Source organism: Chaetodon trifascialis, chromosome 15 (genome assembly GCF_039877785.1).
Source record: "Chaetodon trifascialis isolate fChaTrf1 chromosome 15, fChaTrf1.hap1, whole genome shotgun sequence".
Lineage (NCBI taxonomy): Eukaryota > Metazoa > Chordata > Actinopteri > Chaetodontiformes > Chaetodontidae > Chaetodon > Chaetodon trifascialis.
Window position 1 is genome coordinate 19,954,082 of NC_092070.1, and position 108,548 is coordinate 20,062,629.

Below are 108,548 nucleotides of genomic sequence, written 5' to 3' on the forward strand. Positions count from 1 at the left end.
TGGCCCCTGTGAGTGTCATACTGTGATACTATTGATTTATTATTTCTTCAACACTGGAAATATTAGCATTGTAGTGTTGTTGGTGGTCAAGGTGAGGAGGAATTTAGCTATTTTACACACAGTTGGGGGTGTTAATTTAAAGTAATACATCATATTTCATCGGCTCATCATACATTCTGTATGTAAAATCTTAATTTGTAAAGTAACCTCAAATTTGTACTTTCCACCACTGGTATCATGACCTTTGCTTATGCAACATGTGTAGACACTCAGAAAACTAAATCAACAATAAATATGGCCAGAAATGATAAGATCAAACACTTTATCCTCAAACTTGGTGATTTTCTTATAAACTTAAGGACTGTTCCTGCTTGCGTTGACTTTCTTAAAAATGCATGGTCACAGAGCTGACAGCACGGTGGATGCTGTAACTGTAAATGGTCAACCAGGACGGGCAGGAGTGTCAGGTTACATGCTGGCATGCCCAGACATGTCGAACACAATTTCTTCTGTTTGATATTAAGACCTGTAATAAACCATCTTTTATTTGCAATCATCACTCACACAGATGCATTTTTGTCACATTGCAATCGTCTTTGTTTCACAACAGCATGGGCTTCTCTGCACCGTGCAAAACCACTTATTGTTACTGGAAACCAGATATTCACCGGAGACCCTTCAGGTCTATACTTCCACAAAGAGCTCGATAAACTCAAGGGATCCCTAAAAGCCGTTGACAACTTTGAGTTATTTCCATATCAGAAAGTAAATTTTAAGAGGTAGGAGGTTCCCAAAAAAGCCTGTGAAAAGCCCCCCTTGTGTTAGGTTAAATGGTCATTTTCACAACCATCACAGTGTCTTTTTGTCTGAGGTCTGTAGCTACCTTGCTGAGACGTACAATAGGAGGTCCAGCAAACAAAGAAAAAACACTGCAGTCATTCAGGTGCTTGGTGTCCCCTCATTGGGCCCTTTCTCATTTAAATACATCAGACGCCCGAGCCATGTGATTTGTTTTTTATCTATAATCACATGTAAAGAGTTTGCTATCAGAGTAAAATCACCATGTCAGAGTTAGTTGACTTTTGATTTGTTGGAGGATGTATCAGCAGTGATGCAGTTTACTCTGAATTTCTTGGCTAAATAGACAAGCTGAGCACTCTGAGGCGAGGGAGAAGGACTCTGCAGATCCAATGAAAACAGGAAACTCACGGCTGGCGGTTCATGTCCCAATTCGAAGGCCCCCCTGTTATAATTGTTCTCTTTTCACTCACTTCTCCATAACCAGGCGAACACGAGCTATTTGCATAACTGTTGAGACCTGCTCGTCACCCCCTGCCCCTGCCCTACTTCCACTCTGTCAGCCTAATGCTTCCCAGCACTCTCTTTATCTGCCAGTTCTTGTTGTTCTGGGAACATCAAATGATCGACACATTAAATTAGCAGGACTCTAGTCTCAGTCTAGTCCTTACAGCCTTGCGACTGTGGCTCGGCGCATACATGCATTCAGTGGGATGGCCCACATTGTGGACGATGGAGGAGATTGGCACGGTTTGCTATTTGTTGTGTCTTTTCTCACCAGTGTCACAGGGACGGCTTTATGTTGTGGAACATGAAGAGGTGCAGAGATATGATCTGTGTGTGTGTTTGTGTTACGGTGGAAGAATAGGGCTGTGGGATCTGATACTGTGAAAATGACAGAGTAGTCTGATGTGTCAGACTCTCACGGGACGGCAGGCGGAGCGGAGCTGCAGCCAGAGCAGCTCCGGTGGGAAACTGCTGAGGTTTCACTCAGGGAGTGTTATGTGGCTGTTACACGCATTGTGTCATTTCTCTTTTTTTCAGACAGAGATCTGACTGGCTACAGTGTTGTAAAAGTAAAAATGACCAGAGTTAAATTTTAGAATACGCACCAAAGTCTAAAATAAAGACGCAAAGTGCAGAGGACTGACCGGTTATCACTGAGTTTCCTGCAAAAGTAAAGGGGGTATAGCTCAGTGGTAGAGCATTTGACTGCAGATCAAGAGGTCTCCGGTTCAAATCCGGATGCCCCCTTGTCTTTAGCAAGAGTTGAATATTTACAGAAACTGGAAAGGAAAGACACAAGGGAGAAAATGAATCAAATAAGATAAGATGCTATAAAACACTTGGAAAGCCAGGCGTAAACCTCAGTGGCACATTTATCTGTGGATAGGACGTTTCCGGTTCAATTGTGGGTCATTCTGCAGAAGTTAAACATTTCTAGAAATGACATCCTGCAGAGACGATAAACCACAATCATGAAGCAGTAAAGTTATGAAAAGAAACGCACGGAAAGACTGAATGAATTAAGATAACACTTTATTCAGCCTCGAGGGGAAGACAGATAATCCTATATATGCAAATACAACTTGATAATGTCTAAAGCATTTCATTCTACTTTGGTTTTTAAAAAAGACAGGAAAGTGAATCATTAATTGCTGCAAAAAGCTCCCACAGTAAGACTTTAGTGATTCCTTCATTTATACACCTAGTGGCCATGTGAGCAGGTAAAAAAGTGACAGGACTCTCACTTCAGAGCATCCTGTTACTCTATCTGTTCAAACCTCTGCGGCCTCCTCACTTCCTGGGCCTCAGGCCTTTGTGGTATCTGCCGGCGGCCTGAAAAGAAACCGCTGCAAACATTCCCCATCAGGAGAGGCCCGAAAATTTCTGAGACGTTCGTTGCCCCCGGGGCTTTAATACAATATTCTCTCCTGATCCTGTGAAGCCCCACAGAGACAAATGACAGATGGGCCAGACATTAGAGGTCGATCATCTCTAAAATATACCCCATCTGTATATATTTAATGTTTGCTCTGCAGCCAGAGGTCTATTAGCAACCAGCAAGATGAATCATTGTCAGAGGATCGAGGTTGATTACCCTCCTTCAATTCCACAGTCTGCAAGATTTCAACTTTCAACTTATTGTTTTTATGACTCATGCGGATTGTAGTTCATGTTTTTGTAATGCGGAGTGGCAAAGTTCAATCATGGCTTATTGTTTACCAAGAGTGAACTCCGCAGGGAGCAGGGTGATATACAGCAACAGGGGAGGCCAGACAAATTAGGAGCCATGACAATGAAAAGCAGATGTGACTGCAGGGCACTTAAATGACTTTACTGCTGTTTGAAAGCAGAGACAGTATAGTAAATGCTGGCTAATTGCTAAAGACACTGATAATTGTTTGAACATGCGATGCTTAATTTAAAGTACACACCAGTTACATATGTTTTCCTTTTTCTCAGTGCTGTCTTCTCTCTGTTTTTCCTGTTTATGAATCCAGGAGTTGCCACTTTTCTGTGATCTCTCATCAGTTTTCCAGCTTTGAAAGCCGTGATTTATTTCCATGATCCGTTAATTGCTATTAAAATCAGGGAACTGCTGTTAAAATGACCACAGGGGGGCTCAGCATTAGAGGATAAAGGGTATCAGGGCCAAGCAGAGGTTGCCACATGGCATATATTGGACATGCCACCTGTCAGAAAATCCTGCATCATTACAAGCTTGACAAACACACCCATGAGCGCGCACCTTCTTCCCAGACGCTCCAACCTGATCAGTCGAGGGAATCCACTCTTTTTGTTACTGGGATTAATTCCTGGCACCGGCCTTGGCCCAGCTCCAGCCGGGGAACAAGAGCAGTTTCCATCCCACAGAGCAGCAGTTTATCCCGTGTGGTGGTCCAACTGGGCTGATCCTCTCATATTAAATGGATTAGCAGAGGCCTTGTTCTACTGTCAGGAGCTCGTGAAAAGAACAGGGATTTAGCATGTTGGCATTTTTTTTTTCTGACAAAATTTCAAATGGCAAATGCAAATCATGAAATCACTGAAAAGAAATCCTGCAGCCCGCACATACTGGGGCTTCTAAAACGAGTGGATTGTGAATTTCTGCACACTAGCGTCAGAAACATGATTCGTAGCTGACCTCTCCGAGAGTATCAGCCGTGTTTAGCTCTGGTAGTATCCGTGGGAAACTGTAGCATTAGCACTACTTACAAGCTTTTTGATTTCCCATGGGAGACATCCATGACAGGAGCAGGTTAGGCTAAACGCTGCATGGCATGACCAGGGTAGAGGAGATCACGTTACAGATATCTGGAAAAATCACATGAAGGGTGTAATGTTTGCCCATGAATCTCAACTGCTCACACACCAAACTGCATTTATTTTCAGGCACATTTAAGCAGAACTGCAGTGCTCTCGTTTGCTGTTCCTCATAAGCTCCAACCAAGACTTTGTTGTTTCATGCGCTCTGGGGTCGCCCTGCATGAAGACTGCACTTCAAACACAGATAGCACTCAATCTCATGCTCTTCCAGTCTTTGAGGAGACGGATGGCAGGTGCTCCTCCCTGCCTGCGCTCTTATATTAATCTCCTTCAGAAGGCAGCCGACCCATCAGCCTCACAGGCTTCCATACGGGCGCCACACTAATCACACTGTTTAATGGGAGGCCGTCTGTGTCCGAGCCCTCACACCAACACAGATGTGCTGAGATCAGGCTGGGCACAAACAGCCCTGACCCTGGATCAGCCCCCTGTGCCTGCTCCAGGACCAGATCCTGCAGTGTTAAACCTCAGTTAGTCTGTTTCTGGCCAGCAGCCTCAGGATGGATCGATACACGATGCAGGCAAGAAGGCTACTTAAGCTAAGATTGATGTGATTTGCTTGCTTTTGGCCTCATTAATTGCTCCAAGGTTAATTAATGCAGTTGGATGTTGGATGTTCACTGCAGAATGATGAATGTGCAGAGTTTCTACAGCAGAAGCTGCTTTCACACAGTTTCTCTGCGCTCAACTTAAATCTCACTTTCAGACTTGTGGTCATCGTTTGTGACACCATAACTTTGGCAGACAATCATGGTTCAGAATGGGAGTTATACAAGTGTGATGTGGAAACCTCCACACACACTGAGAGTCAGGGGATGTCTTGTGTCAAGTAGTAAAAAAAAAGAGTGAAGAGTTCCTCCTCAATCATAGCTCACCTACACCTGATCCTCATGCCAATCAGCCACCACAGCTGCAGCCAATCCATGAATCACCAGCCGCAGGATAAAAACCTGCCTCTCCTCACCAGTCTTTGCCAGATTGCTGCCCTCTCTAGCCTGCCAACACATCTTGGCAATTAAGCGCTCCTAGCGCCTTATTCTTTGCCTTCCCTTTTTCAAGTAATTAACTCTGTGTTCTCCTTGCTTTTGTCTGAATGAGGTATTAAATTAAACTCAAAATAATATTAGTATGTCTTGGGATGCCTTAAAATTCTGATAAGTGAGAGCTGAATGAAGAGCCTAATGTTATGTACCTAAATGCACACACACACAAACATGTTGACTTTGGTCACATTTGCAGACATTACATAGGCTTAGATTCATTTCCTGGAGACTTAACCAACCCTAAGCCTAACCACTGATCCAAAAATCAACTGTTTTCCAGTTGGGGATGTGGCTTTGTCCCTTGTACAACAAGCCATTACCAATTAACTATGTCAAAAACACACACAGCTACGTGTGTCCCGTCAGTCTCCAACAGTCACGTGATCTACAGTGAGCCCCCTCCTGCTCAGCTGGACTTAGCCCAGTGTCATTGAAGTCTGTGTAGTCCATTCAGCGAGGCGGGCCCAGCCCCGGATTGAGGCCACACTTGCTCACTGGCCCTTTCCCACAACCTCCAGGCACCTTGGAGGAAGTCATCCATGCATAACTGTGCTCCTTAATCAAAGGCTGAATGTAGAAGTTGTCCCGGAGGTTGGCTGCTGCGAGTGCGGCATTAGCAAAGCACATGCTCTCTTTTCACAGAGAAACAATGCTGCCCATTGTGTCTGGCCACAAGTGTCTATCTTGATTTAAAGGGGGATCTCACAAGCAGACAATGACAAGGGGATATCTCTGACCACCGGAGTAACACACACAGGATAGGTTCAGGACTGCACACACCACCATAAAATTAACATGCTCGCGTGTGTCAGCATCATCTTCAAGATAACAGCCACTGCATGCTTCACTGCAACAGGAAAAAGAACCAGCCTCCACCACAAATCCTGTCAAAGAAGCTGCAGAGCAATGCCCTCTGTGACTGTTTTGACAGGTTGAACTTATCTCTGTTTTTAACTGATGTAACAAGCTCTACTGGGCCTCTTAGAGATGTCAAAATAAGAGCTTAGTATGATAAATGCACGAGACCACCGGATCCCTGCTTTTGCTCTGATAGCAGTCGACCAGTCATTAGCGAGAGACAGCTGGACGCACACGGAAGTCATGCAGGCCTGATAAATGTCATGGAATCACCTCAAAATTTAATTGAAGCAAATATATCTGGGGACAGGATGCAGCAGTGAATGCACAAGAATAAATCAGGCATGCCTTTAACAGAGAGCATCTTCATGTTCCATCCCACCTCCTCTGGCCTCTTCACTGCTTTATAAATAGCGGTGACCCATCTTTAAATAGGACATTGTTTTGTCTATTGTCTTTCCAACCCTGTGCTGTCCTGATCACTGATGCTGAAATGCTGCGGTAAACATCCTGTGACACCCCCAACCCACCACTCTGACCTCAGTTACACTGCGCAGACCGCTACATTTGAGGGATCTGCAAGACAAATGTGGCTGAAAATATCTATTTTATTGGTAATGCTGGTGATAGAAATTCATAAAATTAGCTTTGTCTATAAATATGTCTCCACCTGTTTCTGTTTTCAGTTTGCACATGAAAATCCAGAGTGGAAAAAACAGCAAATACAAAAACAAATGCAAGTCTAATGGAAAAAGACTTTAATTAATCAGGATGTACACGACATAAACACTAAGAAACATCAGATGTCTGTGGACCGATGCGTTTCTTTTTTTTTCTTTGAATTCGCTGAGATGTTAAAGCATCAGCTTTCGAAGCGGGAAATAAAACGTGCGAAACATGGTTTCTCCTTTCAACATGATTAGACTCAGCATCAGACTGTTTAAGAGGAGCCTTTTAAAAGGATGTTTAGGGGCTCGGAGCAGGGGGTGTGCTGAAGTGGTGGTTCCCTATTCTTCCCATTATCCGGCTTGCCATTTTCTTTGGAATGAAGGCCATCTATCAGGAGCCCCTATAGGTCCTTTCAGAGCTGAATAAAAGGATCACTGAGAACAGACCTGTCTGTGGGTTGCTCAGACATGGGAGACAACAGATGTGTTAAACATAGCCTGCTCCCTCACAAAAAGCCCAGAGAGTCGGGGTTGCATGCTCCCTAATGGAGAGGCAGCTTTATGTTAATTGCTGAATGGAGTCAGTGAATGCTTCTGCAAGCTTTCAGTGAGCACGTTCAAGCAGGAATCCCTCGCCATAAAGAAGGCTTCACCTCAGCTGAGAAGAAAAGGCCATAAATTTGTTACAAGACCTATAACCAACCTGCATCTTAAGCTCCCATAAAAAAACTAGAGTGCAACTTTAGCTGTGTGTAAAACTACAACAGTAAAGGTTTGACTGAAGTTCAGATTAGGCTGATCAACCCTCAGAGATCAATACTGAAAAGTTTTCAGTATCGATATTATTGCATCACTATGATTGATACTAAAAAAATGGATCCATCTCCACCTGCATTTAGGTACAAGTGCACAGATAGTACATAAATATTAACAGTGAAATGTAATTAAAGTAACCCAAGTAAATAGTATCTATTATGGATATTTTGTATCATTTTTAATATTGGAACAAATTTTATTATTAGAATAACTATGCATGTAAGTATATTCTTATATGCAGCAGTAGTTGATAAATGTTATTGTTGTAATTTGTAATTGATAAGCATGGATTTCAGTTATTTTACATGAGTTAGGACTCAATAAAAGAAAAAATCTGTGGTAAAATTAAGATGTTTGCAGTGTTGTCGCTTCACAAGGTGATAATCTACAAAGTAACTCAAGCAAATACTGTAGATAAATGTAGTGGGGTACAAAGTACAACACTTCTCTCTGAAATACATGTGTAAAGTAGTATTAAAGGGAAATCCAAGTAAAATAGTAAATTTACTTTCCACCACTGAATAAGTTACAACTGTTTTTGTTTTTAACAGATATTAGTATCAGTATTAGTACTGATGGTTCTGTTTTCTCAGAATTGCTGTGCTTTGGCTCAATGTTTTATCTTGTTGCAGACAGCAGTAAAGAACAAGGCCTCTGGTATGATAGCAAAGTGTGAGAGCTTGTTGCTGTTTGCCATCTGGGGCCACGCTTCCCTCCTGTATTCCTGTGGGAATCAGGATAATCCTGGGAGCTTTTCGTCAGAGCGCACATGCCTCCTTCATCTACCCAACGGATTTCACATCAAGTTAAAATTTCTTAGAAATTCAGCAACACGCAGAGCGGCTCATATACACGAAACATCAGATATTTTAGTGATTTCGCCCAAACGCAGAGAGTTTTAATTCAACTTCTGCACCCCAGTATCATTCTGTGACACTGGAGGAGGAGGAGCAAAGGTCCTTGCATCAAACCCTGGAGCCTAAACAATGGGAGCTTGGCGTGGACAGCCCGAGGCGAAGCCATCTGCCAGGGAGAGAGTGAAGTCCCTTTGTCAGCTATTGTGGAATGTGGAGGCAGATTGATGAGGGCTGGGTGATTCCTTTAGGGCCTGGTGAGGCAGCAGGCAGAGCAGGGCCGAAGGGACGCCACAGGGAACTCCCTCTCCTTCTGTCTCCACATTCGGCCGTCACATGACGGTGCAGCCAGACGCCACAACCTGGGAAAACGAAAAGGGAGAGTGTTTTTGAGAAGCTGATGTAATGTTCCAGGATATTCCAATAAAAGACTATTCCAGATAAACCCTTGTTTTGATATCTTCCAGTAATAGCTTGAAGCTTGAATTTTTTTTTCTGCTCAGTAAATGTAAGAATTTACTTTGCTGTATAAGAATGCCATTGCAGGCTGGAGTCCCGCCAGGTCACGATAGTGTGTCCCCTCTCGATGACCTCTCACCTCTCAGCAGGTGTGTGTGGACGGCCTTTATTGAGAAAAGCCAGTCCAGAAGCTCTCTGGCTTTTGGAGTGGGAGGGTCGGGGGTTGGAGGACAGGGCAGATGTTGTATGTGAAATCCCCCGGGGAAAGTGTGCCGCCATGGAGGGAAGGGGTCAGGGCAAGAGGGCGGGTCTCTGACACAAACAGCACAACAGACAACTCTGGTTTCCATGGCAGCTTGCTGCATCACTAAGCCGTCTGTCTCTGGGACATAAAACATGACTTTAGGCTGTGGGATCAAGGACAAAATGAGTCTTTATTCTGCTTCTGATGGCGGACAAAGTCCAGAATCTGGTTTAGAATAGGATCAGATTCAGAAACACGTGTGATAGCATGCTACCATGCCGCTGCAAAAAATGAGACTGCTTGTCTTGTCTCAGATGTCTGCGGTTTGTTAGCATTTCTACCAAACAGACCAAAGAGGTTAAATTATCAAACATGTCTCCAAAAAATCAAAGATAAGAGAAAAGTCCAAATGTGTTGGAGCTGTTTTTTCTTCTTCTCTCTCCCATTAACCATCTCAACCCCATCTTCAACTAGCTCATCTTGCTACAATGGTAAAATGTTGTTTACATATTTATAAATTAACATTAACAGTCTTTATCAGTCAAGGACAGAACAAGAAGCTTTACTTTTCATTGTTTAACTTCATTCTGCTGATGATATTTTCAAAGTAAAAGTATTTAAGTAAGTTTTTAAGAACAATATTTGTGCATCATTCCCATCATTCCTTGCTGCCATTGTTTTTCTTATTTTTCTGCAGACCACACAAACACAATACTAAATCTTGACCAATAAACAGTGACTATAATAAGAAACTTTAATGTCTGGGGACGGTTTCAGCTGCGGCGCTTCAAAGCCGCAGGGTGCTGCAGAAATAAGATGGAGATAAAAAGCACAGCTTGTTGTCCTGACTGTTTACTGTAGCCAGACTGTGAGTCATTTCCTTTGAGGTGACGGCTGCAGAGGAATGTGACTTTCTGCTGATGTCTTTAATCAAACTCTTCCTGTGTCAGGTTATCTCAATATGCAACAAACAGGTGACATTTCACTTCAATCTTACAGCTGATTCTGCTGACCTGGTCACATCCTTATTGCAGCAAACAGTTTGAAAGGCGTTGGGCTAGTTAGGATAGCATGTTAGCGCCAAGCTTGCAAAAGACAATTTACCGCCCAGAGGTTTACAGAAAAATGTTGACCTTGAACATCAAGGCTCACAGACTGAATGTCCATAAAGAACGTGATAAATCTGGGAACTGTTAAATTAATAAACTGCACTACACTATACAACACAAAGAACTTTGTCCCCCTCAGGGATGGCTCCCAGGAAGCTAACTCAAGTAATGAATAGCTTGAGAGATTACAAAATATTCTGCAGAACGACCTTTAAGATGAGTTTGCCAGCAGAAAACATTTCCCAACAGTCATGGCGTTTTTTTCTTCCTGACCTTGTCCGTAAAACACCATTGTTCATTTTGCCAGCCGTCTACAAAGGGCCCTTACTGCGACAGAGCTCGCAGGCCAACTGCTCAGCCCTTATATGGGAGCCGTCAGTCCCGTGGTGCATGACATTTGTATAACATTACAGGGGTCACAGCCCACGGTCCAGTATGATTGGGCTGAATGAAAGAAAGTGGGTCAGGGCTGTGGACAAATCTTGAACTTCAGTCGGCATGAAGAAAGCACAGGTCAAATCATACTTAGATATGCATCTTCAGCCAATGGTTGGCCATAATGTCTGAAAAGGTCTCCTCAAAGTCCTCTCTCTATAGAGCCATTGTCGAGGAAGCTGCTCAAGAGGACACAAAGGGTTTCAGATCATCACTGAATCCATCAAGGGATTCAGAGGAATATGAACATACTCTGAAAAATACAGAATACATGCTCGTCTTTATGATGTTCACCATGTTCACCATTTTTGTTAGTATGTTAGCATGCTAACTTTTGCTAATTGGCAATAAACACAAAGTACAGCTAAGGCTGGAATGAATGTCAGTAAAGTCTGAAGGAGATGTGCATGTCTGGCAAAAACCACAGCAATCCACCCAACAGTCATCAAAACATGTCACACTAGAAGATGTCAGATGATCACCAAAGTGTCACCCTCTCAGGGACGTGAATGTCTGTACCACATTTCTTGGCAATCCATCCTGTGGTTGTTGAGATGTTTCACTGTGGACAGAAGTGGTGGAAAAGACAAAAACCCAAGGGGAGAGGCTACATGACACGGAAACAGGTAGATCTGGGATTGGATTTGTATAAGTGTAGGCCGATTGTGGTTTACCAGGACGTTGTTTATGGATTATATTATACAAGGATGTGGGCAGAACAATGTGAAGGGAAGCTACGTTATTATGGCGCTAACTGGCAGCTATTTGAGCAGCATGCCTAAACAAATCAGACATCACAGACAGAAAGGAAATTCACTAAAAATTTAGGGGATGATAAACAAATTTGACTGATGAGGCTTTGGAGTTCCTCTTTTCTATACAAAGCCAAAAGGTGCGTCTCTGTGTCCCGGTCTTCTGCCAAAAAGGATACAGGTACCGTCATACGTTCATGAGCCAACACAAACATGGAAACCTCATCGCTGCCTGAGCAGAGGTTGAGGGAGGAGTCCTTTCCTCCCCTCAAATCTCCCTCTGATTAGCAGGAAAGGGTCATCGTCCTCTGACATCTCTTTGTCTCTGTAGTATTGACGGAAAAGATCCTGATTTCCCAGGTCATCGTCAGCTGCTTCATTGGTGTCAGGTTTGCCTGATGTGGCTCACCGTGACCTCGGCTGAGACAACGTGAACAAAGTCACATCTCCAGGAAGAGTCCTCATTGTGAGTTTGCCTTTGTAGTCTGCATGTCGCAGAATACCATCCTGGTTATTTTTTCCTGTAGTATCACTAAAATACTTTTGGGTTACAGTGACATATCACGGAGGCGTTGGTATTTTGTAAATAACAAATATTAATCATTTAATGGACCTGTCCAGATACACAGTTTGTATTCTCTTGCTCTGAGTCCGAAGTAGGCACAGTAACAGATATCTGCTCGGATATTTTTAACATCTGAGGACGGTCTTTGCCTGTTTAAGCCATGAAAAACATGACATCAGCCAACTTTTGCCTCTGCGAGCCAAATTCAGCAGCAGCCTGGAAATAACATAATACGAGTCCTGCAAAGAAATCACAGAGGGATATCATGTATGGAAAATATGAACATCACTTGGAGGGTCTTCAAAGCCTTTGAGGACATTATACTTGCCAAGTCATGCTGTAATGTTGTATCTGGGGTCCTTTGTAGATGACAAATAGCAGTTTAGAATACAAATTCTGTCTAATTATATTGTTTTATGTGGCTTTTACAAGGCTTCATGGCAAGTTTACCCCCACGACCACATTTTACAAGTCTTCTTAAAATCCTGCGGCTTATTAAATGTCATTTCATGCTTTCATGTTCCTGAGTTGGTCGCATTCACTCTGAAAATCGCCTGCAGAGCACAGCTTTAACAAGAAAGGGCTTTTTTAGATGATTCCCTGGACATTATCCTTGATCCTGTCTGTGTGTTGGCGGAGATTGGAATAACAGGACAAATGGAGAGTAGGATGTGAGCAGCCCAACTCTGACCTCCATCTGCACAGTTTCCTCTCCAGTCTCCCTGGGTGGGACTCCCCCAAGGCCGCTAATACTCACACATATCTACTGTTCCCCAATCATGTCTCAAATTATTCGGTGCTTTGCCTTCTCAGACTGGCTATAGTGTTTCTCAGGGTGCTGAGGTTAGGGACCCTCGTTGTCGAGAGGGTTTGTTGCAGTTGGTCTGCTGCCACTGGAGATATTAATCTGCAGTCATGGAGCAGGAAATCAAAAATAAGCTGTAGAACACACTGAATTAGTGGAAACAGCTAGATAATCCACTTTCTCCATAACAATAAAGTCACAGACAGGTTTCTCAGAAAACATCTTGGTGCTGAGATCATCTATTAGAGAGGAAAGTCATCTTAACACCAGACATTGTGGGAAGCTGAGCCATGGCTCTGTTTCATTGGCTGCTTTAATGTAAGCAAACAGCACTGCGGAACAGATGACTATCGACGATAAAGTTTGTGTTGCCATCATTTGCTTGATTTCAGGTTGGAAATGAAAATTTAATAAGACTGAGACAGTGAAGTGTAGCTGAATGCCATCAACAGCATGCTAACGTGCTCATAATGATTATGCTTAGCAGGTGTCATGTTTATGGTTAGCTCAGCATGCTAGCATGCTAACAATCGCTAATTAGCAATAAACAAACAGTACAATTGAAGGTAATGGGAATGTCTTTAGCTTTGCAGGTATTTGATCATAAGTACAAATCATTCTCTTATGAACGCTTGTGCCAAATTTCATGGCAGTCCCTCCAAAAGTTGTCGAGATATTCCAATGAAATGGAGAAATGTCAACATTGTGACACCTGAGCAAAGATCGTACACAAAATTTTGTTCCAGTCGTTCGAGTAGATGTTATTTCACGGGATAAGAGAAGGTTTTGACCTGTGGGTGGCGCTACAGGAAAAGCCAGAGGATCATCAAAGCCAAAGCCTTGAATATCTATAGCAAATTTCATGGCAATCCATCAAATAATTGTTGATATACATCAGCCCAGACCAGAGTCGTGGACCGACAGATGAAAAACCACGTCGCTAGCATGGCTAAAAGTCAGACATCTGGCTATCTGCAACAAAATCTTGGCGATCTTTTGTGATATACACTTTGGTTTTTACATACAGCAACAAGAGACACGCAAGTTTAGCATGTGGCTTGAATTTGCTTGGTTGGCTCATTTGCCAGCAGAGTGAAACACTGCCAGCCTTCATGAAGATCGGGCTTCAATCTGATGCATCGCTCAATCCCCTCAGGAAGTGTGCGCACCAGTGCAAGCAAAGGAAGTTTACCCCTGCTCCACAGATCTCTGTTTATGTTGGGGCCACCTCGTTAGGATGTAGATCAGCGCTGACTTTTTTTTTCTTTCCGTGTGTGTCATGAACTGAGTCACTTTTTTCCGCATGGTAAACAAATTGATCTTGTTGTTATTGATGGAGCACAGGATGTAGCTCTTGGATAAACCACAGAAGATGGGTTTAATGAAAGGGAAGCCTCTCAGTGTTGTCACATACCGGTGTTGAGGCAATTTATTGTCATTACTGCAACACTGACACTGATTATCTGAGTTTGGACTGGTGGGCAACTTATGTAACATGAGGACCATTTGATCTGTGTCTCTAGCAGATACAGTGTAAATGCTAAGACTTTAGCATGGAACAGAACAGTGAACCAGTCTTAAGCCAGAACATCTAAAACAGCTGGGACTGTTTTGGAAATCAGTCATAATAACTCCAAATTTGGCCAAACAAATGCATTTCCATGCTTTATAGCTAAAATGCTGTTTCACTCATGATGAAGACTGATTTCTGTGTTCCAAAAAAAAACCTTAATTATTTCACAAAGACATAAAAGTCTAATTAAAGAAAAAATGTTAAATAAATGACTAAAAACATCTTCCCCGTGACTCCCTGCCTCATACACAGTCACGATGATTTCGCTTCATTGAGAGACGGCGAATTTGTTCAATGCTTGCTTTGTGTAAGGAAAATAAAAGGCAAAGTATGTCACATTGGAAAGATTCAGATCGAGGCCATTAGGATTTTTTCGATGACCGGCATCCATTCAGGCTGCAAGAAGTCCATAAACACACAAGTATGTTTTCATATAAGTGTTAAAATGCCATATTGTCCCCAGAGACATATCATTACCAAACATCAGAATTTCCTCTCTTTGGATTGTGGTGGTCTTACAGATGCAATCAATCTGAAGATAAGGAGATTTGCTGTTTGCTTTAGTGGTAGAAAAATGCAGGATTTGTTTTTTCTTCCGGAGAATGTTTGGGATTTGCTGTTATCTCCATCACTTTTTACACGCAGCAGTGAAACAGAGATGTTCTGGCAGCCAGGCACACAATGGCACAAGGTTATCAGCTGTGTCACTTCAGCTCCTCTCGCAGTGAACCCCCCCCCCCCCACACACACACACACACACACTCCTCCTGTTTCTCAGAGAGGGGGTCCTGCTTCAAAATTTGTTTTGCCTGCAGAAAAGGAACGTCAACCAGGGCCATAACTTCCACTGAGGACATGGAGGTCATGATCTCTGTATGAATGTCTTGTCGTATCCTCATCCATTTTTCATACAAAGACACCATTTAGATGTCTTCTCAAGTTCTTATATTCTGGCTTCTAACGGAGACTTCAAATCACCCACAACTGCTTAATGGCTCCCTCAATAAGAAAATACCTCCAAGACAGAAATCACACATAATTTCTATAATCAACAACTTTCTCCCATATCAACAATTTACAGAAGTGAAAAACTGAGTTGCCATCAAGAGGGAATTTCCTTTTGACTGTGAGTTGTGAGTTTTCTTACAATGACTTCTGTTATAAAGATGAAAATCCAGCTTGGCATCTGTGATGATAATTCCGTTTTTCTGTGAGTAGAAAAGTTGCAGGATTCACCGACATCAACGGTCTTTGTTTTCTAAATTTGGTTGAGCCGACATTTGAGCCTTGTCCAAACTGAAAAATATCTATAATCCCATGATTACAGACAGATTGTTCACATTACACATAACATGCGTACATTTGATTTACAGTGTGTTGTTCTGCCAAGCTGGAAAGGCATAAAATATCTTCCAGATTTCCTGCAAAAGTTCATACATGGAAACCAAACGTCTGCCATGAAGCTGTGTGAGATTTGAGCATGTTTCACTCACAATGTTCCTCTTGAAGCTGAAGTGGAAAGGCAAAGTGACCTTTAAAGAGAGATCTGTAAGAGATCTTGCACGAGAGATGTATCTGAGATGTAAAGAACTCCGTTTCCTTTCTCTTGGTTACATATTGATCGTATGAGCACAAAGGCAGCACAGTTGAAGCCGCGCAGACAGTGATTGGGTGTGCTCTCTCCATTTGATCTCTTTTGTTCTCGCTTCAGCAGCAATTTACTGAGGCAAAAAGATCCCCTTTGTTTCTCTTCATATAGAGACTGGCAATGCAGCAGATCATTGTGAAAGTCCCTGCACTTCCTTCCCTTTATGTTTGCAACACACAAGCACAAAAGAGTTCGAAATACATCCTCATTTAACCAGACCGCCAGGGTTGTGAAGCAGCAAGTATGATACGTGGCCTATGCATGTTTTAGTACAGAGAGCAAAGCCTGAGCTTGTCACCGATGCCTGAAAGTTTTACTTCCTTCTTTAAAGGGGCTCTCCACCTCCTTTATACATGCATCTCAGTTCAAAGGTCACAAAAAGTATTCATCAGCTTGTAAGAGTTGTTGTATGGTATCTTCTGTGGCTTTGTGACTTGAAGTAAACATTTTGGAGGCAAAGTGGATCTGATGAAATACCTTGTTGAACTGCATTATGGGAAATGCAGGACCCAGTGTTTTTAAAGCCTGGTGTGCGCTGGACAACTAAAGACCTCTGCAGCTTTGATTCTGATCATCATTTGTCAATCTGACTCTTGTGAGTTCCCCACTTTCATACCAAATCACTGGAGAGCCCCTTTAAGTTGAGGAATAATGTATATTTATACTGCAAGATACTATAGAAGTAGTGTACAGGTCCTAAATAACTGATTACACTGACCCTCACTACAAGAAAGCATTCAGCTTTACAAGTGATTTGTCTCATATGCTGCTAAGATTAGCATCTTAGAAACAAAATAACAGACAGTAAGGATGGCACTTAAAGAAAATAACTTTTTTTATTGCAGTGATGGTGTATGCAGGTATCACACATTTTCCTATATGTAGCAGGAAGCCTTTATCTTTCATGTACTCCAAGCACTATGACTCCATATTTCTAGGTAAGACCTTTGATGCTTCACAAACTTTGACAAAACTGGCCCTTTTCATTAATCCTGAACTCTATTATATTGCCTGACAAAGAGCTGCATATGCAGGAAAAAGCAATGAAAGTCTAATTAATGATCCAACAGGCTCAGTGAGAACTGGGCCACAGAGACAATATCTGACTGAGCCGGTGGGAACCGATGTCACGCAGGAACTGGATGGTGTTTTCTCAGGGAAAATGACTAAGTGGAAATTAAAACAGTAGAGAGCAAGAAGAAAGACGGCAACAACAACAACGAGATTCTCCACAACACTGTGGTTTGGTTAAGAAGGTTGCGAGAACTGGCTTTACAAAATGCAACCAACTGTGGTTACCCAAGGCAGCAAATCTACAGTCTGACAGTCTGCGAGTTCATACGGAGAGACGGAGGAGTGGAAATATTCTCCCATTGTGTGAAATTACACTTTAGAGAAATATCACAAGAGAACATCAAAAAACTAATTAAATGTTATTGTTGATGATGGATATATGTGTTTGATTTTACATTACTGTCTGAGAAAAATGCTCCCTCTTAAAGTAGCTAATACCCAAAAAGCCTCTGCTTTCAAAGGTACTTCCTCTTTACAGTCACTACAATGTATAAGGTCAAAGAGATAAAGTGACCAACCACACCTAAGATCTATAAGAATGACTGCACTGAAAATCAAAGCAATCTGTGCCTTACACACGAGCTGTCTGCGGGTCGCGATCAGAAACGAGATCCACCAGAGGAGGCGAGATGGAGAGATCGATTACTCTGAGGTTTCCCAGGATCCTGCCTCTCTCCAGGGAGAGCGAGCCTCTGCTGCGGCGCTGCGTGGGTCTCTCGACTGTCATTATCACCGATGGGAGCCACAATAGGTCAGAGAGATGAGATAACATTGTGAGCAGCAGAGCAGCAGGTGAGAGGCTCAACAGGGCACGATTAGGTATCCGGGTCCCAGGGTGTAGCATTGCCTGAGGCCTCGGGGGCCTCGGCCCCGCCATCTGCCGGGGTGAATTCCTCCTGCTGGAGAGGAGCCGCTCAATAGCAGCACAAACTGTTGCTGTGGGGCGTTGCTTTGAGTTTCTCCTGTTACCTTTTATAGAGAGAAGTGTTACACTTTACATTTCCTTTGTTACAGTCTCCAAAACAAGCTGAAAGAATGCAAGAAACTCCTGCAAACAAAGAACTGAAACTTCTGGTATTCGTGTGGTGATTTATTTATTTTTTTTGCCCTCATTAACAATTACCTGCTTTAGCTGTTGTGCTTTAAATGTTAAAATCCTGCTTTTGAAGCCAAAACAGAGCGTATTTGTGTCTAGAAATGTGTTCTGTCTGCAGGCCCACGTCACCTGGCATCATCCATGAATCTCTGGAAACAGTACTTGTTAGATATGCAGTCCAGATCTGCCTTTTTTTTTTGGAATTCTAGGGTTCGGGGCGGCAGTGTGAGGCCATCAGTCAGCGAGAGCACACCCCAGGGATGCTCTGATGACAGCCAGACTGGATGGTTCACACATGACCCGAGAGCGCTGCTGCACGCAACACCCGGCCCTGTGACCCGCCAGCGCCAGCCCCACACTTTGATCTGACAGCGTGGTGTAAAATTGGAGATGCCCGCCGCGCTCACACATGCCAGACATGCAGTCTGTGTGACAGGCAGGCATGAACACAGCTGAACATGAGAATATTGAATTAGGAGCTGTCGTGCAAATCCAGGATGTCTTGCAAGGCTCTCGGCTTACCAGGCAGGCCAGGTGAGCGGCGATCAATCAAGGTTTTGTCATCAATATGCTCGGATGTGAAGCTCTGCAGGACTCAGCCAGCAGGTTCTGAACCTTCAGATAGTTTTCACTCATGTAAATAAAATATAAGGGACACAGCTCTGCAGTCTTGATGAGATGAAAGGTGTGTGTGCGGTGTGTGTGTGTGAGTGACGAGCAGGAGCCACATCTGTTAAATCACTTAAAATCAGTTAAGAAGCTCCCGGTGCTGTCACAGCTATCAGACACTGATAACTGTGACCAGAGCCTCCAACCTGAGAGTCATAGATCTTGACATGCTCATTATCCACCATATCTACTTTCACTGACTTTAACGAAATCCTGACACCAAACCCCAACAGTAGGCCATGTAAAATCACATTTATTATGTGTATACAGTTTGCAGCCCCTGCACACCATCATTTGTTTGTGACTACACATAATAGCACTTTTTTTTTATAGGATGTCGTGAGACAGCAGTCTGTCTTTGGTGGAAGGACATTGGCTGTCTTTGTGCAGATCTGGACGGATGATGACATGTCCAGATGTGTAGCGTGACCCTGCACTGACCCAAAGTGGAGCCCACAGTGTTCCTGTTGTGCACCCCAGCCATAAGATGCTGGATAGTGATGGGTTTAATGGTTACGTATTATATTACATGAAAAAACTAGCAAGAAAAAAAGTGTGTGGCATAAGAATACGACAGTATTAAAGATCAGTTGTACTGTCAAATTTCACTTTTATCAGTCTCTAAACACCTTCAGGAACTACACACAGGTCTTAGGGCTGCTAATGGTGGCTTATTGTTTAAAAGAAATCATTGTATACTTTCATAGAAACTACGGCAGAGAGTCAAATCTCTGTTGATGTATTCTCAACAGTTTGTGCTGCAGAGGAGTAAAAACATATTATTGCATGTTGTTACTCTGCCTGTACAAACACCGTGTCTGTTAAATAAGTGAATCAGACAGAAGTACTGATATTGATATTTTAAGTATACGTATTTGCTTTTACTGAAGTGAGAGGTGTGAGAACTTCCTCCTCGAGTCACTCAGTCTGTTCCCTTTGTTTCAGACCATTTTCAATATGCAGCCAGAGAAAGATCAAGCGAGACAATTTAAAAATCAATAAATACACATGTGCACATTTTTCCTGTTGTTCAGTGCTGACAGAACAGGCGGAGGATGAAGGGCCTTATCAGCTACACCTTAAGCTTCTCGATGTATAACATGTCCTCCATCTGTTCAGTCCATCAGGTCCGCTGTTGCTGTTTCTCCTGGAAAACAGTTCGGAGGCTGCCGACAGCCTCCAAACAACCCAGAACGAGGGTCCAGCATGGGACTATACGACCGACCCCCTGTCCCCCCCAGAAAAACCTCCTGCTGGGTCACCAGAAGGCCTGTGTTTTGATAGTGGCCATTACCCCCATTGGGTCGACCCTCTGAGCTAACATCCCTGCCACTAGATACACAAGTAAGCACGACTGCAAGCATGCTCCGTGACACTGGGTAAACATGTTGGCAGAGTGGAGGAATGTGAAGTGAGACAGCTCAAAAGACTGTCTGCTGCAGACAGAGGAGAGACAGAGCTGAGCATTCATTACTGTCTCTTTACAGACAGAAGACCATCTCTGATCTTGCTGACCTGGGTGGATGATCGGCCTGTGACGGTCGGTGCACTAAATCTACACTGTCTGCACTGTTCACCTCCACCTTTTGGTGATGCCTCCAAATGGGAAATTGAGAGTTATTAAGCAGAACGGGAAGAGGCTGGCTTCTCCATCACTGAAACTCGCATCACCACCTGGAGAATTACATGGCTTCATCTTTCAAGATGTGAGGGAGGAAGTGTGCTGTTTGAGCAAATCCAGAAACAAACCCGGGACAAAAGCAGAAAATGTACGCCCTCATCCTTTGTATCACAAGAACAATCTATATAATCCATGTTAACGTGCAATTAAACCAAGAATCTTTCCGGCAGGTGATTTTTATTCGAGATGGAGGAAAATCAAAGAGTCATGAACTGTACTGTGTCACAACAGTTAAGATGAGAGACAAACATTTATTTTATTGCCCGGTAACACCACTGTTTCTGCTGACTCTGAAAACGCTGAGAATCAAACTCTGTCTTACCACAGTCCCTTGCCTATAAATGTGCTGATCGGGTTTTTGTTTTAAGATTCGACCCCAGTTTCCCAAGAGCGCAAACTGGCTCCTACAGCTTAACTGGCACAAATGGTCTTATCTTGATGAAGAAAAGTTAAAAAACACTCTGAGATCAGCAGATAACCAGCAGCTATACTAACATGCCTCTCTGACAGCACATATTCATCACAGTTTAACATTGTCAGCTTGGGTTTATTATGGTTGCTCGGACTTTTTGAGGGATCAGACCTCTGCCCTCAAACAAACACTCTGTGGGAGCATGAATGTACTCATGTGGGCTGGGTGGCCTGCTGGGCTGCCTTGCTCCCTGGGGTGTCTGCTCATGAGAGGGCCTTTTATTCAGAGAACATCCTGGGGCCCTCCCACCCTCCTGTAGTGTTTGTGCCTATGGAGAGAAGGAGCTGGGAAAGCCCCAGTACAACAGAGGACAATTTGTGGTTAAAAGCTGAGACTCTGCTGTTTAGGTAAATATTGTAGCATGGGTGGAGAGCTGGGATTGTTGTTAGTACAACAAAAACAAAAGTGAAAACTGTAATTGAGGAAAATGTTTGATTATTTCAAAACAAACCTTGAGTCTTACCCTGCTAATCATTAAATGATGGAACGACTTACACGGCTGAGCTCGCTTTAAGCACTTTCTCCTCTTCACGTCATCACCATATGGTCCACATTCACTGGAGCACTGGGGCAAAAAAAACACGTACAGCATCATTATGTTAATGGAGTGGCCTCTTCCATGGCACTCAGCAGACAGCAGGCCAGGCTGAGTGAGCTGGGGGGGCCTCATTGATTCCCATACAGAAAAGCTGTCATCTTCTCCAGCAGAAATAAGGACACATGCAAATGACTCAGCTGATGCAGACAGGCCGAGTAAACACTTAAATCCACGCTTGGGTCTCAGACACTATTCAGCATCATCACGGCTGTAACTGCACAAAAGAATGAGGTCATATCTTCTTCTACAGCATCATCAGACTGATGCCGAAGCCATCGGATAGCAGTGAGTGATCACTTTGTTCCTCTGGTAGTGATCCCCCCTCCTGTTCACCTGAACAGTTCACCACCACGTCTATTCAGAGTTGTGTGAATTTGCATGCACTGTGCAGGATTTTTCTCACATTACCAAAAAGAAAATCAGAGCAGGAAAAAGGATTTTGGAACAACAAATTCCTCCATATTCTTACTTTTCGCTTTTTGTTTCATTGGGCTACTACTGGAAATGAGCAACTATCTTGCAAAGCCAGTCTGGTCAGTACTTTAGTTTAGTCATTGAATTGGATCATTTACACGTGCATCTGTCGCCATCTGCTGGACGCATTGATTTTATGGGGAAAAGAACTTGTGAACCAGCGGGGGGCGCTGCTGGCAGACAAATCTATGTATGTGTGTCACAATCTATACACATATGTTGACTTTAAATCCAAAGTGAAACGTTGAAACCAGAACCCTCTACCTGTGGGTCCATCGTGCAGCAATATTCATGAATATATGTTCAGTTTCCTACAAAGAAAACTAAAGCTCTTGTACTGTATGCACACCTGGTTCTTCCATTTTACTGCACACACGTCAGCTCTGCACCTATTATCATGGACAGATCTTTTTTTTATGTGTTGACCTTGCTCATGACCATGCTGGATTTTATCAGATGAAGGAACTGTTGGTTTAATATTACTGCCCCGGCCTTGTTACTTGTTTTGCTTAATTTCCCCAGCGTGGGATTAATTTTTATCTTTTCTGCAGTGGTCTAATCTTATGTGACAAACGTTTCAGTGTATCAGGATGGTCTTTCCTCGCAACTTTTTTGTAAAATTATGAAAAAATTTTATTGTAGCAACAGCAAATTTTATTTTTAGCAACTGCTCAGACACATAAACACTCCTAATTCAACTACGTTGCCACATTGTTGCTTCTTGATGGACTTGAAGCTGCTAATAAACACTGTATCACCGCCTACAAGAGAATATGTAGCTGCAGTATCAGAGGTCTGCTCACTGTCAGGCTTAGCATGCAGTATTTATATTAAAGCAACAGAAATTTTAATAACCAAATGTGGCATCACCTTGATAAAAATTGCCCAAAATAATTTATTTTCATACTAAGCTTCCCAAGTCAAGCTTTTATTCCTCTAAACGTTCAGAGCAGATATGAAATTGATGTTCAAAATGATCTCGAGATTCAATAAGATTAATTTTCCATCTATAACACTCACACAAACTGGCAATAATGCAGAGTATTGCCACATCTGATTATCACACACACGCAAAAGACACATGACAAGAAAAAGTAACAGAGCGAGCAGAACTCGTGCTGTATGTGTATGTATTTAGTGCAAAATCAATGGGGATGATAACACAAACGGCAGAAAAGGCAATTTAAACAAGGTTTTCTTTATTTGACAGTGAGACAAGTTAGCCAACAGCAGCCTTCCTGTTCACAATCACATCTAAAACTTCTGGAACTGCTTCTTGGCTCCAGCAGCTTTAGTCACTTTGAGGACGTTGAACCTCACGGTCTTGCTGAGTGGTCGGCACTCTCCAACGGTCACAATATCTCCAACTGTGACGTCCCTGCAGAAAAACACCACAATCAAAGCTGACTTTAACAGATGGTTGGGCTACCTGTGTTTAAGACCAAGCTGATAAATATTTAGCTTAGAGTGAGAAGGAGATGTAAAGCCAAGCTGCATCAGTGTTTGCCAAAGGCAGTGTCGTCAGAGCTTCCTGAGCTTGGAAGACCATCGTGAGAAAAAACATCATTTGCAGCAAATTATGACAAACTGACATTTATACAACACAGAATAACATTTTCGAAGAGAAAAATGCAAGTTTTGATTTAACACTTTCGAAACAAACACCTGGTATCATTTTTGGCTGTTGGCAAACACATTACTGCACCATTTTCCAGCTCAAACTATCCAAATTTAGAAACCAAGACAACAGTTTCTGATTGTTCCATGTTTGCTTCAACTGTAGAAAGCCTGAATTAACTTTTGAGAGGTAAAGTACCTGAAACAAGGTGACAAGTGGACAGAGATGTTCTTGTGCCTCTTCTCAAAGCGGTTGTATTTGCGGATGTAATGCAGGTAATCACGTCTGATGACGACGGTCCTCTGCATCTTCATTTTGGTCACCACACCTGTAGACGACCCACAAATTTGAATTTCAATAGTTTTCTATGGACGAACACTCAAAACACAGGTCAAAACTTAAAAAAAAAAAAAAAAAAAAAAGAATTGTCACTCCACTACATCAGCGTTGCCATTAGGCATTGTCGTCAGAACCCAGGGGGTTTGGAAGACCATCGTGAGAAAAAACATCATTTGCAGGACAGTGACAAGAAAAGCGAAAGTCAGTATTGGTTTTGTAGGGATTTAGCCTGTAAAGACAGTGGGTTCTGGCCTGGCTTGCTTCACATTCATCTGCACAAGGATATACTGATTTGCAGTCAGCAATACTGCTCAACTTGAGCAAAAATTGAGGTATCAATACTCACAGTACCATCTCACCCAAGTAACACTGGCATTTTTAACTCTCAAAACTTGAATTCCCCTAACTGTACACTAAATTAAAAAATGGACAAAGCACCCACTGTCTGGTCTTGCCAAAGTAATCCAAAATGATGCACATCTGCTTGGAAATGATACTTCTGGATTACGTACAAGATCACTGACAAGCATCACTGTATAGTTGTGTATATTTTGAGTATTGTTTGGCATATTGTTGGGTATAAAGTGTTAAACTGACCAGAGAGGATTCGGCCACGGATGGAGACATTTCCAGTGAAGGGGCATTTCTTGTCAATGTAAGTGCCTTCAATAGCCTGGTGAAAACAAAAGACATTGTTAGTGTCACTGTAAAAAATAACAGAACAGGTTATTTCTGAAACTCTTGACTGCATCAGTGATGCCAAAAGGCAGTATCGTCAGAACCCTGCAGGCTTGGAAGACCATCGTGAGAAAAACATCATTTGCAGCTAACAAAGAAGAACTTTATATGTACAGTTTTCCACTTTAGTTTGGATAACTTCTTCGACAATTCAAGTTACCTCTCTTGGGGTTTTGAAGCCCAGCCCGACACTCTTGTGGTAGCGGGGGAGCTTTTCCTTGACCTCCTTGCCACCATCAGCGACCAGAACACGCTTCTTGTTCTGGAAGATGGTGGGCTGTTTCTGGTATGCCCGCTCCGTCTGTGGAACAAGGAGATCAGCAAGTTAAGGCCGTACCACACCGAAACCACGTTGACTTCGGCATCCACACTTCTCTCAACTGTGAAGAACCACTAACAGCGCCCGGCCTCGCTAATTTGAGACGAACTTCCATATGAAAAAAACTAAAATCATTCTTAGCTTAAACAACATATCGTTATATAAATGATACGGGAAATGTTTTAACAGCAACCAATGTCGCTTGTAGTATCAACAAAAGAAAGACACTGTTGGTATGGAGAATTAGCTGACAGCAAGCTAAGCTAACCAAGTTAGCTTCCTGGCTAGCTGTTACACGAGGGTAACGTTATGCAGAACCGTAACAACAAATGGCAGTTATTCATGCCTGAATGTGGTTTGAAATGGCTAATTGTTATGTACGACTAGTATGTAAAGGCATATACATAATACAGCCACCTAAAGCAGCTCATTAAATCGTAAATATATCGAATTAAATTCACCACGCCGTTTTCCTGAACATACTTGTGCATCCGCCATCTTTGCCAGACGAGTCGTAAAGAGGCCTGTGAATGCGCGCGACGGACGGAAGACTCCGAGACACGGGAAATGACGTAGGGCAAAGGTGAGGCTCAAAAAATAAATACATGTTTTTGTGTCAGTTACTTTATTTTGATAGACAGTTAATAGTATAATAAGAACATTTCAATTGTTTATTTGCAGTTCAAGTTCTCTGAGAGAGTCGTCCATTGCGGCGGTGTGATGCTGCGTGAGTCACGCTGCCATGAATAGATCTATCAAACATACTCAAAAGTGGATGATGTCACCTCTACTTATTTAATGTTATGATATCTCATCAGCACATCAGTCCCATCAGCCTAAATGAAGATTAGCGCATGTAAATTCCTTTAGCCGCACGTAACATATTTTGTCACATGATTGCACGGAAGTACCTGTTCAATACAGTCTATAGGAAGTACTAACGTTCTAAACAGACAACAAGATGGCATCACACCCGGGAGGAGGCGACCAAGGTACTAGCTAGCATCAGCAATATTATACAATTAAATAGGTGGTGACAGTGTCGACAACACTGTGGTAAACACAGACAGTCTGAAACTTTAATAATTAACGCTTGTTTTGTCGTTGTAGCTTGTTTGTTTGCCAGCACTAACATTAGCTGAACTGAGGTTAGCAAGATAGCTAACCCAAACGTTAGCTAGCGGTTAGCATGTACTCTGCGTGTTTATAGATAGCGTTAGCTCGGTTAGCTGCCTGGATAGTTGTTCAAGGGTGAGTTAGCAAATATTTGTGAACAAAACCGAAACATAGATATCAGGAGACAACTTTGTATCACCTCGAGAAATTTTAAGTACAAGCCGTCTAATATTACGTAGCCACAGCACTGACTAACGTTAACCGGCAAATTTCTTTACCCTAATGAACTTAGCTAACAAGTAAAGGACTGTGGCTAGTACGAGCTGTCTTTTGTGTGCCGTGAATTTCTCATAAGTTGTTTTTACACATATACACAACGGATGTAAAGGGTAAAGCACAGGATTAAACGTAGATTTACAGACAAACCTTCAACAAAAATGTATTATTTGTTAGTTTAAATATGGCAAATCACCGAAAAGTATGGTCTTAGATTCAGATTAAAGTCACGATAAACATACTAGTAAACATTCTTCAGTTAGATCATTCATTCCCTCAGTTATTTATAATATGAGGTAACGTGATTGTAAAACAGTATCAGTGTTTGGATGATTTGACACTTTTGTTTTTCAGGAAATACTAAAGATCAGATACTGGAAGTAGGAGCTGTATTGTTAAAAGAGTGAGTACATGCTATACAGGCGGGCTTCTCATTATTGAACTGGGAAAAGAGTCAAATCAAGCCTATTACTGCCTGTGTGTCTATCCTGTGTCTGTCTGTGTAGTTTCATCTATGAGCGGGTTCGGCGGCATGGAGACAGCAATACTGCAGTGACCAGGGCACAGCTGGGTGGAGGAGAGCTGTGCGATCCAAACCACAAGAAGCTTGCCCAGTGCCTGCAGCAGATTGGAGATGAGCTGGATGGCAATGTAGAGCTCCAAAGGTGGGGTACCTGTCTGTATGGCAGTTCCACAAATTCCAGACCTGAGGAATTATGACGTTTTAATAGTAATAACTGCATATTTAGCTTGTCTCTAATCGCTAAATGTTATTTTCCCCAGGATGATAAACAACTCTGCACTCACTCCCACAAAAGACATGTTTATGAAGGTCGCCCTTGAGATCTTTTCAGATGGAAAGTTCAACTGGGGCAGAGTGGTTGCGTTGTTCTACTTTGCCTGTCGACTCGTAATCAAAGTGAGTTCAGGGAATCTGTTTCACCTCACCACTTTATAAGCGAGACATACCTTTTATTATGGAGTTTGCATGACAAAGACCGTAAGTCTAAAACCTATCCCTTCGCACCTTCTCAGGCTGTTGTGACCCAAGTTCCTGATATCATCAGAACAATAATCAGCTGGACCATGGACTACCTCCAGGAATATGTGATCAACTGGATCAGGGAACAGGGTGGCTGGGTAAGGAGCTAACTAACAAATGTAGTTCAGATTTCTTAGTAATCGAGCTTCTGCTCTTGAGTGCTTGTATGACACATGATGATATTTGTGTCTGTTGCTCATGATTTTTAGGAGGGTATTCGTTCCCACTTCGGCACACCCACATGGCAGACAGTGGGGGTTTTCTTGGCTGGTGTTCTCACCACTGTTCTCGTCATTCGCAAGATGTGAGGGCTTTGCAAGAGCAGACACATGGAATATGGGAGGAACTTTGACTGAGGGAAATGTGGAACGGAACAGAAATAGGAAAGAACAACTGAAAGAGAAGTTATGGCAGAGTGAACAAGCTCAAGAGTTTGTACTTGGACACAAAGAGCCACTCTTCATTTTTGCCTCCCTTTCATTTTCGAGGATTGGGAGTTGGAGTGGTCCCACTGACGTACCCATGATCCCGATGCCACTGAGGAAGTGAGCGGTGCCTGATTAAATGCACAAATGGGTGGTGGGGGGGTGGAGAGTTTGTCAGTTCTTGAGCAAGGAATGGATTTTAAGTAATTTATTTTTTACTGGTACATATAAAAAGAGTCACTGCATTCTGTTGTCTGTCCTAAAAAATAAATGGACTGAACATTTTTTGAGGAAATTTCGAGTTTACTTTCTGCATTATTGTCATCGTAGTTTTATTTTTGTTCCAGTCAGACTTTCAGTAATGTTTTCTGATCTTCCCGCTCTCTCCATCCATTTCATAATGGTGTCTATGTGCTAGAGGATCATTTTCATTTGTATTTGTGAGTGTTTACTAGTGTAAGTCTGTACTGATCTGCAGGCATTGAACGCGTTGGAGGGTAGTCACATCCCATCGAACTGAAAAGAGATATTTTTGCAAACAGTTATTAGATTTATCAAGAAGATGATACAGATGAGAAATTACACTTATGATAATATTTGGCTCAAACAACCCCAAATGATTTTGTCTTATAATGCACAGCTCACCTTTGCTTCAGTGGATAATTGAAGTGCCACAGCAGGGGCTTGTGTGTAAAGTTGTGTTTACATTCAACATGAATCATGACATGATCTCAAACTGAATCCAAATTCCCATGTTGTGTAACATTTAATCATATGCTGCCTTTGGGCATTTTGACTGCCATTTTGACCATAATCTGGCTCCCACCTAAAAAGAAAAAAAAAAGCCATTATTTTTGTCATTGCGAACGGAGCCACTTGTCGTGCTCTGACGTTTCCTGTGGTCGATGGAAGATGTTGCACTGCAGACGCAGAAAGCACTGGACTGCTCACAGATGCTTACCTCACTTCACACATTTTCAAAGTACTGTATTTTTCCGTGAGTAATTCAATTCAAACTGCAATCTTATCTACACAGCAAATGGCTTTTTATACATTTTCCTTGTTTTGTCAGTGCCTTGGTGTTTTTTTTACTACGAAATCACTTTGATATTTTCAAATTATCACCTTTTTCTATCACATTTGTAAAGCTGAAATGAGTTTCCTGTCTCCCTGAAAATCTTTTTGCGGTGACCTTGTATGTTGTAATATGGAAAATAAATGCTTTAACTCTTACTGTGGCTATAAATGTGTATGATTCGTTTAAGTATGAGGATTGCTTATATTCAGACTGATGAGTTTGCAAGATTGACATTTTTAGCCATCCTAGCAACACAGTTCTGGGGATGACAATGTTAGCATGCCAGTGTTAGCATTTAGGAGTTATTGAAGTAGAGGATATATAAATTAGGTACATTTGTGGTCAGCACATTATAAGACAATCTGGTACTTAGATTATAAAATACTGCATTTTTTTATGCAAAGTTTGTACTTTCACCTGCAGCAAGTTTTTTGAGACACCAAACTGGGCAGGGTTCATAAGGTGAACAGCATAAATATGTTAAATGCTAATCTGTTGGATGTCGATACCGCCTGCGCACAAGTTAAAAATGTGGCCAGAGGAAAGGTCAGGGTGTCCCCAAAACCACTCAGATTCAACCCTTAGGGCTCACACTGCAAATGTCATGGAAATCCAGGCAGTGCAGTGACAATGTGACACTTAGATTCTAAAATACTCAATTTTTTGTGCAAAGTTCATTTTTTAGCCAGTAGCAAGTTTTAATGACACCGAATTGGATGTGGTTCATACCAAGTGGAACATAAATACACTTAATAAATGGGAATCTGTTAAGATTTTGACATGGTTTGTGCACAGAATATGGCCTGAGGATACTGCCAAATGTCAGAGCATCACCAAAAACCACTAAGAGTCATTTAGGGTTCATAAATATCACTGCTAATGTCACGGAAATCCAGGCAGTGAAAGCAACTGCACGAACAACGACAATTTTTAGCTTTTATGTTGTATTTATTGACTTTTATTCAAATGTATTACAGTTGGGTTTTTGATCTCATCATGGTAATGGAACTGTCAGAGGGTCATCAAATCATTCTCTGGGGACTATTTTCTGGACCATATGTAACATCTTCATCCTTTTCTATAATTCATTTTGTGAGATTGTGCGAATAAGTCAGATCAATAACATATAACACACTCTGCAGTTTCACATACTGTTTATTGACTCGATGTAAACATGCAATAAGAAAAAGGTGCAACATGTAAGCATCACAGTGGTCAAAAAAGTTCAGTACATTGACAGAATAACGAGGACTTTTAAGACAAAAAGCAACACAACATGAGCTGCAACCATCAGTCTCCATCTGTCAGATTCATTTTTGCCCCAAATGAAAGCGTGGTCCTCGCACATTGAGACGATTCAACAGAAGGCCACGTGTACAACGGTTAAAATGGCACTGTGGCTGACGGGGGGAGAGAGATGAGGCCACTATCTGGTCTCCAGCACTCCGTCTCTGATCCTCCATCTCCAGGCAGAGCTGAAGTCTGGAGCAGGAACACAGCAGAGCTCCAGACCGGACTCCTGCACCTCCTCGTCGTGAGCAACCTGCTGGCCCTGCTGGGTTTCCAAGGTGAAAACCCTCTCTGAGATCTAAAAAGGATACAAGCCAAAGCGTTAAACAGGTGTCATCTTTACAAGCACTGACACAGACGAACATGAATGTCTCTCTTGACACATGAGCGTGTGTCCTAGGCCTCACCTGATCACTGATTCCAGTGGCGATGTGGCCCACCTTCACCCGACGCGTCTCTCTGATGCGGATGCTTCTCCTGTTGAAGTCTCTGATGCAGACATCCACCCCTGAGCCAATCACAGCAGAGATACACATGGCGTAAGAGCAAATCATATCACATTTTACTAACTGGTACTACATTAAACAGTTTAAAAGGAGAGAGATTTTACTGTTTTATCTCACCTTCAAAACAGCAGGGTGGCGGCAGCTGTGTGTGACTCAGCAGATCCACACTGAAAACCTGCACATCCGGCTGACTGTTGTAGGAGAAGACACCAGAGCTGAAGTCGTCCCCTGGGCTCAGGGACCAACGGCCAGAGTCCTGGAATAATGGGGTAAAAAAGAGGGGCACTGTTGATACTGTCAGCCAAAACACCAGCGAAACTGTTTAAATGGACCCAGTTTTGGGAATATCTTCTATGTTTTCATACAGAATTGGAACATTTTGTATTGCATTCCTTGAGACAATTAGCTCCTGGATGCTGTCATTCATCATCCCCTGTCTTCATATGGGCCTACGCTTAATGGAGATGCTTGACATCAATTGAGTCTTGAGTTCCATGTTGTTAACCTAATTATAAATTTCTCCGTATTGAATTACTCTGATGCAGATTAAGTGTGTGAAAACCATTTTTTGTCTTAACAAATGCTGCTATTTTGGATCTTTGTGTAGCGGGACAATGATAGCAATCAGACAAAGTGATGACTGGGACTGTGACTGACAACTCATCTACCAGTCATCATCTCACCTCAACTGGTTTAGATTGGATGAAATCAGATATGTGCTCTTGTGGGTTACCTTCTTGTCCCATGGTTCCCAGTTGGTATACGGGTCGCTGCTGAGACAGGACAAAAGCTGCTCCTGCATCTCAGCGGAGTGAAGTTGGGACAGGCTGCTCAGGTAGAAATCTGCAAGCGAGCGGGAAAAACAATGAGCAGAGTTCACCTGCCGAACACAAAAAACAAAGCAGAACGCTGAGAGAAAGCTCACCTCGCTCCAGTTTACGCAGCTCAAGTTCAGGCACCGTGGTGATCTTGTTGCCCCTCTTGTGGTTCGGCTCAGAGATCAGCATTTGGGGACAGAAAGGCGAGCCTCGCTTTGAGTCCTCCTTCTCTTCCTCGTCATCACCCGGGTACTTTGTCTTCCTCCCTGCCGTAATCACTTTCTCAACAGACTCCTGATGTTCCTCCTCATAGCCGACGCTGCTGTTAACAAGCTGCAGGGAGTCCGGAGGTTTGTCGGCACAATACAGGGGCTCTGTGTAGGGTCCCCTCACTGGGCTGGTGAGTCCGCCCACTGCAAACACACAAACACAATACATGAATCCTTGTTGATTGGCGAAGATAGGAGGGATATGTAACCCTCGCTGTTCAAAACCCTGTTGCTGTCCCCTTCACCTTTAAAGTCTCAAGTTTATTAGTTTCTCTGAGCACTTTTTATTTCAGTTTTGCCTCTCAGGGTATGTATATATAGGCACACACTACTCAGATTAAAAAATTGTCTGTGCATATACAGTTACCTTCTTTCAGAGCTCTGTCACTTTTTTCTTTGAGGTTAGAGGCAGACGCTCTCTTGGCTGGATCCTTCTGAAGTCCAGCTTTGATAACTTCAGCTGTCAGAGGGCTGCAGTCAGGTGGGATCTCTCTCAGTGGGGGAGGCTCGTTAGCGATCTGCAGCCATCAGAAAAAAGGGAGTCAAATCTGACATGCGTGGAGTGAAGAGTGGACTGAACATCTGCGGTGAAACAGCAGTGTACAGAGTCCGCGTGTCGATGCGAGGTGTACCTTCAGGTAAAGGCGACACGTGTAGTATCTCGTCCAAGGCTGACACCCATTGAGCATGTGCAGTAGCATACAGCAGCTGCTCCACACATCTGCTTTGGCTCCGCGGGGTTCCCCTTTTACAATCTCAGGGGCCATGTGGGTCTCTGAGCCCTTCAGATCTGCATTGGATTACATCGGGAAAACAGTTAATTAAGAAATGGAAGTGGATAAATTACCCATCTTCTTAACTGAATGGCTTAAGTTACACAGCGCTTACCTTTGGAACCACTCAGGCTGTGTCCCTGGTTGTCAAGTCTCTCTGCGTGTCCGAAGTCACACAGGAAGGTGTCTCTACCGTCCTCCGACAGCAACACATTGTCAGCTGTGGGAGACAAGCAGGCTCAATAATCCACCGCATTAATCTTGACACTGCTCAGTGAACTCGATGGCACTGTGCTGATTTCAGTGACTTGTGCGGTTGAGTTTATGGATGACATAATTAGAAACAGGGCAGCTGCACAGACAGAAAACAGTCTAGAGACAAAGGAGCAAAATAAGAGGAATATATGAGGTCACTGAGGGACAGCTGCTGCTGCTGCTGCTGTACAAAACACTTTAATATGGAATGAATGTGGAGCCTGGTAACAAAAGGCAGCAGATAAAGACATTTGGTGTTACTGCCACGCTCCTCCTGAGGCATTGCAGACACCAGGTGGCGCCTGAGCCGCCACAGCACAATGCTGTTTGTCCGTCCTTCAGATGAAGCCTGTTTTTTTTTCACTCTTCCTCTAACTTGGTTCCCTTTTCGTTTTTCTCTTTTCTTCTTTCTATACTTCTTTCCACTTGATTTCCATCTTCTGCTTTCTGTCTCCACGGTCTCTGTCCATACTTCTCCCCCTTCTCTCGCTAACTACTTCCTGCTCCTTATCCCATCCCCCCTCTCTGTTTCGTTCTCCCTTTCTTTCTGTCTTGCTCTCCTGATTCTGTTGCACATGCGCCGTTTCTAAAGTGCAGCGGTGAGTCACACTGTGGGAAATTCCCAGCCCGTCGTCTTCTCTGTGGTAGTCTGGTTTCACAACACAGGTGCTGAGGATCAAATCTAGACTCTATCTGTGACACTTGTGTTCCACACAACAGCTGCGCAAAGACATAAAATCCTCCGATGAGAACTGAACAGAAATCTGGCCTGCTATCTGTATGTTTTTGTTTTCCACTGGGTACCACAACAAGTAAAAGTCAAGCTGACACATTTAGCTTTACTGTTATTACTGTCGTGCCACTTTGATCTACACAATTGCCGCTGATCAGATTCATCTTGAAAGTGTCGTTATGGGCTGATGCCAATATCTGATGTCTGTGTTTTGGTGTCATCACTGCTTTTACTTTTTTAGTCTTGGCGTTACATGAATATTTTAAATAATTCGTCACTCTTGAGGTAGTGGACTGCCTGACACAGGAATGTTACTACTACTACTAATCTACTATCAAGACGATGAAGACACAAACATCTTAAGGGGGAAATGTGACAAAATCTTCTTCCTGCTTTGCTTTTGCATTTCTCTTAAGTTCTTACAATAACTCTCTTGAATAAACCAATGATGACGGCTCATTTGAGGTTAAACCCAGCGTGTTGAGGACAAATAAAAGTACCACAGTATGTGTGAATATGTCTGTTGGTTTTTAGTTATGACTTCAGACATTAGTTTAGTTTGGTTCTTACTCATTTTGTGGCTGAAAGACACACATTCACACACATGTATGTATGATGTGTAGCGTACCTTTAATGTCTAGATGCACCACTTTTTTCTTCACTAGGTACTCCAGCGCTGTTAAGACTTGCGAGTTGTAGTGGAGGCTGAGGTCCTCTGGCAGCCTGCCACACTCCGCTATCAGCTGGCCCAGGGAGCCTGAAAGAACAGCTAAGGTCAGACGGGGATAACGACTGTATCTGTTAATATTTACCAATGCACAGTATTTCACTCAACTATTCCTTCTATTATGACCTGGAATGTGATGAAAGGAAAAGTGTGATGTATGTCATTGTGTTTATCAGCCAGGCATCTCCATCTGTAATTTGGACTTTGAAACTTAAAGGAAGCTCAACAGTCATTTCAGGCATCCCAGAACCACCCACTTCCACATCTCAACACTAATAACATCCGTATTTCTCTAGTCTTCATTGTCCTCATGCTGCGCCTACTGTGCATGTGTTCATTCATCACATCTCACCCAATAATTTCCAACCTCACCCTCCGTCACAACCGCAGCAGCGAGCGCTGGCAGAACGTGCTGCGTGTCAAAGGCTTATTTACCAGATTTCAGGTCCATGAGAAGAACAACGTTGGGCCCCTCTCTGACCACTCCAAAGAGCTCCACCACACGAGGAGATCTGAGGGCACTCCACGCACCCACCTCCTCACTGCTGAACCTCTTCAGGGCGATCTGTGAGGACGGAAAAAAGTAGTGAGCAATCAGAGCACGGTTTGAAACCAGGCAGTGGAAAGAACACAGAGGGCGATTCTCTCTGCCTTACCTTTTTCACAGCAAATTTGAAGCCCGTGTTGACATCTTGAGCACTGTGTACTTCACCGTAGGAGCCTTCCTTGACAAACTCCGAGAGGATATACTCCCTCCCTTCCTTGTATTCGGAGTCCACAGGCTGGATTTTCTAACAGACGAGGAAAGAAATACGTTAGTTTGACAGAACGATCCTTTAAAGCAGGACAGAAGACAGGAAGTGGACTAAAGCAGAACGTACTTCATTGTAAAAGATTATCCCCTCATTGCTGACAGAATCGGCTGCTGAGACATCATCTTCCTCCTCTCTTACATCCCTCTCCACATCTTTGAAAAAGGGCCCAGCATAGCACGGGTCCCCCTGACTGACGCTGCCCCTGAGGCCAGCAAGGGCCAGCGAATAGTCTCCCAGACTGCTGAGGCAGTCTGAGTTGCTGTCCTGCCCATAGGAATGGAGACTGGAGAGGGGGCCGCAGACCTGGTCCCTCCAGTTCAGCGGAGAGCAGCTGGAGCCTGTGATGTAGATCTGTCGGCTGTAGAGAGAAGGCCCTCTGTCCCGCTCTCCTGAGCTTTCGATGCTGCTGCAACAAGAGCTGCTGAGGTCGCTTCTTCCTCCAAGAGACGAGTCCTCCTGCAGGAGATGAGCAAAAAGCATGTCCGATCAGACTCCAAGATGTCTGCATTCTCATCTGAGCGTGTTCAGGGGCTGAGCGTTTAAAGCCATGAGAGGCAGCTGTGTCTGAACTGTGTGATTCACTTCCACATCACAGGAAAGCCCATGTTTGCACGGGAATGTCGAGAGATCGAGCCTTTGAGTGTTGCAACATACGTTTCGGTAGCTTTTTCATACGTAGGAGTCAATGAAATATGAAGACTAACCAGGGCTCTTACCAGGATCTGGACCAGAGAACCTCCACTCTCCTGCTCAGGGACTCCAGAGGGCATTCGATGTCTGTGTCGCTGCTTCTCCTTCTTCTTCTCCAGTTTTTTCTTGCCCTTGCGCTTCTGTCTCTTCCTGGTTTTCCTTCTCGGGGTGAGCGGCGCTGACGAGCTGCTCGGCTCCTGGATGGAGGCTGTGGTTGGGCACGCCACATTGTTGTGCTCTGAGGAAAGACTGGACCAGACGTACGGCATCGATGTAAATTCCAGGCATGACATCAAACAATTCAGCCCAGCCTTTATAAACAAACATGAGGTGTGAGATGCAGGTGCAACGCTGTCAGGGTAATGTCATACCTGCTGGTGAAGCAGTTAGGGGTGGCAACAAAGGAACGTTCAAAACTGGATGGACTGAACTCTTGGGATTCCTGGGTTTCACCTGAGGAGAGCACAGTGTTAATGTTAAACTCTCTGTCCGTGCACAGTTGTTTGATTTAGTACCAAGAAAGATTAAAAAAAGGCATAATTACATTCAGCTTGGGCAATGAAGGTTGAGGTCTTCAGTGGCATTTCTCCCACTTGCTCTGCAGTCCCATGTGTCAGGAGCTTGTTTATTAGCGGGTTTAAACAGGCTATGTAGCCCATTTTGCTGTCTTTTCCCTCCTCTTCCTCCTCCTCCGTCTCCTGGTCTGCAGCTGAGCAGGATGGATACGACCCCTTCAGCTCAGCCTGGGATGACCCGGAGAACGGTGATGTTGAGTTAAAAATCCTTTGCCTCACCGCCATTTCATCTGCAGGATCTGGAGAGAGAGAACACCATCAGCAACCAATAAGTCAAGAGCTTTTTCTACAGCAGCACACCAGCAGTGCCAAATAAGTAGTAATGACGGATCATCTACGCCTCCAGAAAGCAGACACATACATCAGCAGGTTAATGGAGGTGACTGATGACATGCTGGCTCTGTTTCATTCATGAGGCTTTTTGGCCTGAAAACAGGTTTATACTTAAGCTGCAAATCAGGGGACCGCAACTCATCTGCTGACTCTTCTCGATTAATAATTTTGTCTATAAAAATGTCCTTTGTAACTTCCCAAGGCACAAGATGACGTCTTCAGATGTCATGTTTTGTCCAGCCCACAGTCCAAAACCCAAACATACTGAATTGACCATGACCAAGAAAACTATCAAACCATTGTATGTGAGAAGCTGGAACCAGCAAATGAAAGAAAACGGCTAAATTGATTCTCAAAATTGTTGCCGCTTCATTTTGATTTCATTAGTCAACCATGAATCGATTTATGGCTGCATCTCTAGCTTGCGATATTTTTGATTTTACAGTGCAAATGCGACGTCAATTCATGTGTTTCCTTCACCAACTGCACTTTCTATTAATCATTACATTCAGACTGATTTAGTCCAGCTCCATACAGTGTTCCTGCATCGTGTCTGTACAGTAAATCACATGGTTCACCATCATGCTGGTGACTGACCTTTAAAAATGTTTGTGCTTGTGTGGACTGTTTCCCCATATTGCAACAAAGGGCTTTTCAGTGATGGTCCTTAAAAAGAGGGAAACTGGATGGTGCCAACCAATCACGCTTCTTATTTTCAAGTCTAAACGTTTGCTTGAGTTTGATTTTTTATTTCTTACTGTTTCATTTGTGTATTTTTTAAGGGGCATCTGGAGAATACCACCAGGCTGAAAAAGTTTGTTTTATGATTTCCAGGATCACCAGATGTAACCAAGTGAAGCAGGCGAGCTCACATACTTGACTCTACTTGAGATGTTTACTCTCGTCAAGTCCTTACATCCTCACGACAGAAATATCCACATACTTCAGTGCAACAACGCCAGGCTTTGTGCTGTGGTCAAGAACATATTGACTCAGTAAATTCATGATCGTGAGCATCGCTTGATCAGAAACAAACTGAAACTTTGAAAGTTTGCGGTGGGCAGATGAGACAGGAAACTCAACCCTGGCCTTGTTTTGGCAGTTGCAACTGTGTCGTTAGAGGCAAGTGCTCTGTTTCAGTCAGAGGAAGTGAGCGACGATACATCAGGCGCAGCCGGGCCGAATTTCCAATAAAGACTAGCTTGATTGACTGCCGATGGCTTGGAGGTTACAAACTTCAAAACATGTATGACTGTAAAATCAGCACATTCAGACAAACTCCTTTCATCTCCACACTGCTCGTATGCATCAAAAGCACTTTAAAAAGCACAAAGTGAGAACTGGGACTATAGTTGGAGCATGTGGTATCAGTGTGTCCATTACACTTAAAAACAGCTTCTCCCTGACACTCAGCTTCTGACTCCTTGTGCACATTGATAGAGCTCACAGCGAGATTTATCCTGAGATCTTGACTAAACAGTCGCATGGCTGCTGAACCCTTTGCTCAGTAATTTTGCATATTCTTTCTCTTGGTAATACTAACACAGCACGAACACAAGAAATACTAAAGAAACACTACAATCAAACTGTATTCAAACATCTATGAAAGCTGCTAAAGTTCAGTAATGCCGTTACCTTCCGTGCCGACTTCATGCACTGCAAGATCATCTAGAACAAAGCAATTCAACTGTCACTTCCTTCTTAAGACGCTGCACCGGTGCTCTGAAAGCACAGCGCAACACCACACCCCAGTGAACTTACGTGGAAAGGAAATAGAGAAAAACCCACTGCAATAAACACAACCACAAAAACAACTGTGAGTGTGTGTGAGGCCGAGGGGCGTGGAGACGTACCGACAGATGCCAGTCTGAACTGCTGTCTCTCTCCCGTGTATCCGCTCTCGATAACCTGTCGTCTACATTAGCTCAACTAGGTGTCCCGTCTGTCCGCCTCGTCCCTCATGTTCTGGTTCTCAGTAACAGCTCAGGCTCCGCTCTCCGCTCTGCTTGATGCTGGCTCTCGGCCAACCGGGGGGGAGGAGCTGGCTGACAATGACTTATGGGAAATGCATCTCCACTTCCCCATATCCCCCCCCTCCCTCCAACAGGGCTGGCTTACTTGCTCTTCCCTCTGACTACAGATTAAAGGATAACATGTTTGGTTACGCTTTTGATGATCAACTGTGAACTATGGGCTGAGCAAAGTAGAACACACGCTCTCTGCGGCCTACGCCTATCAAGACACACTCAGGTTTTACTCTAAGAGAAATGAATAATGGCAGTGATCACTGCCGCTTTCCAGAATATGGACAAATAAGATCTAATCAAGTCAAAAACATGACACAAAAGTCAAATTTATATGTGCATGTTGTTAAAAGAGAGGTTTGGGATGAGCTCCTCACCTTCCGCACACACCAACAACACTGAAATATAAAGCTTTGTGACCTTTTCTGCGATATCTTAACGAACATGTGCCCCGTAGCGAGCTAATGTACATGAGTCACATTTCACGTCGCACGTCCACACGCTCTCCACAGTACGTCATATCATAAAAGCTAGCATCAACAACAACGCAGTTTTCTTTAGACAGCAAACCTCTGTCAAAAAATCTGAAATGATGAGGGTCTTATGGAAAAGATCTGCCACTGGAGAGTTTGGCTGACACTTGAAATGTGAAGTGTCTGTCTGAAAGCTTTTCTTTTCAGCAGCAAAACAACTTACTCATACAAAAAAGTGCCACAGAACACAGGAAATTCAGAATACCACTTGAGAGGCTCCGCCATGAACTGTGAACAAAAAGCTGAATGCAAGCTGCTGAATGCCTCATTAGTGTGAGGGAAAGCGTTTACTATCATGGTAACAATATCTTCAACAAACCGTTAGAATTAAGGTTGTGGACACTGTCGTAAACAGGCAGGGTTTAGTTTTGCAGCATATTAAACTGAGATAATGCAGTAAGGGAGTCGACTAATGATTATTTTCATTACTGACTGTTTTCCCAATTGTGTCATGCAGAGCTGAGGAAAAAAACTGAACATTAATCTGAAATTACTTTGATAGTCAATTAATCATTGAAGTAGTTTTTATGTATGATCAACAGGTTTAAGCTTCAAAAATGTGAATATTTTCTGGTTTTCTTAGTCTTCTATAACAATAAATTGAATATTTTTGGGTTTGTACTATCTTTCTTCTTATTTGCTGGAATTCTGAGATAAAGACCAATCAATTGAGAAAATAATTGGCAAATTAACCAGTAATGGAAATAATCACTGACTGCAGCTCTACTAAAAAATTCCCATCAACATTTCCTAAAGCCACAACATCCACTAACTGGCTTTATTTGCCTGCCTGAGACTCACAAACTCAAAGACATTCAATTTAAAATGATATAAAACACAGACAAGCAGTAAATCTTAACAACTGAGAAACTGAAACCAATGAACTTTTGCAAGGACAAAACTACTAAGATGCTTTATTGAATATCAGAATAACAGCCAATTACTTTTCTGCCCACCACGTAATCAATTAATTGATTGTTTCAGTTCTAAATGCAATACAATACAAATTGTATTGTACTGGACAGTGTCAACAGGGACTATAAGCTTCACAGAGAGTGGAGTCATTATGGGCTGTTGCTTTGGTTAACATGAGATGGTACAGATGTCTCTAATAAACTTGTAGCTTAAATCATAATTAGGAAGTGGTATGATGCAGTGTAATCTACTTTTGCAGAGAAATCCTGAGCTAAACACATACAGCCCAGCGGCTATACTGAGCCAACTTCTACTATACACCCACACAGATTAATGAAATTCCAAAGCCTTTAGTAAGGACAGTGAAAAGGGACTCAACCTGAAGTCAGCCACGAAATACACACAGCCAAGCATTCCTGCAGGAAAACGCCGGCTGCTTCTCAGGAAAATGTCCCAGACCTGGACTCACACAAGCCCAGAGCATTTCAGAAACCATATGCATGCTCTGACTTCAAGCTGCACTCACACTGTTCAGCCACACTGTCTCTTCTCACTTCCCTTTTTTCCTGTTACTTCATCACTGTGAACTGCAATGAATAATCAGGTGTCATTACTGCAAAAGGCAGCAGTTTTATGGCGTCCTCTGTTCCCAAGAGTCTCTGCAAGTTTTCATTGGACTGATGATGTTTCTGTACATTAATTGTGGGTCTCTGAAAATAAGCATATCTCTTGTAGAGTTTGGATTCGGTGAGAAAATGTGGGAGGCAATATGATGTGCATTGTTGCTGCTTTTCTCAGTTTTGTATCATTTAAAGTGAATTTCTTTGGGTTTTGTTGGTCAGACAAGACAAGAAATCTGAAGACGTCACCTTGAACTGGGAAATCATAATGACCATTTTCCACTATTTTCTGGCATTTTATAGATAAAAAGATGAATTTATTAATCTAGAAAACAATCTGCCTATGAGTTGCTAGTAAAAAACCGCATAGAAATTCAAAAAGTCCAATATCCAATATCGCTATTGTCAACTTCAGATTTTCGGCCAAATGGCATTTTTTTTTTATTCAGTGAACTCTGAACTGATTTCCTACAATGTATTTTCTGCACCTTCTTGCTATTTTGTAGAGGAAAGGAGAAAGAGGACAACTGACAGGACACTCAATCAAGCATGGCTTCACTGTATATGCAAGTCAGGGCTTTGACTCATGTGCAGTGTTTGGACAGTGTGTGAGAAGCAGCATTCAGTGCATGTCAAGGGTGACGAATGCATACAATTGATTCTGCTGGATATAAAGTAAAATACATAAAAAATTAAACATATTAACATTGCACAACATGAAATGAACATAATAGCTACTGGTATGAGGAGTCATAGGAACAGCTGGCAAAATGAAAAATTATTAAAAATGACTTTTTTCTTGTTTCCTTATGCATATTTTCTATCATATACACGTTATTACATGTATATAACCACTATGAATGTCATAATTCTATCCATTGGCAAGCTTCTTGTATGTTTCATATTTTGTTTTCATATTTTGATTTCTTTTTCTTAAAGAGGTCGTGTCCTAAGACATCCATGACAAACAAAGGTATTCAACAGCTAGTAGCAGTGGAAAAAGTACACGTTGGAGTACTACAGTCACTTTAATGACAGACATCTGGATTCAACAGGCGGACGAGTGGTGAAGACATAGTTTGCTAACCTGTACAGCCAAAGTTACACTTACAGCAGCCTCCCTTTTATTGAGCCCACCTTTGCTATTGTAACAAACTAGTAAAATACAGTCACAGAAATGTTTTTTACAGTATAATGACTCGTTAATAGAGTTCATCTTCGAGGGTTTCTACGCGCTTTGAGTATTACAATAACTTCCGTCTACCCACATTCACCGACATTTCACAGCAGCTAAAACCGACATGTTTTTGGTCTTTTGTTGAGAGGTCGAGCTTTGGAAAAATTAAATCGTTATCTCGAAAGATGGCAGATAAGACTGAGGTCTGAAGACGGTGTCACTAGTTAAGCAATTTCAATTAATGATGACTGTATAGAAGAATCTTCACTTACCGAGCGTCCAATTAGTTAGAAGGCGTCGGCCGATGCTGATCGGATCCGTGTCTAGCTAACGTTAGCTAACTTCCGGTTATTAATTTCTGATATTATGTTCTCTAATTTTATAATAACGCGATTCAAAATGCAAGCATACAAAAAAGACCTACAATTATTGTTGTTCGTTGACTGTTCTGATATTTTTCATTACTGCTTACACCTGGCAATATTTTTGCACCTTTTTAGTAAGTGACCGTTTTGGTTTTAATTTGAAGCCCTAATGCCTCTACTTCCGGTATGCGCCTGTTTTTGATTTAGTACAATTTAAAATTAGTTTCTGTGGAAGCAGAGCAGGAAACGATCATGAGGAATGAAAACTAACGAGATTTTTCAAGCAACGGTGCTGTACTAAATTGCACAAATGACACCAGATCCATTTTTATTATCTATTTCTCTTTATTTGTTTGTTTTTTCCTGGTTCCTCTCCAATACCACCCCCCTGTTAACCTTCAGAATTTGGAGTTGCTTGATGTCTGTTCCTATACTGATAACGATTCCTTGGTATGGTAAAGTTAGGCTGTACTTTTTAGTTTGTTTTTATTAATGGCACATCTGTTCTTGATAGATTTATCTGTATTGACAAAAATTCACCACAAGATGGAGTCATAAACTACTAATTAAAGGCATTCCTGCTTCAGAATTAATATTCATTGTTTTTCATACAGGAAATTACATGCACCGAGTGCTTCACATAAAAGAAAAAGACATAGAATGAATATAAAAGCAGGGATAGGATGTTATAATTAATCTAAAGTAACATGGAGTACAAAAACTCACTGGAGAATAATCGTAAAAATAAAAGATACATGTACTGTCTATGTTTACATGTAACATTATAGGAAGCATGATGTGCAATCTTTGAAATGTTCATGTGTCGGACAATTAACAGTCATTCCCATTAATACCAGTATAACTTTTAATGAAGGTATAATGATGAGGGTAAAAACAATTATCAGTGTTTAGGTAGCTATTCCAAAAAATGTGCAGATTTGGAAATCTCATAAAAATTGAAACCAAAAAACAAAACATGAACACAGTAAACCTGACTATGTATCACAATGACCATTAAAAACTGGACTTAAATAGATCTTACATCAATATGTACATCCTGTAAGTTGTTCAAACACGTGTATCCAGAAATGTGCTGAAAGTTTTGTCTTGGTGCCACACGGAGGCCAAAGATGATACTGATGATCTGGTAATTTCCCCTGTTTCATACCAAGTAAAACCCATGGATATCTTCCTGTTGTGACATGTGTGAACAAAAGCCAAAAAAATCTCAAAGGAAACCATGGAAGTATTTTGTTTATACAAAGCAAGCAGAACAGTGGATTTCACTCCACCGTTTGCTCCTGGCAAGCATTTGTTTGGAGTAGAAAATATGATAACATGACATTTGAGCATTTGTCTTGTCTCAAAAAAAAATGGATGGACTGTTACATAAAACAGTAGACCAACATTTGATCTTGTCATAAACTTAGACAATCATGCCATGTTTGAAGATGGTCATTGTAAACAGACACATAAACAACATAAAGGTGCATTTGTAGAGCTTCATCTGACTGGAATGGGATTCACTCTCTTAGAAGCTGGCTCCTGTTTTTATTAGGCACATCTGAACTCATTTGGCCCAGAGAAATGTTAGGATCACCTGATGAACAACAGACTCTCTCATTGCTGTGCACTCGTGTGAAAAATAAATAGAAAATTTCAGACCACCTGATACCCAGCTCAGTTTCTCAGGAAAATGAACCAAACAAGCAAACATGTCTCATCATGAACAAATGTAGAAATCTAGAAATGTTTTTAGGCTATTGCAAAATTGCCAAACTGTTATCATCCCAAAATAGTGGCCATAAATCATTGTCTCTGGTTGATTATGATGCTTACATCCCCACATCCCACAGTGCATTAGCTAATCTGCTAATCTGGTATTGAAGTACCCATTCAATACAGTACACACAACAGGCTACACATGTGAACATCACTGTATGACCAGGGACACAGAGAAGTACCAGTTAAGTCAAAGATTGATGTTTACTATTGCACATAGCCCCTTTAACAAATACATCAAATAAATAAATAAAATGCTGGAATAACCTGCCCTCAGCTGTTGGGTGTATTAGTTAGTTTGTCCTAATTTGAGTAACTGTAAACTGTAAAACTGAAATGTACAACATATGAGCATAATATAAAGTAAAATAATAAAAAACTTAGAAATAGACTTTGAAATGCTGACAAGATAGGGCCACACATTTGCCGATGAAATGCAGGATGTGCATCAGTTGATATTTTAGTTTACTGGTGCAAGTTTCCAAACAAATTTGCAAATAATCAAATTAACAAAACCAACCTTTACTTGGTGAAGTAGGTACTTTTGAGGTCCCCAGGGGTCCAGAGCCCCCTGGCAGTTACTTGCTTTGCCCATTGTGTGATCCAGTCTTTCCTAAATCCATTATTTTACTGTCAAAAATTCAGCACTGTCAGCACACTCAAATTGTAAACAAACCTAAAGTGAAACCAACTCAAATACAGATAATTTCTGGGCATACAGATTAGGTAAAGTACTACCCCGCAGTATTGATATGTCTAAAATAAATTCCCACGGGTAACACTGTAACAACTGGTGGAATTTGTTGTGAAAGGTCGATTCACACAGACCGAATCGTTCGCGAACTGCACATCGTCACTTCAGCGCGCGTCTGTCGGACACAGACGGAGCGCGAGCAGAGAAGCTGCTGCTGTGTTCAGAAAATGGCCGACAGATTTTCTAGGTTCAACGAAGAGCGTGATTTCCAGGTAATGCATGTCGGATTATCGACGATTTGCTTATATTGTACCTTGTGTAGATGCGTTAGTGCATAATCATGGAATAAGACGTCACGGGCGCTTAAGAAATATTACAAACTGCATCGTGCATTTTGGTGTAGATGTCGCTTGCTAGCACTGCAAGCTAGCTAAGCTAACGCTAGTGAATACGTCTAGTGCACTGCGGCTCTTTTGAATTTAACTTCCTCTACGTCTCCGTGTTTGGCTGCGTGCTATATTTGACTCCAGTCATGGGTTATGCATCGAAACGTTATGCGTACCACATAACCTCCTTAACTGTGCAACAGCAAAATAGATATTGAAGTCCACTTAGCTTGTTAGTGACCTTGGGTAGACTGGTTATTTATCGACATATGCTAACGATGGATAGCTAGCTAGCAGATAGCTAAGTTGTACGCACATTGGGCAATTGTAGCATTAGCAAGAAATGGCTGTCACATTATGACAACTACAATACAACAACCGCAGCTAGTTAGCACGTTGATATATTATGGTCAACCATCCGTTGGTCCATCAACTTAATGACGTTAACTTAATTTGCTTCCCATATATCACCACTTTAAAGCTTATGGGGTACAAGTGTGCGACATGGTTATCGATAGATTTTAGATAAACAGATGTCCTTGGCCACTCATTTACTGTCTGTTTCTCCTAATAAAACTGTGTAACTTGTTTTCCTATTGTAAAGGTGAAACTCTCTTTTTGCTGTTTTAACTGGTAACTGATTTACTTCATCTTGATTTTGATTGTTTCTATAATGTAAGTTAAACATGTTTTTCACTGGAAAACAAAGCTGGCTGAAAACACTGATGGGAACAAGATATTGATTTGCTTCTCTTGTGTGAAGCATTTAATTAATTATCCTGATAAATCCGTACCTGCTGTACTTTAATAACCTTATTTTTGTGGCATGTTATTTCAGGTTGCATATGTAAACTATGGCCAGAGCAGAATTGCTGAATTTCACAACCCATGTATGAGCTGTTTGTCTTTCTCTTGGCTATCTGTGATCTAAGACCGCACCCAGTCAAAGCCAAACACAAAATTGCTGATTAGACCACAGAATATGCTTAATCCATATTTGTAGTTTTTATCAGTCACTCATCACAGCTGTTTCCTTTCGATCCCTCAGAGGGCATTATAATCTCCTGCTTTATCCTGCATGATTCATACTCTTTGTCCATCCATATTTTTTTAAACCACCGAACAGGTTTTTAATTCTTCAACATAATTGTTATTGGCTACTCTATTAGCTGTATATGTAGAAGATCAGGATTTTTTGGAAATACAGTGTTGGCTGTTGTGCCCAGTTTTGCACAGAAATCCTTATCAGACAATGTCAGAGCTTATTCCAGGAAGAGAGTGGTCTTGTCTTGTTATTGTATGAGCATTGGCATTTCTATGAATGTGAAGATAATTACGAGACAGTAAAGATATTTGGTGCCCATCCCTGCTTTTTCTCATCTGTGTGACCTTGTGTGCTTTTTTTCATTAGTGATTTATGAAGGAAGCACAGAATTGCTGTATCAACAGTGATGTTCAGGGTCAGAGAAGGGTCTTAGATGAATAATCTGAACAGAAACAACACAGCCGCTCTTGCTTACGTTTTGCTGACAGCATTTTGTTCTGTCATTTATGCCCCATTAAAAATATAGCAAGAGTTTTTGAACAAGGGTGTTGATGCCAGAGGTGATCTGGTTTGGTTTGAGGGCTTTTTGGTTGATCAAACACGAGGTCTGTTTAGTTCCATGGTTCGCGTTGTCTATTTGCTTTCGCAATGATGGGAAGAAATAAGCAAATTACCAGACATGCTGGTGAACCCATTACAGGTTTAAGCATGTGTTTGAGAAATAGTGAACATCCTTGTTTTTTCCTCCATCCCCTCTGTGTTGGTGTCCTGTGGGAACTCCGTGTTCTGCTATTTTGTCAGTGAGAGGTGAATTGCTGTGTGGTCTGAATGAATCTGTTGAGGGAAGCTCCAGCTCAGCACAGTAGAGCTCTGTGTGTGAGATCTGCTGTGAAGGCATTCATATGCTCAGTATTCACAAAGTTTCTCTCTGACTCCATGAACTAAAGCCTGCTGCCAAGCAACACAGCGCAGGAAACACCCACAGATGGTCTACCTAATATCTACAGCACAACCAGTCCAACAGCTATGGCCGCTTTGTTGATTTACATTGTTGTTGGAGCTTCAGCATGCAGCTGATCTTGAGTTGAAGAAGCACACCAGGCAATTTATGAGCATCCACAGAGCTGCCTGACGGTAGCTCTCTTTCCTTAATGTGGGGTGGTATGGAGCATCCATTTCACTGTTCACTGTCCACAGAACAAATGGAAATTTACTCTTCTAATATACATTAGAGGGCAAAGTGAAAATCATTGCTGTACAGCATTGTTATGGTGTTTGTGTACCAGAGTCAGGGTGATGAGGAAGCAAACAGCAGTGAAAATAAGAAGTCATTGTGGTGTGTAGGTGCTGTTAGTTGGGGGTTGGGGGTTAGGCCATCGATTTGTACATTATCAAATCCTTTGCTCTTGTTCTGCATCTCCACTTCTCATAAAACCCAGCTCACTCATGCTGATGAGGGGTCCTGTTTCATCTGAATTAATGACTGACAGTGTGGCATCAAATCACCTCATTATTACGGGCTGATTTGAGCAGTTGCTTATCTCTGCAAAACCAGATTCCCCCAGAGGATGTGAGGGGTAAAGCCTCCTGCATGGCCCAGCCCATGCTAGCATTGTCTTTTTACAGCAACATTTGCTGCACAGCTCTGGAGCTGTAGAAGATTTTCAGCATCCTTACCATGTAAGAAGTCCTCAGTGATAGAAAGGCAAAGTAAATATCCTACTGTGCATGCTCCATCCCTCAAATAGACATAAACAGAGTAAATAAAAACCCCAATATGTCTTTTATTTTGTGTGTACTCGCATTAGGTTTAGTTGTCTACGCTTGTCATATTTCCAGTAGCTGCAAGCAACTAGTAAACACAATAATGCTCTGGACTATTTTTGGAATCCATCAGTTTTCTGCATTTGTGAAGGACGGGAGAAAACTGACTCACAAACATGACCTTCTTCTCTCCTCTGCTGCTGAAGAGAGGAAGCCATCTGTCTCAGGGCAGAAACTGCTCTATAAACAAACTCCTTTTGGTTGGGGGATCAAGCCAGCAACTCACTCTGTGTCCCGGCAAGGGTGTAGACTTAAACAAGTCTTCCTTCACTTCTGTCACTGCTGGAATAAATGTACATATTTTTTGCTTTCGTTTTTCATTTTTGGCCAAGATATGGCTTGATGAAACAAACATATCTACTGCAGGGATGTATTGGACGACAAAAAAACATAATCATCACTTGTAGACGTTTCTTGCAAAGCTAAATCAACCCAGGCCTGGCTGAGTTGCTGACCTGAGCTTAGCTCTTTGTGATCACACTATCTTGTGTTGTGGATAACATTTTCCAGTCCTATTATTCAGTTTGTGTGACTGACTATTATTCAGTGCGAATGACTGTTATTCAGTGCAAATGACAGGCAGTAGGCATGCTTCCTTGCACAGCGCTGTCTCATTGTTTTGAAAACACAGATGATGACAGACTTGTTGTCTTGCTCTAAAATATTGATTTTGATAGAATAAACTTGTGTTTAGTGATGGATTCTTCCTCAGAAACTCTGTGATTGCTACCAATTAGGGCTGCAGCTATTAATTATTATATATCAATCTGCTGATTATGTTATCTGTTAATCACTTGTTCTATAAAATGTCAGAAAATGGTGAAAAATGTCCATTTCAATTTTCTAAATGTCTGAAAATACACAAAAATGTTCTGTATACTATTACATAAGGCCGGGACAAACAGCAACTAAGTCCAACTAGGATACAGACTGAATCTGACAAAAATTATGCATTTTATGTAATTATTATTATTATATTTTTATTTCATTATTTTTATGTCCGTGAACTTCATTATTTCAGCTTTACCACCAATCGATCAGGACTGAATTACATATTTCTAAGAGCTTTTAAATGTGTGTCACTCAGGGTGGGAATCACTTTGACCAGTATGAAGAGGGCCAGTTGGAGCTGGAGCAGGCGTCCCTGGACAAGCCCATCGAATCGGTAAGGCTGCATCTATCATCCTGCACCATTGGACCAGCTGTGAGAGTGGATGATTGGTCCAGGGAGGAATAAGAACCACACCTTTTTACTCCATTCATTCTGTCCATGTAGATGCATCCACTGTTTTCTTGAACACACTTCTGCCACCTAACCTGTAGAATCACTTGTCTCATGTCCATTAATACCCTTTAAGTACCTCCCACTTCCCATGTCCTCTGCCTACTCCATCCCCTGTGTGACAGTTAAAATGATTATGTATATGTTAGAGCTTCCTGTTTTATGTAGAGCTTACAGATAAACGTTTGATTTTTGTAACAGTCTCCCATTAGTCATTGTTAGTCATCTTAGCACTGTGAGATGAGGTGACTCTGAAAGCATGGAGTGGATAAAGCACTGTCACTAAGGTCTGCTTTATAAATACTTCAGCTCTTCATCCATTTTAAACTCATTCAGTGGAAATTCAATATTTGATAATGACAGATTTTATTCTGGATGCTGGATTTTTCTGCTCTGAGTGACGTTGCTATACAGACCGCCACAGTTCTGTTATGTTTATATGATCCATTGGTGATTCATCTATTCAGCTACTGTGATTCAACATGTATTCAGAGGGATGTTATCATAAATTAAAACATCTTAAATAAGAACAAACTGGATTTCAGTACAGCCTAACTGTGCTGATTAGAGAGCTACGCTGATTACATGTCTGATTACTTTGCAGTGGCTCAAGTTTGTCTGCTAATGCAAAGCAGCCAGTGCTTATTCCACTCCATTTAGCAGACAAGAGAGAGCACATTAGATGGTGTGAATGGCTACATTTGTGTTTGAGTGAGTGTGTTTCTTGTGTAGCTTTAGAATTTCTGTGTTAGTGTATAGTGTTTGTGTCTATAGGACAGTTATCTTATTGTACACAACTTGGGGTGTTCGACATTTCTCTCCTGCAGCGAATTGGCCCCTATTAGCTAAGCAGCAATGATCCGGTTTGTATTTGCACGCTCTGCTTTCTTACTCCTATCTTTAGGGTCCTTGTAACGCTTCTCTGACTGTCTTTTTCTCTCTATCTCTCTCTCTCTGTTTCACTACTGTCACACTCTACATCTATTCTCTCTCTACCTCTCTCGCTCCCTCCCTACTACACAGTGATTCGGTGTACAGTACCCTCTGTCATTCTGTGCTGGCATGGTGCTTGTGCAACTGGGACTGCATTTTTCGCTGAAGAGGCACATAGATAATAGCGCAGGCAGCTCTCTTCTTTCTGTCTTTCCCAGCCTCTCCATCCCCTCCTCTGTCTCTGAAGCACTGTGGTGAGCAGGCCCAAACTCCCCTACTTACACAGTGTCGGTCACCTCTCCTCCACATTATGGATGTGCTTTGTGAGCCAGCTCGATAGGATCAGCAGCGAGCTATAGATAAAAATAATGGTGTAGCTGTTGTTTTTCCAACCTGAAACAGATGTACTGAATATTGGTGTGTAACTAGCAAGTGCAAATTTTCAGTTGTCAGCGATGTTAATAATCAATAGTTACGTTTTCCTCAATGAAAGCTATATTTAACCAATTGACATAACTTTTTGCAGGTAAGTAAATTAGACATCTGAGTCATAAATAAACACAAGTCAATTCTTAATATCTTAGATTAAACAGTGCAACAGCCCAAAGAATGGTTTCCTAAGAAGCAGTGAACTATTCGAAGTTACAGGATTTTCTGGTGGACACAAATTGGGTGAGACTAAACAATCAGGACGCCTAAAAAAATCTGCCCCATTTTTATATCACTGAAAAGAGCTCAAGGCTATGAGTGAACATTACCGGGCCTGTGTCTTTAAGTTTTTAAGCAGCTGCAGAGAGAATCCAGTTCTCCTCGCTGACCATGATGACATTCATATGTCCTGCTTGAATGGAAAAACACCATTTACATATTTTTTTTTACTGCCTCTCACACGGTATCAAAGTCGTTGTAGCGGCATTAACTTGCATTTTCCATTGCTAGAATCTAGTGAACCAAGAACATTAAAATGTATTAATTTAGTACATTTTTCTATGTGTGACGTGGTTTCTCACAGGCACACGAACGTTCCACTGTGTGTGGGTTGTGGAGAGGGAGAAAAGAAAGGGAGAGAGGTGGCCTGCTCACCTGGCTTGAGTGGCTCTTGTGCTCCTGCGCTATTATTTGTGGAGGGGTGCTGAGGGCTGCGCTGCAGCATCACACAGTTCTTCACACATCTGTGGAATAAGCAGCCACATCAGAGGTGCTGTCAGCTGTCACTTAGTCTCCAATAATAACACTTGCGCACCTGACATATTCTCTTTGGAAAATGCATGCTCAAAGAAGAAGGTGGCAGACTTTTTAATCAAATTGCAGGTAACCATGATAGTTTGCCAGCAATTGAAGCTGATAATCCTGAAAATGATTATACTGGATTTGGTCACACCTGTCGCTCCGTCAGGTGCATTTTCATAATCCAAATGACATATTTCCTGTTTGAAAGGACAAGCTTACCAACACGAGGCAAATGCCTCACAGCATCTGCTAAAATATCAAAGGAAGACGAGGAGAAATTTATCTGCACCTGCCTCAAAAAAGACCTGCAGACAGGTGTAGTCTACTGTGCACTTAAATGGAGAACTACAACATTACATTAAATGTTAAACACATAGATGAACATACAGCATGGTACCATGTTAGGCACACCGGTCAGTCCCTGCCTGGCGGTTGGATTTGTGGCAGCTGTCCACCAGTTTTCCATCCTGGAGCTGTTACTGAATGCTTCAGCCCAGCTTCTCTGAGCCCCTCCCCAGCCACTTATTGTGTGTGATCTATAGGTAGCTAGAGGTCTGTGGTACTTTATTGGGATCTTTTTTCTCTTTCTGTCTTTCCCCTTTGGTCTTTGCTCTTTCTCTCTAACATTGTTTTTGCATTGCATGTGTTAACTTGGTAGCATTCCAGTACTATTTTCTCTCAACACTCTGTCCTAATCACTACTACAATTTTCCTCCCAGACTCATTCCTCCCACATCTCCTGCCCCTTCCAGTCCCTCCAACCTACCCTCCTCCCCTGACCTGACCCTGTCCCAGAGCGATATGCAGTGGGCAGCCTCAGAGCCACAGAAACCACACACATACACCGGTAATCTAAGAAACACATGGTCACAGGCCACAGGAAGATTGCTTGATCTGTTTGTGTATTTCTTTTTATCCAAGGTATAATCATTACTAATACTCTCTAATACAGATACTGAGGCGCAACAGAAACAGAACAGAAAGGAAAAATTTTAGGTATTAGTGTATCAGCTGTTACTGAATAATCAAGTGTGAAGCATTTTGCATTGAATCCAGACATTATTTGGCACAGCACTGTTGGATCTGTTAGGTGGGAAGAAGAGCACAAGAAAAGGTGGCACCAAATCCTTTTTGCAAATCCTGACCTGCATTTTTTTTACAACACTGAAAAGTCTTTATTTAGCATCTGACTTAACTCGGAGAGCAGCAGCGTTGATGGGTCATTGCTGAGGCCATCCAATGTTTCTTAAAAAGTCAGCAATGGAATAAGAGTAGAGATTTAAAAAAAAAAAAAAAAAAAGGAACTGAAAAATAGCCAAAATTTGACTTTTTGACTGTAAACCAGTCTTTCCACCTTACTTCAAACTCAGTGGAAATGTGAGTCACGTTCAAAGACGTTGGAGAACCCATCAGACTCTGGCCGTCAGAGTTTTTAACTTACCTACACTCTGATAAACTTCCAGTTGATGAATTGGGCCTTCAGAATTCAGAGGTAAGTATACATTTTTGAATTATTATATTATTATAGTAATTGGACTCTGCTTCTCTGTCATTTTCCCCATCAGTTAATGAAATCTGTAATCCCTCAATCTGACACACATACACCTGCCTCAATTTTCTGGGAAGTAGGCGCCGTCTGTTTTAGTTGTTTGGGTCTTCGGTGCCCTGAGACATTTGCTTCCATTTAGTCACACCTGCAGTCGCTGAGGCTGACCAGGAATGTACAGAGCACCAAATACAAGGGGTTTATAAAGAGCAGCAGACAGCAGGCCCTGTCCACCACCAGCACTTGCCAAAAGACATTCCTCAGGGACATGACAGAGGGTGATGAGTAACTGCAGCAGCCCACTTGGCTTTTTACAAGACAGATCCCTAAAGGGTCTGTCTCAGATTGTCCAAAATCTCAGATCCGTTCAGAGCGGTCATCCAGGGTAAATTACATAAGATATGTGGTTTGCGTTAATGTAAGTTGACTCACTTGCGTGGATTGAAATGACGGTTCCGTGTTACATCCTCCTTGGTAATCTGAACCAGAGCCATTTCTTACACCCTCACAGGGACACACAAACACATCCATATTGTGCACACACAAATGGCCGCATAGACAGAAGCAATAGATCCCTAAATACTCTGAGGTCTCTAGGTGGGGTCCCCTGCATATCACTTCCCTGACCCACATCTTTTGCCTTGCACTGTGCCGATGACAGCACAGTGCACACTTGTAAAAAACACCCCCTCTTGTAGATCTCTTTTCTCGTTTGGATAACATTTTCTATTTTTCTTTCTCCTGTATTAACAGTCAGTTGGTGGATTTATTGACATGCCTACCTTTTCTGTTTGTATACAGTATTATGTTTGTTTAAAAGCAGAGAGAGATTTGCATTTTTAAGAACTAGAGAAGCTAGCAGAATTGCAGTTGAAAGCGTTTGGCCGGTTTCTTACGTTGTGTCACGTGTGACTGTTTTTTTGACAGCCCAGTATTTTAAAGCCAGGTTCGTATGGAAATGCCTTCACTCCACTTGCACTGCTGTTGGACTCGCCGTCGTTGCTTTCATCCGTCTGTCTGTCTATTCTTTTGGTGCACTCATCTGTTTTCAACACGCAGTCTGCACCTCATCTCCGCCCTCTAACCTTTGCTGAGCCCATTTTGAACTAATATCTTTATTAGCGTCAGCATTTGCGACTGGTGCCTCATCCAGCCTGCCCTTCTTGTTTTTATTTCTTTTTTTAGATTTCGTGGGAAAAACTAAACATTTGCAGCTCAGACTCCTCTCAGGTGATCAAAAACATAAGCTAATAGTGATCGTGAAGAGCCTGAGCAGGCGGCACATTTAGGTATAGGTTTAGGGTTGCATTTTATTTTCTGTCTTGCTCCGAGCCTCATAGATCAGCTAATCCCCCAAATCAATATAAATGTTCATGTGTCAAGTGATACTGCACAATAATACTGCGGTAAGGGACAGAAGCATACCCAATGTCGATTGGAGGGGAGGTGTTCACTGCAGCACATTCTGCTGTGTTTTCCTCCACTGTGGAGTCAGGGGACTTGTTATCCTCCAGGGAGGAGGCAACATACTCAATCAGCCAATGCAGCCTCTAATTGTGTGCATCTCATGGCATGTCCAGGAACTGGGACATTTTATATAAGGTGAAAGCATGTTAATGTAGCCTTAAATGTCCTAGTTATGATACAGGCGGGCTGTCTCCAGTTCTCTTCCCACCACGTGAGGCCCAGCACAGATTCCTCTCTTATCTCATCCCACAGCGGAAGGGATCCGACAGTCACGGAGAGTCAGCGCAGTAGAACAGCTCGTACGCCCATGAAATGGAGGGAAAAATACCAAACCCTAACAGAAACAGGAAGTGGAGCAGTTCAGCCTCTCTCTTGGGTATTAGAGGCAAACCTCAGCCTGATGTTTTGAGTATATTTATTCTAGTTGTGATAGTAAAGTTCACAATTTTACAGCTTCTTTCAGAAATACTAAATAGGGCAAAGGAAGGCAACAGTTTGCTCTGAAATACCAACAGTGGTTGACAAAAAGATGACGCCAAATGACACCTTGTGGGCGGAGATGCAGTGTGTACTGTGTGTGTGACTACCACTCCCCTTCACATGCACTAATCCATACATGCCCAGCTCACCTCCACCACCCTAGAAGCTCACCTCCATCATGGCTCAGCCTGCTCTGTTCTGCCCCCTGACCCGACCTCCTCTTTTTTTGTCAAAGAGAACTAATTGAGCCCTGTTGAGCCATCACCTTCCTCTTTGTGCCTGATCCACCTGAGACTAACACAGTTGGAGTTTTGTTAACCCCGCCATCCACCCCCAGCCCGCCCCACCCCTCTGTATGTGTACCATTCACAGTGCGCTACTAACACCGACGATCCTTTTTGTTAAAACTCTTTAACAAAAAGCTGCATGCAGTTTTGTTCCAACCCCTTCACTTTCTGTTTGTGAAAGTTGATGTAAATCTCTTTGTGATTATAAATATCCTTTTTTTGTTTGGTTTGTATGGTTTTTTTGTTTTGTTTTGTTTTGTTTTTTGGTAGAATGCAGCACTCTGGTGAATGTTAGACAAGCTTGGAATAGTTATAATCACAACAGAAAAACACTGCTTATTAAGAAATCTCATTGTTTCCTGTTTATTTGTGCTTGAGGATGTACTGTAGTGTGTAGTGGTGGGATGGTCTTGCATTTCACTTAATGTCTTTTCTTGCTGACCCATACTAGTGATATATTGGTCTCAGACATGCACATTTGGCCCAAGAGTGTGCTAGGAATTCCTGTTGTGTATGCTCTCGTACTCCTCTCTAGCCTCTTTGATTCATTATCACTTGCCTGATCTTGTCCACATATGTACTCCGTGGTAGCAATCATTAGCATTAAAAGAAAAGCAGAAAAATAATTCTTCATAGTGGGTACCCTCACTGCAGTTGCATATCTATGGGCTCCACTGTGGAAAGTGTGTCTCAGCTTGTTGTAAAGCCACTGCAAGTACTTTTTATGCTAGCTGAAAACTACCTTGCAGGTCATCTACTCTGCAAAGTAAAGCCTGGCTCTATCTATGAGAAATTAGAGACATGCCAATAACTAAACTTTCTATTAATGATTTAAGTGTGAACATGCTTGGGACCAGACCATTGATAACAGACCAGAGATGCTGGAGGTGTCCAAAAAACATGCACAATAGCTATTTCTAGTACATCTAACGGGGGCACACAATGTCTCCCTCTCTTCACCTGCACACCCACATACCCCCTCACACGTGCATATTCTGTCCACCCTGGGCCTTGTAATGGTAATCCAAGGCCCACCAGCTCCACTTCTGTCTCTTCCTCTTGCTATATTTTTTGTGACAGCTGCATATGTTTCATGGTGCTCCCCTTTGTCATGGTTAAGGAATCACAGCAAGCTTGGAGTTTCTGGTCTTTGTTTTGTTAATGCAAGATTTCCATACCTGTTCTGTGTCACTTTTCTTTGTGTACTAAGATCTTGCTTTGTAGTGGTTCATATATGTATGTGTGTGATACATATATTGCCCTCTCCTTCCTCCTCCTCCTCCTCTTAACTTCAGTTAGCGGATGTGGCTTGATGTGTTATCTTTATCATCCAAAAACATAGAAATGCTCATACCCAATTTCTTTGCCTTAAAAAAAAGGGTTTTAAACTGCACTCCTACTGTGGGAGGGTAACTTGTAGTTTACAGGCTACACATAGCCTCATGTATTCATCATAGTGGAAAACCTACCCTTCCTCTCAGTCTCCCACCCTCTATCCCCCCCCTCCCACCCCCAACCGCCCTTACCACTCCTTGTGCTGGAAGACACTGATGTTACACGCTGTAGGTGATGTGGATGACGATGATGATGATGATGGTGGTGGTGGTTGTGCTAATGATGATAGCGTGATCTGAGTGTTTTTGTTTTATTTTGTTTGTTTTTTGACCAGTGCCCTCGGGGAAAAGCTCCTCTTATTATTGGAATATTTTTGGTTTTTTTCTCCTCTCTTCTCTCTGCTAGGATAACATCGGGCACCGGCTGCTTCAGAAACATGGCTGGAAGTTGGGACAAGGCCTTGGCAAAACCATGCAGGGTAAGGACTCACTCTTCTACACACCTGTGTTCATTGTATGCTGGTGGCACTGAGCCACGACCCTGTCATTTTTTTTCCCCTCACATCTCTAGGTTATTTTGTTTTGTTTTTTTTTTTGTATCAGCAAAATTTCTTTTCTCTTCACATTCTTCCTCTGATCTTTTGCTGGGTAAAATTGATTTTTATTGAAACAAACGTCATTCCAGTTGTTCCTGTAGCTCATGCTGCTGTTCCTCGAACTTGACGAGGGGCCAGAATGTTCCAGAGGCCTTTGAAAGGATGAGGGCAGGGACCCTTGGGGTTGGGAGATGGAAATGAAGTGTTTATTTGTCTTTGCATTGTGCTCTTAGTTTAAAGCAGTTCAGATTAAAGTGGCCTTTTTTCCCCTTCAAAATCACAGTTGAATTGTGTACAGTTTCGTTCACACCCAGTTGTTTTTGCCAACCAGCTTTGAGAAAAAGTGGTCATGGACTTTGGATTGCTGATGTGCCAGCACTCAAGTCTTGTACCTTCTCCAGATCTTTCTCTGAACCCTTGGTTGAAAACAAAACACCCTCTAGTCTGCTTTGAATGCCAGGTTTTTATCTTGCTTAGTGGAGCTAAATACTACTTTTGAAACATAGGCGTGTATTTCCTTTTGGGTTTGCGCTGAACAAGTAATGATGAAGAGCACATGACTGACTCTGAATGCACTAGCCAGAACATGGCTGCCTTTGCTGGGATGTAAAGGCTTTTACAGGCAAAAGACTTTATTGGGCCTTGTCTGTGTCAGTTGTATTTACAATTACAGATGAGGCCCCTGTGGGGATAAAATTGGTCCCAATCCAAAACCAAGGTACAAAAGATGACCTGGATCTGAGAGTCTGTTTGGAGTGTTTGAAGTTTACTAGGGTCTGTGTAATATTCACTGTTGAAAATCTGTAAACATCATGTGCGCACTAGTCGTTTTCTCTTTTAAGATAGAGGATTGTTGACTTCAGTGCAGCGAAAGCTACACCGTGAAAAGCTGTGAAAGCTCTGCGCATTGAATTAATTCTCCAGGCTGTAGAAAGCTTTCAACTAGAAAGCTGCATTAAGGAGGTTTACTTTCTGGAGACAACTGTAATTGGATGGCCTAGTTGATATTGACCTGCTGTAAGAGGGAGCAGGCTGAACAGAGCTAGTGTTTGGGTTGGTCTTGGCTAACATCAGCGCCTCATTAGCTCGACCCCGCTGTGCTCATAGGCTCATTGGCTCAGAGGCTGTGGCGCAGAGCCCTGGCATGTTTCCACCGAGCCTTTTCCTGTCTCCTCACCCTGTTTCCTCTCCTCATCAGTATCTTTATTCTCTCTGTCCTTATTGCTTTAACTCTCTCTTCATAGCCTCACCCTTCCCAGCGCTTTCTCCAAAGAGGATGATGCATAGCATTGTCCGTGAGTGATGTCATCACTGGCAGGCCAATGAATCCTTATAGTCTGCTAAGAATGGAGCTTATCCCCCCACAGAATTTTTGCCATTTAGTTTTCTCTACCCCCTCCACCATGTTCGCTTCTATTCTGTCAGTCCATACCATTTTCACCTCAGATCAGCCAGTTACATGTCTGCGTAACTCTCATGCAGTCATGTTTGGCCACTCCATTTCTCTTAGTCGCTCAATTGCAACTCTTGCTCAAGTGCATTACTCTCCCTGTAAACCCAGCAGGAACATGGGCTCAGTGTCAGCATTTTAATGAGAAACACATCTCATTCTGCTAAATGGAGTCTCAAGCACATGCCCAAACTATAGATAAGTTGCGGGGGGCTATGCACAGCTAGCAAAGCAAGTGAGTTGCTTAAATTCAAAAGTTATGTGCTCAGACTGTATTCGACTTTATTTATTTGTTGGCAGCTTAGTTAAATTTTTTGCCTTTCTTGTATTTATGGTTCTTGTAATGAGATTTTCAGTTGTCTGACAACAGACACAGGAAGTGAATTTCTTGCTTGGCTGTATTGAAACATACAATAGTGTATACATGCTCATTCGGCGTAGCCTAGCTGTGTGTGGTCTTACTTTAAGGGGGAGGGAGAAGAATAAAAAGGACACCCTTTCCACTGTTTTGGTGTTTTAATCTGGTTTGAGAAGTCATTTTCACATATGAATGATGATTGCGTGGAAATAGTGTAAATGGTGTAAATCACTTGGATCTGCTCACACTGATGTGCCTCTGATTTAAGAGCCACGATGTTTCATGGTCTGACATTTGGAAATTAAATGCTGATTGCACGTATTGTTGAGACACTCAGATGAGATGACTGGCTGTCGAGCTGCGTTGCGCCTGCTCTAGCACCTCTTGTTCATGTACATATATGGCCTTGGTTCCCAATGTCATCTCGTAGGTATTCTCAGCCTGGCCAGGGACCAGAGTAGACCAGGACGCTGCTCCGTTCTGGGCAGGTTGACAAGTATATGAAGAGTAACAACACAGCAGTAATTTTTGAGCCTTGGTGTTCATCATTGTTTATCTCCATGTGGCCTTGAACAGCTGAATAGCATTGCATTTGATGTGATAAGGATGTGAGCTTTGTGTGGAGGAGAGAACAGTTGCAGGGGCTGACTGTGCTCTTGTTTTTGCCGCTGGCACCACTGACGTGTGGTTATGTAAGCATCCTGCTTTGTGGGCAGATGAGACTGCGGCAAAGTGTGTCCAGTTGTTGTGTGCTAATGCACTTAGGAGTAGACTCACACCACAGTTGCATCCTTGCATCTCATTGAAGTCTGCTGGATAATCATGATAATCTTCCTCTCCTTTCCTGTCCTCCTTACCAGAAGAGAAGGTTTTTGAATTTTGAAGTGAAAACATTGTGTCCCCTTTTTAAGTTTTTCACTGTATTGACTTTGTTCTTATTCTTCTTTTGTCCTTTTTGCCCCTTTTTAGGTAAGGTTTGTTGGATCCCCTCTGTATGTCAGTATGTGTGTGTGTGTGGGTGTGTTTTCTTTCTCCCACTCTGCAGTTGACCTCAATGTAACACCCCTTTTACAGTGTACCGTAGGCTAATGGCCACTGTCAGCTTCCTCCTCTTTGCTTCATAATCACTAAACCTTAATTTCAATCTGCACAAGTGTAAAGTGCTTTGATTTGAACAAAGAAAGAACAAAAATCCATTTGAAATCAAGTTAGATTTAGGAAGCCATGATTCCATCACATCCCTTAGAATCATCATCTCCACATATGTTAGACTTTTTTTTTGTTCTCTTTGAGTTTCCGTTGCTGCTGTCGGGTATCTGATTGGCTGTAACCACGGCTCAGACTTTGAATGGCTTGCAGAGTAGACAAGTTTTCCCCCCTCTGCTTGTTTGCCTGTTTCTACCTCCAAACCTGTGAAACTCGTGTGTATGTGTGTGGTCATTATGTGGGGCTGAGATGTATGTGTGAGTGTGTCTGTTACTGACCGGGCCATAGAGTCAACTTACAGGGAAAACCTCACCACCCTTCTACACCCCGAATGTCTCTGTCCCCAAGGTTACACGCTCCCGTCCTCCCCCTGTTTCTTTGCCCCTCCTGCACAGCATGTTTGTCCCAGAGGTGCACTCCTGCCTGCCTCAAACTGTCACACTCACCTGGGGCTTTAAGCAGTGTTGGAGGTAACATGCTAAACTACATTTTTTCACATGACAGAGTGAAATTTAACACTCCAGATGGGCGCACAATTCACATTTTTAAGTGTACTTTGGTAAAGCTGCTGCTACATAGCAATGCAGGACCCACTCTAAGCACTGCTCAAAGCCTTGCTGGCTCTTTCCTCAGGTACATTTTATGTGTGTCATGTGTTCACTTGTTCCGGGGTTAAGCACATCCCAAAACAAGCTTGCTGGATGTAAGATAGCGAGGAAATAAAAGAAGCTCAGGGAGATTTGCTAACTGGGCTGACAAGCGTCTGCGAGGCAAAAAGCTCAAAGGGGGAAAATGGTGGTCGTCCCTAGAGGCATCCGTCATTTCAGACCAGATATCTGACCAGAGTCAGTCCAAAAGTAGATGTAACTTTTGATTCACAGCTTTTGTTGGACAAACGGTTTCCTTTTTTCCGTCACCTGTCGCAGTTAATATGCCATCAGGCTGTTTTTTTAATCATTCCCTCACCTAGTACAGCTCCTCCAAAATACAGTTTTTTTTGTACTTTGTAAGGGGTGGTAGTCTGGGACCTGGTTGAGAGAGCAAGATGACGCCAGGCTAGGGGCCTGGGGACTGGGACAAGTGGTTGGGAGAGAGTGGTGAGAGGAAATCCCTGTAAGCATCTAGCCCTGAGTGAAGGGATGAGGGGGGTGGGGGCGGGGGGGTGACACACTGATGCCCCTCTGGTAATAAACCCCCCCTAAACCCCACAACCACACTCCCAACCCCACCCTCCCTTCTCTATGTGCCTCAATCTTCCTGCTTAACCAATTGGTGTTTCTTTTTTACAGCGATTTGATCCTGCCCATGTTGTGCTGATGGTAAACTTAGTGGTAAATGTTATTTTATCCCCCAATTGAATTTTTTGATTTATTTTGTTTTGATTTCTCCCATTTCTTTTTTGTTTTCCTCTCATCAGAGCACCAATGCTACATAGGCTTTCAATTCTCTCTGTATTAGTCCTCATTCTGCTGCTTGTATATTATCATGCATATGTATTACTCTTAGAACATTGTCATTTTGTTTGTTTTCAGTTTTTAAACCTTGTGATTCACACCCTGTGATTTAGATGCACATTGTTTTTGTCTGGTCCCTTTCTTTTCCACTGGAATGGGTACTGTGGAAGTATTGTCACTGTGTTTTAAGATTGGTGATAGTTTGGGATGACTGTAATTGTTCATTAATCTTTAATTCTGCCCCTGGCTTGTGACTCCTTTCAGACAGACCACTGCAGTGGCTGGCTAACAGACCAATCCCTTTTATGGTTTCACTTCTCCACCACTGTTGGGCTAAGAGCACAAACGCATGTCTATCACTAGATAATCTTGTAATCTAGATATCACACAATCAGTCCTCTCCCCTCACTTCCTCGGTGGAATCAGGCCTCCACAATCATCCGGTCAGACTTAGGTTTTCAGCTAAAAGCCCACCCAGCTGCCAGACACTGCAGTGGGACTGAGAGTCCAGGCAGGCCATTATGTGTTACAATGCACATGCATCTATGATTTCAGAATTAATATGTCATTGGGCTGTGATGACTAAATTATTAAAGGAAAGCACAGGAATGGCACAGACATTAAATGCTCTTACCTTCCTCTGCCCAGAAAGGTAAGAATGTGCCAGGAAGTAGCCCCATTTAAAGTGCGAACTCATGACATTATTAGCAAATTATACATGTTGTCTCTGGGCGCTTTTTGGCTGGATAAATCCACTGTATTAGCATTCAGTTTTTTCTTTGCACCGGAGAAAACCCTTCATTTTTAGTCAAATTTCCAAGGAATTTAAACTACCTGCCCTACTTGGTGCAATGAAAATTTGATGATACATACTCAAACCAAATGTTGTAGTTCTTTCATATGCCCAATGGTATACAGACAATTGATTCATGGGGAAAAAAGTTAAATATGTGGGAGGAAAAAAACTGAAACCAAACTGAATTGATAATCACTATCAGTAAGATTGATTATTGTATCTGGCTGGCAACAGGAGCAGCAGACTAGTCCAAATTGTTTTTTATGCCTTTTGTGTTGAGATTCCCCTATCTATCTATCTACCTATCTGTCTGTCTATCTGTCTGTCTGTCCTCCCCTTCCTTCTCCTCCTCCTCCCCATACCCATGTTTTACCCGGTAAGTATCCCCATCCCTTGCACTGTCACCATGGCGTTACCTGGCCTGTGACGTCACTGCTGTAGTTCAGTGCTTGTGTCCTTTTTTAATTTTACTCTTGTCTTTCTCTCTGCTTTGTTTGGCTGATTATGAGTGGATTAAGCAATTCTGTGTCAATCTCCAAAGTAGTTTTGATTTTTATATATTTAATGTTTCATTCTATTTTTGTTTTGTTTTGTTCTTTTGTTTTCCTTTGGTTGTCTTTGGTTTGTTTATTTTTCTACAGTTAATTTCCTTCCGATCTAGCTCTTTTCACAGCTTACGTAACATAGCTTAAGTAGACAGAGGAAAATAATCTTTCAGCTCCAGTCATGGTGAGGAAGGGGGCCTGGGACAAGGGAATGGATTTGGACTTGAGGACAGTGACAGGGGCTTGAGAGGGTCAGCCAGCCTGCAGATGTTTCAGAAAGAGCTGATACAATAGGCCTTAGATAATATGGGGAGGCTTTGTTCCCCTCATGGAGGATGTCGCAGTGGCAGCAGCTGCGCAGGCCTGTTGCGCCTCCCTACACACAAACACACACCCCACAGCCCCTCGAGCTGTAGCGTCCTTGATAAACTTGGCATTCTGGTTTAACAGGACTGCAGCAGTGTACACGTGGAGAAGGGGTGTTCAACTACACTGACAAGATACGGAAATAGATTTGGCTTGAAGCTGGCAGTGTTTTTCCTGAACTTCATCTCTCTTTAGTAAGTGTTATATAGTGCTGAACAAACCTGATGCCCTTGACTTCATTTAATTCATCAGGAAAACAGTAATTGTAGCTAATTTGACTCATTCAAAATACAAAGGAGCAGCCAGGTCAAATGTGACAGGAAGGCGAGATAAATTGGTCCATACTTGGTGGCTGCAGTAAGCTGTGAGAATGGCTGGTGTTTGGTTCACTGTAGCTTTCTGGTCTCTTTGCACTTCAAGGCAAAATTCTCTAACCCCAGCACCCTATGCTCTAAAAGCAGGCTGTCTCCGAGCTGGCCCTCCGTCCCAGTCTCAAAGGCTCACCTCGTCCTCTCTCTGTCTCTTTTCCCTCAGGACGCACTGACCCTGTGCCCATCATCCTCAAATATGATGTCATGGGGATGGGACGAATGGAGATGGAGGTAAGATGTTGTTTCTTTTGTCCCCCATCCTATCACATGCTCTTAATGAGGACATAGTAGAAAACACCAGGCTGTTTTTAAATGTGCTAGTTGCTTTTGACATGTCTGCTCTGAACTTTAATCGTGGAGAAGACCAGCTCTTGGTTGACCTCTCGCCACCGTAAACATTAACCTTACTTTGCTGCAGTGAAATGAAGGAGCTACACAAGGTGACAGACCAGAATTACTAAACGGTGAAGCTTAAAACCTTTTTTTAAAAATCTGTCCTCGGTTTCAGCGCTCACTGCTGCTGTCGAAACAGTCTCTTGAAGAATCACTGCGTGCTTCACATACATTTCTGTGGCAGAAAACCCTTACATGAGCCAACGAGCAGTGTGCACAGTGCCAAGATTCAGCTGGAGACATGTAAAGCTCAGCAGCATTGGACTGTTAAGCAGCGAAAACATTCTCTGAAATTATCAATCACGCTTCACCAACTGGCAGACTGTCAGACAGATCTGAGGGCAGCGGATGCCAGGAGAGCATTAACGGAACGAATGAATAGGTGCCAAAAGCAAATTGGTAGGTGGAGAAAGATTCATAGTATGGGTTAGGCCCCTTAGCTCCACTGAATGCTACAACACTCGGTGACATACTACTACAATCCTGTCTAATGTCTTTGTGGTGACAGTGATCCAGAGCACAAAACACACTGTCCATGCAAAAGTGATCAAGTGTTCAAAGATCTTGTGCCCAGAGTCCAGATTTCAACCGCATCAAACACCTTTCAGAAGGGCAGTCCATGAAACAGAAAAACAGTGTGATACAGTAACATCAGTTGCCTCAGATGCTCCAAATCTGCTGCCTCCAAATGCTGCTGATGTTATCAGGATTTCAGTTCCTGCTGTAAATTGCATTTGACCCTCACAATTTTGTTTGCGTGTCATTCATCTGCCGTAAGGAGGATTTATGCTTCCACACTGATGTGTTCCTACAATCCATCATGTCCTTACTGTCAGTCCAACTGAAATTGCTTTTTTTTCTGCTGCGTGCATATCTGCTCTGTAAATGTGTCCTGTGTTCTCTCCGATTAAAAAATTAAATCAGAAGCCATAAGGTAGAAAATTGTATTTCATATCTTTTTTCCATGATGGCAGCCCCTAGTTTTACATTAATTTGATGGAATACCGTTATATATATCTGTCTACGCAGATGGAGAACATCCATTTGAGCATTTCTGATATTTCTCTGAATACAAAACTATCAACAATGCATTTAAAACTGACTAAATGTCATTTCAGTTTAGCAGTCTGTCACCATCAAGCAAAACAAATTGACCAGTCATAGCCCAGATGTGCCAGCAGCATTATTTGCTCGTCCACACATGTATGAAGTATATGAATGGCACGTAGGATGAGCTGCTCTTCAGCAGTATTTTGTTTTCAGTGAGTGCTGTAACCGCTGTGTCTGTCCTCTCAGCTGGACTATGCAGAGGACGCCACAGAGAAGAGAAGAGTGCTCGAAGTGGAAAAGGAGGACACAGAAGAACTGCGGCAAAAATACAAGGTGAGGTCCTTCAGTCTTGTGCCGTTCTGATCATTTGTGCTGGTTTTATATTGGCTGGGCTGCTGCTGTGAGTACATCTAAAAGTGGAAGGAAGCAGAAGATGAGTACTCCAGTTAATTAAGTCATTTTCTCTACTCTTTGAACACAGTCTAAGATTCATTTGCTCATTTCCCTTGTGTGCTACCTATCAACAATAGGACCAGATGGAAAAGGAGAAAGCCATTGCAAAGGCTCTGGAAGACCTGAGAGCCAATTTCTACTGTGAATTATGTGACAAGCAGTACACTAAACACCAGGAATTTGATAACCACATCAACTCTTACGACCACGCTCACAAGCAGGTACGTGTGATTATCTGTTCTTTTACTCTTGATGGAGATCTGTTTGGTGTTGAGTGTTTATTCTGTGAGATCCTGATGTGCTTTGTTTCTCCCTGTCTTGCTTTGTACAATGCAGAGGCTTAAAGAGCTGAAGCAGAGAGAGTTTGCTCGTAACGTGTCATCACGTTCCCGCAAGGGTGGAAAGAAGCAAGAAAAGATGCTGCGCCGATTGCATGAGCTGGCTGAGCAGAGGAAACAACAGGACCGGTAAGAATTCATTCCCACAGTGCCCTCTGCTGGCTGGATTTCAAAACATATCAGTTGGTGGTTCAGTTGCAGGTCTGTTGTGTTTTGAAGGATCATTGTGCGACCTCTTGCGCCAAACGAAGACCACACCTTAAAACATTTTGTCTTGTTCGGAGGACATGTTGCCCAAAATGAGGATAGCCTCTTAATTCCTTAAATGACTGTTTTTTTAGTTGATAAACCTGAATTCTGATACTCAGAACCACATCAAGCATGTGATTGAGCTGTTAAATTGTCTCTGAAATAATATCTGGTATGTCCTCAGCTGCAAACATTTATTTCTCATTGCATTGTTCTCGTGCTTTTGTGTTTCAGTACTCCAGGAAGTGGACCTATGTTCAAAACCACCACAGTGGCTGTAGATGGCGAGAAGGCAGAAGATGGCGACAGCATGACTCCTGAGAACGCTACTTTGTCAGACGGTGCCCTAGAAGGATCACCGGTAGATAAAACCGGGCAGGCCTCCCCAAAGCCAGGGCCAACCATCAGCTTCTCTCTGGGGAAGAACACGTCCTCTTCCCCAACTCCTAGTGGTGCATCCAAAGTCAGTGTGTCCTTCTCTTTTGCCAAGAAAGCCCCAGTAAAGCTGGAGACAGCAGCAGCAGTGTTTGCTGATCATGGAGAGGAGGCTATGGAGGAAGAGGAGGGCCAGGAGGGAGAGAAGGCTGGAGGGCAGGAGGAGATGTCTGGCTGTACAGACAGCCCTAGGGGAGGTGAAGGAGGAGGAGGAATAGGAGAAGGAGGAGAAGGCATTAGCATGGCAGGGACGGAAGAGGTGCAGCAACCTGATGACGGAGGCTCTCTAGCCTCCACTCTCAACAAACTGAAGATGATGATGAAAAAAGAGGAGGGATATGCTGGACAGGAGCCTCAGTACTATCACTATGTACCTCCAGCTCACTGTCGGGTGAAGCCTCACTTCCAGTTTTTGCTGTTTATGAAGGCCACTGACCAGTGTCAGAGCAAAGAAGAGGAAGACGAAGAAGACGGGCAGGAGGAGAAAAGGGTTGAGGACAGTTCTGGACAGCCAGAGCCCAATGTTACAGAGTGTAAGCCTGAAAAAGAACACAGTAATGTCACCTCAACCCCTGAACCAGAGCCAGCTCCTCAGTCACCTATAGTAAAGATGGAGGATGTCTCTTCATGTGCAGCAGATACAGCGTCCATGGTGTCCACTTCCCCCACACAAAAAGTCGAGAGCGCACTGGACACTCTGGATTCCAACACTGGTCCTAAAATCCCCACAGGCCCCTTCTTCCCAGTCCTGAGCAAAGATGAGAGCACTACACTGCAGTGGCCCTCTGAGCTCCTTGAATTTACAAAAGCTCAGCCTTCTCTGTCTTACAGCTGTAATCCGCTCTACTTTGACTTCAAGCTGTCCCGCAACAAAGGATTGCGTGGAGGGAAAGCAGCAAAGTCCCCTAAACCGTGTGAAGAGTCTGGTGACAAGGGACAAGAGATGGCTACCTCAACAGCTGAAGTAGACACTACTACTAAACCTGGCACCAGCACTGACAAAGATAAGCCAATGATGAAGGGAGAGGCCGGGCAGTCAGAAGGTGATGAGCAAAAGCCTGCGATTGGCAGCAGTAGTGCAAAGAAAAAAAAGAAGAAGAAGAAGCATAAGAAGTCTGCAAAGCACTCTAAACGCAAAGGAAAAGAAAAAGTAAAAGAAGATGCGGAGGGAGAGAATGTGGTAACGCAAGAGAAGCCCAAAAAGAAGAAAAAACACAAACGGAAGAAGAGCAAAAACAAGGCTCCGGATCAAGATGAGGCAACAGGTGATGAAAAGGCTAAACCAAAGTCAGAAGATAAAGCTGTTGCTTCCTCTGCTCAGGCGACAACTGGAGGGGCAGGGGCTACAGGAAATACAGGGGCAGAACCGGGCAAGAGGAAACGTGCTACGAAGGAAGTGCCTTGCAAGTCTGGAGCAGAGGAAGGAGGAGCCGGAAAAGGCGCCGACAAGGCCAACTCCTCAGAGGAGCACAGTGGCACCAAGCGACAAAAGACTGACTCCAGTGCACCTCAAAGTGCCTCCTGCTCCACCTCAGCCCAAAAGAGTCCTGGGCCTGGTAGACCTCCCAGCAGCGAGAGTGAAGATGAAGGGGGCACTAAGACTCAGCGGTCACGTCATCATCATAGGTCAAGTCCTCGGGAACAACGGCGCCACCATAGTGATGAATCAGGGCGGTCTTGCAGCCGCTCTTCAAGACGGGGGGAAAGACGAGGCAGCAGCCGTCGGCGCCATCGCGGCCAAACCTCCCGTAGTCACTCTTACTCCAGCAGCTCTGAGCGCTCCTCAGCAGGCAGCAGCGCCTACAGCCACCGTAGCCGCAGCTACTCAGACAGCTACAGCGACTACAGCACGGAGGGCCGCAGACGGAGGCACTCCAAACGTTCGACAGACTCTGAGTACGAGCGGAGGGGAAGCCGAGGTCGTAGACGATCCAGGAGACATCAGTACTCCTCTTCCTCTTCAGACGACTCCCGCTCACGTTCACACAGCTACAGCCGCAGGAAGAGGCACCGGAGGCACCACAGGAGCAGCTCAAGAAGCTCTAGCAGCTGGAGCCGCAGCACCAGTGCAAGATCCTGGAGGCACAGCTACAGCCGTAGCCACAGCTCTGCAAGCCGCTCCTCCAGCTCCACCAAAGGCTCCCCACGCCGACGTGCCCCCAGGGGTCGAGGCGACACTGACACACACCGCAGAGACTTTAACCGCTCTCGCATCTACCGCTCCCAGTCTCCACGTTCATCTTCATCAAGAGGCCTTAACCGCAACACCCATTCATCCAGCTCGCAGTCACTGAGGCCAGGGGGGTCCCGAGATGCAGGGGAGCAGAAAAACAGCCTTACCGCACGCCAGTTGCTGGAGAAGGTTCAGTCTAAAAAAAGCTCTGATGATTCGGTCACTGGAACAAAATCTGGGATTAAGATTAAGGACCCGCCACAGGGATACTTTGGTCCCAAACTACCGCCGACCCTGGGAAGCAAAGCCATGCTGCCTCTTTTTGGTAAACTGCAGGCGGGGAAGAAACCAGTGATCCCCCTGACAAGACCTGACGAGGGGGAGAAATCAGGAGGCGGGAAGGGCTCTGAGGCTGAGGCAGAGGTTATCCTGGTAGAGCCTATTAGGGAGTTCCCCCCTCCACCTCCACCTCCTGCTCCACCAGTCCAGAAGGTTGAGGAGGCCCCACAGACCACAGTGGTGCAAGAGGAGACGCAGCAACCCACTACAGAAGCCCAGGTGCACCAAGAACCCCGGCCGCTGTTTGAGCAGGATCCTTCCATGATGATGCCCCAGTACCAAGGAGAACCAGGACAGGATCCTTCTCAGAACCCCCTGATGGAGTCCCTCATGCCAGAAATGCAGCAGCAGCAGCCTCAAATGCATGCATACCCCGCTTACCCACCACCCAACCTGGAGGAGGATGGCATGGAGGCGGAGGAGGACGGACTGGCTCCATTGGAGAGTCAGCCCATTACGTTCACACCAGAGGAGATGGAGAAATACAGTAAGCTGCAACAGGCTGCTCAGCAGCACATCCAGCAGCAGCTTTTGGCCAAGCAGGTTAAGACATTTCCATCTGCCGCTGCAGCTGCAGCCGCTGCTGCAGCTGCAGCCAACTTGGCCCCAGCTCCCCCTCCCCCAGCCCTGCAGCAGATCCACATTCAGCAGCCCACTGTGTCTGTAGCCTCTGGCACGTCAATCACCACAGTGCAACATGCCATTCTGCAGCACCACGCTGCCACTGCTGCAGCCATGGGCATCCACCCAGCGCATCCCCACCACCCACACCCTGCACATGCACAGTTGGCCCAGGTACACCACATTCCCCAGCATCACCTCACCCCCATCTCTTTGTCTCCTTTGGGCCCCTCCCTTGGTCACTCTCTGGGACACTCACTAGGACACGCTGGGCTGATTCCTGCCCACCCGACAGCCTTCCTCTCTGGTCAGCCCATACATATTATCCCAGCTTCTGCACTTCACCACACCCCTTTAGCGCTCCACCATGTACCCCATACAGCCCTCTACCCCACACTTTTCACACCCAGGCCCTCACAGGCTGCTGCAGCCGCAGCTCTTCAACTTCACCCCCTGCTACACCCTATTTTCTCAGGACAGGACCTCCAGCACCCTCCTAATCACGGCTCTTGAGTAATGATGCAAGTGAAGGAATAAAGTCACAGCACCCAACCACTGGAAGAAAGACTGAACCTAACCGGCTTGGTTTAGGGTTTTAAAGATGAAGTCTTTTCGACACCATGCAGGCAGTGAGACAAGAAGCTGTCATAAACCGCCATTTTACTGGCCTACACAGTGCAGCAAGTTGTAGCCACAAAGTGGTGCTGCCTGTGTTGGGGTTAAAATTGACACTAACATTTTCTTCTGGCTCATGTCAGTTTGTTTTTTTTTTCTCCTGTTTTGCCCTGAATTTTTAAAACAGGGTGTAGATTTACAGAGACTTCCTCAAGACATTGGTTTATAGTCCAGCTTGAGGTATGCTAACACCACCCATTTGTTTTTGAACGATGAGTCAAAGCAACCACTGGAGATGTTCTTTGTTATCCACATAAAAATATTATTCTGTTTTTTGCTAATGTTGGCAACCAGTCAGACGCAGTGGCTGACACTACGCAGTCATGTTGGGAGGAGTGGTGTTGTTCTGGAGAGGAACAGCTTCGATTCTGTAATGTAATGTTCAGAGACAAACTTTCATAATTACTGATATTCTCTTTATGTTCACATATGACTACTTGCTCTCAAATAATTTGTAATGCAGTAACCTGTACATATATCAGTGTGTAATGTGAAGAATCCCACCAATGATGACCATATGACATTACAGCTATGGTGTCCAAATCGGTATGACGTTGTCACATAAGGACCCCCTCTCTGAGTGAGGGGAAATGTGATGAAGGGGGTTTAACATCCCTGATGCTCTGAGGCAAAGCTCATGTTCCCTGTGGTGAGGGTACACCTGAATGAATTGCACTGAAACCTGTACATCGAGATGGTGCGTTTGCATCATGTAACAATAAGATTGTAGTATACTGCAATAATTGTATTTTTCTGTTTTTAAATTATTTTCCAGAATGCTCTTCAAAAGAAGGGCTGTTTTGCTTTTGTGTAATTTTGTAAATAAAACTGCTGTAGATTAACCTATTAACATTGTAGAGGTTTGAGGCTGGCATTGGAAAGAGCAGGGTGGGAGGAGGACGTGCGTTTTATCAAAGTTGTTTCTAAATTGCCCCGGCTAAGATGGGCTGGGACGGCAAAGGAATAGTCATCTGTCAAACAGTAGCAACTCTGTATTTTTTAAAAACTTACTGTTTCAGCAAATAAAATCTTGAGTTTACGTGTTTTTTTTCCTTAATATGTTACAATGTTAATGAAACTCACGTGTAAACATTTAATCTTCTGACTACTCAGCTGACACAACACGTAGAAAGCGATCCCTGCAGAGGTCTGTTGGAAATGAAAACACTAGGTGGTGCCCTAGTTGCCTTGAATTGACTTGTGAAAGCAGGAAATCCATAAAAAGTGAATCAGCAGGAGAGTTCACACACCGACCCACCTGTACTGCAGCGTAGTGAGGAGGAAAGCTCTCACGTTTGTTCCTGTAATTTGATGAAGATAAACCAAGGAAATGAAACATGTTTTATTCTAATAAGAGAATGGAGCCACTCACATAGTGAGACTAGATGGAAGCATAAATCAGAGAATTATACAACAATTACAAAATAATGTCTGCTGCCGCTGTTTTTCCGAGCAGATTCTTGTTGCCACCCCGTCGATCTCTAGTGTTTAACGTTAAAATCGTCTCCAGGGAGCGTTCGTAATGAAACATGGAGCTTAACAAGGCAGAATGACACACATTACTGACAGATCAAGGAGCGAAACAAACCGAACAGCTTTTCACTAGAGGCAAAAGCAAGTGGAGTAGAAAGATCAGTATTTTTAAAAAGCCGTTTGGGTACAGAGACAACGGCAATTTACAGTTGCAGAGTGGTTTTTCGTAAAAAAGACAAGTGGCTGAGTGGCAGTGATCTGAGGGAAGCAGCAGACCGATGATGAAGTTCAGTGCTGCTCGGATCTTCATGTGGAATAAAATACTGCATGTAATTAAGGTCTTATTCAACCGTGCCATTTTGCAGGTGCCCAAAATAATTTATTTGGTGGACAACAAACTATAATGGCATGATTTGTAAAAAATTACTTAAATCTGGTGTTAAAAAGTCACTTCTGCCACTTTTCATATTATGAGGGATGATGCGCCGCAGAAATGTCCACAAGTGACCAAAAAACTGCCGTTGTTGATGGATGGTGGTCAGCCCAGGTATCTGATTACCAGGAACATGAAGACACAGGTCAACAACATGCCTCCAATCATGATGAACTTGTCTTGGGTGGCTCGTCTTTCAATCAGTCTCATCACTGTGTTCGACAGCCCTAACATGTTGGCCACATCCAGCATCTTCTTATGGGTCCCCTGTGTAGAGCGGAGACAGAGCCATACTCAGGTAAACAGTCATGATCACGTGTCTCAAACAGCCATACACACAATGTTGTGGAAGATTTAGCCATTCCATGACAACAGTGTAATTATCCACACTAATTCATCTGATTTTGGGAGACGTTGAGTGCCAACACCCTCCCTGACGCGCCGCTCTGTCAGAAGTTTCTCATGGCTAGACAACCGGGCTGTGAGTGCCGATCAACAGACACACCCTGATAAGAGGAGGCCTGAAGCAAAGCCAGGAAGACCATCTCCTCCCTGGAAACACGGACTCACCCGCTAACTGAGCATAGACTGTACACACCAACAATGAGACTATTGTCATCACTGTGGACACCAGAAACTGGGTCAGGGTCTAAGCTTGAACCTGAATCTATGCAGTGAATTTAAAAAAACAAAAGAGAGAAGGTCCTCTGCTCTGCTACAGATAATCCTCTTTCTAAATCTTGTATTAAATCTCATGCACACACCTTCAGTGTAGACCTTTGATCTCTGAGGCCGTTGAGGATGCTACTGCCACTGCCCAGGAGGTCATCCATGCCTCTGTGTGCGTTGTGCAAATTGGAGTTAAACTGTAGGGTCTCGTCTATGGGGATGGAGGTGTCTGCGTCCTGTTGAGCAAGAACAAACAGTTTTTAATGCCACATTATTCAGCCCGAAGAGTCAAAGTTGGATTCCTGTCCTATAAAGTGATGGTCAACTTCACCACCCCCAGTCTGAGCTGGGTAGGTAGGAAACATACGTTGGTCGTGAAGGTACGGCTCATGAGTTCCTCCCTCTCTCGGTCCTGGGCCTCTCTGGCGTAGCGTCGGTGCTGGAAATTCTGCAGGGCGGTACGAAGATGCTGGACATCATACTTAAGCTGGTCCACTCGCCTGAAGGTAAGCAGAGAGCACAGAAAGTTGATTAGTTGTAAAGTGGACAAAAGCTCTCTCTACAACTCACTCACTTCCTTGATATAGTTTCTGATCATTGAAGTTCATCACAGTTCTATTATTAATTGTTTTTTGTAAAGAGATTTCTTTTCCCTCTCATCTCATCATGAACCGAGTCTCTCAGTCTCCCCCTCTCAGCTTCATTCAGGCCCCACCAGAGCTCAGATCTGAGGGGTGCTGTGGGACGGGGTGTACCCTGTCCCCTAAGGCCTGTTTACCCAGCTCAGAAATGAATCTTTGCCCAATGCAGCAGGAATGTTGGTGATGACGGGGCTTCGGAGGAAATGTTTTCATAGAGCCACGTCGCCACAGGGCAGGACAGGGCTGCCTGTCTCATCTTCTACACCCTCCACATGCCTTTATGAGATACGGTTAACCCTGCCAGCTCTGAGGCTTTAGGGTCACCATCAATTGACTCAATCCAAACTCACAATTTGGCGTTCTGGCGGCGGTTTGGTGGTTCCTTGCTGGCCAGGATCTCAAGGCGTTCTAAATGATTGAAGATCTGGTCGATTCTAGCCTGCAGTTCATTCTCTAGTACTTGAATAACGAGAAAAAGGGAGACAATACACACAAAAGGTGATTCGTTTGGTATAATTAGAGGAAGGAAAACACAAAATAACATTTCCTTTTGGATCTTTTCCAAAGCAACCTGGTAAATCTTTGCTCTTGTTACATGTAATACATTTGTTTGACATTTGGATTTAAACCTTTTCTAACATTCAGTTTTCATGTTGCTGAGACTGTGGGTGCCTGCGGTGGTATTTAGAAGCAGAGTGACCCTCTCTCATTAGTAAGCATACAGGTTGTGCATGTTATGCCCTTTGGGTTAAAACACAAGCTGATGTCATCATTTGGGAAGGGGAGGTGGGGGGAGGTCGTCTACTGCCTGGCTCCCACCATTATCTAGAAGAAGCCCTCCCTGCTTCTGTCACTACACCCACCCCGCTTCTTCCTGTCCTGGCACCAGCCTGGTCCAGAACTGATTGGGCAGGCACCAACCACAGAAAACAATCAACCCCCCACAGGAGGGGTCCTGCTATTATATGAGAGCAGCCACAACAAGGAGTCACGACTGCACAGGAATTAAGAAACCATTCAAAGGAAAATGGACTACAGCTGGTGCCATCGACACTTAGTGTAAAGCATGTGCAGGTCGCTACTCACAATGTACCGACTGACGATCCGTCTTCTCCAGATTGCCCATAAGAGACTGCACCTCCTGGATTTGCCTAATCCACAACATGACGTTAGTTCATAGGAGCCAACACATGATGTCAAAGTGCAACCTGACATTTTTCAGACATTTACAAACATCGACGAACAGCTGTGTTAAGATTTAATGGCAAAATATCATACCATGCTGATATTAGTTTGCTACAGTCACAGCTGAAGTTTAAATGACTGGTAATTAACGTTAGCTAAGTTACACTCGTTAGCTAGCTGTGAGAGTCCACAGAGTTTCCGCAGGAGACACACACACACTCACTTGTTTGTCTGATGGTAGAGCGTCTCCATCTTCCGTTAACTGTTCAAATGCTTTGTTTCCCTGTGAATTGTAGCGTTACTTTCAATTTAACGCATCGATCCTGACAGCTAGCTAGCTAGCTAACGGTGGTGGAGTGTACACGTCATCAGCCGAGCGTTTGTGTACGGAAATAGGAAAGCGGAAGCGCTGCAGCGTCACACGAGAGAGGGAAAAAGAGAGGAGTGCTCACTCTGCCCCGCTTTTCCGGCACTGAAAATTTAATTACAGACCTGTACTTCAGCTTTTCTTTGGGTAATTCGGTATTTATCTGATATTTTTGCGAGGTAAAGACAGTTATAAGGTTTGTTACCTATCGATAATACCATAGTTAGTACCCCTTTGACGATGGATGACATGATATTAACGATCTTTGGCTAACGCAAAGCACCGAAGAAACACCTCCTAGTGTCAAAACCGCTCTGTAGCAGACACATTGGTAAGAAATTGCATCGTTTGTGAATTAATAGTTTTTAAATTCTAAATGTTGTGATGCATAAAGACACAAAAAGCCAAATGTTAGCTCTGACTGTCAGGTAGACACTGAGTGCTGTATGTTGGTGCACATCACAACACCTCATCATGGGCGAGTCCACACTTCAGCTCAGGTGATTCAACTGATGCTTAACAACCCAAATTTAAATCTAGGCTGTGGGCTATATCTTCCATTGCATTTGCTATTCTCTTACACGTAGTAGCTGACAGGTCTGATAGCAGAGATCCTTTCCCCTACCAGGACGAGCTCTGAGAGCATATCTGTTGACATGTAGACATGTGACAGGAAAGACTCTGTGAAACATGTCCTGGGGCAAGCTTTTGTCAGCTCCCACTGATTCAGTCTAATTAGGCTGTCCTCTTTTTCCACAGGTAGGTGTCAGAATATTCCTGTCTGTCCATCCACAGGCTTCCTTCTTGCCTGCGGACAGAGACACCAAAACTAATGATATCAAACTTTTCTCATAGTGAGGTGAGATTACAGAAGGAGTCACTGTAGAGAGGATGTCTGAGGGAGGTTGTTTGTGGAGTTCCCCGTCACAGACTGATGTTGTCACGTTGCACTGTGTGAAAGTGGCATGATTTGACTTCCCAGAACAAGCTGTGAGCATTTCACAATAGCTCCTTGGTGATTTAGTGGGAAGAAAATCGTCCTGGGGCGCTGCCTGGCACCTTAACAAAACCACATCTCAATCACCTTGCTCCAACCCTCCATCGCTGTGCTGCCTACTAAACCGGGAGGGGGAAGGATCAATGAGGCCAGGAGCAAGCACAGCAAATTCAAGCATCCTTTGGCCTAATTAGTGCAGTGAGCTGTTACAAGCTCCCGTTTGCCAGTGACCGCCGTGTTTGTTTACCTCATTCAGCGCACACCGATCAGAAATCGGCCCAGACAGTTTTCCGCAGCTGCCTGATGGTACTTGAGTTGATGGTTGTATCTTCAGGCGAGACACTTCTGAACAGAGGTCCTTTTCACCCACCCCCACATGTCAGACACCTTGAGATCTGTTCATGCCACTTCTTGCTCTCCCTGTTCACCGTTTTCGGTTGTCATAATACATCCCCAGGGCAGCGTTTGGATGTGCACGTCTTTAACCTGTTACTCAGAATAGAGAAGAAGTATGGAAAGGGAGAAATAAGGCCTCCCTCAAACCTTTTCCAAAAAGTACATGAGGCATATTTACCTCTCCGTCTCTCTCTCAAGGTCATGGGGTTCTCTCTGTCTGTCCTTTATCTTTCAGCCCTGAGGTAAGGATGAGATGAGCTTACTGGTTTTCCTCCACACCTGAGCACCAACAGGCACAAACTGGAATCCAGACTCCAGGTGTGGAGCACGGTCACGCCACTCCGACTGACCGAGAGATCACATGTGGTTAAACCTAGTTTTGAATGTCACTGTCATAGTTCAGTGCACATTAATGGTCCAAAGTTAGAGATTTCAAGGCAGGTTTGTTTTTCCGGATTGTGAGATATAGTATTTTTGAGACTATTTCCTCATGAATTAGTGCTCTACAGTGGTGGCATAGAGTTTAGATCTTAGCAGTAGCAACTCCTCCATTACAAATCCTCCATTACAAATAAGTCATGCATATAAAATCTTACTCAGCAAAATGTTTTAGATATCTAAAGTAAAAGTACTCATTATGCAAAGTGGCCCCATTCAGAGTGTTGTAATTATCTTAATGTGTATTTTAAAGCAGACCTGGATCCAGATGCAGAAACATCTGGGCATTTCCTATCATGTTATTTCCTGATGCCAGGCTTTGATCCTTTGCGGGCTTCAGCTGGAACCAAAATTTAGCACTGGATCAGGCTCCATGTCCCGGTTAGACAACATGGCTGCAGAATTATGTTTGGTAGAGGAAGAAAGCACTCACTATGCTCCATGACTACCCTCCCTCAATAACACTGTTTTGTTCATCAAGAGAAAATGATATGTTATTGAATCACTTCTACACAACGTACTTAATGATGTTTTCCAGGCAATATAATACATCATAACTCTCCAATGATTGCCCAAGACAGACAGAGTGAAGAAGCCAATTATGAGGAGCAAAATCGCCTTGGGTCAACAATTTTTGGATACCAGTCATACTTGGAGGCACACTGATCTTCTCACTCCCCCCCCGAGGGAGATGATCCACTCGTCTTTGAAGCCGTGATGAGACGCTGAATGAAAGCAAATGAGGGCCTGTCAGAGATGACAGGAGAAACTCATAAGCTCCCGGTGTCTCAGTGGGCTCTGGTGGGAAAGGGGTCCAGAGGTGGGGCCAGGGGTGGCATAGCCCCCCACCCTTACCAGAGTAAGAAGGTGATGGGTGGTTGGCCTGTTTATTTAGTGTCCGAACTTCTGTATAAAGTGACTGTTAAGTCAATCAATTGACCACAAAAAGCTGCAAAACAGCTGTGAGAAGATGCAAAACGAACACAAAGAGACCAAAATAACTACAAAAACATGGAAAACAAACACAAAGAGACCCAAAAGAATTACAAAGACACACAAAATGACAGCGAAGATACTCAAAACAACCACAGAGAGGTGCAAAGCAATGACGACAAGATGCAAAATGGCCCTGAAAAGATGCAAAACGACTATGAAGAGACACAAAACAACTACAAAGAGATGCAAAATGGCCCTGAAAAGATGCAAAATGACCATGAAGAGACACCAAACGACTACAAAGAGGCACAAAACAGCCACAAAAAGACTCAAAACAACCACAAAGAGACTCAAAACAACCAGAGAGGTGCAAAACAACTACAAAGAGATGCAAGACATACAACAACAGAATATTATGTAACATGAATATAGTAATATGACTTAATAAATGTACACATTTCTGTGTTTACACATTCCCCAAATGTGCCCCCCTTCACTGAATCTCTGCCCCAGTATTGCCCCCCTGCATTCTAAAGCTTCTAAACGGCCCCTGAAGTGCTCCTTTCACCTTATTTGCTTTTCTCTGGAGGTGCCTTTCCCAGTGGGAGAAGCTGATCAGCCTCAGTGTTTCCCTCCCTCCTTGCTTTATTTTGTCTGACCTCAAAGCGCATATAGCTCTTACAGCTGTCATACACTCAGACACACACACAGCCCTGTGGCCATACCACCTGTGACACCCACACCTCTCCGGATGAGAGATGCTGTCCACCTCTGTGGTTGGATGACGGCTCAGCCGGGATGGGAACACAAACAGCAACATGGCACGGAGCTCTACAGTGGGCTTCCCCTGCCTGACAGCTCTTCACCCACAGTCATACACCCACTGTCAACCAGGCTCTCATGATCAAGTCGTATGTGTCAGTTAGCCAGATTATGTGGTGCACAGAGCTCAAGAGATAATAAATTCTGAAGGCACATTATTGTGTATCTGAATGCTTTAATGACAGTGATAATTTAATAAGTTAAGGAAATCAAGCCAACAGACGGCATAATTGTGTGGCTGTAGATGTTCTAACAGTCACAGACGACTTCCAGACGTATTTTTTTTGTGATGTTGCTGTTTGAGAGAACACGTAGCTCTGCCCTTTATCAGTGTTTTTCTCTGTCGCGCATTGTTGATCTGGGAAAGTTTTGTTTCGGTTGTAATGGAGGTCAGTGTGTGTGTGTGTGTGTGTGTGTGTGTGTGTGTGTGTGTGCAGCTGAGAGAAAGGCAGAGGAGTACCATATAGAGTACAATGGGAGTCAGTTATGAAGGTGCATGAGGTCTTATCATGTCCTATCGCAGCGGCTGCAATGTAAACCCTGCTGCTAGTGCTGCAGGTGTTTCAGTGGAGCAGCATGGGAACGGCCTCCCCCAGGTCAACGGGGATGCCAGTAGATATTCGCAGGGCATCTTTGCTGTTTGAAATCAATCAGAAACATGACTTGTGCAGTACACTGTCCCTATCTCCTGCACTGTGCTTCGTCTTGCTCCTTGCAGTTGGTCACATCCTCAAGCATCCAACCACTGCTTCTGTCTTTCCTTCACTTGACAAGTTTGTTTTTGTTGAAAACGTCTGTCAGATGTGTAAATTTCACACACTATTGTTAACAGAGTAAGCTGATTATTTTTTTTGACCAACTGATTCATTATTTGGTCCAAAACCCATGTGACACAGATACAGGAAATCGCTTCATCTATTAATCAACTGTCTGCTTTAACTTTGCATATATTATTATGTTATGGCTATTCATACTGTAATAAACTTCTGTTCTCCTCTCATCTTTTTTTCCTGTCCTCTGGTGAGAATCCATAATTTCAGCCCTGCTGCCCGCTCAGTTGACCATCACACATGTACACAACTTCTCTACACCCATGCGTCTCATCACCCATTGTGAGCAACTCAGCCACCGTCCCAGTCCACCCAGCCTCTGAGTTAGGCCCCCCCATAGAGGTATGCACTCAGCCTTGTCATAGCTCTAGGCAGTGCATGTTCTTGTTGTGGGTTGAGCAATTGCATTAGTCATTTCACATTCCAAATTCCTACCCCATGCCGTATTCACAACTCTCTGTCTCTCTCTCTCTCTCTCTTCCCTCTTTCTTCTGCACCAAATCCATTGCACCCCTCATCCTCTTCATCATTTAATTTTCTCTCTGTGCCATGTCAGGGTGTGGGGATTAGGCCCAGCACTGATGCTATCTAAGTGGCTTCCCTACAGAGGCGGAAGTCTTGTCGGGTTTAGATGTTTGACCTGGGGCTCAGAGGTTCCGATTACAGGACGAGACTGCGCTTTGTGTCCTTGAGCAAAGTATCCACCAAGCCTTCCACGCTTCAGTTAACATCTACTGTTCTTACACAAATGAGTGATGTATAAACCTGAAAGCTATGTACGTTGCTTTGGATAATATCTTTTTGCCAAGCAACACAAATATAATACATATCTCAAAAAATGCTTCAGTGCCAATTCATCTTCATCTATCAGAGCACCGCGCACTGCTGCAGCCCATAGTCACCTTTACCTGAACCAGGCCGATGCAGACACGAGGGATAGCGTTACCACCATCGTCACCCTACATTATCTATGTCATTCAGTGTCTCGGGGTGACGGAGAGAAGCTCCAGCATACAGCGGGCCGACTGTAGTCCACGCCCGCACGGGAAAACCTGACTACAAACACACACTCACATATCACTCCCACTGAAGTGACCACAGGTGTGCACATGGCAAGTATGCACACACACACATATGCAAAAACCTTTCTGCCCTCACCTGTCTCCTGTCAGGACTGTTTCAAACACACACACAGGAGCTCGCACACTGCACCCCTGCGCCGTCCAACCCCCCACCCTGCTCAAAGCAGCCACCCTCGGGGCTTGTGCGTGCGAATCCGGCTGTGGACTCAGCAGCCCCCATCGCTGCACCCCCTCCACTCAGGGTAGTGAGGGAAATGAAGGCTTTAGGAGTTCATTATAAAACAACAACAGCAGCAGCAGGGGATAGGCCTCCTGGGGCCACAAACTATCCCTTCTCATCCCTCCATCCTCATCTTTTTCCTTTATGTCCCTCAGTATCTCAACCCCGGTCCACCCTGCTCCCAGCGACACACTCCTCTCTCTCCTTCCTTATCCCACAGCTTGCAGAGAATTTTTAAAATACGCCATTCGTGCTGAATGAAGTTAAATATTGATCCGCAATATTATAATATGACGAGTTAATATAGTGAGTCTCAACTTATGAACCTGTTTGACCTCAGACATCAGAAAGACGGCTGACGCATTCATGTATCACCGAACTGAAGTTTCCGACTTTTTTGTCCAAGAGGGGAAATTAATATTGAAGCAAAGGATACAAGCGAAGGTTTCTGTTGGTCATATACTGCTGTTATTAGATAGACAAAAACATTTTGTTGCTGTCCAGTGAAATCCTCAACAGCAGCCCTGTTTTCAGCTTTGTGACAGTGTTTTGTGGGAAGTGAGAGAATTTCCTCAGCCCATAAAGAAACAGTTAAGCCGTCAGTTAAAAATTTGGAGATACATGGTTTTCATTCCAGAAAGATAAGAGTTTTACTGCTGGAGAAAATACTTTTTTATAGCAATGATGACACTTTATGAATGTAAAAAAATAACTTTGGATGGAGATAGATGGAGAAGATAAAAAGAAAGCTTGATTTTTCTGCAGTTGCATTGATTCTCTCACACAAGAAAAACCTTTTACCCTTTGGACATTTGGCCCATTTCGTAGCTTTATCGAGATTATTCATTGCAAGGCTTTCCTAAAAAAAAAAAAGCTGACTCTTGCCCCCAAGGAATGAAAGCATACTCATCACACTGAGAGATAATTGGCTCCAACAATACCATATACTGTACATCCATTAAAGGGACTTTTAAGGTCATAAAAACTCTGTAATTTTGAAATTGTCTTATAATTCACTACAATACTTTGATTCTCTGGTTGATGTTCTAATAAGGAATAATAATGTGTAATCATAGTAATTAGAGGGCAACATCAAAAGCACCAGAGCACACACTATAAATGCCTCATACAATAGCTCCCTGTATGCTGTAGGTTCACTGATGCCTCGCAAATGAGTGGAAAGTTATGATTCACGGATAATAGCGCGTAAACTGCTCTCATCGTCATTCTGGGGCAGCCAAATGTTACTTTCTGATGGTGAACCGGGGGTCAAATGCTCTGCAAGACAGCATTCTTCAAGTCATCATCTTTGTCATCATCGTTATGATTGTCATCGTGGTTGGTGCGCTGGCTGGAGGCACAACACCTGTAAGCGTGTCCTCCACCCACCTGTCCACCCACCCCGTGCATTTAGCAGGCGGTTGAGGGTGATGCAGCGAGACCACAGGCCTTTCAGATGAAAAGGAGGGCAGGGCGGTATCAGCAGGAAGTGGTTTTTGCCCGATAGGTGCAGGGCAAAGAGTTTCAGGCAGGTGTATTGCCTCCCTGTTGCGTGTGGAGCGCGCATGTGTGTGTGTGTGCGTGTGTGTGCGCGCGCGCGTGTGTGTGTGTGTGTGTGTGTGTGAGCACGGTTGAGGGCGAAAGCCTGCAGCAACTGAGCAAGACACGACGACCACAAAGCTCTTACAAATGTACGTCCATTTATTAATCTTATTTATTTTAAATAAGAATGTAATGCAGCAAGGTTAAAAAAAACATTTGCTTTTGAAATATGGAGACATATATTCCCAAATTCAAAAGAACTGTACAAAAATCTAACGTATGATCTTTAAAACAAAGGACAGGACACAACTCTGCATAGCTCATAAATCTGTCTGATATTTGCCAAAAGATGAAGTGAGGTAGAAAATTATGATTCCACATTGTCATACGCCTGGAGCCCTGACATGAGTTATATTCATATTATATATACAGCTCAGGATCGCTCAAGCAAAACATAAACTGGCCTATAAAATAAAGCCTTTGGGTCCGATGTGCACTTCTGACCTGCACACATGGACACATAAGAGTTGTCTTGGATGTAAGCACAAGAGAGTAAACATGGTGATTTTCTTTGATTAGCAATTTGGGGGAAATAAGGAGCATGATTAGCCCACTTGAAAGGCATTTACAGGAAATATGTGGCTAAATTAGACTTTGAAGACCAAATGGTTCGGTCAGGCATCTTTAAACTTGAAAGTGTAGCACAGTGTGTGCTTCTATAAATAGAGGAAAAACCAGAGGAGGGCTGATGCGTCCAGAAGTGTTTCTCATTCTTTGTTTTTCAGAGACAGTGTTTGGTGTTTCCTTTACGATTACCCCGGGGTATTTCCCTTTGTTGTGTGGAGCACACATCAGGCTACATGTAGAGATTTCCATAGACATTTCCATAAGAGCAACTGAAACCCAGCTTGGTTCCTTACACAATAAGCATGTTAACGCGTGTAGTTACAATGTGTATCAATGGCATCAACCACCCCTCAAAGCTTCCAGTGACTCTATTTTCTAACTTTCTTTAAGTAGTGAACTTAAGTGCTTTTTAATCAGAAATGAACCCAAACACAGCAGACAGAAAGACAGACAGGTGGATTCCTTTAAAGGCCATTTTAGCCTCAGTGGCGACACTCATTTACAAAAAGGATAGAGTGGAAAGCAGCAGGACAACAGACACAATGACTGATACAATAAATAGTCAAGTGGAAGGGGCCAATGCAATTACAATACAACAAAGTCACTGTCGGTCCCCCTGCAGACGGGGCTTTGACGTCACACTGCTGGTGCCATCCAGTCCAGTCCAGTACCTGTTTTAAGAGCTTGTTTCCCTCCGTCCCAGAAGAGCGGCGTTTCAGTGCATCCAGCGAGAGAAAAGCAGAGAAAACATCCTCACCTACAGTAAGCTGCTGCATATCAAATCAGCGACGATTAGCAAATAAACAGCAATATTATAATGTTACAAGTGTATGTTCCTCCCCAAATAACATGCGGGTCAGAGTGCAGATCTGCAAAGACATGCTCTGATGTCACATCCCTCAGCGAATATAGGAGCTTATAGTTCAGCCATGTCTTTCTTTTGGTTTTTGCAGGTCTTTGCGCACTGCTTATGTTTCCTCTATCTCATCATCTGCTACGCGTTTTTGCAGGTGTACACCTCCTCCTCTCTCACGCATGTCTGACACTCCACGTGGCAGCACCAGCGTACCTGGCAGTGGCAGGACAGGCTGGTGAGGCGCATGGCGGTGTTGTAACCACGTCCACAGCACAGACTCTGACAGCTGGTGTCTTTGGCACATGACCGGCCGCCTGTACCTGAGGAGTAGCGGGAGGGTCTGCAGAAGCTGGGGGACTCTTCCAGGTAGACCAGGTCAGTAGTGCGGAGGCTCTGGCCGTGGCGCCGGGGGCCCGCGAGCTCTGTCTCCCCGGTGGCTGCGTTGGTGACGCTCAGCACTCGCACTGCGGTGTCATATCGATACTTCAGCAGCCGCCCGGTGTCGTGGAAAGGGGACAGCTGCTTCCAGCAAGTCCGTACGGCACAAGAGCCGGAGACACCGTGACACTTGCAGGTTGTTTTCAGCCCGCTCTTCACTGCCTGAGATGGGAGAAAAAAAGCAGGGGAGGGGGGAAAAGAGGGATGTCAGTTCCTTCAGTTTGATTCATGACCTGGCCTCTTATCTGGGAGGTCTATCTGGACAGAGTGAGACAGTTTCCTGCAGGGTGGGCAGGGGGTTAGGGGTGGTGGTCTGCGAATGGTGTGCCTTTAGCCCACCTCAGTCAAAATTTTTGACATAGTGGGTTGGGGGGGACTGTTCAGCATGTCGTATTTCATTTGCCTCACATTTCTCACTTGGACAGCTCTTGCAATTTTTTTTTCTTTTTCGCTCAATGTGTTGAAACTAGCTCTGTCTGCTTCCCTCCCGTCTCTCTTTGCCGAAGCCTGAGGCATAGGTGACAAACAGTGCAGACAGTGGAATCTCTCCACCCTGTTCTTTGTACATGCCTGCTCATGGAAAACATTGATAAGAATTTCTGTGCAGGAAGTGCCAAAAAATATGTAGCAGCAGTTTGCGGTGGTGCCCCTGATTTAGGTTAATAGTTCACTGAGCTTGATGGTCAGTGATGAGAGCCCGATCACTCAGCCTGAGAGCTGCTGTCTTGGCGGGGGCCAGAGACAGGTCATTCAGACGGAGCCAGAGGGGACCTGTGGGTTGAAAAGTTCTGCTCAGTTCCTCCCTTTGCAGGTATGAACCCCTCAGGGGCTTCAGAGCACCATTACCAAGGGATGGGGGGGGGGGGCATTTCATGTTTTTGTTAACACAGCTCGTGGTCCCTCTCAACCACATTGGTGTAAAGTGAGGAAAACATTTAACTGAGCAAAGATGAGATAAGGCATTTGCCCTCAGTTCTTCCTGTTTGGCGGTGATTCTTTTTGTCTCCACCATCTCTGGTTCCATCTAGGTGTGAGCTGCAGGAGCCGGATCCTGGGGCCTGATGTTTCGGAGCTACACAGTGGCGGTTATGAACATTAGGTGGATTTATGAAGAGCACAGTGATCCAGTAAGTGGAAAAAAATGCTCGCTCGTATATTAAAAAGAGGCCACGGTTATAATCGTTCTCTCTGACATGAGGCCTTTAATTTTCTGTAGGCCCGCACAGCAAGCTTTATCATGCCTGAGAACACCTGGCTCCAACGATCCCACCGCCGTCTCGTCGCCCCGCTGCACTGCCTCACCCTCTGCCTCTGTGTTATCCACCAAGGCCAACGACGGCAGCAAATAAGGGGGCGTTTGTTTGGCTGGCACTGTGCAAAATATGCAGGTGAGGATTACAATTCTGCATCCTCTGATGGCGCTGGAGTGTGTCAGAGGTATAATTGTCATGTGAAATTGCAGCCCAACTAATTGAGCAAAGTGTGGCTCAGGTATAGGTCATGTTTTTGATGCCTTGGGCTTGGGAGGCAACCTCACCATAAAGGTAAGGAGCGTGCGATTTCGCTGAGGCACATTTGATGCAATATTTCGACTTCCCTCGTTTGGGTTTATTCGTTCACACTCACCCGAATTCCAACGTTGATGTTGTGGGCGTCGACCTGAGCTCTCAGGTCCTTGCTGACCCTCTTCTGGCCGAGGAACTTCTTGAGGAACTTGGTGCTGTATTTCAGGTTGTCACCGCAGACCCCCCACTGCCACGCTTCCCGGTGCTGGATGCCGGGGGAGTCGTCACACGTGCACCTCTCCATTCGACCTGAGCTGCACGCTTTGGCGAGCGCATGGGTCAGCGCCGCAGAGGACACTGCCAGCAGGAAGGCAGTCTCCTTGAACGCTGGGATAGATGGGAAATACACCAGAGGAGGTTGAATAAATTCAAATGCACACGAGAGGCAGATTTAACAAGCTGAATTTACAGAGATTTTAATACAATCCTGTTTGTGGCATTAAAGACATGTCCTCTGAGTGCTATGTATAGCTTAAAGGATTAATACATAGTTCACAATCATCAAAATGTCTTTTGCACCACAGAGTAAGCCTTTAAGCCCAAGTGTTTACAAAGTGCTCACTACGTCGTCATGGTTTACTACAACCTCAGCGTTATTCTGCAAGTTTTCTTGTGTCATAATTCCTCTTCTGACCTTTTCTTCTGGTTCTGCACTGTTATTTGCTTCGCCCAGAGCCATCACCAGTATGTATTTTGATCCAATTAATTATTATTTTGACTGGGAAGGATTTTCCCAGATGAAAGTGGGTAATCGTGCCACCCTTTTCCTCTGGGAATGGGCGCTTTCCCGAGATAAAAATAACCACAGGGCTTGAGCGCTCTCCACCGCACCACATTTCTTGGCTTTCTACTCCCTCATTACCTCCATGCTGACCTGTTCATGTTCTCCCACACACTGATATCCATATGCATAAAGCCTGGAAGATCCTTAAGCATTTACTGTGCACAGCAGGCCTGTAGGGGACTTGAGATATATGCAAAATGGTGATTTAGTATTTTTTCCAAGTGGAGCTAATCAATGGTTGTATCAAGTCACGGAAAAAGCATTCAAATAGGCAACTTGTGGAAACTTTTTTTCAGGGCTGCATCAAGTGACGGGACTGTGCAACACATCGGAAGGGACACAAAATGAAAGATTGAAGGGTTTAGAAGTGTCACCCGGTGTCATGGTCACAAATGCTTTGGCATTATATTGGCCAGAAGTACACAGTCCCAAGTCTAGTAATGTTTCCAGACGCAGCACGGCTAAATACTAGCTCGTTTTCTAAAATCAGTGAGGACATTTTAGATCGATTCAGGTCTTACTTTAAAGGTCATAATCATAAGACAGCAACAACCAATACAAACAAAAATAAATGGTCAAAAAACTATTTTGTTTGCACTGTAATAATAATAACAACACAGTTATTATTAATTTGATGCTATTTTCTGTGATAATTAACGTTATTTTATATGAATTTTTTTTTGGATTTGGTTTGTGAGTCACACCATAAATAAATAAATAAAAAAAAATCTATATTAGTATTTCATTAAAGGTATACAGGAATCATATTTGATTACTGTCTCCAGTCTTTTTTTCTTCTCTCATTACTTTGGCTGTAGATAATCACTGTAAGATAAACTGATGTTGGTGCGTCAGGGGCAGGCAGGCAGGCAGATCAGCCCAGCACAAGCTTTCGGTGTCTTGCTCAGAGACACTTTCACAGGACAGATGCTTTTCTGTAAACGCACTGCAGGTTATCTAAGCGAGTCGTGGAGGTAAAAAATCGGGCAGCTGTGCAACTGTTTCACTTGGGGGAAACGAGGATAAAGACGAATGCGCATGGAGAGACAGCGAGTTTGAACCCCGCACGAGAAGCTTTGGATGACGGTACAACTAAAGTGCTGAAACTAAAAAGCTGAAGACTGAATGAATGCCGTACCTCTTTTCAAAAGGCTTCCTCGGCCGTCCAGACTGCAGTTCCAGCGCTCGTTCCTGAACTGATACCGACACTCCAGGAGGCTGAGGCGCACCGACTCCCGCAGCGTCTCGGCCAAACCCGGTTCCCTGCGACACAGCCTCTTCTGCCGCCTGGTCAGCGTCATCTGCTCGCACTGCTTCAGGTGGGCCTTGCCTGTCGGAGGTTCATTGGAAAACGGACCTGGTAAAAACACCAAGGGTTCTCGACCTGTCAGCCTTGGAGGAGGGGAGACAAACATTACAAATTGCGGTGAGTTACATTTGCAAGTAATCCGAAGACAGATGCAATGCACTTTTCTAACTTTGAAATAAAGTGTAGATCTACACTATTACGATCGAATAAATAATTATTCTATCACTTCCAGTAAATATGCGACATTGGCGAGTTGATCTGTTGTAGTTTGTTTTGCGCTGTTTACTCAGTCTTGCTACCTGAAAAAAAAAAAAAAATCATTTCTCTGTCAGAATATTTATTGTTTAATTTTAGGTTTCTTGATTGATGTCAATACTGTAAATAATAGGAATCCATGTGCGGGGGAAAACAAACGGTAATCTAAAAATCCAGGAAAACCGCGTAAAATAGCCACATAATTATGATTAAATTGGCTGAGAGACATCTTAAATTAGCACTGGTGGTAAGTATGACTTGCTGCAACAAATTAGCTTGACAATTAGCAAAAGAGTAAAAGGTTTCGAAATACACAATGACGATTTATTGCTATAGTTTGTGCACAATTACGCGTGCGCAATTTGGCTAAAGTTTGCAAAGGTTGTTCTGATTGCTTCTGAATAACAAATGCAATCAATGAATGTGAGGGGCAGAAGTAAAAGGGAAATCGACTGACCCAAAATAAGCTGCAGAGTGCGAGAGAAGGATGCAGAGCGCGATGAGTCGCAGTAGGCAGGCGGTCCGTGGGAGCCTGGAGCGCATGGTGCCGGGTTGGCGCTGCTCTTCATCTCGCTGATTCTTCAACGGAGAGAGTCTCTGCCGTCTGGTCGGCGCACCTCTTTAAGGGGCCCCACATGCACACAGACTTTCAATCCAGTGCGTCAGGCCCAGTGGTTCGCTGGGGGGGGGCATCATCATCTTGCTGCACCCTCATTGGATTCTCTCGATATTGTTACTGTATGTTCACTCCCACTGTAACGCCACCCAGGTGGTCAGAGCTACAAAATGACTGGTGTTACCTGCGGTAATATAGAAATCTCGAGTGCACCTGAGTGCCCATCCCGAGGATAATCGGGTCTCCAGCCATCCTAGTTACACGCTGAACGCAAAACCTCAAATCTAGCCCTTTTCATAAGCAGCGAAACTGTGCTTTAAAAAAAAAAAAAAAAAAATCCCTTCTTTGATGTCAAAGGTTTTTTTTGTGGTCAGTCTATCGCAACTCCTCAAGTATCCTCTAGCATTTTCCACTCAGATTTTACTGATGCATAAATTGTGATTCTGTTGATCAGTAGTCTTGGAAATGATATTCAGCATCTTTAAAAACAGCATGGTGGTTTCATGTCTGAAGCTCCACCAGACCCTAGGTTTACCCCATAAGGTTATACTTAATAACACATTCACTCTGAAGTGTCCTTGACCAACAGGTTGTATTCTTCACCCTATTACTTATTAGACATATGAGTTATTGCATTATAATTATTGTGATTAGGCAGCATATATCCACCAATCATGAAAACAAATTAAAGCGCAGCATTAAAAGGAACCCTACAGATGCTGAATGGATGATCCATGAAGTCTGAGATTAAAGGACACAAACATACAGTGTATTATTAAAGGCACTATATCCGGTTCCTGCAATCAAACTACACCCAAACTTCATTGGTTCCTTAGAAACAAGCCAACCATGGATGGAGCCCCATCTAGTGGATTCAATGTAGAAATTCAACATGGAGGTTAACTTTGGTGAAGGCTGACCAAAGCACGACATCAAAGTTTCTTAAAGTCAAAGGTGACTTCAGATATTTTGCTAGGAACAGGCTCAAATTTCAGATATTTAACACAGTAAAGTCTCTCTTTTTCTCTCTCTTTTACCCCTGCACTCTTGCAAGTTTATAATTCTGTCCGCACTCCATGCCATTATGTGGCGCTAATGTACCATTTCGATATTTGCTCCCGTCATAAATACAAAGAAGAAGAAGAATTGCTTGATGATGACGAAGAAGACGACAACGATGCCGGAAAACGCCATTTTGCTGTTGAGCAGGACCAGCGACGAAGGGGCGAGAAGCAGTAGTAAAGGTAATGTTACGTTACAAACATTATTTGGAAATAGTTAACATCAGAGTTTCAAATATATGTGTTAAATCTAAATAAGGGTGGAGATAAATAACATGCTTACTTTTTTAATGTTATATTTTGCTGTAAGTTGTGGAAGCTTGAAGCCGGACACTTCGTTAGCTGTTTCCTTAGCAGTTCAACTTTAGCACGACCGTGTTTGCTTAGGAAGTTTTTAAACACTTTATCTCTGAATATAAACTCCTCCCAAATAATAACCAGCGAATCCACCAGCAAGTTTCGTCTTTATGCGTAGTTTTTTGTCTTTGCCATGTTTTAGTTAATGTTAACATTTATAATCCGTGATTCCTAAAACATAAATAGCAAGGCTAACTAGCTAATATTAACGAGTTCGGGTTAACGCTAGCTCCTCTTCCTGCTTTATGGCTAAAGTTAGCTCGCTAATAACCAGAGTTTAAACGCAGGTACTTACCCAACTACTGGCAAACTCACCGTTACCTTTTGTTATCAGTTAAACTTCACTCAGTTATGTTACTTAAGCGTCAACGGATATATACTTTAAAACATGCAATGTTAAATATATTGGCACTAGCGTTTTGATTTATGGGCAGTGGAGTCATCTGACCGACCTTAATCCAAATGGCTTTAGGGCATTGCAAAACAAAAGATGATTTTTATTTTATTTGACAAAGTACACATGTCAATTCACATCGCAGACGTCTATCTGAAGGCAGGTAGGTGCCGTACCTGTCGGTGTCTGCTCTCAGTCAATGACGTTAGCCCATGAAGTAACGTGGCACGGAGCTCCAGTTTCGCTCTCAAAACTTATCTCGTCTGTTTTAAATAAGCCGCCACAAAAATAATATCCTAGACCTCGAATAGTAATTTCTGTGGTAATGTCCAAAAACCTTAATACTCCTTGCGTTGCGTTGTTAACAAGAACCTGTCATTCCTGTTTACTTAGGAGGAGCAGCAATTAGCAGGACGTCCTCATTTTTCTCACCCCAACCCAGCCCTGCATGACTGAGTGAAGCGCTGTTGGAAAGAAGTGTTGAAAAGTCAGAGGCCATATCATGAAATTGTTTGCTTTGTCCAACCAGTAACAAACACAAAAACAACAAAAACAACACAATAGCACTACATGATTATGCTGCCGACAGTGGAAGACCAGATTTCAGGCGACGTTAGGAGGACCTGGATTGTTTGCAAGGGGATAGAAGGAACCAGTTTATCTTTCCTTTTTTTTTTTTTTGGTTAATTCAAATGATCACCTATGCTTGCAAGTATTGTGTTACCTCTCTCATGTCAGGGCTCCACTCGTCTCTATTGCTCCATCACTGACCTTATTGTGTACCTCTGAAATAATTGCCGGTCAACATAAGCCTTTCTCATTGTTTCTTCTTTGCCTAAGGTATTATGCACCTTGCAGGGCTTCTTACTTGATCATGTTTTGTCTGTTAATACAATAGATGTTAGTAAATGAGCTAGGCTCTTTATTGTGTCTCCATTGTGTTTGATGGGTTGCGTCAGTTGACACATAATTGGCTGTTTTACATCAGAGCGCTGTAGTTAATAGACATCAGCCTTCACAGTCTTAATGTCTTGAAATGGCAGAAGATCGAGCATGATGTGTTTTATTTTTATTTTCCCCCAATTTAAATTGATTTAGCAAGCCCTGATATTATTTTTTTGTATATTAACTGCTGTTTTAAGCGATTACTTTCCGCCCACAGATTTTGTTTGCCATATTGTAGATACCCATAAACATAATAAGGAGAGACGAAGCTATGTTTGCAAGCTTTGTTATGATAGCACCTGGGTAATTTGGCTAGGTCTTGTGCTAAGTTTGTTGCACCAAAACAATCAATGTTGTTCTCAAGGTGATCTTGCCTTCGGTTTGTTTTCAGAATATTGGAGTCAGTGGGAGATTTTATTCACTAATAACAGTGTTAAATCTGTTACAACATCATTGAAAGTCATATTCTTTCCTGAACATTATTATCTACTCTGTCTGTGTGATGAGCTGTGTTATGTTAAACCAGCGTATAGATGCACCACAGAAGCTGTATGCTTCACAGCAGCCCCTCCTCATACTGAACCTCCCTCTTAAATGGATCCTCAGTGTTTCACCACATTGCACTGTGATACATTATGTGCAATATATGGCAGTGAGCCATGGTACGTTTGATTAAGGCAGGTATTTTTAATAATAATATCAGGGTGGACTCAGGTTGGACAATTACACAAGCTTGGTTATATTACCACACAGTTTTACATGCCATTTACACTTGAGTGCAAGTATTGTGTTACCTGCCTTGTGTCAGGGTTTCACTCATCAGCCCTACCTGTGCACTCTACAGTTTAGTGAAATCTTGTACCTGTTCATGTTTGGATGGACTTTTAAAATGTTAACTTGATTGAACAGGTCTCCTTGTAGTTCCCCACCCTCTGTAACAGTGTGCAGTGAGATTGAGGAAATGTCCTTGTAAGACTGGTGGATTGGTGAGTTTGCAGGTTGTAAGGTCATAAGCACATACTGTAGTATAGTTATTTTGAAATACTGCATAATGGTATTCTCACTAACAGACAGTTTTCACACAACCGGCTCTACAACAGCTGTATAGTCAGTGGATAAAGCAGCTTTTCCTGCTTTTCTCTAAAGTTTCAGAAATTGATTTACTGGTTTACATATTAAGGCATCTATTAGGGTTGTTAAAATTACAGAAACACTCCATCCACTTGCAGTTGAACAGCAATTGTTATGTAGTGATACTTCTTTTACCTTATAAACAATCTTTGGCAGAGTACAGACACCAGCTGCGGAGACCACACAAACCAGAGTAATTTTATTTTGGTGATATGAGACCTGAAGTCGTTTTAACTGATGAAAACGACTGTAATACTGGCTAAAAAGGAGAAGCTGCCTGCTGAATGTATTGTATGTTTTGCTAATAAGAGGGAGGAGAGATAACCGCTTCATTATCGTCTGAGCTTATAGCCAATTAGTTGATTTTTTTTTTTTTTTTTTTTTTTTGCCAACCAGGGAGTAAGAGCAGAGTCAATCACTAGTGCAAACAGATTTCTTACATCAACAGACTCAAATTTTTACTCCTTTTGTATTGAAATACTGTACTTCAGACCCAGCTGTCATTAAGGAGAGCAGCTTGCTTGCAACAGAAGCAGGCTGAGATGCAAACACACTTGAATACAGAAAAGATAGGACCAGGTTTAGATTTCCAAGCAACTACCTGTTCTGTTCAACTGCAGTGGAGAATAATTTCAAGAGAACTTTTAGCTATCCAAAACATAACTGGTAAACAACAGGTTTTGGTGTGAGCCCCTCAGAATTGAAACAAAAGGGCCTTTTCTTTCTCGACTGGACATTTTGCGTTGTCATCCAACGATTACAGACAGAAATCTGTTGTACACAAGGCAGTGTTATCAATTTCTACACTGACAATAGATGCAGTTGTCCATAATCCGGCACTGCCAGAAGACATGTTGTCATCTTTGTTACTCACTCTTCCTGTTTCAGAACTTGAAGAATGTGCTCTGTTTTCCTCACCAGTACTTATACCTGTTGCACTGTGAATGTGTACATTTAGCACATAGCTGAGCATAACAAGCTGAGACACGTTGTCTCTCATTGTCAACAGACATTGTGCAAAAACCTTAAACCCACCGAAGGATTAGCAGGAGGTAGGTTAAGGAAAACGCAGCAGACGTATCGTTTATAGCTCCATAGCACAGCTTCTGGACTATACCGACCAGACTGGTTGTTTATATCCTGTTTGATTTTCAGTGTTCGGGTTTTTCAGGTTCATAAATGTGATAATATGCTGCTTTTTTGTCGTACATTTTTGTAAATGAACCCTCTTGGATTCTGTTGGTCCGAGGTGACAAGTTATTTGACTATATCACTTTGGCCTAAAGGAATTTGGGAGTTTTTCATTTGTTTTCCGATGGTTCATAGACAAAACAAATCGAGAAAAGCACCGACAGATTGACTTGATAATGAAGATATTTTTTCCCTTGCAGCTCTAAAGTCTTTTGTCACATCCTTGCACATTAAGTACATCATGCTCTCAGACATGTAGCACTTCAAATTTTGTGGTAGCTATTTCTCATTGTTGACTTTTTGTAGACTAAATGATTAATACACCAGTAATGAAGGTCAACATTTGTATGGGAACGTGTACCAGAGTTTTCTGCATTGAGGCACAGCGAGCAAAGGCTCCCTGGGCTCAGACTTGTTCATGAACTATGTAGCTTAACCTGACTGTTCAGTGCAGGGAAAAAAATACCTTTCAGGCAGACAAGGTGTGATGCCGGGCAAACTCAAGTCTGGTTCATCTGGTCCACATACAGTCTGCGTTTGTCACCCAACCTGGTTTCTTGACCTCCGGTCTTTGATGGCAGTTTCTAGGTCGACATATATACATTTACCATTTAAGTTGACATAAGACATAGATTACACTTTATAGTAGAGATGGCCCTGAGCTGATTCTGAGGATCAGTATCAGGGGCCCAATTTAAAGAACTGCAAAGATTTAAGCTTACAAACTCAGTGCTTTTGAATCAGAACCTCACAAGATGCTCATGAAAAATGCAGTGTGTCAGATTTAAGAGGGCGCGGCTATTACGTCAATGTGCAGAAGCATTCAATCAGCTTTTAGGTAAATATGCATATTGGATTGCGCTCTGTATCGAAAGATGCTCCGATCAAGTTAGGGTCAAAAGACAACAACCGCCACTTCTAAAGGTGGAACTTTAGCGCTTCGATAACCTTTCTGTCATCGTTTACCGTGTGTTATCGGCATTTTAGAGACCTGACCACTCGATATTGTTTGTCCTTCAGCAGGTGAGCCAAGATGGGGGCTTTTCAAACCATGTTTGCTAAATTGTTTGGCAAGAAAGAAATGAGGATCTTGATGGTAGGACTGGATGCCGCTGGAAAGACCACCATCCTGTACAAGCTCAAACTGGGAGAAATTGTTACCACAATCCCTACCATCGGTGAGTCCCGTCCTGCACCGTCACAAGAAATCCATAAGTTAACACCTATAGTGACTGATGTCTTGGCATTGGTAAGAAGACCACGCAGAGTAACATCTCATACATTTTTATCTCTTTGTTTTCCCTGTCGTCCGCAGGTTTTAATGTTGAGACTGTAGAATACAAGAACATCAGTTTTACAGTGTGGGATGTCGGCGGTCAGGACAAGATCAGGCCACTCTGGAGGCATTACTTCCAAAACACACAAGGTGTTGTGATGTTTTTAGATCTTTTCAAGCCTGTTGTTATCCACTGTATCCACTTCTTCATACAAACCTCACCTTCTTTCCATTTTCAGGCCTTATCTTTGTGGTGGACAGTAATGACAGGGAGCGTGTTGGTGAGGCCAAGGATGAGCTGATGCGAATGTTGGCTGAGGATGAGCTCAGGGAAGCTGCACTGCTTGTGTTTGCCAACAAACAGGTGAGTTGAGTTTAATTATTGTGCTCTTATTTATTCTGTGTATTTTGCTCGTGTTTTTACCCACTCTGTAAAGTGTCCTTGAGTCCTTTGAAAGGCGTTTCTAAATAAAATGTATTATTATTATTGAGTCATGGTCTTTAAAAAACAAGCATCATAAGTGCAAGAGCATGGCCATTGATCTGTGAACAGGGGATTGGCCCACTACCATGTGACTGATATGATCAAAGAGGCAAAGATTGTAGAGGCAGGTGTGGCATAAAGGCTGGAAAAGTGGACAGGGCGGGGAAAGGGTGTGATAATTTAAGCTTATAAAAATAGCAGTTTTGAATCATGAACTTGAATATTTCTAGTAGGTCCTGGAAAATACGGTGTGTCATATTTAATAAGCTAGAGCTTTCATTTCTGTGTGTCAGATACATTTGGTCAGTGTTCATCTGTGTGTGTGATGCAGTAGTTTGATTGTGAATCTGTACTCTGTCACTGTGTTCTCTCAGTGCCCAAGATAAATGTCTCCTATGGGAGACAATAAAGGCCACTCTCACTGAATCAGCATTTAAGTAAATATAAGACTCTGTATCAAACTGATATCTAGTCTTTAAATGACTGTTCAGATCAGAGCCAAAGCAGTAAGTAAGATAATGTTAGTCTGGAACAACAGTGTGTATCACCCAGACTGTCTTTATAGGCTTGTGCATGTTTAATTTACATTGTTATTAAACATTTTTAAGAAGTTGCATTATTACAATTTTAAAACATTGAATAAGAACACTGATACAGATCAGTTTTGTCAGTCGTCTGCTAATGAATTAGGCAGGTCACAGTAAAAAAAAAGTGATCTGTGCAAAGCTGAAAGGGGGTGTTATGTGCTTTTTCTTCTTGGTAATTAAATGTTGTGTTTTCTGCTCTTTCAGGACCTGCCCAATGCCATGAATGCAGCTGAGATCACAGACAAGTTGGGCTTGCACTTGCTGCGCAATCGTGTCTGGTATATCCAGGCCACGTGTGCCACTAGTGGTGATGGTCTCTACGAGGGTCTCGACTGGCTTTCAAACCATCTAAAGAATGCAAAATGATCCATCACTCCACCTCCAGTCTGTCATCTGTCTGCAGTGTGATGGGAGACTCCACTGGTCCTGGTCTGATTCTCCCCTGTCCTCTTTTCATCTGATGTGTTGGACATTTGGCCAGTGCTCCCCTGCATCTGTGTACTGTATGGGTGTGTTTGGATGAGTGTTTTTGGATGAATGAATGTGTGTGTGAGCTGAGTGGGAGCAGCCCTGCTGTGCCTTGAACACAGTTAACTCTCAAGCACCTCATCCCTCCAATGTAAGCACATCCAAAGGCACTGGTCTCCACAAAGCAAAGAGTGACACAGGGTGTTGAGTCCTGTGCGTCATCTGTCAAGAACAACAAACAGTAATGCCGTTTGTACATCTGCTCGTGACATTAAGGCCTTTTTTATAATGGTTCATTCACCCTGAGAAGCCGTACAATGTAACCCATGTCTTGCTTGATACAATAAAATGACATCCCAGATCAGTTCATATTCTTTTGACAATTAATGACTTTTGGTCGTTTCAGTTTTTACTGCTTCAGTGAACGCTGGATCATTTTTGGTTCTCTCTCACAGTCGAATTCTTTAGATTTGTAGTTGAATTGTCAAGCCTCGAAACTGTAGGTCCTGTTCACGGTCAGATCGTGTCCTATTCAGCATCTATTCCTGTCAACAAGTTTCCCCATTCGTTGAGCAATTTCTTCAGTTTTGAATTTCAGTTCAGTCCCCCCTCTGGAAGTTAGCCCTCATTGCTGTGACCCTGAGATTTATTTACATGGTGACTTTTGTTTTACATAAAAAGTCACGACAGGGTCTAGAAAGACAAGTGATTTGTGTTTATATTGTGTGGAGGTGACTTCTGTTTCATTGGTGGATGTGTGTATCTTTGGGATGCTGTGAGTTTCAACTATATCGAGTCAAGAACAGTGAGGCCTTTTTAAAGTTGCTTGCACTCTAGCCTTTTAGTTACTCGTAGTCTTATGCTCTCTTGTATGTAGTTCTTTCTGTTAGGGTCTAGTTTGTTTGGGTTTTTTTCCCTTCATGGTGATTTACGCATGATCTGGTTACCTTAAGCGTTAGCTGAAGTTACAGGTGCAGTCTTTTGATTAAAAGACTTTGGGGACCAATTGGTTCGGAAGGGGTTCATTGTGTTTGGTTCAGTTTTGGATTTGCCTGTAGAGTGTGAGGTGGCTGCCTCCTGTGTTTTTTTATTTTTCAGAGGACACATGCTCTTGAACAAATTGTCAGCGCTGTGATAGACGGTACAGTTGAATTGGAAGTGTGTGCTCTGGCCTACTGTATGAACCTGTGCTGTAAATGCTTCCTCAGTGTGTCAGGCGTTATGGTGTTTTTCCTGTATGCAACCAGGGCGCTTCCCCTGGAGTTACTGTCCCTCCGATGCCATTTGCACAACCTCATCAGCTTGCACAACACAGGCCCATGTGAAGACAGTGGTTTGTCCATCAGCCTTTACAAAGAACCCATCCCATTGCTTTACACCAGCAGACAGTTAAAATGTACAGGTAAGAAAGTTGCACCAGTTAACCCACTAACAACAGTTTCCCACACATCCATTGATCCCAAAGGCTTTTGCTATTAATAGGAAACAATCTTGAACTGTGCACACCCCTTACTGAGTGAAGATGACTCTATGGTCATAATATCACACTGACCTCTGAAGGAAAAATCATTTTCCTCTTTTGTGTTTGTGAACTGGACATGTAGGTGTTTTCTTGAAAAGTTTGAGTAACTGATTGACTCTTCCTTTGGGCTTTCTTTTGTCTGTATGTTACGGTATTTGCTAAACACCTGTAGAGTTCATAGGACAAGTGACAAGATCTGGTATACATCAAGAAATACAAATGTAAATAATATGTATGAAAATGTATTTTAACTTGACATCATCCACCTACCCTTGTTCAGACGTGAAGCTTTAATTTTCAGGATTGTTTCTGTACAAATACAAGGTATGTGCATATGTATTTCTTAATTACCTTTTACGCTTTTTTAAACCCATCTTGTAACATCTGATAAATGATAAATATAATAAAGAGATCTCTATTGTAAAACTCCTTCACTGCCTTGTCATTGGATAACTCAAAATTAATCCAAATGAGACATGAACACCTCACAGTGATGAACAGAATTCTTTTTATTCCTTTAAAGCCATATTGAAATTGAATAAATTCCCACAATAAAAACAAGCCAGTGATAAGTGTTTATATCTGGAACCATGCATAGTTATGACTGTATGACTCAGAATCAGATGCTTGAAACAGGCTGAAAATGTAACATAAAAGTGAATATAGAAATTTTATTTTGAAAATATTCACAGGAAGTTAGTATGCTATCATGTAAACATATTTAGCAGGTAGACTGTTATACCAGCATGAAGAATACTGCTGTTACTGTTAATCACACTAATGAGTTGAACATATGTATAATGATTATGCTTAAACCTTTGGGAGGAATTTAATGTAGTTAAATTGTAGTTCATCATTGTGTCCACTGGAGAGTAGTGAACACCAGAAAACAGCCCGTTATGAATACAGTTATTATCTACATTGACCCTGCTGTTTTATTTGTTAATAGTCACACTAAGGACTATATTGGATGATATGAGGACCATATTAGCATTGACTTTGACTTGGGTATGTTTCCAATAATTAGTGTTCACTGCCCTCCAGTGGTTACAATGAGAAACTGCAACACCTCATAAAACTACCAGTGAAAACTTTCAAAGTAAAACAAAAGGGACTGCAATGTTCCTAATAATCTGTCCACAATCACAATTCAGACAATATTTATTCCATAATGTTTATTTGATTGTATTACCTATGCAGGGGCTTTATGTTATTTGATATCAGTGTGTTATTAATACAGACATATAGACCTGGCTACTATATGAATATTTTTTCATGTGAATATTAATAGTGAGTTTAATGATCTGTTTTATTTCCACTGGAGAGTGTGTATTTCTAATTTTAGAAAACAAACAGGATTATCTAACAGTCATTTCTTTAGGCAAGCTACTTGCCTAAACGAGACTTTAAACTGACAAATTCAATGTAATGTTGCATTTCCTGACGTCGACCACTGGAGGGCAGTGAACACTCATGATCTAAATACACTCAGGTACTTACACTTCCGGCATATACTTTCAAAATACAGCAAAGGAAATGAAAAAAGTGTTCACCAAAAGTGTGTGAACATCTATAGCAGGTACAGAAAGCCGGTGTTGAAGCAGCTCTTCAATTACAACTACAATTATCAACAGTGACATCTATATTGGTAATATGTGTGACTGAATTTGACATACGCAGTCTGGCAGCATGGCTGGTGTTCAAATGTGCCGATAAGTAATCCTCCATGGCTTCAGCTTGCACTACAAGAGATCTCCTGCTGTGGACTGCAGCAACTTTACATAAGACACGGTCGACAGGAATATTCCAGCATTTTGGGGTTAGTTAGATAGAGTTAGATAGCAAGACACACAAATGATCCATCCAGATCGAACACCAAATACATCCTGATGCTAATGGGAGTCATTTTTAGACATGTTCCCCCCTCATAGGTCTGAGGTGCAGCTTGTAGGGTGACATATTGGGTTAATGAAGACTGATTGTCCCAAGAGACAGAGATGGCGACGCAGCGAAGATGAGGGTCTTTTCCTGACAATCAAATAACCTACAGTCCACTGTTCACCCTCATTTCCCGCTCCATCTAGATTTCAGGTGGCCAATTCTCCATAGAGTTGTTACCTTGGAAACAGCACCTTATGTATTTATAGACAGAGACTGGGTAGACATGGAGAAGGGGAGCAGGAGACATGGACTGTGATACAGGGAGCACACATGCATGGGTGCAGTTCATCATCCCTCACCTTGCAGTAGCTGCCGGTCGCCCTGTATATTGGAGTTAGAGGACGCTTGCTGACCTGATGTGAAAATATGAGCTGAGCTGATTAACATCTTCTCACAGTGCTGTGGACCTGAATCATTTTCACTGCTTCAACACATGTGCCATCAACCCTCAAGTACATCGCTTCCCTCCTGCATAATCTACCTCAGCCTCTCACCCTCCCCGACAGGCGGATGAAGCTGAAATGAACCTGAAGTAATTCTAGCAGGATATGTAGGATCACGCACGTTGCGCTGCACTTGACCTTTGGCACCTGCTTGCTCGCTCACCTTGATGTGTGACATCACGCTCTGAAGTTTCACCCTTTGTTCACTCCACCGTGACATCAAGTATTCAGCATCCATGTGGGCACTAACATCGTTACTGCTTCCCCATGACCTCCAGTGGTGGAAAGTAACCAAGTACCTGTTCTCAAGTACAGTTTCATGTTTCATGCATCCATGTGCGAGTTGTATTTTATGTGTGTTCATATAAATATTTGGTCCTTTTATGTACTGCAGCGGCTAAGTCTCAGTCTGACACTGCAGGTAAACATTTTGTATCCACGACAGCATTTTCTATCCGCACTTACATTTCTTGGCCTGCAGAAGTCACAGAAGGTGCTCAGCAGCGTGCCCGTGGCTGGACTGGTATTTTCATTCCTGTCCGCCCACCCACACACGGCACAGGAAACAGAGTTCACCAGCGCCTGCACCTTTCCATAAAAACGAGTCATCTCTGGCCTTTCACATCGCCATGGAAACACAGGATTTGTCCAGCTGATCGGCAGCGGACTGACGCTGAGGCCAGGAACTCTTTGATTTCACAATCAGGCTGAATCTGTTGACTTGCAGGCGAAGAAAAATGTGTGAAAAAGCTCGAGCATTTATTATGAATAAAAGCCTTGCTCATGAATTCAGTCACTGTTGTCTCATATTAGTGTGGACACTGTTAGATGTTTTACCACCTACATGTAAATTCAATTGTACTTTATTTTTTCCCTTCATTCTCTCATTGAGGTTTAATATGTGAACAGTCATAATGATTTGACTTGTCAGCGTACAGCAGGTCACCCATTAATCGCCCTGTTGGTGGTTCGATCTTCAGCTCCTCCTGTTCACACGTCGATGTGTCCTTGAGCAGAAGACACTGGACCTCATTGGCAGCGGTGGACAGTAACTAAGTAGATATACTCAAGGACTGTACTTCAGTACAATTTTAAGGTACTGCACTACATTTATCTGACAGCTAGTGACTTTGCAAATTCAGATTAAAAAATATAATCAACTAATCAATCTGTCTATTGTGCTATTGATGCAAATATACACACTAATGTACAGTCCATTAACCATTTTAACGACGTTAACACAAAAACACATTTTCACACAAACATTTTGACAAACGGTAACATTACAACGTGCACGTGCAAACCAATTATGCATTTACATGAAGTGAAGCTCATACAGGAGAAGAAACGTTTTCTTTAAATCTTCTAACTAACTGCAGCACACAGGTTGGATTATGTATTTGATGAAAGGAAGAAGAAAAAGTCACGCCTGACCTGACAATCGGTACTCGCTGTAACGTATATCGAACGCACCCGTTAGGAAGAGGCGGCGTACTTAAATTGGCGGCGCTTCCTCGGGCCGTGTTGTTGTCACCAGGTAACGCTGTCAGGATGGCTTTGCTCCCACCTCAGTGCCTCGGTTTTTCGTCATGTCAGCTGTCCCTTTCGAAGCCACTCCAGAGCAAATGGCAAAGTACTCATGGCAGAAGGCAGGTATTTGTTATTTATGTTAACATGGACGTCCTGGCGCCGTTATTACGGGCTTCGGCTTGGCTACGTAAGCTAGCTATGAGGCTAACGGCGGCTAGCTGCCAGGCTACAAGCTAATGTCTGCTCTTGTGTGGCCACTATCTCCCAAAACTATCAAAAGTAAAAGTGCTCATTGTGCAGCAGAATGGCTGACAGGTATATCATTTAATGTTACTAAGCTGTTTTTACTGATGCCAAGCATTTTAATGTTGCTGGTTGAGGTGGAGCTAATTTCAATGACTTTGTATATTGCCAAGTTTATTTACTAACATGGAATCAACATTTTTCCACTAAAACTATGTTTTATGTAAAATGTTTATCTATAAGCAGTAACTATAGATAGAGTTGGGACACTGTTTAAAATGTAAATAGAAACAGAATGTGGTGATGTGCAAAACACTGAAAATATTTAAATATTTAACTGAAAATAGCACTTGGATTCTTTCACTATGGAGCCATGCTGTTGTAGCAGGTGCAGAATGTGGTTTTGGGAATGTCTACCAGAAATAAAAGAGGTCTTCCCTGAAAAAGATGTCAACTTGACAGCATATGTTTCTCCAGAACCTGTACATATCGTTCAGCATTAATGGTGCCTTCACAAATGTGCAGGTTGCCCATGTCATGTGCACTAATGGACCCCCATACCATCACGGATGCTGGCTTTTGAACTGTTAGCTGGTTAACAAGTGGGATGGTCCCTCTCCTGTTTTGCCCATAAAATGGAAATATTTAAGTACAATGGCAAAACTTCAATTATGTCCAGCTATGTTTTCTTCTTTTTGAATTTTTGCTATGGTACAACATCCTGTAATACAAGTAGTTTTCTTATTACAATACTTAAGATCCACTAATGTAATAATTCAATGACAGTGGATGATAAAAGATCAAAAGATCAGTACACAGCTATGGAGATGCAAAAGGCCGTTGGTCTGAACAGTCCCATCACCCAGATGTTTTCTTATATTCTCTTAACTAAAATCTCATAGTCTCTCTAAGATACTGTGCTCTTAATGTGTGTGTGGAAGTCCTCTCAGGTCTGACTTGTTTTCAGATGCCTTGAATTCGTGCTTAAGTGCAACACTTGAGTAAACTAACCTAGTTATATTTCACCACTGGTTGTTGGATTTAGTGCTGTTGCAGTATTTTCTCCCCTTGGCTGTTGCCTTTTTCTTTGGCTTGCCCACTGGCACACTTTGGTCTGTAGTAGAGGGTAATAATGTGTATTGGCTTTAGGGATGCAAACATGTTTGTTGTCTCACACACAGCCAATTTGATGGTTTCTGTAGTTTAATGTTTTCTCTTTTTTCCTGTTTACACTGCTGCTGCAATGAACAGTGCCAGCTTTAATATTATATCTGCGTTGCTATGCTCATCTGCTGCTTGTCAATATGAGAGGTGGTCCGCTCTCAGCCATGAATCTCTGCTGGTTTTCTATGCTTTGATTAGAATTATCTGCTGTGCACAAATACAGACTCCTCACACCTTGGGCACAACCTGTTTCAACTTCTTCCCTCTGGTAGATGCTGCAGAGCGCCGTACACCAAAACAACCAGACATAAGACCTCTTCACTCCTACATGCTGTCACACTCCTGAATTGGAAATCATTCACGTAATGTCATAAAACATTAACGATCCCTGTAACATTAAATTATCTGATGCACTAGGTTTGTGTGTATGCATAATTCCTAACGTACAACATACACTGAGCCAGTGAAGCTGATTCTGCACAGCTGATGTGTCGTGGGGTCCAAAGTCTCTTACACTGCATCCACATTCCCTTCAGTTGCATCTCTTCCTTGCGTCGTGGGTCCTCCCACGGAGGAAGAATGGACAGACTCAAGGAAGCTATGCACTTAGAGGAATGAGATGTCATTTCCTCTGAAGTGTCACAGAAAGCGAAGCCTGTTTCTGATGAAGGTGGCAGCAGCTGCTCAAAGGTGGATCAGATGTCAGTCGGCTTTAACAGTTAAAGGGACAATAGATGAATTTGTGTTTGCACACATGTACACTGCATTAATGCTATAAAGGCATGGTTTTAGCAGTGCCAGAGCAGCGGTCTTTTCTCTCTGTAGCTGTTAAACAAACATCTGCACATGAATAACAACCTGCATTCTGTATTTATACTGTGTACTGTGTACTGCTCAGAGGCAAAGGAATGGTTTCTGCAGCAGAATGCATTTATATTATTTAGTATTTTGATCTGTATTTATTGATATTGTGATTGTGAATTCATTATTTATTATTATGGTGTCTTTAGAAGACTGGGAATCATTTATTAGGCTAAATGTTTCAAGGACATTGACGTTACATAACCACATCAAACCCGATGCTCAAGAATTATCAGCCTCTGACGTGACTGAACAGAAATGACAATAAATGATGTAAAAAGTGTTACATGCTGACTTTAATTGTATCCATGATAAAAGTTAATGGGAGGGACTAATAGATCATGAAAAGAATAGTCTTCCTCATAACGGGAGAAAGTTGTTTGTGGTCCTTTTATTCATTCCTACAATTAAAAGACTTGCAATTAGATGCTGAATCAGAAAACAAATAAAATCGAAAACTTGGGAGGAATACATTTGAGTGTAATCTGTCATCTATCTTCACTCTGAAATGAAACTCCAGTGATGTATTGGATCAGTCCAATAAGCTGCAGATTCCAGTCAATAAGGGGCCGTTTTGTCCGGTGAAAGGCTGCTCTTGTGTATCATGGCTCCTCAGAGATCCCTCTTCGCTGCCTGCTCCTCAGAGCAGAAATAAGAGACTTGGGATGCGCCCTCAGCCTGCTGCAGTACCTCCTTTGGTCTCTCGACTTGACATCTATCTCAATGGGCGGTTGATGCCCACTCCTCACTTACAGTATGTGGTAAGCGGAGTCGACACGTGGCCCACACATCGATTCCACACAGTAGCTGGTGTCGGGCTTTGTATCTAATGCCTCGTTCTTTATGTGTTGGCTGACTGAATATTGCTCATTGGCTCCAGTAACCATGTTTCTCTATTGTTTCCACTCGACAAAGGGGCAGAAGTGCTTAAGCAGTAGCACTACTGCAATTTTGCAGAGTTCAAAAAATGTTAGATGATGTCTTGATTTTCTGTGTGTTGCAGATTTGGAGTGATATCCATCATTGTGGACATTTAGGTCGATGCACGACCTCTTACCTGTTCTCTTTGTGTCCTACTTGCCGCATTGCTAGCTCTGAATGCACACTGTCATTGGATAATGCTGTGAAGGTTACAGCGAGACATTAACTGTGTGCATTAGTGCATGTGCGTGCATATCGAGTGTTTCTGCATGTTGTAAAGGGAAGGTTGATAGATGACTGCTGTGTTATGACAGTTACCTTTTCTCTCACATAGTCAGGACACCTTTGCCTCCTGCCTGTCCAGGTTGACTTGTCTTCCTGCATCCAAGTCACACTGTCATTGACATTCCTCCCCAACCCCCATCTAATAACCTCAGATAGGCAGTTTCCACTGAAGCGAGGGCAGATCTGTTGTGCCACAGAATGTGCTGAAGGGTTTCTGGGTCGATGAGCTCGCACAGCTGAGATGGAGAGAAAGAGGACAATCCGGACAAACTGGGCTCCTATAACTCCTTGGGGACAACCAAAATTTTTCTTTCAAGACCGTGAATTTAAAACTTGTGAAGTTAGGTCTTAAAAAACCTAATCATTTAGTACTCTGGTAATTCACACTGCAATACGGTCAGTTCCAGAGCCAACAATAAAACAGCAGATGTCGTTTTATTAGAAAACAGTGGCAGTGCTCATCAGCTCCAGCTACTTACTCAGCATGTTTCACCTCTGCAATGAGCAGCTTCCTGCTCAGTAAAATATCGAAGCCCTGAGGCAAAACATGCCATCAGCACTGCATAATGAACTCCGATATTGTTTTCTTAAGCAATGTATCAGACGGTAGTATAGTAAGCTGTTTCACAAGTGATGCAGATCAAAGCAATTATCTCAACATGACAACCTTCTTGGGCTGGTAATCTGTTAGACCTACTGCCACATTTTTATGTTTGTTGACTAGTTGTATACAGGTACATGAAATACAGCCACACAACAGTGGTTTTATAAGGCGTAATCAAATTCAAAATTGCCATATATATTGCCTGTCGAGTGCACATGCTTACTGTATATCACAAGAAATGGACCAATGAAAAAGCCAGAGCAGGCTGTAAATAATGAAAGCCAGGGTTCACATAAATTTGTATTTGTTAGCAGATTGCTTATGTTATGAATAACAGCACATTAGAGATGGGAAATAAATGTTGTGGCTTTTTTTTTTTGATTAACCTCATTGAAATATCAGTATCGGGGTGTATTTTAATGGCTCGATATAAAATAAAGCCAATCAAAATCTGAACTCTGCTGTGTTTTGTCCACTTGAACCTGCCAGTGTTGCAGCACTGCTCTCAGGTTGGTAAGACTGTCTAATTAGCAGAGAGTACCCGTGTACAAAACGTGCAGTTAGCAGTGTCTCATTTTTAGCCGGTCAAAAGGGCCAAACAGCGCCAGCGGCAGATCATATCAGCTAATTAATGTTGATTCTGTGAACACCTTGATGACAGGCCAGAATAACACTTCTTCTGTCTGGTCAGTGTGCTCTGTGGAGGCTGGTGTCTGTACTCTGCTCTGAAGATCATTTCTGAGGGAACGCCCTCTTTCTGTCTTTTCAGCAAAGTGATAGAGCTTCTGTCACACTCCCTGTTAAACTTTCTGATCAACTTAATCATTTTGAACGAGGCTCCTTAGCAGATATTTAGGCACAGATACAAATGCAGTAAGTATTCAAATGATCTGTTTAGCTGCTAGTTTTAAGTAGTGACCTGTCTCTAGCACAGCCTCCAATCCTGCACCAGGGAGGGGAAGTAAAATCTTACTTGTTGCCATTTTAAACTAATCAGGTTTTTAAAAAAGTGCTCCAGTCTCAAAATTGGATAATTTGCCATAAATAGTAGCAGCCTCCACTGGGCAACATCATTTTCACCACCAGCGCCAGCATCAACACCCAGAACAACATGGCTTTAATTTAGGTCTCTCATAATGTAGTTAAGCACATCGTCTGCATTGTTGTGACGTATACTGTCGTGATTTTTCTGACATTACGCCTGCATTTGATGTCTTTCTGCCGAATATGATGACTTTTCGAGTACATCACATGCACTTCATAGCACTTACTGAGGAGGATTTTGTATGTATAGCCTGACATGTGGAAAATAGCCTTTTAAACCTTCCCTATTGTGTGTACATTTGTGCTGTTGCAGGGTTTTGTCTGCTTGTTTTTAGCTCGGGTGGAGAGGTGCCAGCTGACAAGCTGATGTATCCTCTCCTTGAGTCTGTGAGCCAGCTGGACATGATGGACAGGCCAGTGTGCTGTGTAAGTCATGTGCAGCCTGACCATACATTATTCATCACTCTCATCATGGCCCTCCATCCTCTTTTATCTCTCCATCTCCTGGCATTTTACTTTCTCTCCCTTTCCCTCCCCCTCTTCCTCTCTTAATTCATCAGCACCCATTAGCTACTAAAGCCTTTGACAGCAATGCTCTGAATCTCTCATCCACCACACCTGACAGTTTCCGTGGTCTTCGCTGTGTCCTTGGTTTCACTCCATCCGTCTGTTTCCCTGAGCTACTTGTAGCTCATTTTGTCTCTTTGCCCTCCATCACATACAGTATTGTACAGTACATGATTGATTTCAGTATGGATTCTTCCCCATTGTGTTTGAAGGGCGCTCTTGGAAAGCGGGCGTAACGCCGTCCTACTTCTGGACTGTGATTGTTGGTGAATGGAGATGATGGTTGCTAGGATTCAAAAGAAAAATAATTTATTCTTGCAAACAGACACCCAGCAGGGCAGAGCCATGGGCCACAGTGATACCGAGGTTGCCCTCCCGTGGCGTCCTTCTCGTCATTCTCACCTGCCACTGCGCTCTGGTTGCCATGCCAATCTTTTACAACCTCGCCTCGGGCCCGATACGGCTTCATCATTAGCTGTTGTTGTCACGAGGGGATATTT

At 43.1% G+C, this 108,548-nt stretch overlaps 7 protein-coding genes and 4 non-coding genes across 24 annotated transcripts; 4 read left to right on the forward strand and 7 right to left on the reverse strand.

The window, feature by feature from the left end:
- The first annotated feature begins 1,980 nt into the window (after window positions 1–1,980).
- On the forward strand, window positions 1,981–2,052 carry trnac-gca (transfer RNA cysteine (anticodon GCA)). Its single transcript has one exon. It is a non-coding gene; the product is annotated as a tRNA-Cys (tRNA).
- A 21,151-nt stretch (window positions 2,053–23,203) lies between these two features.
- Window positions 23,204–25,579, reverse strand: rps11 (ribosomal protein S11). Its single transcript, XM_070980679.1, has 5 exons — window positions 25,519–25,579; window positions 24,877–25,017; window positions 24,576–24,651; window positions 23,838–23,967; window positions 23,204–23,399 (listed from the first exon to the last, which is right to left on the reverse strand). Exons 1-5 carry the CDS (start codon window positions 25,531–25,533, stop codon window positions 23,276–23,278), a joined length of 486 nt encoding a protein of 161 aa, XP_070836780.1. The 5' UTR covers window positions 25,534–25,579; the 3' UTR covers window positions 23,204–23,275.
- LOC139344192 (small nucleolar RNA SNORD35) lies at window positions 23,509–23,593 on the reverse strand. Its single transcript, XR_011603136.1, has one exon. It is a non-coding gene; the product is annotated as a small nucleolar RNA SNORD35 (small nucleolar RNA).
- LOC139344206 (small nucleolar RNA SNORD35) lies at window positions 24,072–24,156 on the reverse strand. Its single transcript, XR_011603149.1, has one exon. It is a non-coding gene; the product is annotated as a small nucleolar RNA SNORD35 (small nucleolar RNA).
- Window positions 24,720–24,803, reverse strand: LOC139344207 (small nucleolar RNA SNORD35). The gene has a single exon (XR_011603150.1). It is a non-coding gene; the product is annotated as a small nucleolar RNA SNORD35 (small nucleolar RNA).
- Window positions 25,580–25,590: 11 nt separating the features above from the next.
- On the forward strand, window positions 25,591–29,127 carry LOC139343190 (apoptosis regulator BAX-like). The gene is made up of 6 exons (XM_070980678.1): window positions 25,591–26,027; window positions 26,782–26,830; window positions 26,934–27,092; window positions 27,211–27,346; window positions 27,463–27,567; window positions 27,679–29,127. Exons 1-6 carry the CDS (start codon window positions 25,997–25,999, stop codon window positions 27,775–27,777), a joined length of 579 nt encoding a protein of 192 aa, XP_070836779.1. The 5' UTR covers window positions 25,591–25,996; the 3' UTR covers window positions 27,778–29,127.
- A 983-nt stretch (window positions 29,128–30,110) lies between these two features.
- On the reverse strand, window positions 30,111–42,350 carry map3k14a (mitogen-activated protein kinase kinase kinase 14a). Of its 3 annotated transcripts, none has more exons than XM_070980675.1 (16): window positions 42,298–42,350; window positions 36,393–36,662; window positions 36,220–36,301; window positions 35,875–36,097; window positions 35,225–35,614; window positions 35,000–35,134; window positions 34,779–34,908; window positions 34,245–34,373; window positions 32,744–32,848; window positions 32,488–32,645; window positions 32,223–32,373; window positions 31,694–31,999; window positions 31,502–31,611; window positions 30,886–31,024; window positions 30,670–30,770; window positions 30,111–30,560 (listed from the first exon to the last, which is right to left on the reverse strand). In XM_070980675.1, the coding sequence occupies exons 2-16, from the start codon at window positions 36,646–36,648 to the stop codon at window positions 30,399–30,401; spliced, it is 2,577 nt and encodes an 858-aa protein (XP_070836776.1). In that variant the 5' UTR covers window positions 36,649–36,662; window positions 42,298–42,350; the 3' UTR covers window positions 30,111–30,398. The 3 variants fall into 3 exon arrangements, with proteins under 3 accessions (XP_070836776.1, XP_070836775.1, XP_070836777.1); XM_070980674.1 differs by lacking the exon at window positions 42,298–42,350 and adding an exon at window positions 38,610–38,785; XM_070980676.1 differs by lacking the exon at window positions 42,298–42,350 and adding an exon at window positions 38,392–38,438.
- A 2,662-nt stretch (window positions 42,351–45,012) lies between these two features.
- Window positions 45,013–71,587, forward strand: gpatch8 (G patch domain containing 8). Of its 11 annotated transcripts, XM_070980902.1 has the most exons (11): window positions 45,075–45,138; window positions 49,209–49,286; window positions 50,231–50,266; window positions 54,040–54,058; window positions 57,087–57,159; window positions 61,580–61,621; window positions 63,986–64,053; window positions 65,512–65,598; window positions 65,796–65,939; window positions 66,055–66,185; window positions 66,540–71,587. In XM_070980902.1, the coding sequence occupies exons 7-11, from the start codon at window positions 64,027–64,029 to the stop codon at window positions 70,384–70,386; spliced, it is 4,236 nt and encodes a 1,411-aa protein (XP_070837003.1). In that variant the 5' UTR covers window positions 45,075–45,138; window positions 49,209–49,286; window positions 50,231–50,266; window positions 54,040–54,058; window positions 57,087–57,159; window positions 61,580–61,621; window positions 63,986–64,026; the 3' UTR covers window positions 70,387–71,587. The 11 variants fall into 11 exon arrangements, with proteins under 11 accessions (XP_070836994.1, XP_070837001.1, XP_070836997.1 ...); XM_070980900.1 differs by lacking the exon at window positions 54,040–54,058 and having other exon boundaries at window positions 45,025–45,138; window positions 50,231–50,280; XM_070980896.1 differs by lacking the exon at window positions 61,580–61,621 and having other exon boundaries at window positions 45,051–45,138.
- A 286-nt stretch (window positions 71,588–71,873) lies between these two features.
- gosr2 (golgi SNAP receptor complex member 2) lies at window positions 71,874–75,337 on the reverse strand. Its single transcript, XM_070981153.1, has 6 exons — window positions 75,173–75,337; window positions 74,851–74,915; window positions 74,115–74,223; window positions 73,491–73,623; window positions 73,219–73,359; window positions 71,874–72,721 (listed from the first exon to the last, which is right to left on the reverse strand). The coding sequence occupies exons 1-6, from the start codon at window positions 75,199–75,201 to the stop codon at window positions 72,560–72,562; spliced, it is 639 nt and encodes a 212-aa protein (XP_070837254.1). The 5' UTR covers window positions 75,202–75,337; the 3' UTR covers window positions 71,874–72,559.
- Window positions 75,338–82,719: 7,382 nt separating this feature from the next.
- On the reverse strand, window positions 82,720–89,192 carry wnt9b (wingless-type MMTV integration site family, member 9B). The gene is made up of 4 exons (XM_070980767.1): window positions 88,871–89,192; window positions 87,988–88,241; window positions 86,127–86,392; window positions 82,720–84,662 (listed from the first exon to the last, which is right to left on the reverse strand). Exons 1-4 carry the CDS (start codon window positions 88,954–88,956, stop codon window positions 84,201–84,203), a joined length of 1,068 nt encoding a protein of 355 aa, XP_070836868.1. The 5' UTR covers window positions 88,957–89,192; the 3' UTR covers window positions 82,720–84,200.
- Window positions 89,193–90,203: 1,011 nt separating this feature from the next.
- arf2a (ARF GTPase 2a) lies at window positions 90,204–97,654 on the forward strand. 2 transcript variants are annotated; one of them, XM_070980768.1, is made up of 5 exons: window positions 90,204–90,273; window positions 95,132–95,286; window positions 95,424–95,534; window positions 95,624–95,748; window positions 96,660–97,654. In XM_070980768.1, the coding sequence occupies exons 2-5, from the start codon at window positions 95,142–95,144 to the stop codon at window positions 96,819–96,821; spliced, it is 543 nt and encodes a 180-aa protein (XP_070836869.1). In that variant the 5' UTR covers window positions 90,204–90,273; window positions 95,132–95,141; the 3' UTR covers window positions 96,822–97,654. The 2 variants fall into 2 exon arrangements, with proteins under 2 accessions (XP_070836869.1, XP_070836870.1); XM_070980769.1 differs by having other exon boundaries at window positions 90,212–90,273; window positions 95,129–95,286.
- Window positions 97,655–108,548: the final 10,894 nt, after the last annotated feature.

What these genes read in the sequence shown, in the direction of transcription:
- rps11 (XM_070980679.1), bottom strand. An exon ending in GCTTCAAAACCCCAAGAGAG is followed by an intron (nt 24,652 to 24,876) that starts GTAACTTGAATT and finishes TGTTTTCACCAG; the next exon opens with GCTATTGAAGGCACTTACAT. An exon ending in CACTTGTCACCTTGTTTCAG is followed by an intron (nt 23,400 to 23,837) that starts GTACTTTACCTC and finishes GTTTTTCTGCAG; the next exon opens with GGACGTCACAGTTGGAGATA.
- LOC139343190 (XM_070980678.1), top strand. Translation starts at nt 25,997, where the DNA reads ATGGCATCACACCCGGGAGGAGGCGACCAAG. An exon ending in GGAGCTGTATTGTTAAAAGA is followed by an intron (nt 26,831 to 26,933) that starts GTGAGTACATGC and finishes CTGTCTGTGTAG; the next exon opens with TTTCATCTATGAGCGGGTTC. An exon ending in GGCAATGTAGAGCTCCAAAG is followed by an intron (nt 27,093 to 27,210) that starts GTGGGGTACCTG and finishes TATTTTCCCCAG; the next exon opens with GATGATAAACAACTCTGCAC.
- map3k14a (XM_070980675.1), bottom strand. Translation starts at nt 36,648, where the DNA reads ATGGCGGTGAGGCAAAGGATTTTTAACTCAACATCACCGTTCTCCGGG. An exon ending in CAGCCTGAGTGGTTCCAAAG is followed by an intron (nt 32,646 to 32,743) that starts GTAAGCGCTGTG and finishes AATCCAATGCAG; the next exon opens with ATCTGAAGGGCTCAGAGACC. An exon ending in GCTGCGTAAACTGGAGCGAG is followed by an intron (nt 31,612 to 31,693) that starts GTGAGCTTTCTC and finishes GCTCGCTTGCAG; the next exon opens with ATTTCTACCTGAGCAGCCTG.
- gpatch8 (XM_070980893.1), top strand. Translation starts at nt 45,094, where the DNA reads ATGGCCGACAGATTTTCTAGGTTCAACGAAGAGCGTGATTTCCAG. An exon ending in TGGGACGAATGGAGATGGAG is followed by an intron (nt 64,054 to 65,511) that starts GTAAGATGTTGT and finishes CTGTCCTCTCAG; the next exon opens with CTGGACTATGCAGAGGACGC. An exon ending in CAGAGGAAACAACAGGACCG is followed by an intron (nt 66,186 to 66,539) that starts GTAAGAATTCAT and finishes TTTGTGTTTCAG; the next exon opens with TACTCCAGGAAGTGGACCTA.
- gosr2 (XM_070981153.1), bottom strand. Translation starts at nt 75,201, where the DNA reads ATGGAGACGCTCTACCATCAGACAAACAA. An exon ending in CGCCGCCAGAACGCCAAATT is followed by an intron (nt 73,624 to 74,114) that starts GTGAGTTTGGAT and finishes GCTTACCTTCAG; the next exon opens with GCGAGTGGACCAGCTTAAGT. An exon ending in GCCGTACCTTCACGACCAAC is followed by an intron (nt 73,360 to 73,490) that starts GTATGTTTCCTA and finishes CTTGCTCAACAG; the next exon opens with GACGCAGACACCTCCATCCC.
- wnt9b (XM_070980767.1), bottom strand. Translation starts at nt 88,956, where the DNA reads ATGCGCTCCAGGCTCCCACGGACCGCCTGCCTACTGCGACTCATCGCG. An exon ending in CACTCTGCAGCTTATTTTGG is followed by an intron (nt 88,242 to 88,870) that starts GTCAGTCGATTT and finishes CCCTCCTCCAAG; the next exon opens with GCTGACAGGTCGAGAACCCT. An exon ending in AGGAAGCCTTTTGAAAAGAG is followed by an intron (nt 86,393 to 87,987) that starts GTACGGCATTCA and finishes CATCTATCCCAG; the next exon opens with CGTTCAAGGAGACTGCCTTC.
- arf2a (XM_070980768.1), top strand. Translation starts at nt 95,142, where the DNA reads ATGGGGGCTTTTCAAACCATGTTTGCTAAATTGTTTGGCAAGAAAGAA. An exon ending in TACCACAATCCCTACCATCG is followed by an intron (nt 95,287 to 95,423) that starts GTGAGTCCCGTC and finishes TGTCGTCCGCAG; the next exon opens with GTTTTAATGTTGAGACTGTA. An exon ending in TTACTTCCAAAACACACAAG is followed by an intron (nt 95,535 to 95,623) that starts GTGTTGTGATGT and finishes TTCCATTTTCAG; the next exon opens with GCCTTATCTTTGTGGTGGAC.